The sequence below is a fragment of the Dendropsophus ebraccatus genome, chromosome 1 (assembly GCF_027789765.1).
Source record: "Dendropsophus ebraccatus isolate aDenEbr1 chromosome 1, aDenEbr1.pat, whole genome shotgun sequence".
NCBI lineage: Eukaryota > Metazoa > Chordata > Amphibia > Anura > Hylidae > Dendropsophus > Dendropsophus ebraccatus.
In genome coordinates, this window is record NC_091454.1 from 131,400,110 (window position 1) to 131,544,288 (window position 144,179).

General features: G+C 43.5%; 2 protein-coding genes across 9 annotated transcripts; one reads left to right on the forward strand and one right to left on the reverse strand.

Annotated features, from left to right (window-relative positions):
• Positions 1 to 226: 226 nt before the first annotated feature.
• On the reverse strand, positions 227 to 71,249 carry TASOR2 (transcription activation suppressor family member 2). 7 transcript variants are annotated; one of them, XM_069978968.1, is made up of 24 exons: positions 49,404 to 49,524; positions 48,617 to 48,803; positions 47,135 to 47,249; positions 41,916 to 41,935; positions 41,736 to 41,835; positions 40,209 to 40,309; positions 37,393 to 37,496; positions 35,149 to 35,221; positions 34,988 to 35,062; positions 33,985 to 34,722; positions 32,964 to 33,164; positions 29,990 to 30,938; positions 26,627 to 26,981; positions 24,222 to 24,488; positions 19,020 to 19,733; positions 18,083 to 18,448; positions 17,060 to 17,377; positions 13,359 to 16,244; positions 7,238 to 7,363; positions 5,596 to 5,749; positions 5,344 to 5,449; positions 3,483 to 3,664; positions 2,743 to 2,857; positions 227 to 292 (listed from the first exon to the last, which is right to left on the reverse strand). In XM_069978968.1, exons 3-24 carry the CDS (start codon positions 47,158 to 47,160, stop codon positions 286 to 288), a joined length of 7,983 nt encoding a protein of 2,660 aa, XP_069835069.1. In that variant the 5' UTR covers positions 47,161 to 47,249; positions 48,617 to 48,803; positions 49,404 to 49,524; the 3' UTR covers positions 227 to 285. The 7 variants fall into 7 exon arrangements, with proteins under 7 accessions (XP_069835069.1, XP_069835087.1, XP_069835105.1 ...); XM_069978986.1 differs by lacking the exons at positions 48,617 to 48,803; positions 49,404 to 49,524 and adding an exon at positions 71,023 to 71,249; XM_069979004.1 differs by lacking the exons at positions 48,617 to 48,803; positions 49,404 to 49,524 and adding an exon at positions 57,092 to 57,235 and having other exon boundaries at positions 19,599 to 19,733.
• Positions 70,998 to 88,174, forward strand: ASB13 (ankyrin repeat and SOCS box containing 13). 2 transcript variants are annotated; one of them, XM_069979011.1, is made up of 6 exons: positions 70,998 to 71,334; positions 74,538 to 74,725; positions 75,428 to 75,578; positions 84,317 to 84,451; positions 85,319 to 85,510; positions 87,914 to 88,174. In XM_069979011.1, the coding sequence occupies exons 1-6, from the start codon at positions 71,268 to 71,270 to the stop codon at positions 88,039 to 88,041; spliced, it is 861 nt and encodes a 286-aa protein (XP_069835112.1). In that variant the 5' UTR covers positions 70,998 to 71,267; the 3' UTR covers positions 88,042 to 88,174. The 2 variants fall into 2 exon arrangements, with proteins under 2 accessions (XP_069835112.1, XP_069835121.1); XM_069979020.1 differs by lacking the exon at positions 70,998 to 71,334 and adding an exon at positions 71,346 to 71,422.
• The last annotated feature ends 56,005 nt before the right edge of the window (positions 88,175 to 144,179 follow it).

The window sequence follows — 144,179 nt, forward strand, 5'->3', positions numbered from 1 at the left end:
TATTAAAAAGGGGAAAAAACCCAACTGCTCTAACAAGGCTTTTTTTCTCTATCATCTGTAGTGTTGAGCACTGATGTGTTTCTCCCCTACAGATATAAAACACCTATATACTGCTATAGCTTTCTGCATACTAGTGTGAATTAAGTCATTTGTGTTAAAAAAAAAAAAAAAAGTGCATGCATCACTCCTTTGACTCCATGAGAAAAGCATGTCTGAAGGTTTGGCTTATATATACACACACACACAAAGTATTTCCTGTGTCCACGGATGTTATTTTCTGATATATCATGACCTGAAGAAACAAAGAAAATTCAATTAATATTTTGAAGTTAAAGTATTACTGTCGTTTGGGAAAACTTTTGACATTTCATAGGGACACGTCAAAAGTATTGATTAGTTTGGGTCCATGTGTTCAGACCCATACCGATCAGGAGAACGAGTGCAGAGAAAACATGCTGCAGCGCGTCCTCTCTCAAAAAGAATTGGGCTTTATAAACTTAGACCATGAGCCTAACTCTTTTTCTCTGAGCATGAGCACGTCCTCTACCACTCATTCTCCCGATTGGTATGGGTCTGAACGCTCAGACCCAGACCGATCAAACTTTTGACAAGTCTCTATAAGATGTCAAAAGTTCTCAAAAGACAGTGACAAAAAGGAACAAAATACAGATAAAACATTTGGCAATTTTCCTGGAAACAGTAAAAATAATAAACACATTGCTAATTTTGGTCACCAAACCTCCAATAAGGTGGAATGAAAATTCAAAAAAAGGTAGCATGTTTGGTACTAATAAAAGGTACAGGTTTGTCGGCTGAAAAATAAAATTATACCTACAGGCACAGAAATTTTTTTAATTATTTTAATATAGGGTTTTCCAAGATAACAATTTATGAAATTTCCACAGAAAGGATTATTAATGAGGGTCTGACCATTTGTGAATGGAGCGTCAACATGCATACTGGACCATGGCTTCACTCACACACTATGGGACTTCTCAGTCAATTTTGGCACCTTCTCCAACTTCCATGCAAGCCATTCAGCCCCTACTCCACTCAGTCCCAAAAAGAGATGAAATGTTGGCTATTTCTAGAAACATCACTGATGAATGCAGGCAGGAATTTGCCAAAGTAAATACAGATCTTCCCAATCTTAGAAACAGGGTTATCACCCTGAAACAAACTTCCAATAGAAACAACCACTACAGTCTTTGCCGTGCAAAACACACTGTGCACCCACTCCACCAAGTTCACTGTTCTACAATCACATTTGAATGAGCCGGAAAACTGCACAAATCAAAATCATCAACGCAATTAAGGCCTACCCAAATCTGTCACAGCGCCTGACCTCGCTTCTACCTTCTTAGGCATCTTTAACAACGTCCTGGGAAGCCCATCCACCAACACTACTGAACTTGACAAGAGAGCATAGAGCTGTCTGCTCTCCAGATTCTGGCCCAGCCAGGGATGTAATTTTCTTGGTCTAGTTCTACTGGTTCAAGGACAAGATCTTGGATAATATGAGAATTACCTCTGCTAACAAATTCAATGGCAAAACTCTGCTGATCCTTTGCGACTGTCTAGTCGTATTGTTTACATGAAAATCTGCCCTTAAACCACTGTGTTCCATTCCTACTATTCTCACTTATACAAACTAGATGGCATTTCTTTGCTTAAAGAGTCACTGTCGTATTTTTTTTTTTTTTGCAGAAATCAATAGTCCAGGCGATTTTAAGAAACTTTGTAATTGGTTTTATTAGCCAAATCTGCCATTATCTGCATGTAAAAAGCCTTTTCCCAGGTCCCCCCCTCCTTCCTCTTTTTCATCCACTCTGAAAAATCTGAAAATTGTGACTTGTTGCAGGAGACGTACCCTGTCTGCTCTAGGGAGAGGGGAGGGGGGAGGAGGAAGGAGGGAGGGAGTTAGCCGGCAGCAGAAAGCAGATAACAGAGGATTACAGGCACGGAGCTGGGTGACAGCTGTAATCAGAGCTCAGACAGGTCACTGGTGATGGTCACATGAGATATCCCGTGAGGGATTTGTAGATTAACTCTTTGTTGTCCTGTTTTGGTCTTTTCTTTAGCTCTCTCCATAGGAGAACAATGAAGACAGGGGGGAGAGCTTCAAACTGCTTTTTCATGATAAAAATGCATTTTTCGGATAATAAACCCAATTACAAAGTTTCTTAAAATCGCCTGGACTATTGATTTCTGCAAAAAAAAAATTCACGACAGTGACACTTTAATGTAGATTTAAAAATCTGAAAAAGTTCTAGCTAATAGGCTTCAAACTCTACTCTTTTATGCAATTGATTTAGATCAAGGCCGCAACAATACTTTAAAATTTATTATATAGGGTGTCATGGTCAGCCAATTCTTATGCCCTCAAAAACCTTGGAGTGGGAGATGCATTGATAGAGGAGGTGATGGTTCTTTATAATTCCCCTTCTGCTAGACTGAAGATCAATGGTACCCTTTTGTATTTCTTCAATATTTACAATGGCAAGGATTGTTCTATTTCACCCCTTTTCATATGTGATGGCCATGGAACATCTACTTCCACACCAACCCTGACGTTAAAAGAATACACATAGGACAGACAGCATATAAATGCTCCAGTTTTACAAATGACCTGCAATCCCCATATCCAACACACATATTTCCCTTTGATAATCCTTCAGTGTGTGGTTGTATTTTGTCCTTTTCCCACTGGGCTTAAAGAAAGTACATAGACTGCTTCCTCACCAATAGGGAGCCTGGAACTGTAAATCCACTTTCTGTATTTTTCTTAGGAAAGTGTCCACATCATACACAATGATTCCATTCTGTTCATACTCCTCAGTAACCATGGAGGTTGTGCCTGTAGAGAAATACAATTTACAGCAATTAAGATTATAACCACTGACAGGTGAAGTAAATAACATTTATAATTTCACACCAATGGTAACTTAGATCCCAGCTGGGATCTATTTCAGTAGCAGGGTTCCTCATGAATATACTTGGCTGACTGCAGCAGTTTACCGGGGTAAGGATATCTATGTGTATATCTAATATTGGTAGTTATTAAAGGAAAACCACCCTTCAGTGATGGAATATCCTAAGGGACATTTACATGGTCGGATATAAACGTGTGCCAATCTGAGTAATCCAGCATAATCACGGCTTGCTTGCACGAGTGATTGAGCGTGCGGAGGGCACCAACAATCACTGCATAGTTTGTGCTATATAAATACATTGTTATCAGCTCCATGTCTCCTGTTTAGACAGAGAGGTGTGGCTGATTTTAATAATTTTACCGGCCGCACAACAGATCAAATTAGCCAAATAGCAAGGCAGGTGGTTTTACACAGGGAGATTATCGGGTGAATGAGCATTCTCAGAAACATCCATTAATGATAATCAGCCCATATAAAGGGGCCTTTCAACAGTTTGTAGTGATAAGGCTGATATAGCATGGGGTTATTACTACTGTTGAGTAATATTACCTGTCAAATAGACAGCAAGTCTAGAATGGATATGTTGATATTGGAGGTTCAGGAGACATGAAAGATCATCCAATGGTTCCTTAGATCTGGAGTCACACTGGTGATAAGGCAGAATTTCAATAATGTTTGAGTGTTGGTAAGATTTGAGCAGACTCATCTTTGTTACAGACAGAGTTTCAGACCTAAGACAAAAAAAGAGGAAAAAGCATTCATCAGTAAACTGAATGACACAGCAAACAACAGTGGTTTCATGAGGAAGATCTGCACATCATGCGACAAGTGTACGGTTATATCCATAGTAATGGAAACTATTGTTTTTACATGCAAGAGTAATCTTAGGATAGGTAGGATCTAGCACTCAGCAGTTAAAAACCCTTTCAACATAGAAGAACAGGCAGTTGATAAAGGAGATTGAGCAGGCTATGGCTTTATAACTTAAAGTGACACTATCACCCCCTTTTAGCATTATGACTTCTCTACACAGGTCTAAAGGGTACATTTAGCAGTTTTCATACCTTATTTTATATCATACCTCATGGTGCTTGTTAAACTAAAAAGTGATCTTTTATCATCTGTGGATTGTGCTATTTGGGCGGGGCTTCCAGTGAAAGATCACTTTCTACTGGAACAAGCGCCATGACATATGATATAAAATAAGGTATGAAAACTGCTAAATTGACCCTTTACACCTGTGTAGAGAAAATCATAATGCAAAAAGGGGATGACAGTGTCACTTTAAGAACCACTTTGGCTGGCATAACGGCACTGAATAGAAAAAGAGCACCATGATAAAAGTTTGTAGAAAGTCAGTCATGCACACAGACAGACATATGACTATATGAAAAACTACACCAATTGTTTGTATTAAGACAAACACTTGTTGTGATTCATGATATGTACTTTTTAAAATCGATTGTTAATTCCATGATTGTTGTAAATGATATTACAGTATAAACATTTATAAAATCCATTACATATTGAATCAGCAGCTTTATATGGGAGAAAATTAAGTTTTAATCCACCAGCTTGCGGCAGGTAGTCATCTGGGCGGCTCCCCACCCGGTTGTAGTCACCACCCTCTGCCTCTCAGCGTGCTCGGGGGGATGATTGACAGGCAGAGAGGGCAGTAATAGGCCTCTCTGCCTGTCCGTCATCCCTGCTGAGGGCGTTTTAAACTTTTATTAGGGGAGGGGATTTTTATTAATAAAAATACTCATGGGGGACTTTTATTATTACTACCCTGAACACTCAGTGAAGTATACTTAATACAGCACTGATCGATTAGAGCCACGTGTTGCAGAGAGGGCCTTCACGGTAAACCCTGGAGCCTCAGTTGTGACTCTCAAAACACAGAAAAAGCCAGATATCCCTCCAGGGAAAGAAACCTGTTGCCAATGGGTGTGTCCCAGTGGGGAGATCACCAAACTACCCTAATACATAGCCCCTTAAGCCCCACTCTTTTGAGTATTGGGACACAGTATTGTAGCATTTAGTAACTGAATGAGCAAATAATAAGTTAAGATTTGTGCGGCACCTGATCTCTCAACATTTGAATCCCTATGGCTGGAAAACACAGATACAGCCTATGGCTTACTGTGAGCAAGCTTACATTCATGCATCTCTAGCTGTAACCTGTAAAGGAGCAGGTTTAGCAATCATATTGTCGTGCTCTTCTTTTACAAAGAATAGAAAGAAATGGACAATAAGATCTTAGTTGTTTTTAGTCCAATGTATCTATAATAAAGTTATTTTGCATAACAGTGGACCCTCCGCACAAGGGGTTCACATCAGGACTTGTAGCACAGGTACAAATCCTAATGCGAAACCACCCTTTAAGTTACATTACAGACAAAAATATAACCTTTTATTTTCTTTAAGCTTCCGATTCTCTCTGTAATGAATCAGCCACTTCCAAGGAGAGTTTCTGTTCATCTTCTCCAAAACAGCAAGAATTTCCTTTAGTTTTCCTAAAAGTCGTTGAAAGAAAGGTTATACTTAGTGCAATAAGATCTGCAAACAGATCCAGATTAACCAAAACAATCCAACCCATACTACAGGGTACACTGGAGAAATCCATGTAATATCAAGTATAAACTCCCAAGTAGACACTGACCCAGAGTTATGTTTTCTAATACAGTTTTGTCTGAAGCCACAAAACCACCAGCTTGGAAGAGCTCCTCATATGTTGACTCAGCCATATCCTCTGGGGTGTCCACACCAGCAAAGGCTACATTAGGCATCAGCTTGAGTTGTTTCAAATAAGGAATCTACAGACATAAAAGAGAATGTGATTACAATTGCATGCAACAACCAAGAAACTTAAAATTATTGCTTTGTATTATGTTGCTGTTTACGTCTGTCTCCTACTTGATTAAACAAATTATAAGCTGTAAAAATAGTGACTTCAGCTGCAATCTTTTCTGTAGCTTCCTTGATCAGCCTAGTGCAGAAAATACAGGATGTGGTAATAAAAGATCCTGTTTGGTGATGACACGGTAGCACAGCCCATTACATAAAAGCTACTGGTTATACTGTAAATGAACATGGGTAAAATCTGCATAAGGGCTTACGCACACAGCTTCATTTACATTGGCCTAATTGTAAGATGCATGTTTTCTCCCCCATTTATATTTACGATCACTGCTCAAAAGGCAGGCAGTTTTATGTAGGAAAGCTGTATGGTGGTGGGCTGCATTTCAAATGCCTCGTCCTATATTAAATGTTTAAACCTTTTATAGCAAAGACCAAATATTTCAGAACATATCCAATTGCCAAACCTCGCAAACAAACTGCAACCTGATCCTGATCTACCATTAAAGAGTCACTGTAGTTTTTTTTTTTTTTTTTCAGAAACCAATAGTCCAGGCGATTTTAAGAAACTTTGTAATTGAGTTTATTAACAAATATGCTATTATATGGATTTAAAAAGCCTTTTCCCAGCCCCCCCCCCCCCTCCTTCCCCTTTTCCATTCACTGCAAAAAAAAAAAAAAAAAAATCAGGAAATTGTGACTTGTTGCATCAGACATACCCAGTCTGGTCTATAGAGAGGGGAGGGGGGAGGAGGGAGAAGGGAGTTAGCCGACAGCAGAAAGCAGATAACAGGATTACAGGCAGGGAGCTGGGTGACAGCTGTAATCAGAGCTCAGAGAGGTCAGTGGTGACTGTCAGAGGAGATAAGGGGTGAGGTATTTGTAGATTAACTCTTTGTTGTCCTGTTTTGGTCTTTTATTTAGCTCTCACCATAGGAGAACAATGAAGACAGGGGGGAGAGCTTCAAACTTCAAACTGCTTTTTCATGATAAAAATGCATTTTTCAGTTAATCAACCCAATTACAAAGTTTCTTAAAATCGCCTGGACTATTGATTTCTGCAAAAAAAATTTCACGAAAGTGACACTTTATTTAAATCCCCCAATAATTGCCTACAGCAGTATTACCTCATAGGTTTTCTGCTCATGGAATGACAGCGAGGGTTCAGGACATCCCTGGCCCTCTTCACTCTACTTACATTAACTAACCTACACAGGGTTTTCATTTTTTAGCAGGCAATGAAAGGTCTGAAAGCCCTAGTTCTTTAAAAAGGCATGAAGCCATTTAAGGGGTTCAAGAGGCCCAAGACAAAAACAGGATAGGCTTCAGCATAGTTGAACCCAAAAGGCATATTTTATTTGGCCTTAAATTGCTACTCATCACATATGACTGATCATATATATACTTTCTATCACAAATCAATATTAAATAAAACCTTTACATACCTTGTTTATGCAAGAAAACACATCCTCATTTTTTATGATGACTAAAAGCTCAGGAGATTTACAATGTTCACTGCTCAAAAATTCCTGTGGATCCGTGGGAATATGACCATCCTTTACCAGTAAGCTCTGTGAAACAACAAAGGTCTTATGTCATCTTATCTCTCTTTCCCCCCAATATTTTAAGGGTTTGGTTTAATGAAAGTACACCTTTCCCTAAAATCATATTATCTGTACCCAACAACACCAAGGCCTATGGCACAAACCAAGCTGTGGTTTTACTATAATGCATGTGGTTTCACAGAAAAACCGTGGTGTTTTTCAACTCCCTTTGAACGGCTGCACAATTCCTGCAGGCAAAAAATGTCTGCAGCTATCAACCCCTTGTTGTCGCTGCCAGTTTTTGCCTTAAATTGTACCCATCATTTCGCTGGATATGGAACCGCAGTAGACTACAGTATTACAATGTAGTCTACAGTGCTTCCAGCAATTCAGCCAAAGGGAGGGATGTATGGTAAGGTCCTCAGGTGACTATATGTGCATAGGATAACAACAGATGGGAACAATGCTGATCTTTAGGTGGGTTTATTCAGACAGATAAGAATATTAAAACTTATGAAAATAATAAGGAAAGGAAAACAAACAGTTTTGTATGGTGAGGTCCTCGGGTAGCTTATTGTACACGAATAATGATTAAAATATATGCCTATTGGCTTGAGAAACAGTGTACATTATCATACATAAATGGAAAAATTAAATACTGTAAAACATTGTCAATATTAAGAGATTAGAGATCTCTGTTAAAAATAGTGCACCATGTAAAAAACAAAAAAATATACAAAATATGAAAAAGTTGGAGACATATAAAGACAAAAAAAAAAAAAAAAAAAAATATATATATATATATATATATATATATATATATATATATATATATATATATATATATATATATATATATTATATATAAAATAAAAGCTGAAAAAAAATGAAATAAATGGGGAAAAAAAAAAAAAAAAAAAGTTTGTGCGTTGTGTATGGACGCTTCATCTATCAGGCTACACTCTGATAGTAATCAGTAGTACAGCTTGTAGATATTGTTCTGCTTAGTAGTAGCTTTTGCAGTAATAGATATCAATTTTCTGCATTAGATTAGTCTTTTAGGGGCCGCAGTAGGATTTTTGTTAATAGCATATGCATCAATGGTCCGGCGGCATATACATCTGTGTTTTAGATACAGCAGTATGAAATTTGGTGTCAAGGACACCTCTCACCCGTCCTTTGGTCCAGTCCGAACTCTGAGGATAGCGGGTTCAACGAGGAGCCGTCCCGGCAATGATGGTTGTCTTCCGGGCGGTAGAGCGCTCTTAGCGCTGTCTGGCGTTCAATATAAAGGATCTGTGGTCCATGCTTGCGCAGATGAGTCTGTTGCCCGCGGGACCTCGTGGATATTTGGATAATATTATATATATATATATATATATATATATATATATATATATATATATATATATATATAATAAGATCCTTTTTTTCTCACAATAAGAATCTACCAATGTATATACATCCAGCATTTTTCCATTCATTCATCTAATACAATTGTTCCACCAAGAAGCAACAAGCACTCGATTCTGGCGCCAAATATCCACGAGGTCCTGCGGGCAACAGACTCATCTGCGCAAGCATGGACCACAGAACCTATATATTGAACGCCAGACAGCGCTAAGAGCGCTCTACCGCCCGGAAGACAACCATCATTGCCGGGACGGCTCCTCATTGAACCCACTATCCTCAGAGTTCGGACTGGACCAAAGGACGGGTGAAAGGTGTCTGTGACACCAAATTTCATACTGCTGCATCTAAAACACAGATGTATATGCCGCCGGACCATTGATGCATATGCTATTAACAAAAATCCTACTGCGGCCCCTAAAAGACTGTAATCTAATGCAGAAAATTGATATCCAATACTGCAAAAGCTACTACTAAGCAGAACAATATCTACAAGCTGTACTACTGATAACTATCGGAGTGTAGCCTGATAGATGAAGCGTGCATACAATTAACTATTTACATGTGTATCCAATCAATCAACTGTTTAAACCACGCCGTTAAATACAATTGAGTGCTAATTACATCAAGTACCACTTGTGCAATCATCCATTCATTGCTAATATCTATCAATTAACAATCGCTATTCCTAACTCATGTTCAGCGATCTTGTAGATGAATGAATGAATGAGATCAATCTATACATAAGAGACTAACGCACAAACTCTTTTTTTTTCATTTATTTCATCTTTTATTTTATATTTTTTATTTTTTGTCTTTATGTCTCCACAACTTTTTCATATTTTGCATTTTATTTTTTAATTGTTTTTTTTACATGGTGCACTATTTTTAACAGAGATCTCTAATGTTGACAATGTTTAACAGTATTTAATTTTTCCATTTATGTATGATAATGTACACTGTTTCTCAAGCCAATAGGCATACATTTTAATAATTTTTCGTGTACAATTAGCTACCCAAGGACCTAACCATACAAAACTGTTTGTTTTCCTTTCCTTATTATTTTCATATGTTTTAATATTCTTATCTGTCTGAATAAACCCACCTTAAGATCAGCATTGTTCCCATCTGTTGTTATCCTATACACATATAGTCACCTGAGGACCTTACCATACATCCCTCTGTCTTCTATCTAGTCCCCTTTGGTATAAGGGGACAAGGTTAACCTCGGTCACTATAGGCTGCAGTAGATCTCGTACCAATCTCCGTTTTGTTTGCAATTCAGTCAAAGGCCTCTGACATGAAAGAGCACCTACTAGATTTTAGGGCCGATTTTTATTTAGGATATTTTGTATGGATCTTATCAATTTGCAGAGGCCTTGGGGTGCAAACATTTTTAGTTGACATTTTGAGTTGACGTAGGTGCAATTTTGGGCACAGGTGATTATCACTTTTCATTCTATTTTTTCTTGTGATGAAACAAGTACAACATTTAAAAAAAAAATAAATAGAATTTATGTACATCATGTGGAGTAAATGACATCTTAACCCCTTAACGTCATTTACGCCCCCCGCTTCCTTGACCTTCCCGCAGGATGACGTAAATGTACGCCCTGTTGGGGTCCCATGATATGGAGCAGGCTCAGGAGCTGAACTTACTCCATAGCCGGTGAGGACCGGCTGCTATCTGCAGCTAGGCCCTCATACTCAATGGCGGGCCGTCGTATGGCCTGACTGCCGGAGGTCCCTTACCTTCCTCAGTGCAGTCAGGTCTGCATGTGGCCGGCCTGCTTGAATCAAAAGATCACATAACACTGATCCCTGCTATGCTATTGCATAGCAGTGATCAGTGTATGAAATCTTATGTATGTATGTATGTAAGTAAGTAAGTAAGTAAGTAAAAGTCCCCTAAGGGGACTTAAAAAGTGTAAAAAAAAAAAAAAAAAAAAAAAAATCTAAAGTTTTAAAAAATGCCCCAAAGTCCCTCCCCAATAAAAGTGAAAAATCACCCCCCTTTCCCATTTTATACATAAAACACATAAATATAATAAAGTTATATGATAAAGTTAATCAACATATAATATACTGTAGCGTGCGTAATCGTCTGATCTATTAGAATAAAACATTATTCCCGCATGGTGAATGGCGTGAATAAAAAAAATGGTAAAAAAAAAATTTTTTAAATTACATTTTATGTATAAAAAAACTTCATGAAAAAGCGATCAATACGTTTGATGTAGAAAAAAAAGTTAATAAAACTAAAGATCATGGCGCAAAAGATGAGGCCCCATATGACCCCGTAGGTGAAAAAATAAAAAAGGTTATAAGAGTCACAATAGGGCCATTTTAAATATACCTATTTGCAAAAAAAAAAAAAAGTTTTACTGCTTATAAAAATAGTAAACCTTTAGAAAACTTGGTAAACATGCATATCGCTGTGTTCAAACTGACCTATAGAAGAAAAACCTGTCAGTTTTACCGTAAAGTTCATTACAGAAACATGGAATCCCCCAAAATTAGCGGAATCACATTTTTTGACCCAAATTCACCCCATAAATGATATTTTGGGGGTTCCATCATTCATTTTATGGCAGATTAAAAGATGACATTACAAAGTACACCTGCTCCTGAAATAAACAAGACCTCACATGGCCCTGTAGGTGGGGAAAAAAAAAAGTTATGGGGCTTAGAAGGCGAGGAGGAAAAAACAAATGCAAAAGTGACAATTGGCCCGGTCCTTAAGGCCATTTCAGACTCAGTCCTTAAGGGGTTAATGTTATTCTATAGGTCAGTCCGATTATGGCAATATCCAATTTATACCCTTTTTATTATTAAATGCACAGAACAGAAATAATTGTTTAAAAAAAAAAAAAAAAAAAAAAAATTGTGTCTTGCCATATTCTGGGAACCATAACTTTTTTTTTTTTTTTTACCAACAGACCTGTGTGAGGTCTTGTTTTCTGCAGGACATGTTTAGGTTTTTAGTGTTATTATTTCTGGGGACATCAGACATTTTGATTGCTGTTTATGTAATTTTTAAGGGAAACAAGGAGGATGATTTTAATAAAAATTTTATGGTGTCCTCAGTACAGAATAAATTACATGTTACTTCTATTCCGCAGCTCGGTACTAAAACTGCAATAACATATTTCTAAAAGTTTTTGTACTGTTTATTGCATTTACACCCTGATTTTTTTTTTTTTTTTTAAGAGAATAGTGTTTCTGCATTGCCATATTCTTAGATACGTGATTTTTGTGTGTGTGTGTGTTGGGGTATATGTGATAGTTTAAATCACCTTTTTATTTCATTCGAAAGAGAACAGATGAAAAAAAAAATACCCATTTTTGTTTAAGCATTCACCAAGTAATATTTCATTGACCGGGTTGTTACTGGAGATCTGGAGATGAGCGAACTTAAAGGGAACCAGTCACCCCCGGTGCCGGGGTGACAGGCTCCCGACCCCCTGCTACAGCCCCCTATACTCACCTGATCCCGCTTCTGGATCAGGTCAGGTCACAGAGATCTCAGCCGCTGCAGCCCCGCGCGCTGAGAGATGAGTCCAACGCTCATAGAGAATGACGGAGCGCTGGACTCTCCGTCATTCTCTATGAGCGTTGTACTCATCTCTCAGCGCGCACGCGCCGGGCTGCAACGGCTGAGATCTCCGTGACCCGACCGGATCCAGAAGCAAGACCCGCTGGGATCAGGTGAGTATAGGGGGCTGTAGCGGGGGGTCGGGAGCCTGTCACCCCGGCACCGGGCGTGACAGGTTCCCTTTAAAAGCAGTAAGTTTGTGTTTGTAACCTGAACGCTCAGTATTTGAATGCCGGTGGCTGGAGGACATGGATACAGCCTATATCCACTGCATCAAAATTGGCATGTAAGCATCAGAAAGGAACTGTCAGGCGCATATCCGGTAAATTTATCTGGATTTCTTATCAGGAAATCCAGATAAATTTCCAGACCCATATGGTTCTATGGGAACATACAGAATTCCGGACAACACTGGAATTCTGGATGCGCTGCTAGCCAGCCGGGCCAGTGTCAAAACCAGGCAAGTACAGCGGGGTGCTGTGTATGGCCCTTTAACCTAATTAGGATTGCATACAGTTAAATCAGCTCTGTGTTTGAAAGGGTGAAAAGCAATCACTTTACTGGCCTGAGGCAGTATTATGCCTTAGGCCACAAGATGCTGTTTTCCCAATGCTCTGACCAGCGGAGCAGTGGAGAAGATGAGCTGGAAATCTGTGCTGCTGGCCACAGGTAAGTATGTTATTTTTTCCCTTTTGTTTTTTTACAGTCAAGAAATACTAGCCTTTTCCTAAAAGGCTTCCTAATAAGTATTTACTGACCGTAAAAATGGTCACGAACGTGTTGTGGGGTCTCAAGCATTGTAGCACATCAAGTACACCAATTTGCAGCTATAGAATTACGTAAAGCAAGTGGCCTCTTTAAACAGAATAAGTGTCACCTCGCGACAGACTACCAAGTACAGCATCCAAACCCTCTGTCCTGCAGTTATAAGATCCTTGGGAGGGTTTACACACATTTTGGGACATGACTGGTTCCCTTTATTTGCACATCAGACTGTTTATTTAGCATGATACGTACCTTAGCTGATGAGATGAAATCGCCATCATCAGTCTCGTATATGTAAAAATACATTTTTTGCTCAGACACTCTAGCAACAGTCTGTAACCTTGAATGCAGACTCATACAGAGATCTGATATGACGTTCTTAACAGAGTGGGATTTGGAAGAGACTGGTACATGTTTTCTTCTGGTCTGCCAGCCACCCTCTTTCGGCAGCTGATTGGCTGAAGGTCTATCTACTGCAGTGCTGCCCAAACCAATGCTACTCAACTTTAAGTGATTGGACTGTACACACTCATTAAGAATGACTGAAATGTCAGTGTTTGATTTGTCCAATGTATTTTCATATCTTAACTGACTGAAGTGAAAGGGAGAATATCCAGGAGTTCTAACTTTTCTTATAGTCCTTGAGTGGGTAACAGGTCTGTCCCATAATTCATCCTCATAGTAGGATGAGCTATTATAACTGCTTGAGTGCCGGCTGTCATGCTTTCTAAAGTCTTTCCTGCGGTATGGGCAGGGTACAGTGATAAGCAGAGGGCTTCTAGACTTTGTTGTAGATCGTGAACAGGTGGGAATCCTCCTGGACTCAAACACGGTCTGAAAAGGAGGTCCATATATGTGCTTATCTGTTGAGGACTTTCGTAAAACCTCCTTTAACTTACACATAAAACGGACATTTTCCATGTCAAGAGTGTTCTGAGTAAGGTTATCTGAAACCATTCTTCTATCGGAGAAGAGGTGGTTCAGGTCAGACCTTGAAGGGCTTTCCTTGTTGATTGTCTGCAAAGCCCTATCAGCGTCTTTAATATTTTTAGTTACAGTAACATTTCCGCGTTTAGTAATGCTGTTGTAGTCAAGATCTTGGAGATGCCTTGAGAAATACTCATCTTTTTCAAATAAACTACTGCTCGAACCAGGCTGCTTTCTACAAGACTTTTCTATCCTACTTGTGCTTGTCTGTTCCTCAGAACAGTTTGTCTCATCCAGGAATATTTCAGAAGACTGGTGAATTTCCTTTTGGAAATGTCTGTCATCTGGAAGAGGCTCTTTATATGAACGTATATATTCAATATCGTCATCGGACGTTTCAGACCAGCGATCATACTGTTCTTTACTTATGCTCCCTGTATTCACTATAAAACAAATATCAGGTAGCTCTGCAGAAGGATCCTGCTCAATGCTTTCAGATACATCTTCCAGAGATGGTAACATCAAGCAATCGTCTTGTGTAGACATCACTTCAGGGGAATCTGGTTCACCAGTATTAGCAGTAGCAATGAATGGCATCACTCCTTTAGGGGAATCTGGTTCACTAGTATTAACAGTAGCAATGGACGGCATCACTTCTTCAGGGGAGTCTGGTTCAACAGTATTAACAGTAGCAATGGCCAACTTCACACCTTCAGGGGAATCTGGTTCACCTTTATTAACAGAAGTAGTGACCAACATCACTCCTTCAGGGGAATCTGGTTCACTAGTATTAACAGTAGCAATGGCCGACGTCACTCCTTCAGGGAAATCTGGTTCACCAGTATTAACAATAGCAATGGCTGACATCACTCCTTCAGGGGAATCTGGTTCACCATTATTTACAAAAGCAATGGCCGACATCAATCCTTCAGGGGAATCTGGTTCACCTTTATTAACAGAAGCAATGGCCGGCATCACTTCTTCAGGGGAATCTGATTCTATAGTATTAACAGTAGCAATGTCCAACATCACTCCTTCAGGGGCATCTGGTTCGCCAGTGTTAACAGCAGCCATGGTGAACATCACTTCTTCAGGGGGATCCGGTTCATCCGTATTAACAGTAGCAATGGCCGACATCACTCCTTTAAGGAAATTTGGTACACCAGTATTAACAGTACCAATGGCTGATTCTACGTGTGATGGATCCTCTATTGCACACTTTTCAGCTACACATGGAAGTTCATTTTCTGCCAAATCTATAACTTCATATTGATCTTCTGTAAGGCTGCTTTTGATGTTGTTTTTATCCTGAGACAACACATTTTCAGAACTGGAAGCAACTTGATGGCTAGTTGTAGAACCTAAGCATATACGCTTTAATTTTGATAAGATCTCTTTTTTATTGCTAGCTGAATTTCGGCTGTTATGTGTTGAGTCTTTGACACTTGATCTGGTTGGTTTGAGAGTCTGGGATATATAAACTACATCATCAGTGAGATCAGTCTGCTGTTTTTCTAAAGATTGCTGTTCACAATCAATTTCATTGAACTTGCCCATCAACAGATCACTGAAAGAACTTGTGATATTTGACTCCAGGGCATCCTCATCTGAAAGATCCTCCAATGTATCCTTGCTTGATCCTGTACATACAGAACTCTTTATAATGGTTTGACAGTCCTGAGTCTTTGCTTTTGTTAATAAAGTATTTACTTGCATTGCTGTAACAGCTGAATCAGACAGATCATCCTCCTCACTCACACACTCCACAGAGCACATAGTATTTGTAATATTTTTGCCTTCACATGTTGCCTGAGAGATAAGCAGATGATTTTGGCTTTCAGCTAACACTTCATGCTTTTCACAATGGGCAGAAACCATCACTGTAGATTTTTCACTGCTTTCTATATCCGGGTCTCCAAGAGAAGATGTACTTGGAACTCTGTTCATTTCGTACTTGCTGACACCAGCAGATAAGGGACCATCTTCAGAACAGGTTCCCTTGTGAGATTGCTCGGCAGAAGGCACTGCATGATCTGGAGCAGGATTCTCTTCAGTACAAGGAACTTCATTTTTAGATGCTTCATGCTGACTTTCATCTACATTTGTGGTGGCTAAATTGGAAAGATCAGCATCATCAACTATAAGGCACGATTGGGCAATATTCAGGGTTACGAATGACTTCTCAGGTACTTCCATCTCAACTTCAGCCACCTTTTAAGAAATAAAATATATTTAAGAAAATCTGTTTGTGACAATCAAGCAAGTATAATGAAATGCAATCTTCTATTAAAAGACTGTCATGATCCCTTTAAATACTGCTGAAAAGCTGTCACTAAGTTTTGCTAAATGGCTTCTCTAGGATTAGAAAAAAAAAAACAGATGCTGTTTTTGCAAAAACAGCACCACCCCTGTCCTCAGGTTGTGTGGTATATTGTAATTCAGCTCAATTTTCTTCAATGGTACTAAGCTACAAAAACACACAGATAGGTGCTGTTTCTGGAAGAAAGCTGCAATGTTTTTGTAAGCCTGGAAAATCCCTTTCACATTGCTGATCTGTTTATGTCAGCTGAACTTGTTTGATACACTGCGGATGTCAGTGCCTATCTGCAGCAAACATCTGCTGGTAACAGCAAATCAAGGCATTTAAAAGACAAAATGAAAGTTACCATGGGTGCCACGTGACTGATCAGCACCCAATATAAATCAGTTAATATGGCAGACAGTGGACTTTACTAGGCCTAAGTGCCGGCCACATTGCCTCTGCTAACCAAGTGTGATTGAGGCAGGTTCTGTTAGCAGAGTATCTATGTCACTCATCAATGTCATACAATAGCAAAGCACTGATCAGTCCAATGGACTTAAAAAGTGTATTAAAAAAAATGTTTTAGCAGCTTTCTCCAAGCTTATAGATGTAGTGAGCAAGCTCTATGACGTCCTAATTAAATAGGGCAACCTGTTTAAATTGGAAAAGAAATGAGGCCAAAAAATTGATCAAGATATAAAACAAATATAGAAGAAATGCATACCATGCTGGCTTCTGACATATGACCAGTCTCAAGAACATCTGTTTCCTGATCTCCATGATTGTTTGGAAGAGCAATATTTGCCCTAAAGGTTGCAGGCATGGAGTTGTCTACTGAAGTACTGCTTTCATTCTCTCTAATACTATGCTCTCCTTGTCCTTCGGTTTTCTTAGATGACTCCTTCAATGATTTATCAATACTTTCCTGGTCACCAGACTTCATATGATCAGTAATGAAGCTTTTAATGGTATCCTCCATGTTGGACCCCTCATCAGAGCTGTCGCTTAACTCGAGTCTGCTCATGATGTCACTAGCAGTTATCTGAAACGATCAAAGATAAATATAACTAAAAAGAAAGCTCAATACATGCATGTACTATATACATAAGGAGCAGTAGGCGAGGCAAAAAAAACACTGGAAAATATGAGAAAAAGGAAACAGATATTAAAAAAACAAACAAAAAAAAAAAAAGCACAGTGTCTAGACAGAGACTAACCCCATGGCTGTCTGGGACAGTCCCCCCTTGAACATCAACAAAAAAATGGAATTTAAAGTGAGTACTCACAAAATACATTTTTCTTGCTCATGTCATTGGGGGAAGTCACCTAAAAGAGCCCTCAAAAGGAGGGCGCCTCAATAGAACATTATACAGTAAAACACAATGACAGCTAGATTAACACAGCCTGCAGGACCAAGCAACCCAGTGAGGTGTTTACGGATGCATAAGTTTGTGTCCTGTGAAACCTAGTGAAGGTTATGAAGACAGGACTAAGTGGCTGTCTTACACACATGCTGGGTAGATGGGACACATGCAGTAGGCCTCGCCGATAGCTATCCAAATCCATCAAGCCCTCCATAGTAGCCTTGGAGGGCTTGAAAAGGCCTTTGGGAACGCCTTTACACTAAAAACCCTAGTGATCAGACTAAACACTGGGTCAAATAGGTAGAGATGACAGCACAGTATGAAAAATGTTTTTCCCCATAACAATGCAAATAAGTTACCTACCTATAAACTGCAATACCTACCTCATTTAAAACATTTTCACTGTGTATATGCTCTGATTCCACCAGATTACCCGATTCACGTGGGATGTTTTCCACTGCTTCTTTCTGTCTTTCTTCAACTACAGCACTGTCCCAAGTAGAGTCTATTTTACCTTCCTTAGTACAATTACTATTATAATCCACACTCAAGTTTGAATCAATATTCTTCGAAAGATCAGGACAAAGATCAGTTTTCTGTGCTCCTAGATTACTTGCACTGTGGTCTGTACATCTATCATTATGCTGGATTTCTTCACTCTGTACGGAATGGACACTTGTATCAGCAGTTGGAAGGCTGCCCCCATCAACATGCCAAATCCCAGAGGAATTTCTATCACACTTCAGTGCCTACATTAAGATAAATGATACACAATTTTCAGCGCTTTAAAAGGTTTTCAAAACACTAAGACTGAAAGGCATTACTATAGTCCTAGTAAAGCTAGTCCTATAGGCATTAGACAGTAGGAAGTTTGATTTTAACAAGCTTAAACATGTGAATTCCACCTTTAACTTCTGACATGCTGGAGAAATGTCAATATAATCAGAAGATACCAGCAATTAGGTCAATTATGCCCCTAGTTTAATCTGAATAGTTGAATACATGAGATGACAATGAGGAAAGTAATATATTGGGAATTGAACTATGAATTCAACCAGATATGGGATGAAATTTATCTACTTAATATTTCATAGTATAAATTTACTTTACTATTACTGCACTATACATAATACACATGTAGAAAAAAAACCTCTCATTTAATAAAGCCATACACTTATTAAAATAAGCTGTCCTAGAGTACTTTAGTGGTGTACAAGCACTAGGAACCTATCTTCTAGGTTAGAGGTTATAATTACTATAATATATAGAAGACAAAAAGGTGAGAACTCTTTATTGCTCTTTTAGGGCAAAAAAAGTTACCTCTTTAGCAATCAAAGGATCCGCCATGTCTGAGTGCTTATCCATACAAAACTCTGTGGTGGCATCAATATGACCAGATGGACTATTTATCCCCAACACACTGAAACGACTTGTTATGGCCATCTGGTTGTCACTGTCTTCAGAATTCTGTATTGCATCATCAGGAGGACTATCAGATTCATCACTAATAGCAGAGCTGTCATAAAATTCCTGTGGCAGAATGCAGGCCTTCAGGAGATGCTTGCTTCTGGCAGTTTGGTGCTTGTCAACACCTGGAGGCATCCTGGCATACAAAGGACTTTTAGTGTGAAGAGAGCGCTCATTTTTTTCTAAATCCTTTGGGTTCCTGTAATTTTCATAGTGCCCCACAGAGGCCGAATTCTCATTTGTAATGTCCATATTTAAGTTATAAACAGTTGTACTTTCGGCACAAGGATATTCTGCTTTCTTGTCAGCAAATTCTAACTCAGAAGAAGTTTCACGACTATCCCGAATAGTTGATGGAATTACGGATTTGTGTGGATTTATAATGTCACTACTGTAGGTTAGTCTTGTGTATCCAGCAGAACTAACACTTGCCTTAAGATTTCCCTCGGTTTCATCAGCATCACTGCTTCCTACTGCACAGTCCTCTTGTGAGTCTGTTGACTTATGCGCTTCACTTTTGCTGGAGAAATCTCTGGAATACTTATGTTCAATTTCTTTAGACTTTGCCTAGGAATAATAAAACATATGCATAATGCATTAGAAGAAAGCCATACACACAAATGTTCAATACAAAGTGCAGTAGATCTTTAATCATCTTTTCTCTTTTGTGGGTCACTCAACAACTTATTTGAAAAAACACTCGGACAGGTCTTAGAGACATATCCAAAATATGCTAAAGGACAACTCCCATGAAATACTTTTTCCCAGTAATTGAAGCACATTACAAAAGTTATATAACTCTGTATTGTGCTTCAATCACCTATCTGCCTCCCTTCCCTGTCTTTTCCCCCCTCCACCCCCCACCAGGAAGCGCACTAAACTCACACATACCTAATTACTGTCGTCACCAGTTTCTTCTCTCAGCTCCTTCTTGTGACGATGAGTCATCAGCAGGAGGGCTGCTCTAGCTCCTGTTACACCAGCCTCCCCCTCCCCTGCCTTGTCAGGTGACTCAGCTTGCTCAGCTCCCATTGGCTGAGCAACTGCAAGCCATCTGAGTCCATGTCACTTGCTTATCTTCCCTAGTGACATGACTCATTCACTCACGGAGTCCACTCGGCAGCAGGAGAGAGTATGAGGGGTAGGGGGAGCTGCCTATGTGCCAGGAGTCTGTCACGAGGAAAGATAAGCAAGTGACATGACTCAGATGGCTTGCAGTTGCTCAACCAATGGGAGCTGAGCAAGCAGAGTCACCTGACAAGGCAGGGGAGGGGGAGGCAGGTGTAACAGGAGCTAGAGTAGCCCTCCTGCTGATGACTTATTGTCACAAGAAGGAGCTGAGAGAAGAAACTGGTGACGACAGTAATTAGGTATGTGTGAGTTTAGTGCACTTCCTGGTGGGAGGTGGAGGGGGGGAAAGACAGGGAAGGGGGCAGATAGGTGATTGAAGCACATTACACAGTTATATAACTTTGTGCTTCAATTACTGGAAAAAAGTTTTTCATGGGAGTTGTCCAACAGAACTGTGGAATGTCATCCAGTCAGGCTTGATAGAAAAGTGGATGCACGCTGGTAAGCCCACAATCCCAATGGGGCTATTCAAGAAGATCCAAAAGCATCCAGTGTGGTATCAAATATTTCCAGAGCTTGTAAACATGTAAAAAATGGCAACACTTCAAACCAATGGGTCTTTATCAAGAATTACTATTAGGTTAGGTGCTGTGGTACTAATTATATATATATATTCGGGCTGGGCAAATAATCAAATTAATTTGATTTTCACAAAAAATCATTGGGGGCGGTGAGGTGTACTGCAGCAGCGGGTGGGCTGGAGTGTTAGTGTGTGTGTGACACCATCCTTAAAGCAACTCTGTAACCACAATCTGCCCCCCCAAAACCGCTTGTACAGTCAGATAGTTGCCTTTAATCCAAGAACTGCTCGGCAGGTGATGCAGTTATTGTCCTAAAAAAACAACTTTTAAACTGGCAGCCCCGTGCCCTAAATTGTGTATGCACTAGGCTGGCACAACCTCTCTGTCCCTCCTCATCATTAGGAATGCTCCAGGCAGATTGCCTATTATTCGTCAGCTGTGTCAGCCCGGCACATGGGCTGGATCGTTAAGAAACACCTGTGCAAATGTTCAGCATAGAGAAAATGTTCCAGTGAAATTCCTAATGATGAAGAGGGTGGGGAGGAGGGATGGAGGGGTGGTGCAAAGTTAGGGCACAGATATTCTAAGCCACGCCCATAGGGCACGGGGCTGTAAGTTTAAAGGGGTTATCCAGCGCTACAAAAACATGGCCACTTTCCCCCTACTGTTGTCTCCAGTGTGGGTGGGGTTTTGAAACTCCGTTCCATTGAATTGAGACAACAAATAGGGGGAAAAGTGGCCATGTTTTTGTAGCGCTGGATAACCCCTTTAAAAGTGTTTTTTTTAGGACAATAACTGCATCACCTGCCAAACAGATCGCAGGACAGATCTTGGATTAAAAGCAGCTACCTAAAGGTACAAGTGGTTTGGGGGGTCAGATTGTGGGTACAGAGTCACTTTAATGTGCCCAGAGGGAGGAAGGGAGGTGATTTTTTTTTATGTTGCTCCTTCCCTACCCCTCTTTCTTCTACTAGGCTTGATAAAGACCCATTGGGTCAAAACATTATAAATTTTTTTTAATTGGAAGTGCAATACAAGGAAGTGCAATGTTTGGATGCTGTTATTTCTACGACTAATTCAAGAAGATCCAACAGCATTCAGAGTGGTATAAAAATTTCCAAAATGTATTGCACTTTCAATGAAAAAAATATAAGGGGCTGTGCGATATGGCCAAAAAATAAAATCTCGATTTTAAAATTGAAATCAGAACATTTTTCTCCCTGCAGCATCAGATACTATTTTAATTTTGAGCAATATAGTTGTTTGAGACAACTATATTGCTTCCCGCTGTAACAGTGCTCCCCCTGTAGTAGACAAGCCCCCTTTGTGCCCCATATAAGTAGTTTTCCCAAATTTGTGCCACTCTCTGCCCCCATATAGTATAGGAAATCTTCTTTGTACCTCCATCTAGGTAGGGTGTAGTAGTGAAGGTATAGTGGATAAAGAGTGTAGTAGTAGAGGTATAGATGAGGGGTGCAGTAGTAGTAGAGGTATAGATGAGAGGTGCAGTAGTACAGGTATAGATATGGGGTGACTAGAGCAGCTGGGGGCAACTGAGAGGGGACTGGGGTGACAGAGGGGACTAGGAAAGCTAGGGGTGACAGAGGGGACTGGGGCAGCTGGGCACACACCCCTCCGGCCTCCTCTTACCCCCAGGCACACGCATTCTGCTCCCGGCTGCACATGGAGCTCTCCGGTCTCTGGAGGAGGCCGTGGGGACTGCAGGGTAAGGTGATCGAATCGCTACAGGTTCTGAGGCTGTAAAGCAGGATCGGGGGTCAGCACTGCACCCCTCGATCCTGCTAAACAGCTCCAGAACTCGCAGCAATGCAATCACCTTGCCCTGCAGTCCCTGCAGCCTCCCCCAGAGACCAGGGAGCTCCATGTGCAACAGGAACGCTAGGGGGTGGCGGGTCAGCGGCGGCTCAGCTAACTTAGTATCACAGCACCTAACCCAATAGTAATTCTTGATAAAGACCCATTGGTTGCTGTTGGATCTTCTTGAATTAGTCGTAAAAACATTTTGAAAGTTTTGATCAATGGTACACTTTCAAACTCCCAGCAGGTCTGTAGTCTGCTCCTAAAGAGAGTGGTGCACATAACTGTTGAAAGCCCCAACAGACTTGCATTGTAATACCTATGTGTTATAATGCTTGAGAAAAATAAATATGACAAGTTCTTTGAACGTTTGCTTTGAGTGGCGTAGTTCCTCCAACCACTGAGACAAGGTTTGAGGAACTCCTTGCCTCTGAACACCAACATCACATTACAAAAGGTTCCAAATAGTTTCTGAAATTGAATATCATTCATCTACAAAACGTTATTCCAATAGTCTTCTGGCTTGTTCAGTTGATCTTTAGCAAATTGCAGATGGGCAGCAACATTTTTTTTTTTTTTTTATAGCAGCAGCTTTCTCCTTGTAATCCTACCAATCACACCATTGGTATTCAGTGTGCTCCGGATGGACTTATGAACATTAGATTATGTGAGACCTTGGGTTCCTTTGTGATCTTACAGATTATTATATCCCTTACTCTTGGCGTGATTGTTGTTGGTCAATCACTCCTGGAGGGTAATAATGGTCTTGAATTTCCTGGATTGGTGGAGTCCAAATTCTTGATGTTTTGTAACCTTCTCTAGCCTGATGACTACCAAAAACTTTTCTTCGAAGGCCTTTTGTAGTAATCGTGTTGTGAAGATCAGTTTTTTTTTAACCAAAACAGATTGATTGGCGGGGTGCAGACACCTGGCAAACCGCAACAATCAGCTTTTTGGTGCCTGCACTACAGTGAACAGAGTTTGTCTCCATTCCCTTCATACTGGTGGCAACAATGTCTGATTGCAGCTAAAGTCCTGTTCAAGTGAATGGACCTGAACATTGTAGTGTGGGTGTCAAACAGCTGATACTCATGGCGTCTGTTTTTGAATTTATGTTAGGATTTGTATTTGAACTCCTTATCATATGAATAGTGCTCTGGAAGCAAGGACGTCATCATCATCATCATCATCCACTGATTGAAAACACCTGACTAATTTAACTTTCCCATTATCTGCTGATCACATACTTTTACCATACACAGATATGAGATATTGGATCCTTTTCCGCAATAATCAAGTTTTTTGGACTTATTTGTTTGATATGGTTCCCTTTACCGACTTTTGGAATGTGTGTACTAGCTTACATTTATGCAAAAATATGAACCCATATAGTGGCCTATAAAAACACAAGGAAATATACAAATACAATCCACCTCCCTGGCCTCCCAAACAATATAAGCAGCAGCAAGCATGAGCGCAGTCCTGCCCCATCACAGAACTGATGTTAAAAGGCGGCATTATGCACAAGTAACAACCCAAAAGGCTTGTAAAGCCCTGACTTATCAGACACACATGGATCATTTACCTTTTCAGAAGAAAAACCATCAATGCCCATGCAATTCTCTGACTTATCTCTTAGTTCAGTGTTAAACAAGGTGGTGTCACCGATGTAACACACAGTTGGGACATTGATACCATAGACTGTTTTCATTACATTTGCAGGTGTCTGGGCACCTTTGCTTGTTGGTGCCATTTTGCAGGTCAAACTTGTTTGAAGACTATCACTGTAAAATGCACTCTCACTGTCTTTACACACTTGGAAGATCTCACTTGCCAATTTTATATTATAATCCTGTAATGACACATTATGCAGATTTTTTTGTGTAGTTGTCAAATGTTTTACTTAATCTTATTTAAATCCAAAGTGGGTTCATTTGTCATTAAAAGAAAAAAAAAAATCTCTATTACTTCTCTATTATGTGAAGCAGCAAAACCCTTCTTTAACCTGTCACGCATCACCTAATGGTCAGGCATGTAAATCTTGCTTTCTCCCTTCTAAAAGGTGACCATACACTGTAGGCTAAATGACTGTTGGGCACACAGTTATCTCTGCTATCCTTCCGATACACGTGAAAGTAATGCACTGCCAAATATTCCTGTTTTCTATGGGAAAGAGTGTACCAGAGCAAGACAGCTCGGACAGCAGCTTCTCTCTCTCATCACGTCTGACCCCTATCTCCACCGACCGTTTCAGGATGCCATCCATACACGAGAGAGGCTGATTTGGCCGAGAGAGATGAGAAGTGTAAGGGTACCTTAACAGCACTAGGGGCCCTTTGTTCTCTCACTATTGTTGTTAGACCCCCTTCTACAAGGATTTCCCAAGCAAAAGCTCAGGGAGAGAGAGCACTCTAAGGGCCCTATTCCACAGTAACGATAATCAGCCGGATCGGCCCCATTTGGCCCGATTCGGCTGATTATCGTTTGGTGAAATAGAGAGAACGATCAGCCGATGATCGTGTCATCGGCGGATCGTTCATTTAGGGCCAGACCTAAAATAATCGTTCCCCCACTGCGCATCGCTACGGTTGAATAGCAGTGCGCGTCGGGCGGCCAACGATTTAACAGGCTGCAGCATCATACATTACCTGTCAGGTCTTCTCCGCGCTGTCTTCTCCGGGTCCTGCGCGCTCTATCTTCAGAATTGGCTGAGTTTGGCCGGTTAGCTGACCGGCCATTCTGAAGATAGAGCGCGCGGGACCCGGGGAGGAAGACAGCGCGGAGAAGACCTGACAGGTAATATATGATGCTGCAAGGACATCGGTAATGATGTCCTTGCAGCCCTCGCTCAACGATCATCGGGCCGTGGAATAGGCCCAGTAAACAAGTGGCGATCTAGCAGATCGCTGCTCGTTTACATTGTTGATCGGGCCCTCCTAGGCCTGTGGAATAGGACCCTAACGGTAGGGTTCTGTATTTCTGCTAGCAGATGGAGGCAATAGTAAGGAGCAGTCTTACAAACAAAATGCTCTGTAAATCTGGGATAATTTGACTTATCAATCCTACATAAACAGATTTATCAATACCAGACATTAGTTAACTAGTCACAGTTCCACGCACATAAAGGACTGCATGAATAAACACATCATATTCCAAACATTCTCTCATTGCAGTGTTATAGGTTTCTACAGCAGCTGCTTAAAAAGATAGAAGTTTGATCCTGGTTCTTACAGAGCTTTAAGTTTATTGTTATGTGTGACAGGGAAACAATCACTTTAGTAGGACCAATATTCCTGTCAAGCATTAAAGAACATTACCATTAAAGGCTTTGTCTGAGGTTTATAACATTAATAGCCTATCCAAAAGGATAGAACAATACCTGACTGGGGTTGCGACAATCAGCTGTTCAGGGGGTGGGGTGCTGCACCGTCTCCCAATTAACAGTAACCAATGCCTAAAGCCCTGTGCAGTCTACTGTGTAGTGGTGGCATGGGTTACTGCAGCTCAGCTCGTATCAATTTGAATGGGAGCTAAGCTGCAATAATCCATGTGCCACCCTAGGGCTTCCTGCACCGTTCAATGTTCATGATGCAGTGGCTCCTGTGAACAGCTGATTGGCATTATGTGAACACCTGGCACCCCTATAATAAGACATTAATTCTGTTTTGTGGTTAGGCCATCAATCTTAGAAACCTGGACAAACCCTTTCAAGGGAGCCCTTCACCACTGGGGCAGTCCCCAGTGGCTTCTGCCTGCCTTGCTAGCCTTGAATGAGAGACCTACCAAACAAGGCTGGTGAGGCCAAAATAAGCTATCAGAGACTGTCCCATTGGTTCAAGTAGCATGAATGTGATGACAGATTATTTTTAACAGTTACCATGGATTTAAAAAGATGACTTCACTGCAACTCATCTAGGTTGATTTGATCGATCTGTTCCAAGACACCTGTGCAAGTACTGAAGGTTATGCAAAACTATAATCAGGACTCACCTTTGTTGGAATAGTTAAATCTTGAAGATTCTTACTCCTACTTTTTCCTGATTTACAAGATAAGGCTGATTCATGTGGATTTACTTGCCGCGGCAATCCTGACATTTTCCCCATGGACAGAATTGCATTAGTATTTTCTGCAGAAGGGGCACCATCAGACTCTGTGAGTTCATAAAATTCAAAGGGATCAAGGACAGTGTTGATAGAGACATACTTTGCGGGATTGCTGTGCTCTACCACTTTGCGTGAACTACAATTAATCTGTTTGTTACATTTGCTGTAGAACAGAGCTATCCACATGTGCAGTATGATTTTCACATCTTCCAATTTCTCTTTTAAATGCAGGTTCCAAGGTCTAAAAATATAAAGATGCAAACTAAATAAATAGAACAAATACAGTACCAACAATAAAGGGTTATTATATGTATACATCTATCAGATATTGCTGGACTACTTTAGATTTCCCATGCTTCTGAGACAAGAAATCAGAGCAGGACCTGCCCATTCGGCCAATCACTGGCCGTGACAGGCCACTGCTGAGCCAGTAATTGGCTAAGAGGACAGGTCCTGCTCTGAGCTCTTGTCTCAGAATAAGAAAGTACACAGGAGTATAGGGGACCCGAGGCAATCAAATAAAAGCTGTGAGGACCAGTGGGGAACTGGGGTAGGCAAGTATAAAATTTTCCTAGTTTTTTTGTTAGTTTTTTTTTTTTAAACACCAGAATACCCCTTTAAAAGAGGTTATCCAGGATTAGAAAAAAACATAGGTATTTTCTTGCAAAACCAGCAGCACTCGTCCAGGGCCGGCGTCACCACCCGGCATACTCGGGCAAGTGCCGGGGCCCATGGCCGCCCAAGGGGCCCCCGACACTTGCCCGAGCAGTTAGCCAGACGCCCGCCGCATCACCGACGCCCGGACACCTGGGGGAGCGGTCCGGGGGAGGGCTGGAGGAGCTGGGGAAGGACCTTCCGTGTTTGCTGCACTGGGGAAGGACCTGTGGTGACGTCATAAGGGGGCGAGGCTGAGAATGAGAGAGGATGCAGGTGGATGAAGGACCTGTGATCATTGTCATGTGACATGAGGGGGCGGGGCTCACTTATACCTTCCCTCTGTAAGCTGTGAGTTTTATTCCTCCTCTTATATCTCCTTTTGTAATGTCCTTTGATCTCCCATAACAGGCTGTCCATGCTGGGAGTTGTAGTCCTCTAAAATCTCCTCCTGTGATGTCCTCTGATCTCCCATAACAGGCTAGACATGCTGGGAGTTGTAGTACTCCTCTTAAATCTCCTCCTGTGATGTCCTCTGATCTCCCATAATAACAGGCTGGACATGCTGGGAGTTGTAATCCTATTATATCTCCTCCTGTAATCTCCTCTGATCTCCCATAATAACAGGCTGGACACGCTGGGAGTTGTAGTTCCCCCTGGTATACCTCATGTAATGTCTCCTGATTGTAACTCCATTCTAGCCAGCTCTATGGTGAAGAAGCCAGAATACAGAGTCCAGGGGGACGACCTCCTTCTAGCAACTCCATTCTAGTCCATTCTAGCATGGATGCGCTCTCACCAACAGGTGCAGAGCGATGACGTCATCACGCCTGCTGGTGGATCCACAAGGCGCACACAAGGGAAAAGAGGACCAGTCCCCCACCTGGATTAGTGAGTATGATTTTATTTTTTTATTTTCTTGTGCTGAGGGAGAGCAGGGACATTACTATAGGGGCAGGGGGCATTACTGTGGGGCAGAGGGCATTAGAACTATATGGAGGGCACAGCATGGGGACATTATTACTATATGGGGGGCACAGCACGGGACCTTCAAACCTCCTTACTTTACTGCACATGACACCCAACAGTGGAGTTACTACTGTATGGGAGTCTATGGGTGGGAAAAAGGGAAGGAAGAGGCTGGAAATGTGCGGAGCCTAAGATGTTTGTCTGACAGGTCCTGAAGAGATGAATTGTAGCTGGAAGAAATCATCATGGTGGTCTGGGCCAGATGGAGAGGAAACAGAGTGATCGCCTCAGATCAAAGAAGACGTCACCTGTGAGTTACTGGATTACTATTTTTTTCGGCATTTTGTCAAACTTTATTTGGTAGGTGTGCCCCGAGGTGTGCTATACAAAGGGGCCCGCTGAGGCTCTCTCGCCCAAGGGCCCACAAAAACCTGGAGCCGGCCCTGCACTCGTCATCAGGTTGTGTGTGGTATTACAATTAGGCTCCATTCACTTCAAATGGAACTGAGCTGCAAAACTACACTTCTCTAAGCCTGGATAACCCCTTCAAGTCGAATTTACTTTTCTTTTGTCTACCAAACAACGTAATAGCTTAACAAAATGCTCTTCATAAACAGCAATATTTCTATTTCCTATACTTTATTTACTGTTGCCACAAACCTTTGAATTTCGGAGATTACCTCAAAACTGAGAGTTTATGGCAGCTACAGATGAAGAACAAGTAAAGCACCACGCTACCACATGCAATAATCACATTGCATAGATTGACTCTTTAGCCCTAAACACTGCATTTTAGTAATTGTCAGGTTGTTATCCCCTACAGACTTTATTGGGGAAACTGTTGAGGATTAAAACCTACATGTAATCCATGAAAGTTTTTTCCCCCCCTACAAAAACAATCCTGGAAATTATGCTATTAATATCTCCCTCACTGCAATTTTGGCTAATTTTTCTATGTTTCTCAGGAGATCAGCCTTTTCCCCACAGTGTCTGGCTATGCCCTGGCTGTAGGAAATAAACATCCACAATGCTCTCCCGCCTTTTTAGTCTCATACCCATGCCTAGCGAGTTCCAGGCATGAGCCCTATTCCTTGCGCCATAAAGGACGTGCAAATCAACCTTGAAACTGGCTCAAAATTAGTCATCAGGGTGGGCAGCTCTCACAAACTAGTCATGGTGTCATAGCTGTAATAACGCTTATTACTGCATGATTGACAAGCCAGAGAGGTTCTTTTGTCATCCACTGCGCATGCATGGAACTCTGGGCAAAGGTAATGAGCGACGTAGGAGGCTCTTTTTTGTCAGTCATGCCTAATTATGTGTGATTACGGCCAGGTGACCGGGAACTAGTTACAGGTCATTAGCATACAGTGTGTGCAAGTTAAAACATTTTTTTTCCTCATGTTCATTCTCCAGCACACAGTATGGCACAGCGTCAGAACAGAATATATTCTAATTAATGAGGCTTGTGGCTTGTCATCCTTAAAGAGTACTGATCTCTATGTGCTGATAGATAAATATTCCTGGTGGTTTCAGAACATTTTTTTTACTCCTGACAAGTTCTCTTTAAACGTTTCATACTGTCCTGAAAACATAATATCCGTTAAATACATATCACTTACTTACCCATGCAGTGCTCGATTTATAGTTTTTTCTAGCGGATCACTAGTGAATTTGCTGTCAAGATCAAAATCGTACTTTGGTTCTCGGTGGAAAGTGATTACAAAATTGTCCTGGGACTTTGACACTTTCCTCTGTTTCTGGGCTGTGCACAAAGTTTCACTACTCGACAATACAGTGTCTCCTGGGAGACCATTGGTAGATGTCTCAGGCACTATGTCAACCGGCGTTGTAGTATCGGGGACAACTTGAATGGGTTGCTCATTTGTTTCTTTAGCAAATTTGCCTGAAATGTCTTCTATCGGAAGCTGAGAGTAAGAGTGCTCCAAGGAAATTTTACTTGTGGCATTATACCGTGCTTTAGCCTTGGCTGCAGCAATGTGAGCCTTTTGTGACATTTGTTTTTCACTGACATCTGTGCGTTTCTGTGATACAGCATTTCGAGGAGACACATTCAACCCATTTTTAGGCTTATCACTTTCACTTTCCACTATATGTTCAGGCTCTGCAAATGCTGAAGCAGACTGAGCAGGAAAACTACAGTCCTGTGAATGATCTACAACAGTACTTACAGTGTTACCTGTACTTTCTGCTTCCTCAACCAATGGCTCACTTGCACATGCCACGCTCCCACTTTTTAGGTAAGGAATGTTTGTGGAACCAAAGGAGTTTAGGGCCAAGTCAGCCAGTAGGTTAAGGGCGTGAGATTCATACATGCTTATTCTTTTCTCCATCATACTGTTCTCAGAAATCTGAGCAGAAAGAGGGGGAGAATTCTTATCATGTCTAAGGTTTTCACTAGTTTTGCTTAATGGGTTGATCTGTGCAACTGTAATGTCCTTTATTTTCTCCTGATTCTTTTTAATGATTTTTTCCTTCTTTTCACCATTTTTCTCACTTGTCCTTTTCAAGCCTTCAGACTTGGTTGCAACCCCCACTGATAGATTTTTGTTGCCTGCACAGAAAAAAAATATATACATGAAGCAGATAATTTTCAAATTTTCTAGTAAGACTCAGTTGTACTAGGGACACTATCACTATGACTTTCATTTTCTTGCTATGATTTTTCCTTTGCCCGGAATAATTATCTTTTTCTGGAAGTTTGCCATCCAAAGCTTAAAAGTGTAAGCAGCGGGAATGTGGAGAATCTTAAAACACTAGGGCTAGTGTTATCCTAGTGCTGGATGTCCCTGAACTACAATGTTCATAAACCTCTTTTAGCTTTGTTATCTAATTTACAGCACAAGTCAGTAGTCCTAAATGAAGGAACCATTTCCATTGGTACAACACATCATATTGATCTTGCCTAATATCCATAATTGCTATTTGTTACTTGTACATCTGTAAAGATTTTCTTTTTAACCATATTATTATAGGCTTTGGAATTTCTGCAAAATAAGTATGTTATTCCACAAAGCTATACATCACTCCTTAACCCCAAAGGGACGCGAAATCTAAATTCTAGACTCACCCATCAGTATGGTTTATGGAGCAAATTGGAGTACCCAAACAGCTGGAAGGCAACAATACTGACAAAGGAATCACTGTAGTCTACCCTACCTTTATTAGTTAAACTATATGTAAATTAGTATTAGTATACAGACATTAAAACATATATAAAAACTATACAATCCTAAGGAAGCAATCTGGCAAATTTATTATGGGACATATTTAGCTAAATCACAATGAATATTGCTACAGTGTAATTTCTTTAATTCAATTCCTTTAATTATTGCAGCTAGGTCCCTTTGGACTACCAGTAAATTACATGATTTTCTGTGTAGACACAATATACGTATTCCCTGTGTGGCTGACTTTCTGTAAACTAAAGGATTACAACACCCCCTGTCAGATCCCTCCTGGCAATTCTGAAATTCCTTACCTCTTCACCAAGCCCCATACACAGTAAAATCATCCTAAGGGGCTTGTCTTTGCCCCTATAAAGACCCATCCCTCCACTAACAGGTGGCCAGCTGATAGGGAAGGGCTAGGTCTTTATAGGAGCCCTTAAAGTGTCACAGTCATTATAACTTTCAAAATATAAATCAGCAGTAGATGTGATATAAAGCAAGTTTGCAATTTAGATTTTTTTTTTTTTTTTTTTAGTTATCATGAAAAACACAGCACTTCCTGTTTTCTGACTTTTTTCTCAAAGAGTCAGAACACAGGAAGTCCAGTGTATCCCAGGCCATCTGATCGCTCACAGAGGAGTCATGTGACTGATGGACATATTGAGCCGTGACTCTCTGCACTGGCCAAGATTCCTGTGTTTAGTCTCTTTTTTTCAATCGGCACAAGTCAGAAAATCTGCTTTCAGGAGACTGGACCTGGATTTCTGGTAAGGTCAGCTTTGTTTTACAGCATAACAAAAAAAAATAATAAATGTATATTGCAAACTTGCGTTATATCACATCTGTTAATTTAGATATTGAAAGTTATAACGACAGTGACACTTTAAAAATACTTTTTTTTTAAAAAGTAATATATTTCCCTTTCCAGGTTACGATGTTGTCCCTATACAAAGTAAGCTGCTAAAGAGATCAATTCTGCCCCCGTCCTTATTTATAAAGCTCACACTACCTGCCCCTGCTATCTGTTGTGTTTTATGAAATTAAGATTTTGATTGCTTTCTCATTTCTTTTGCTTGTAAGAGCCAACTGTAAAAATCCTATAGGAGACAGGCCGATTCTGCCTCTCACAAGTAATACAATGATATTATTTTATTTGGAACAGACGTTATCTGTAACTCGCTGCACTTAGGGCCTTATTACACGGCCCAATATTCTGGATAAGCGAACGCCAATCTGCTAGATCTAAAAGGGCTATTAGACAAACTCCATGCTCTCTGCCAAGTCAAAGGCATTATATGACATATAGGCTGTATTAGTACACCAGAGCCTCTAGATTATTCTTGAATAGCCTCTGTTGCACTATACAGACTAAACATTGGATGGTAGTGCGTTTTCAAATATATTTTTACCGGGATCAGATGCTTTACGTTTTGAAGACCTCTCCGGAACAAGATGATGGTCTTCCGGTGCTAAGATTTTTCTTGGTTTCCTCTTTATGGCTTTAGGATTTTGAGTGAGGTTCTTGTTCTCTTCATTTGTTTTGCTTGACACCGTCTTTTCAGTTTGCATCCTCTCATCTTGTATAAAAGCAGCTGTCAAAACCTCAGCTCCTAAAAATAAGATAAATGTTTTTGTTTGTTCTTTATTAAAAAAAAGGTTTTGATTTCGACAATAAATGTAGAAAAGACACTACTACTTCTTACAACTCAAGACAAAAGGTTCACCAAACTGAAAGTAATTTTGATTATATATATATATATATATATATATATATATATATATATATATATATATATATATATATATGAATGAGAGAGAGAGGGAGAGAGAGAGAGAGAGACCCGCACCTTCCCCTTTGACTGAAACTCTCCAAGTAATGTAATTCTCCCCTTAATAAACTTTTCACTCTTGTAAAGGAAATCACTTGGTGCCTTATCTATTTCTGTGTATTATCATGCAGATATATGCAAATTTATGATTACTGTACTTCTTGCATGACCATGCAATAAACAGTTTTTGTGGCATTTAGGGCTCCTTCACACTACGGATTCAGCACAGAGATTCCGCAGGGAACCGCCGTCCGCGAATTCCACGACAAATCTCTCCTGCTATGTGTTTGAATGGGAGGGCTCACGCACTTCCACTGTTCTCCGCTCAAAGAATTAACACGTCAATTCTTTGAGCGGAGAGCAGCGGAGTCTTCGGGCCAAGTCCATAGTGTGAAGGGGCCGTTACAATAAAAAACAGTTCATGCTAGTGGCCAAACGGGAACTGGATGGCTTCTGAAAAAGGATCTTTAGGCAAAGAGTTTTGTTAGAATAGTTCTGACTTTTCTGGCAGTAAAAATCCCTAAATCTTTTATTTATGTGTATAACAAACTTATATAAACCCAGATTACAATTTACCCGACATATTGTTACTATCACAAACCTCTTTTTCTCCGCTGTGAATATGGGGCACTAGCAAGCTTTATAGTGGCTTCACTTGAGGAAACAATCTGCTTCTTGCTATCAGAGAAGAGTCGCCTTCTTTTGTTTGAAGCCTGATTTTCACCAGTCTCAGCAGTGCTCAGGGCAGATCGCCGAGAAGATTTTCTTTTGCTTTTCTTTTCTCCTCTCTTAACAATTTTCTTTTTGGTGTTTCTCTTAGAATGTTGTTCTTTGTCCTCACGCACAGCATGTCTTCCTTGTGGCCTATCACTGCCAGCTTTCAATCCTGCTGTCGTTGACAGCTTAGATGGACTGCTCTGCTTTTTAACTTTTTCTATAGTTTTGTCACACTGGTCACTGTTACTGGGTGGGGCAGAATGTTCAGCCAGAAGGTTGGACATTTTTATTAGTGAGACACTGAAATTTACAGGTGATGAGACGTACAACTGTAGACAAGAGAAAGCCAACTCACTACATTTTTTAGGGAGGTCATCACCATAACTATAACATACAGACAGAGGTTCACTTCGCTCAGTCTTTCTCTCTGATGAACTGTCTCTTTTCTTTTGAAGTACTGCATATTTATTAAAAAATTGTTCCACCAATGGACCAGGGTAAATGGCTTTGTCCTTTTGGAACTTGCTTGACTCTATAATGGCATACTGAAAGCCAGGTAGAAGGTTTGATATTGCCAATGGAAAGTCCTTTCTTGTGAAATTGCCTTTCCACTCTTCTCTTTCTAAACAGAGAACATGCAAAAACACATAAGCATTGACACACTATCATTTGTTTCACTTTAGGCTCATTCTAACTCCTCCTCCGATCACATATATGTAAATATGACTGTGGCGAAACTTACGTGGGAGCTATAATTTTTTTGTCCACTACAATGACTGATGTTATTCCATTTTACATTACTAGTGTATAAAAGGTTCTATGATTACATCATTTTCACAACTGCATTTTTTGGGTCATCATAATGAGAGAGAGAGAGCACATTTTACCTCTTTTATCTAAAAACCTTTGTTGAGGAAATAAAAACAAGGCATAAAGTTGCGCCGAGTTTCCGTCAGAGATACCTGCAAAACAATTTTTTGTTTTAGTTCCTAAAAAAAAACAGTACAAGATTCACAAGACAAACAAATCTTTAGTGGATAAATGTTACCTGTACTGCTCTGGAATACAGCTGAGCTCACCAACACAAGAAAGCCATGGTCATTCAATACTTTGATTAGAGCCTAAAACCGAAAGGTGACAAATATTAACTGTACAATAAAATATCTAACAGGATCAGCTGTTCTTTATCTTGTGTGTACATGTAACAGAGATAACCCATTTTAGTGTTTTTGGACCCACTCATGTTTTAGCTTTATTAAAAAATAAAGGTTTGGACTCCTTGGATTCTCTTTGAGAGTTCAGCTGATTTTTGTCCTCTCCTATCTAAGTGACTTGGGAGCAGTGGAGACGGCTATGTGGTCTTATCCCCTTTTCTGATTCTTTGTGAGATTTATCATCCATATCTTTCCCTTATGTGTTTCATTCCTCGGGTTTCCTGTCTTGTCCGTCTTTTTACTTTCTCTTTCTCCTTTTGTACTTTTATTCTTCCTAGATGCATTTACGGTGTTGGTTTTCCTTCATTGAGTATTTTGCTTTTTATGTGCTGATAATATGTTTATCTCATGGAGAGGTCACAAATTACAGAATGGCCATTTCGGATGTGCCTATGTTCACCATTGGTTTCTTCTCACGACTGGAACACCTCTACAGATGACTTTTTCCATGGGTCCATGAAACTTATTGGACACTACAGCACTTCTGTTTATAAACTACACAGTACTCCACCGTTGTATTACGTGCTTTATTTTGTAAAGTGCCACTTCTGATACTGTTTATGTTTGTTTCAATATTTGTAAAAACTTCTAATAAAATAAGAGTTAACATTAAAAAAAAAAACCTGGTGCATTTTACAGGTGTTTTCTAAGCATTTTATGCAAACTAGGCCTTTGTGCATAAGTGATGCTGCACAAAAACACTGAAAAACAACTATGAATGGCACATGCGCTGTTTACAGGAGAGTCCATTCATGGGGGAGTGGATGCAGCAGTTTTCAGTAATACAATATGCCCTTCTTGCTGAGACAGATTTGATTTACAGCCTGTGTGCCCCTTTAGATGCAATGCCTCAGTACATAAAGTCTGAAGTAGAATGCAATAATCACATGGAATCCAGCAGAATACATTCCATATGAAACTGAATGGAATGCATAGTATAGGGCTCATGCACCTATGTTGGTGCCCTATTACTGCTCTCTAAAACAGGGTCATAATTTAGCTGTGTGCATGGGCTCTTAGTATAAAAGGGAACTTTGAGAGATGTAAAGAATTTTCTCATTTGACTAGTGTCAAGAGCAACGTTGCCATGATCACCCACTAAAATGTTCACACACATATAGATACACAACTACTACTATTAAGGCGAAGTTAAAATGCAGATATGAAGGTAGATAGTAGATAGGCTTTTTAAAAACGGTTTATAGGTCTCCTCTGTATGGAAAAATTATTAAATCTATCACATAACGACTGTGCTATAAGTCAATACAAAGGGCATTTAATCTAAGGCAGACAAGCACGGATATAGTTGCATGAAACACTGCAGCACATGGGGTTAAATTTTTTGTAATAGGTGTACACTAAGCCTTAAAGAGATTGAAACGTTGGCAGAAGCTTTCAGTTTCATTTACGCCTAAACTGAAAGTAAGAAAAAAAAAATTGTGTGCTCTGAAGGAGAAAAGCTTTGCCAGTTTTGCTCTAGATTGGGAGAATCTATAAGGAATCTAAATGCTACTTTAAAGGTAAGAAAACACTGGTGACTTTGGGTGAGGAGAAAATTCTAAGTTGTGATAATGTATACATAGAATGTGGACTGTATTTTAATGTTATGTTAACTAGTCATATTCATACCAACTCTAATACTTCATAGCTACTCTTCACCTCCTCTATGCTGAGAATAGAAGTTCAAATGTATACAGCTAGCTAGCATTAAGAACAAATGCAACAAACCATAAAGGGTTCAATGGGTTGGATGGGAGTTTGAATTTAATATGCATAAATTAATGAGATCCTTTGATTAAAGAAATTACTAATATTCTTGCAACGTTGCCAATGTGACATGTGATTGCATACGAAACAGCATTCAACAGTTACAGTGTCAGAACCACTGGCTAATGTGGTCCAATAGCTATGTAACATGTTACTACCAGCTGCCATACTGTGCACATATTAACCACTGTGACAAAGTCTCCTGAGCCAGATACTTGTTTCCAAGGGAAAAAAAAAAAATGAACGCCCAGAGATATAGTCCAAAAGAAATATCACATATTCTGTTTGCTTCTTACTCTTTTTTTTCTTACCAAATCTTGATCTTTTAAGTACTTCAGCAACTTGTCAAGTTCAGGCCCAACAATATCTGACGTTATTACAGCATAAAGACTGTAGTAGATATTTCCACAAGATACTAAAGGAAAAAGCAAAACATGATAAGAAAACAAACTGCACAACAGAGACATCTAAGGGTGCCATATGTGACTTCTGCAAAGTGAAAGCAAAACTGGTCAGCTGTTACCATCGGTTTACACAGGGTTTTTCCAGGCTTATAAATATAGTAAAGTGTGTGTGGTTAGCAGAGGATTCTATCAGCTTGCTGTAAGTGGAAGTGTCTGTACCTACTGCTATTAGATGGCTCAGATAGTGCTCTCACTGCTTCCTGTCTCTACAGACAACACACCATTGCTGCAGAGACTCTGCACTGCTGCTACTCACTCACAGGATTTGCTATACAGCATGTGAACCACAGCCCCTTCAGTAACTGGGCGGAACAGGGAAGACCTAGGAGCAATGGGGATAGCAGGCAGAGAAGAGCTACGGGGGGAGATAACCAGTAATGAAAGAACTATAAGTGAATAGCTCATAGAGATGTTTCATCTGGCTTGTTTACTATGGCTAGGATCCCCCCAAAAAGTTATGTGGGCTATTTTAGACAGTTTAAGTTATTCACATTGACATTGAAAAGAAACACCAGTTTCATGTTGCACAAACCACAAGCAGCATGAAACCAGGACAGGCTTCTATATCACGATGATGTATGACTTACTATGACATGCAGCACCGATCAGGGAATGGCAGTCATTAGGGCAGTCCCAGCTTTCTCCCTGTCTGTGTATAGGGAGAGATCTACCAATCAAGAACGGTGGAGCAGTGTGATGCCTCTAGTGACAGCCCTGATGACTGACAAGTGTTTGCTCTGAAATGCTCCAGTGTTTCAGAGTGAACCATACATAATTGTAATAAGGTAGCCTGTCTCGGGTTAGTGTTGCCCACGGTTCAGGCAGCACGAAACTGATGACAGACTCCGCTTAGCGATAGGTCAGTGGTTATCCCACGTATGACCTAGATGGAAATACCCGGGTAATTGTGCAGGTTCCATGTCTGCAGAGAACACTGACCTGGAAAATGTAATCTTTACAACACAAAGTAAAGTGATTTAACAATAATTCACTCATTACTGCAATATGATTAAAGTCTTGTGGACAGTATAATGTAGGATAAGTAAAAGATAAGTAATGTAAATTAATTTAATTCGTTACATCACCATGTTATCCAGGAAGTGAAGCCTTGATGCAGTAGTAAGTGCAGGGAAAAAAGCACTTTTAGGGTACAAACCCACATGACGTATTTGCTGCGTGAATCAGTCTTAAAAATAAGCAGGCAAAATGCAGGTTGGCTTTATACGATTGTTCTGCATTAAAATACGCAATTGCGTATTTTTACCCACAACCTACAACAAAAATGCTGGACAGTGTTTTTTTAAATTTATCAAAAGAATCCTTTATTATTACAATCAAAAAACAAATTTAAAAGACATTAAAAAAAGGGGAGCAGAAAATCATACAGCACATACATCAGATGGTATACAAGGCAGGAAAAATAAATAAATGTTCTGTGCTCTATATACTCAGTAAAGGATGGTATATCAGTTAACCCACAGAGGAATAAAGGGTGTATGAGGCAACCAGTATACTGCAGAAAAATAAACTAGTGTATATAATGCTGCAAGTGCAGACTAAAGTGCAAGTAAGTGCAGTACCACATAATAAATAAGAAAACACAAAAATATATATACTCAAACCTCTGGGTAGAGAGATACCCTGCCCGGTAATACCAATCACCCAATGCTGCGTTTCGCCGTACAAGCTTGATAAATACCACTCACCCAACGCTGCGTTTCGCCGTACAAGCTTGATAAATACCACTCACCCAACACTGCGTTTCGCCGTACAAGCTTGATAAAGCTTGTACGGCGAAACGCAGCGTTGGGTGAGTGGTATTACCGGGCAGGGTATCTCTATACCCAGAGGTTTGAGTATATATATTTTTGTGTTTTCTTATTTATTATGTGGTACTGCACTTACTTGCACTTTAGTCTGCACTTGCAGCATTATATACACTAGTTTATTTTTCTGCAGTATACTGGTTGCCTCATACACCCTTTATTCCTCTGTGGGTTAACTGATATACCATCCTTTACTGAGTATATAGAGCACAGAACATTTATTTATTTTTCCTGCCTTGTATACCATCTGATGTTATGTGCTGTATGATTTTCTGCTCCCCTTTTTTAATGTCTTTTAAATCTGTTTTTTGATTGTAATAATAAAGGATTCTTTTGATAAATTTAAAAAAACACTGTCCAGCATTTTTTGTTGTAGGTTGTGGATATTGTTCTGATGCGTATGGATATTGATTATTGGTGGTCCTATTTAGGTTAATCAATTGCGTATTTTTGAAGCGTGAAGCTTGTTGTTAGTAAAGCATCAGTTGTTAAAAACCTGTGTGAAAAACGCTTGTAGCTTCACGCTTCAAAAAATACGCAATTGCGTATTTTAATGCAGAACAATCGTATAAAGCCAACCTGCGTTTTGCCTGCTTATTTTTAAGACTGATTCACGCAGTAAATACGTCAAGTGGGTTTGTACCCTAAAAGCATTTCCTGTAATAAGTGTATATTGGTGATTTGTATAACTTTTGGGGGGCAATATAATACTTTAATAAAAAATTTCCATGGACTTTTTTAAGTATTACTGTAGTTGGTGGGGGTTGAAAGAGACCCTTCAAACAGCAAAACGCAATAGGCTACCAACTACCCTGTTAGATAATGCAAAAGGTTTACCTTCTTGACCTGTTAAATCTGTCTTCTGGAATACATCTTCTGGTAACTTTGTTCTCAATTCAGAAGCTCTGATTACTTCTTTCAGTTCTAGTTTTTGTGGCCTGGTCCATGCAATTTTGCACAACAATAAAAAAAAAAAATCACACAGAATTAAATAAAATAGAAGTACACTGGACAGGAAACACAACTAGGAACAAAATCATGGCCTACAAGTGTCTAGGATGAGACATACCTAGTGCACCTATCAGAAGGCATGATTGAGAGCAGAGGTATTTTAGGGCCCATTTAATAAATGATGTGCCAGAAAAGTGGTATAAAAATAAATCAAAATAAAGTAACTATTGGCCATCTTCTTATTAAAGCACTGATGTGCAGAGTGAAGGAGAGCAGACCCAAAAGGGACATAAAACATTGCTTACTCCAAAATTAAACATATCTAGTGAAGGAATTTAAATGCCTCAAAAGAAGTGATGAAATTCTTGCTTTCTTTTAAGCAGAAATCAAAACATCAGACCTGAGCAGAAAGTAAGATCATCTGCCACATACAATAAAGGAGTACTCCCATCTTATAAAATTATCCCATATCCATAGGCTGTCCAACCACTGGGGCCCTTTACGAACTCAAGAACGGTGCTGCGCCATTCGTTCTCTTTGGAAGCTTCAGAAACATCTTAGTGCCAAGAATGAATGGTGGAAAGGCATGCGGGACCCACTGCTTCACAAAAACACAGGAGACGGCAGTGGTCAAACCCCTGATGATTACATAGTTCCCTCCTTTACTCTGCACATCAAATGTCACTGCTTTACTACCATGACACAATCTTGAGAACGGACACCCAATAGAAGCACATTGTACAATCATGCTGCTACTCCATAACTGATCTATGGAAGTCACAAAAACAGCTGAGTACTAAACTTTGCCATTTTTGCAGCTGTTATAGAGAATAAATCGAGCCGCAACCTTTTTGAGGGGGGTCCCCTGAGGTTGGATTACCTGCGTTTGATAATTTGCCCTATTCTAAGGGGGAAAACTCTTTAAAAAAAAGTGTACCTGTCATAATAAAAAATAATATTTCAGAAGTTTCCATTGGTATGGGTATGGGTATGAGTGTTCAGACCCCTACCAATCGTGAGAACAAGCTGGGAGAAGACCAAGAGCAGCCCTCTCCCAGCTGTGTCCTGTGATTAGTCAGGCTTCTAATAAGTCTTTGGAGCTAGACTCTCTTCAGTGACAGTGCGCGGTCCCCTTTCTGCTTGTTCTCTATGACAAAGAAAATAGCAAGGAAAATTTTGGTATTTGAACTGTACCAGTGTCATAGGGTGGTCACAGCCCAGTTAACCTTGGCATATTCAAGTATGAGCTACACAGATTCTTTTTTTACTTTATGTCTCAACAACATGTCAGAAGTTTTTTTTTATGATGAAAGGTACACTTTAATCCTTATATATTAAGGTGTATTTGTTCTGCTACCATGATAGTTTAATAAAATGGGTAAAAAATAAATAAAGGAGCTACTTCCCACTTACAGTTGAGCTGGAATGCTGCAAGCACTTGTTGCCTGTAAAGAAATATTGCACACCAACTGCTCATTGATATACAGCTGTCCTTTCCATGCATTATATTGTTCTGAAAAGAAATAAAATTGTGAGAACATGAAATTAAAGTTAAAGGTACTTTAATCACAACACAACCAATAAGTAACATACCTGCATTATTCAACAGGACCCTGAGGGAAAAAAAAAATAATAATGTTAAAATTCACATGCAATTATACATACTATTTATACTTTAATTGCACTCTAAAATCTGTGACAAATCAATACACTGACCCAAGATGTTCTCTATTCACATATGAAGACATGCAAATTATTTATTAAATCAGAATGCAGTGATATCAAGAAAACAATAAAGTGAATCTCTGCCATAATCTTCATAACAGTAGATAATCTGTATTCTTGACACATAGCTCCACTATGGAGACAGAAAAATAACATGCTGGTTGCCTGCACTTGTCACTGCGGAAGCCTCATACAAACAGTCTGATTCTTGAGTTCTATGTATAGTAACTTCTTTGCTTTTGAATCTATTTAAAATTAATAAATGTTTAGTGGCGGATATTCATTGTAAACCGGTTATAGACAGAAACAAATAGACAAATTTAAGTTCTTTCGGACTACATTTATAAGGCCAATTTCATGTGCATTATCTCTAGGGGAATAGCAGAAAAGGACAGGAAATCTACCTTAGCTAATCAATCTTTCTCCAAACATTAGACTCCAGAAAAAGACCTGCTAACTTGCAGAGTCACTAGATTTCAAAAGTTCTCAGCTCAGGGTGCCTTCACACAAACATCGGATCAGCAGCAGATTTCACGCTGTGGATTCACAACAAAATCCGCTGCAGATCTAGTGTCAGTGCATTCCTATGAGAATACATACTCGTAGCAGGATTAACATCCTGCTGCGTGTATGTAAGTTAACCCCCTGGCAGCCGAACATATATCACTTCCTCCCCACTCCAGGGGTTCTCGGCAGGACACCCAGCTCAGCCAATCAGTAGATCAATTTTGAGAAGGCCAGCACTCCCGGATAGTGAAGATTAAAACAAAACTTTTAATTTACAAAAATTCATTAAAACCAACACGTTTCGTCCTACCGCGCTTAATCATGGTCACATATGGTATGATATGTGACCATGATTAAGCGCAGTAGCGCGAACGCTTGGCACACGCCAGGACTCGTGCAACCCACCCATCCTCTCTACAAGCCTGGAGCTGGACAATAACGTGCAGCGGGTGAGCTGATCCTTTTCTTGCATAAGTTTTTTGCCTTCAGCCAGTCAGTGGCTGCGGCAGGGCGGCACACTGATTGGGACGAGCAGACACCAGGAAGCCCCGAAGCAAGCCGGAGCGGGGAGGAGTTGATGTATGCTCTGGCTGCTGAGGGGTTAACTTACATACACGCAGCAGGATGTCAATCCCGCTGCAAGTATGTATTCTCATAGGAAATCCGCTGCGGATCCGGTGTGTGTGAAGGCACCCTAAAATCAGCAAAATGTGGCAAATATGTAATGCATTTAGCAAAGTAAATTACACAAATCATTCAGTGTGCAGCTTCATACACATACATATAGTTACAATACCCCTGAGAAAGTAAACTATGCTCATTGGTGGCCTCACTGTACCCAAAGTGGTAGGGTGTTGGTAGCCACCCATTACATGGCAGCACAAGTTAGAATTAGTGCAGGCAAATTGGGTGGATTAGTGTGTCCTCCCACTGGCAACTTAAGGCAGCTAACATACTCTGTTATTGGTCATTTTGTCAGAACAACATTTTTTTTACATTGCACCCCACTTGGGGTTAGTTATGTGTATACAGTACAGACCAAAAGTTTGGACACACCTTTTCATCATCAAAACATCTATGATTTAACACATGTGGAATTATATACTTAACAAAAGTGTTGTGTGAAACAACTAAAAAAGGTTTTATATTCTAGGTTGTTCAAAATAGCCACCTTTTGCTTTGATTACTGCTTTGCACACTCTTGGCATTCTCTTGATGAGCTTCAAGTGGTAGTCACCTGAAATGGTTTTCACTTCATAGGTGTCAGGTGTAATAAGTGGGATTTCTTGCCTTATAAATGGGGTTGGGACCATCAGTTGTGTTGTGCAGGTGGATATAAAGCTGATAGTCCTACTGAATAGACTGTTAGAATTTGTATTATGGCAAGAAAAAAGCAACTAAGTAAAGAAAAACGAGTGGCCATCATTGCTTTAAGAAAATTAAGGTCAGTCAGTCCAAAAAATTGGGAACATTTTGAAAGTGTCCCCAAGTGCAGTTGCAAAAACCATCAAGCACTACAAAGAAACTGGCTCACATGAGAACCGCCCTAGGAAAAAAAAGACCAAGAGTCATCTCTGCTGCGGAGGAGAAGTTCATCCGAGTCACCAGCCTCAGATATCGCAGGTTACCAGCAGCTCAGATTAGAGACCAGGTCAATGCCACACAGAGTTCTAGCAGCAGACACATCTTTACCACAACTGGTGAGAGGAGACTTTGTGCAGCAGGCCTTCCTGGTAAAATAGCTGCTAGGAAACCACTGCTAAGGTCAGGAAACAAGCAGAAGAGACTTGTTTAGACTAAGAACACAAGGAATGGACATTAGACCAGTGGAAATCTGCGCTTTGGTCTGATGAGTCCAAATTTGAGATCTCTGGTTCCAACCACCGTGTCTTTGTGCGACGCAGAAAAGTTGAACGGATGGACTGGTTCCCACCGTGAAGCATGGAGGAGGAGGTGTGATGGTGTGGGGGTGCTTTGCTGGTGACACTGTTGGGGATTTATTCAAAATTGAAGGCATACTGAACCAGCATGGCTATCACAGAATCTTGCATGCTATTCCATCCGATTTGCGTTTAGTTGGACCATCATTTATTTTTCAACAGGACAATGACCCCAAACACACCTCCAGGCTGTGTAAGGGCTATTTGACCAAGAAGGAGAGTGACGGGGTGCTACGCCAGATGACCTGGCCTCCACAGTCACCAGACCTGAAACCAATCCAGATGGTTTGGGGTATGCTGGACCACAGAGTAGGGATGCACGATGCACCGAAATATTGATACTATCGATATTTCGGGCAAAAAAAACGGTTCAGTACCAGGATTTCCTGGTATCGATACTTTATGTTAAAGCTGCACTATTAGGCAGCTTAACATAAAGTATAGCGCAGAGAACACGGCCGGCGGCTATCTGAGCGCCGGCCGTTTTCTCTGTATGCCTCTTCCTGTCCCCTGCGGTCACCTCCGCTGCTCTCCCTCCCTCCACTCCCATTGGCGCCAATTTCAAATAGCCGTCATTTTGCGATCGCTAGAGCCGCTAAGTAACTGTACAGATGCTGCTGTCACAACTGACAGCGGCATTTACCCCTCCTGAGCCCGCTCTGAATGCAGCAGGGATCGGCTACTGTGTGTAACAGACCCCTGATGCCGGTGTCTCTCTGATAATAGAGTCTGGCTCGGCCAGACTCTTATCAGGGAAATGATTTATGCAGAGGAGCCGGAGCTGCACGGAGGTATCCGCGGCTGAAAAGGGAGAGCGGGAGGGGAGGCTGAAGAGGGAGAGAAGAACGGAGGAGAAGGGGCCCTGCAGCACATGTGAGGATCCAGCCGGCTGGCAGGTGGGGGAGGTGGGACGGGGCTGTGAGGAGCTAAAATCAGTATAAGTAGCGTGTAGCAGAGCTGTCGGAGCAGCGTGTAGCAGAGCTGTCCATGTACGAGGTATAGCGTAGCTGTCTAAGTGATCTCTGTACTCGGTACACAATTATGTAAAAACGTGAACCTTTATTTTTAACGTAATAAAATAAAAAAAAGGTCCATAAATTGGTATCTCTGTAATAGTGCAGGTCTGAAGAAAATAGATAACATTTCAGGTTTATTATATTCGCAGTCTAGGGGGTATTATATTTCTATCGTGTTTTTTTTTTTTATATTTTAGTATCGAACTGGTATTGAGTATCAAAATAAAAAAGTTAGTATCAGTATCAAACTCAAAATTCTGGTATCGTGACATCACTACCGCAGAGTGAAGGCAAAAGGACCAACAAGTGCTGAGCATCTCTGGGAACTCCTTCAAGACTGTTGGAAGACCATTTCAGCTGACTACCGCTTGAAGCTCATCAAGAGAATGCCAAGAGTGTGCAAAGCAGTAATCAGAGCAAAAGGTGGCTACTCTGAAGAACCTAGAATATAAGACATTTTCAGTTGTTTCACACTTTTTTGTTAAGTATACTGTATAATTCCACATGTCTTAATTCATAGTTTTGATGCCTTCAGTGTGAATCTACAGTGTTCATAGTCATGAAATACAGAAAACTCTTTGAATGAGAAGGTCTGTCCAAACTTTTGGTCTGTACTGTTGCTTAAAATTTTATGTATAACATTTGGGCACTGTATGCTAGTATATATATATGGCAATGTGCAGGAGCAGTATTTTTAGCACTGTATTGTAGCACTATTTGGCAAAATTATTTGAGCTCTGTAAGGGTATGTTCACACTAAGCAAAAACGGCGAAATATGGATAGCTCCGCCGCGGAATGCCGCCGTGCTCATTGTCCTGCAGTGAGTGAATGGGAAAGCACGTGTGTCCGCTTCCTCCCCTCTCCGCTCAAAGAATTGGCATGTCACTTTAAGCTGAGAGCTCACGCTGTCCCATAGACAGGCAATGACACACTGAGACAGGTGGGATTCCGCAGCGGAACTTTCCGCCTGATTTGCTCAGTGTGAGCAAATATTTTAGCATTATAAAATAGAATTATTTACGCAACAAGGGACTGACAAATGAAACTAGATGGGGGGAAAAGATATAAAGAATAAGGGAGTAAGAGCACAAAGAGCAAGAAGGCCCAGTGACCAAGCTAGGAGAGGTTTTATTCAGCAGTTTCTGTGAATTGGTCCTAGAGTAGTACCATGTTCAGAAGAAGCAAGAAGCGAGAAGAGCAGTCATATAGCTGTGGGAAGTGCCTGTTTTTCAATCTTCCCTTTTAGGATCCGTTCACACGGCGCAAAACTGGTGGAATCCTCCGCCGCGGAATCCCGCCAGCCTCCCTGTCATAATGAAAGTCTATGGGAGGCTCGCGCGCCTCCTCTCTCCACTCTGAAGAATGAACATGTTCATTCTTCAGCGCGGAGAGGGGAGCCGTGCGAGCCTCCAATAGACTCCCATTATGACACGAAGGCTGGCGGAGAATTCCGCCAGTTTTGCTCAGCGTGAACGGAGCCTTATGTAGCAACTATGACCCTTTTTCTGTGATTCTGTAGTACTTTTTTTCCTTGATGTGCATCTAGCTATGGCAGAGGGTGGGGGTCAAAAATGGTGACAGGTTCCCATATAATAGCAACATAAAATATTATTAACTGCTTACATATCAGAGTCTTCCAACATCAACATGCTTTAGAACATCAATAAGGAACAATTATAATGAAGACCGGTGTTGACTTATAAAGTCGCCTGCCATTGCAGCATCTGTATGGTTAATCCTAAAAGGGGAAGAAAATATTTCTACGTTAGCTGGAAATTTATCAGTGCCATTAATATACATCAGCACATAAAAAAATAATCGCATCTCTACAGAATAATATAGTCATGAAGGGGATGGGGAGGCAATATCTACTACATCCAACTTTTTCTAACTCTAGTATTTGCATGGCTTCTCTCTATGGAGAACAGGCAATGAACAGAAATGTTTTCATGAGCCCACACCATATTTTACAGCAGGCATAAATCATACCTTCCAGTGTATTTTCAAATACATATGCTAAACGCAGCTGTGTCAGTACAGTAGCACACATTTTTTTTTTACAGTTTCTGAGCTCCCGGCATCATGATGAATCATGATGCTAGGAGCTTCGAGTAACAGTTCCCAGAATACTGTGCGTGCACGGACAGTATTTTGCACACTTGTGAATGCCCCCTAATATTCCACAGTTCATTTCAGATTGTAACTTTCTTAAACCTTCATTTAAAAGTAAGCCTGCATTCACACATTCCATGAAGTTGTCCGTATGAACAAATAATTTTGCAGCCCATTGCTTTGTATTGGGTTATTCAGACATTCTGTGATGCTGAAAAATAGGACATGTAATCACACGGAACAAGTTCCCCAATGAGATCAGTGTTTTTCATGGATGTACACGGATGTGATGTAGTCAATGTAATTTTAAACAGATCCATAAAAAACAAGGACATGGGTGCAAAAGGGGATGGCAACACAGACTGTTTCGCACAGATCCCGGAGGTAGCTAGCAGATCACAATCAAGGACCAGGGAAAAAAACACTGAACGTGTGAATGCAGCCTTAGGGAATTAATAACAAATCCCTAATGCATTATAAGCAGGAAACATCTGGTAATTGGGTATTTTCTGAAGCTGCTTTCCCCTAAGCTGCTCAATCCAGCATCATATATGGCATCTGTATACTATCAATGGAAAGACTTGAAGCTGTAGTGATTTGAAGAATCCAATGTTTTTAGCAAAAGTAGTTCAACACATTGTAAAGGGAGCCTTTTTAGGACAATTTATGCCATCCAAACTAAAGGCAGCATGCAATATCATGCACTCCTGTGTTAGGGTATGTGCACACTACGGAAATCACACGGATTACTTGCCGTGTGAACAAAAGAGATGGAATCCCATTGAACACAATGAGACATTGCTCTGTTCATATTTTACGGGAGGAATTACAAACGGAAATTAAGATTCCGCTTCAAATTCCTTGCCAAGTCCTCAGTGTGCACATACCCTCATGCTGAAATACTGTAGCATGCATAAATAGGAAGAGAGCTGTCAGTAAGAAACCAGGGAAACTTTAGTCTGCTTTAAAGAGAACATGTAATAAGAAAATTACCTATTGTGTAATTTTTTTTAGAAATGTTTGGTGATGATCTCATTTTCCATTTTTCTTCCTATATCTTTTAATTCCTGAGGCAAGACCCAGCATTCAGAGCTCCCTTCCTCCCTCTCCTTACACAATGAACTTTGCACAAGGCATGCCTAGAATACTCTTCCATAGAAGTCAACAAGTCAGCTCAGCACTATAATAGGTGATCAAGAATTGTTATTTTGTGGGGAATACAAGTATTTACCAAAACAGACAGGTCAGGAGTGGAGACAGGCTCTTTTTAAATAGAAGATATTAACTAATGTACAGTCTGAGACTGCTACTATGGGTCAACAGACTTGCATGCAAGGACTTCCTGTCATCTGACTTCATTTCATAAGCGTACATAGCTAAGAATAAAGGAAACCTAACAAATTCCATACACAGAATAATTTGTTACAGTACATTTTGGCAGCAGTAGGTGAATACAGAAAGGAATATAAAAAGTTATCATGTAAAGAAGTCCAACAATTTAAAAAATATGTCAGCTAGCAGTGACAGGAAAGGATCCACAACTCACAGCGTGAAATCCGAAGCGGATCTGTTATGTGTGAACTCACCCTAAAGCGGGTTACCGTGCAGAATGTAGTGATGAATTACCCAGGATAGCTCATCAGTCGTTGATGAGTGGTGTGCAGGTTAGATGGGAAACCTCTAAAAGGCGCGGTGTCACAAAGAAAAACTTAAAATCAGATGTGTATCACATACATGTGTGCAGGAGAACAAACATGCCATTTTCAGTAAAGTAACTCACATTACTATGCTAGTTTTCCTCCCCATGTATCTATTCACTTCTTTGTCTCCTCTCTGAGCTGTGACCCTGCTGCTGCCATGCAACAGTACAGACACTTTCCCACAATCCCCCTTACTGCATGGGGAGTGAAAACCAACTGCCAGTACTGGTGGGACAGATCATCCCTGAACTGAGCATGTGCGACAACGGATAGTGGACGCCCAGTGGGGCAACAGATAATGAAACAACACACCACATGGGAGACATTAGTGACTATATCTTTTAAACTACACAATTTAAAATGCTTGTACATTGGAAATATGTTTCATTTTTCATAATGTTTCAGTATGGACCTAGTTTTTTTTCTCTCTTTTCTATTTTAAATATAAAACCTTCTCAATAAAGACAACTCCTTTAAAATGGTTTTGGGCATTGCAGTTATTGTCATAAAATTTTTTTAAATTGCAGCTCCGTTCCCTAACTTTGCACCACCCCCTCCGTCCCTCCTCCCCACCCTCTTCATCATTAGGAATGCCACTGGAACATTTACTTCTGTTTGAAAATTGCACAGGTGTCTTAATGATCCAGCCCATGTGCTGTGGTGACACAGGTGGTGAATAATAGGCAATGTGCCTGGAGCATTCCTAATAATGAGGAGGGTCGGGAGGAGGGACAGAAGGGTGGTGCAAAGTTAGGGCACAGAAACGCCCGTAGGGAACGGAGCTGCGATTTTAAAAGTAATTTTTTATGACAATAACTGCATCACCTGCCAAACACTGCAGGACAGATCTTGGATTAAAAGCAGCTATCTGAAGGTACAAGCTGTTTGGGGGGGGGGGGGGGGGGGGGGGGGTCAGATTGTGGGTACAGAGTCGCTTTAAAGGTGCATTCACACATACAGGATCTGCAGCAGATTTGATGGATTTGAACGTGCGACTTTAAATCTGCACAAAGAAAATTTCTTTGTCTAAATATTGCTGTTACATTTGTGGCATGGTGCTCTGTGTTATCTTGATTCCACCTACTGTATCCAGCTATAATTCCAGCTAAAGAAAAGCAAGGTGGGACCCGTAAAATACCCTCAGAGCAGCCAAAGACCAAGGGGATCCCTTACAGTACCTTGGTAAGAAGAAGACTGCCGAGATGGCAGGGCGCTCCAAGATGGTGTCTGCAGCAGGAAAGAGGAGAGGAATCTGACAAGGACAGTGTCACAGGCAGCGAACAGGGTGAGCAAGTGACTACCTCCTTCCTAAAATCCTTTATAAAAAAATAAAAAAAGCTTTTGGCACAAGCCATTAAACCTGTGCTTACAGAACGGTCTTACATTAAAATGGAAGTACAGTGGTACCTTGGTTTAAGAGCTCACAGTTTTTCAAAATTGTGACTTGGTTTAAGAGCATTGCTTTGGTTTAAGAGCTCCATGTTCTGGGTGGGAGCGCAAGTGGAGGAGGGGCATGGTCTGCAAAGCGGGGTCTACAGCACTGTACTCTGACCCAGGAAGTCTCCCTCACCTTCCAAATCATAGCAGATCCACTTCAGGCTGGGGCTTACATCAGGGGACAGGACTGTGGAGGTAATCTCTTCATAGCTGTAACCCCTCTCTCCCCGGACAGAGAGCGCTGCATGTATGTGCCCACATCTGCCCTGCTCATTCCTTCATGCTCCCTGCCGTCTCTGTCAGCCCTTGTGTTTCCCATCCTCTCCATTACTGTACAGTAGTTTACGATATCACATATTCTGCTGTATCTTAATCTTTGTTTCATCTACATGTAATTCAGAAAAATAAATTATTTTTGGGGTGTGGAACCAATTGTCTGCACTTCTATGATTTCTTATGGGAAAATTTGCTTTGGTTTAAGAGCAGATTTGGATTACAAGCACGGTCCCGGAACGAATTATGCTCGTAATCCAAGGCACCACTGTACAAGCAGTGGGACAGAGAGCAGGGGCCCTATTGAGCGCCATTACAGAAAAGTCCCTCCATGTGGCTATGTCAGACCACCTGGACTCACATGCTGACCAGCTCCATTGCTGACCGAGGACCAAGAAAACAGGAGCGGACGAAAGAATCTGTGGTTCAAGTGTCTTCCAGAGTCATGGGCGGCAGACGCCCTACCTAAAGTGGCCATGGAGATGTTTGCTGATCTGCTGGGCAAGAAGTGTGCATCCTCCATAATTATTATTAAATTCATGGGGTTTTCCAACCCAAGACCAAGCTGTCCGATCCCCCCAGTGATGTGATATGTGGCCTCCTGTAATTCTGTGACATGGCGGCATTACTGGCTGCCGCGAGAGAGAAGCGCCCAGTCACCTACTCTGGAGAACGTGTTGCCATCTTTCAAGATATAGCGCCATCAACGCTAGCAAAGTGACGTATTCTGAGGCCGTTTCTGGAACTGCTCCAATCGCACAACTTGCAATATTCATGGCTGTTTCCGTTTTGGCTGTCCTAAAGATTGGGAGGCATATAACCATCCACTCCCCAGGTTCTAGAACGCGCCTGGCAGGCACTGGAGTTAGTAGAAGTACCCTTATGGATTCCATACTTGTCACAAAACCCGCTTCCTCTTGTACATTCCTTTAAAGGGGTACTCCAGCTAAAAGCTTTTTCTCAGTAATTGAAACATATTACAAAGTTATATAACTTTGTAGCATGCTTCAATCACCTCTCTGCCCCCCTTCCCTATCTTTCCCCCCCTCAACCCCCTACCAGAAAGTGAAGTAAACTCATTCTTACCTAATGACTGTTGACCCCAGGCTTTTCTGTGGTAGCCATTTTGTGACAATGACATCATCATGAGGGAGGCAGCCTCTTTGTCAGATAACTCAGGTTACTCCGCTCTGATTGGCTGTGCAAGACGTAAGCCATCTAACAGTTTTACAGAGTCAGTTAGACATCACAGGAGACAAAGTGCATCATGGTAAAGCCCAAACCAGGAAGTAAAGAAAAAAAAGAAGACACAAACTGGAGCTTCAGGGATCTTTTTTTTTTTTTATCAGCGCCAGAGTACCCCTTTAAGCCCTGGTGCACAGAATCAAGACCTAAACAGTCCAGGATGAAGAAAACACAGCTCAAGCCTATTTGGGGTATTTGAACGGGACGTTCTTCTGACCAGCTAGTGAGTTGGCTTCAGTTAGGTATACGTTTCTAACTGGTTGTTCACTGATCTCTGTTCAGTGTTTACCGCCTACATTGCCCACCAGATCCCTGTCGTTTGTACACTCACCTTCCCCCCTTGCATAATCCCCCTGGAAGTCACTGCACGATGCAACCTGCTTGTAGTCCACCCCCCACCCCCCTCTTTCATTTCATGGTACTCATCACCCCTTTTTCTGTCTTGATATGTTGGCTACCATATCATCCTATGTACACCTTAATTTCTCTTTTCCCTTTTTTGGAGACCCCCCTTCTTCTTACCCAAGCACTACACTTTTCTAATGCTCCCAACCCGCCTCCTTAGGTCACCCAGGCTGGATCGCTAACCCTAGATGGCAGACCTCAATGTTGTATCCTTCAAAGTCAAAGGCTTGAACAGCCCTAACAGACTTGCTTCTCTGAAAAAGCATTGCCACCATAGCTTTCCTACAGGAAACGCACCTTAGAGAAAATAAGCTCCCAAAATTCCCGTGCAAATACTTTTCTCAGTGGAAACATGCCTGCCACTACTCCTCACCATTGCAATACATAAGTATTTTCCTCTTCAGATATTGCAACAGCACATGGGCGTGGAAGGCAGGGTTCTCTTTGTGCATGTCTCCATTGTGTCACAACCCTACACCCTCATAAATATTTACGCCCCTTATGTAGGTCAAGTGGCTTGGCTCCTCAATGTCCTAGATGAGCTCAGGTTGTTTGCGGTGGGTCCTGTCGCACTCTGCAGGGACCCTAATGTCACCTTAAATCCCCAACTAGACTTCTCTACCAAATCGTTGGTGGTACCTGTTGCAGTACTTGGTAAACATCAGAAGAAATTGCAATAACTCAATTTAGTAGGTACCTGGAGACTGCTTCACCCGTCTACTCTAGACTACTCTTTCTATTCTCATCCTCATGTTTCCTATCAGAGACTAGACTGTCTTTGCACAGAGCTGTCTTCTTTTTTCAGTGGTTGGCGCCGATATGGTAAAAATAACCATTTCCAATCAAGCCCCAGTTCAGGTCAAATTTACCTTTTCTCACTTGCTGGCCAGGGAATGGAGGTGGCACATAAATGAAGCACTGTTAGAGGTGCAAAAGGTACAGGAAGACATAGAAAAACAGCTGGTGCAATTCTTTACTTTGAATGTCTCCACTTCCATCTCCATGCCCCTTGTCTGGGAGTCGCATAAGGCCATCATTAGGGTCTATTTATCTCCCTTGGAACGAGGATCAAAAGGGACCGGATAGAAGACTGGTAGATGCAAGTGGGCAAGGGCTCTTACTGTTTCTGTACCCTGTTAGGGTGCAGGGTCAGCTCCTGTGGTGCAGTTTTGGAGGACAATTTGAGACATATTAAATAACAAATGTCTAGTATATGTATATGTATTGCATCATTATTTTACCAGTCTACATATGTGATTTATAAGCTAGCTGCCCAGGTACAGTTTAAGTTGTGGCTTGTCAGGACCTGCAATAGAATATAAGTGGTGCAGAGCAGAAGACAAACCTGGAACTCATATAGCAGAAGTATATTTATATCACATGTAGTATGAACATCAAAACACACACACGTCATATGTTAAAATTCGGATTTTAAGATTTTTTTTTTTTTATCTATAACTAGTCACACAGAGTAAAAAAAAAAAAACACCAAAAACTGAACATATTCATTTCCTGCTGATAAATTGTCCACTTGTCTCCATCCCTGAAAATTTTAACAAATATAACAGGCATAAAAGGATTTACCACAGTTATGCTCAGCCAATCGCGGCTGAGCAGCCGATGACGCTGAAGAGGGCAGCCGGCACTCAGGACGCTCGGAGGGATTCCGTCCGGCCGTCCGAAGATGACTTCAATGACTGAAGATCGGAGACGAGTCGGCACGTGACAGGTATGTATAGCGTACCACACTTCCGGATACACGGGTGGGGGTGGGGGGACACGGGAAGGGGGCCATTCACAGACATAACATACATTACAAAGTTGTATAACTTTGTAATGTGTGTTATTCTGTCAATAATTCTTTACCGCCGCACTACCCCTTTAAGAAATATAACAATTTCTTAGATTTCAATAAGAATTCATTGCTTTGTTTGTCCAGTAAACCTGCCTTCTATCTAGGAAATCCAGAGAGTCCCCAGTGGTTTGGTAAATACTGAGCACTGCACTCAGCATCCCTCCCAGATTAACAGCAGGGAGGGGCTTGCTATGTCTGCTAGGTAAGGTGTGACTGGACAGGTTCAACAACAAATCCAAGAGACATTATTAAGGTGGAAAAGTTAAACACAAAAACATAGAAGATTGTTAGCAGAAAAAGACCACATGGTCCATCTAGTCTGCTCCCATTTTATTTCCTTTTTTAATCATGTCAGGATAAATATATGTTTATCCCAGGTATGCCTAAATTCACTTACTGTAGATTTACCTACCACATCCACTGGAAGTTATTTGCAAGCATCTACTACTCTTTCAGTAAAGTAATATTTTCTAGTGTTGCTCCTGATCCCCCGCTCCCCACACACACAGCAATCTCAGATTGTTTCCCCTTGCTCTTGTTTTTAGTTTCTTAGTGTTATGATAAAAAAAATAAAAAAAAAAATTCAACTGAACCTAATTTAAACCTTTAACATATTTACCATGGTACTGTTACCCCTGTTATGGTATACTGATTCTCCTGGACATGTAGAAAATACCCTTTTAAATGGTCTTTTCTTGTCTTCTGTCTAAAAAGACTTTTGATCATAGGTGGACAATGTCACAGAGACGGGGCTTTTGGCTGTTGGGGGACCCTCTCCCTGCGTTAGCCAAGTTCTGTCCTGGGGTCCGTTCGGCAGGTGATGCAGTTATTGTCCTTAAAAACCTTTTAAACTGGCGGCCCTGTGCCCTACGGGAGTGGCATAGATTATGTATGGATTAGAATGGCACAACCTTTCTGTCCCTCCTCATCATTAGGAATGCTCCAGGCAGATTGTCTGCCTGGTGGTGGGTGGTGCAAAGTTAGGGCACAGATACTCCTCTGAACAATTGAGGGCCCGGGCTGCACCATATAAGCATATCTGTGCCGTCAGTTTCTTGTTATCGGACACACCCAACCCTGCTGACACAGGAAGATGGGCAGCCAACAATGATAAATTGTAAAGCTTGCTCTAAATAGACTATTTGCAGAGAATGGGGCATTTTCCCGGTCTTTGGCTGGTCACCTTTACATGGGCTGGTTATCGTCCACATGAACATTTCTAGCAATGTTCCTGTGTAAATGGCCCTTTAGGGGTAAAGGACTACCACCAGTGTACCAAATGGGCTAATTAGCCTATCTATAAAATGTCTATTACAGGAAAAAAATAAAATTGAAAGGTGCACCGGAGTGGCATAGTAAGTCTATGACGCTGGATCTCTCATTGTAGCTGGGAGCTATGAAGAAGAAACGGCAAGCTCTGTCTCCTAAGGTTCCACACGCTTGGAACCCTATTCATGGCAATGGAGCACAAAGCTGCGTGATAGTCAACACTATATTTTGTCAGGTTAAATTGATTGTCCCCGCCTGGAAACCAATCAGATCCAATTAAAGCGACTCTGTACCCACAGAGGGCGGGGAGGAGGGACAGAGAGGTGGTGCCAGCCTAATGCATACACAATCTAGGCCATGCCAATTTGGCACAGGGCTGCAAGTTTAAAAGTTGTTTTTTTATGACAATATCTGCATGACCTGCTGAATGTACCCCAGGACAGATCTTGGATTAAAAGCAGCTATCCAAAGGTACAAGTGGTTTAGGGGGGGGGGGCAGATTGTGGGTACAGAGTCACTTTAAAGTCAATGGGGCCTGTCGGGCTCTGTTAGTGTCTGTCGGGCAGCAGTCTGGCCGCCTTCGTTACCGCTTGTGAATGGAATCTACAATGGTAGCCACAAACAGCACCTCTGAGGCCGCTGTGACCCCTACGATGGCTGCAGTGGGACACACGCCTGGAACACATCAGCACAATGTGACTGCGCACTTCTTGCTGCGGCTGAAGTCCCCGCTATGTGAGGAGTGCCGGGGGTCTATGAGGAGACACAGCCACTCTGGAGGAATCCGATACTTCCTTCAGTATTAGTTGTATTGTTTCCCTGATGACGTCAGACTGTGACGTCACTTGTCCACATCCATCTCTAGGATGTGAGCCGGCACAGTCCATTCCGTCCTCCTACATAAATGAGAAGGCAGAGCACAGGCTGCGGAAGCATCAGGCCCACAGCTGACAACTAGTTTTAGGAGTTTCGGGCACCAGACCAAGAGAGAAATGACGCCGCACAGCAAGAGCCGCACCACAGTGTAACCGGAGCCCAGGATTGCACAACAACAGGACGGACAGAACAGGAAGCCGCCGCCGCTCCGTGTGCACAGTCCCCGGACACATGAAGCCATACACGGGTGGGCACTCCAGCACCGGGCCCACACTGCCGCCTCCGGTACCGGACCCCGCTGTGGTAAAGTGATGTAACAGAGCCGGAGAGAACTCCGCGTCAGCACCGGACACGGGCGAGACGACAAGGACACGTAGACAGGAAGGTGGCGGCCACCCCAGCGCTTACCCTCCGGGCACCGCTCCCAGATCCCGCACACAACAACCTCCAGCAGGCAGAAAATGTCTGACGCTTCACTCGCACACCGTCCTCCTCGGGGGGCCCCGACCTCAGGAAGTGATCCCTGCCAGAGGAAAAAAAGAAGAGAAAGTGAAAGCTCACCCGGAAGCAGAAGGGAGCAGCCTCCCTGTACGGCTGTCACTCTGCTGGCCTGTACATCCTGTGTGCGGGGAGCAGCCTGTATCTTGTCTCTCACTATCTAATGTTCAGCTCCTACATTTGCATCAATGTATAAAGGAAAGGTTTTTGTCATCTATCAGGAAAGAGCATCTTTTTGTAGCCAAACAGTATCTGCTATTACACCTATAGCTGTGCTAGGAACTGACAAGCTATGTGGCCCCATGGGGTTGGAGTCACTGTCACTCCCACAAAAACACCCTGTCCTGTGGCCTATTACCTCCTCTATCATGTACATTGCTGGGCACTTTTCTGAACTACCAATGTCTTTATGGGTTAGGAGCTCCTATAAAGGCTTTGTTCACACACTGTTGAAATTTAGTAAACGAACGGCAAATAACAATAACAGCAATTATTTGCCATCAAATGGCGGCCTTTTACTAAACTTCAACTGTGTGTGAACAAAGTCTTTCTGTGTTTTACTGAGTAAAAATACTGTGTGTCAACATAGCCTTAAAGGGAACCTGTCAGCCGTGATGCCATGGCGGAGCCTGCCCGACCCCCGGTGGAGCCCATCCCTAGGAGTCCCGCTGCTGGATCTGATCCCTGGGCGGAGAGGTCACAGCCCGAAGCTGGGCACGTGCGTTATGCAAAGCGACGTCCATAGAAAATGACTGCTCCAGTCTTTTGGTCAGAATTTTTTCAACCAAAACCAGGAGTGGAATTGACAGGGCAAAATTATAATGGAAAGATAAGTTTTCTGGGTTTTCAACCCACTCCTGGTTTTGGTTGAAAAAATGCTGACTAAAAAACTGACAGAAATACTATGTGTGAATGTAGCCTATGGCAGTATCCATGTTTTCCATGACTTGTGCATTGGGCTATAGACTACAACAGACAGGACCTCTCCCATTCAGATGAATAAGAATGGCTTTTGGGCATGCTTAGTAGCCTTATAAAGGCTTTTAGGATTGTAGTGGTACCTTGGTTTAAGAGTAAGGCTGGGTTCATACTGAGGAATTCTCGCGGATAATATCCACGGAATTCCGCTGTCTGTCCGCACGCACGGCCGCGTGCCTTTCCGCCGGCTCCATAGACACCATTCTATGGGCCTGCACATTCCGCTATCTTCCAAAAGAAGTGACATGTCACTTTCGGCAGACAGCGGAATACGCCGGCCCATAGAATGGTGTCTATGGAGCCGGCGGAAAGGCACGCAGACAGCCGACGGAATTCCGCTGAGTTTATCCGTGAGAATTCCATAGTGTGAACCCACCCTAACTTGGTTTAAGGTTAGCTTCACACGTACCGTATCGCTGCGTATTTAACGCTGCGTATTTATCGCTGTGTTTGGTCAGATTTTTACATGCGAGTTTTGATTTTTACATGATTTTCATGTGAAAATCAAAACTCACATGTAAAAATCCCACCAAACACGCAGCGATAAATATGCAGCGATACGGTACGTGTGAAGCTACCCTTAGAGCGTTTTGGTTTAAGAGCTCACAGTTTTTCAAAATTGTGACTTGGTTTAAGAGCTCCCTGTACTGGGTGAGAGCGCGAGTGAAGAGGGGCATGGCCTGCATAGCGGGGTCTACAGCTCTGTACTCTGACCCAGGGAGTCTCCCTCACCTTTCAAATCATAGCAGATCCACTTCAGGCTGGGGCTTGTATCAGGGGACAGGACTGTGGAGGTAATCTCCCCATAGCTGTAACCCCTCTCTCCCCAGACAGAGTGCTGCATGTATGTGCCCACATCTGCCCTGCTCATTCCTTCATGCTCCCTGCAGTCTCTGTCAGTCCTTGTGTTTCCGATCCTCTCCATTACTGTACAGTAACTTATAATATCACATATTCTGCTGTTTCTGAATGTTTGTTTCATTTGTTTTACATGTTATTCAGAATAATAAATCATTATTTTTGGGGTGTGGAACCGATTGTCTGCATTTCTATGATTTCTTATGGGAAAATTTACTTTGGCTTAAGAGTGGATTTGGATTACAAGCGCGGTCCTGAAACAAATTATGCTCGTAAGCCTAGGCACCTCTGTATTTCAAAATAGAGAAAAAATTTAATGAAAGACCAGTAAAGTGTCACTGTCGTGAAATTTTTTTTTTTTTTTTTGCAGAAATCAATAGTCCAGGCAATTTTAAGAAACTTTGTAATTGGGTTTATTAGCCGAAAAATGCATTTTTATTAGAGATGAGCGAACCGGGTTCAGGTTCGAGTCGATCCGAACCCGAACTTTCAGTATTTGATTAGCTGGGGCTGCTGAACTTAGATAAAGCTCTAAGGTTGTCTGGAAAACATGGATACAGCCAATTACTATATCCAAGATTTCCACATAGCCTTAGGGCTTTATCCAAGTTCAGCAGCCACCGCTAATCAAATGCCGAAAGTTTGGGTTCGGATCGACTCGAGCATGCTCGAGGTTCGCTCATCTCTTATTTTTATAATGAAAAAGCAGTTTGAAGCTCTCCCCCCTGTCCTAAGTGTTCTCCTATGGAGAGAGCTAAATAAAAGACCAAAACAGGACAACAAAGAGTTAATCTACAAATACCTCACCCTTTATCGCCTCTGACAGTCAGCTCTGGCCTCTGATTACAGCTGTCACCCAGCTCTGTGCCTCTAATCCTTTGTTCTCAGCGTTCTGCTCCCTCCTAACTCCCTCCTCCCCCTCCCCTCTCCCTAGAACAGACTGGGTACGTCTGATGCAACAAGTCACAATTTCCTGATTTTTTGCAGTGGATGGAAAAGAGGAGGGAGGGGGGGACCTGGAAAAAGGCTTTTTAAATGCACACATGGCATATTAGGACAGGGGGGAGAGCTTCAAACTGCTTTTTGATTATAAAAATAAGAGATGAGCGAACCTCGAGCATGCTCGAGTCGATCTGAACCCAAGCTTTCGGCATTTGATTAGCGGTGGCTGCTGAACTTGGATAAAGCCCTAAGGCTATGTGGAAATCTTGGATATAGTAATTGGCTGTATCCATGTTTTCCAGACAACCTTAGAGCTTTATCCAAGTTCAGCAGCCCCAGCTAATCAAATACTGAAAGTTCGGGTTCGGATCGACTCGAACCTGAACCCGGTTCGCTCATCTCTAATAAAAATGCATTTTTCGGCTAATAAACCCAATTACAAAGTTTCTTAAAATCGCCTGGACTATTGATTTCTGGAAAAAAAAAAAATGACAGTGACTCTTTAAACGTAAAAACTAGGGATGGTCCGAACCTGCAGAGGTTCGGGTTTGCATGAACCCGAACGCTCGGCAGCAGATTCCCACTGTCTGCCGCTGTGGAGCGGGCGGATACAGCGGGAGGAACGCCTGGAAAACTGGGATTATGGCTATGGCTGTATCCCAGTTTTCCAGGCGGTCCTCCCGCTGGATCCGCCCGCTGCACGGAGCGGGCAGACAGCGGGAATCATTACCGAGGGTTTGGGTTCGTATGAACCCGAACCGAACTCTGTTCGGACCATCCCTAGTAAAAACCTGATTTACACAATTCCCTTTAGGTTTATTATTACTGACTGTCAAGTTTCCACCATGAACAGAAAGTAAAACCTTGCTCCATCTGATACTGCTATTGTATAACCTCCTTGTTTGTTCAGAATAAACAAGTGCTGTGTACAAAATGGGATGCACCTCATTGTTTTTTCACCAAATGGGGAGAACATTATATAATAATCAGTGCACACTACAGTAGTAGAAATGTATTAAACGTGGAGCACTTCCCCATAGCAGCCGATAAAGTTGATGGTTTTAATTCATTTTTTAATTTTAAACTACCCTTGATTCCAGCGCGCTATACAAGCTTTAACCCTTAGGCGACCCTGGACGTATCCTCACTGTTCAGAGCGGGGCCGCGCAGCGGCCGCGCTTTGATTCGCCGCGGTCCCGGGTGCCGCTTGTAGCCCGGGACCGCAGGTATTAGCGGGCACGGTCCGATCGCCATGCCCGCTAATACAGTAATCGGATGCAGCTGTCAAAGTTGACAGCTGCATCCGATTACCGAATGCAGCTGTTCCCTCATGTCTAGCGGGGACGTTGTCCCGGAGGAGCGATCCACACATGTTCCCTTTTCTGGGGTCAGCGCCGTAATGCCGCTGATCCCGGCTTGGCACTCGATTGCTTCCGGCTGCAGCAGCCAGAATCAATCAATGTGCCTATCTCATGGATCTGTGCTGCATATCTATGCAGCACAGATCTCAATGAGAGATCAGTGCACTTCTACTAGAAGTCCCCCAGGGGGGCTTCTAGTATAAGTGTAAAAGTTAAAATAAAAGTGTGGTTATTAGTAAAAAGCCCCCTCCCCTAATAAAAGTCAGAATCACCCCCCTTTTCCCATGTTATAAATAAAAATAAACAAACAAATAAATAAACATGTTTGCTATCGCCGCGCGCGTAATCGCCCGAACTATTAATTAATCACATTCCTGATCTCGCACGGTAAATGGCGTAAGCGCTAAAAAATCCCAAAGTGCAAAATTGCGCATTTTTGGTTGCATCAAATCCAGAAAAATTGTAATAAAAAGTGATCAAAAAATCGTATATGCGCAATCAAGGTACCAATAGAAAGAACACATCATGGCGCAAAAAATGACACCTCACACAGCCCCATAGACCAAAGGATAAAAGCGTTATAAGCCTGGGAATGGAACGATTTTTAGGAACATATATTTGTTAACAATGGTTTGAATTTTTTACAGGCCATCAGATACAATGAAAGGTATACATGTTACATCGTAACGACTTGAGGAACATATATAACAAGTCAGTTTTACCCCAGGGCGAACGGCGTAAAAACGAAAAAAAATAAATAAAAGAAATGTTTTTTTTTTTTTTTCAATTTCACCACACTTTGAATTTTTTTCTGGTTTTGCAGTGTACTTTATGAAAAAATTCAGCCTGTTATTGCAAAGTACAATAAGTGATGCAAAAAATAAGGGCTCATATGGGTTTCTAGGTGAAAAAATGCAAGTGCTATTGCCTTTTAAGCACAAGGAGGGAAAAACGCAAAAATTTAAATTGGCCCGGTCCTGTAAGGGTTAAGGATTAAAGAGATATTCAGCTCAAACATAACTTTTCATATGTGTCCCATGGTGAAACTAACAATTCATTCCAAACTTGTTATTATCTATTCAGTCTCCTCCCCTCGGTTCTTATGTCGCTGCTTTGTGCTGAAGACAAAGAATTCTGTGTTTGAGCTGTTCTCTCCATCTCCCCCACCTCTCCCCTCTTTTCCAAGAGGTCTCATGTAGCTGCAACTTTGTAATACAGGGAGGGTTAATCACAGGGTGTAAAATATTCACTGGTGCTAATAACAGCCAATTACAGCTCAGCTTACAGCTCCGATAAAATGAAAGAGGATCTGTGATTGGTTGCTGTGGGCAGTTTACACCAGTGTATGTTTTACACCCTTTGGAAAATCTGGGCCAGTGAGTTCATTAGCAACTTGACCTTTGATTAACCTTCCCAGCATTACAAAGGTGAAGATGCAGCCAGCCGGGGAATTCTTTACATGAGCCTTATGGAAAGGGAGAGGTTCCTAACAGAGACAGCTCACACCCATGGTGTAGCTACTATAAAAGCAGACTACGCCACTACTACAGGGCCCATGCACTAAGGGGGCCTGCAAGCTTCTGGCCTCTTAGCTGTGAGCGTTTGTGATGCACGCTCACAGTTTAATGCTGCAGCGCTCTCTGTTGGCATGTATAATCATTTTGAGAGCATGGTTATATCTCTCCCTCCTATTCAGAAATGGAGTAATTTATTATCAAAAATTGAGGGCTATGAAAGGATTTCTTTTATGGGTAAGAAGGGTTAGGAAAAATTTCACTTAATTTGGGGCAAATCAACCAGGGCGAAATAAATGAATCTAGGAAAATTGCACACTAGAGATGCCAAAAATAAAATTGAAAAAGGAAATTTATCCCATGCTTTGCGTGGCTGATTGACAGGCAGAGAGACCTATTAATGGTATAAAGATACCCTGGCTGATGCTGCTCGTATACTAGGGGAGCTGCATCCTAGATCTGTGGAATGCAGCAGGGAGCCATATCGGCACAATCTGCTAATTGCTGATTGGTTCCCTTTAAAATATATCTCCCTAAGTAAAAAAAAAAAAAAGACCGTTCTTTGTATTTCACTTGAATCCCTTACCAATCAGACTTATTTTGGCATTCAGAGCTTTTTTTTTTTTTTCTTGATTCCAGGGTAACCCAAGTTACCCCCTTTGTAGATCTGAAGAAGGAGGAACAAAGTCTCCCGTTGGAGAGAATGGAGAGGAGAGGGTCCATCCACTCTATCCCTATGGGAGCTGCTGGAGATAGCCAAGTACATGCGCCCTGCCTGAGTGTTGTGGTCCTATGGTCCTGCAAAGGTCTCCCTGCTATTGTGGTGAGCAAGTACTTCTGAGCTTCTCTGCCAGTTATTACTCTGCCTGGTGTTTCCTGCATTTTCCATTTTGGTTCTTGTGTTCCGTTGTGGTGTTGTACTAATGTTCCTGCTGTCTTGCCCTGAACTCCCAGTTGGTTCCCGTATTCCTGCACATTACAGTCCTGAGTGTGAACCAAACTCAAATCGACCTGTTCCTGCACCAAGTTGTGTGACCTTCACCTGTGTCTTCATCTGCAGCATCTGTCACTTGCATCCGGTGTGTCCTGTGTTTCCATGTTTAACTATGCTGTCTGTTTGGCAACTCGGTTGGTTACCATCTTTGTCATCTGCTCTGCCCAGACCAGCTGCCATGTGTTTCATTTGACTCAAGAGGTAGCGACCTGGCATGAGATGCTCAATCATTCAAAGTAATCAGCTTTAGGCTGTGTTCCCATGCTGTATAAACAACGGCCATTCTGCTGGAATAGCCGTTGTTTACACTGGCGGAACTACCGCCGTAGCGGCTGCTACGGGGCCCCGCCGCATCAGGGGGCCCGTGACGCGGGCCCCCGGAGCTTACATAGCCTGCAGCACCTGGCGGCTGAGCAGGCCTCCCGGGTGCTGCAGCTGTTTGGGGTCCGGGGGTGTCCCTGGGATTCCGGGCGCAGTGTGGCTCAGCGTCTGCCGGGTAAAGTACTCCCGGCGTACGGAGCGCGCCCGCATCAGTCTAACAAGCGCTCCTGTGCCGGAAGTACAGGCCGGGGGCGGACGCTGAGCTCCCTGGTACCTGTGCTACCCCCTTGCCACCACCGTATTGCCGTCCAGGCAGCACAGGTACTGGTGAGCTCAGCGTTCGCCCCCGGCCTGTACTTCCGGCACAAAAGCGCTTGTTAGACTGATGCGGGCGCGCTCCGGCAGACGCTGAGCCCGTCACCTGTGCTGCCTGGAATCCGCAGGATACCCCCCCCCCCCGGGAGAAGAGGAGAAGACAGGGGGAGTTAGGTGAGAGTTAGGTGAGTTGTGTTTGTTTGTTTTTTTATCTGCTTTGCAAAGGGGGATAATACAGGGGGACATCTATAGGGGGATAATACAGGGGGACATCTATAGGGGGATAATACAGGGGGACATCTATAGGGGGATAATACAGGGGGACATCTATAGGGGGATAATACAGGGGGCATCTATAGGGGATAATACAGGGGGCATCTATAGAGGATAATACAGGGGTATCTATAGGGGGATAATACAGGGGGCATCTATAGGGGAGGGGGGGGCCCAATCAAAAGTTTGCTATGGGGCCCAGCCATTTCTAGTTACGCCCCTGGTTGTTTAACATTATTTACAGCCAGAATAAATTGACATGATTTTTAATTCGGGACGTAGCTAGTGTTAAACAACAGCTGTTGTTTATACAGTGCGGGTACATAGACTTAAAGCGACTCTGTACTCACAATCTGCCCCCCCCCCAAAAAAAAAAAAACCACTTGTACCTTCAGATAGCTGCTTTTAATCCTAAAAACCTAAAAAACAACTTTTAAACTTGCAGCCCCATGCCCAACGGGAGTATCTGTGCCCTAACTTTGCACCACCCCTCCGTCCTTCCTCGCAGTAGCAGATTATAATAGGTCCGTTTGGGGCGGTAGCCCGGGGCCTTGGGCTCCTTACACAATATATTGTAGGACCTTATCATGTGACAATACAAAAAAACAGAAGGTGCGACAGCAACCCACAGGTGCAAGGGCTTACCGTATATACTCATCCCAGTGTACACATGATAAACTCCTGCTCTGTAAATATTAAAAAAGTAAGGATCTTAGCAAACTATTTGATCAGAGTGTACCATGTGACCAACGTTAAGGTGTCCTCAGAGACATGGTCCCTACTCTAGCATTTTCACACTAGCAATGGCCTCTCCTGGCCTGAATAAATACTTATCATGTGACAAAGATGTCAACACAAGTCCTTTACAGGCTGCATTATGGAGGAAAAAGACTTAAAGGGGTATTCCAGGGAAAATTGATAAATTGGTAATGGAAAGGGTTAACCAAGGTTAACCCTTTCCTAATATACTTACCTGTCCTTTATTGCTCCCCCAAGGAGATCTGCGGTCCGGCCACGTGATCTTCCAGCTTACGACTTGTGGATCCTCTTCTTCTTCCGGTTCGGTGACGTCACCATATCCGGCCGGCGTGTGGCTCTCTGTCTTATTAGCGGCAGAGCACTGAACCCTGACTGGCTTGGTAGCGTGTAGCCAATCAGGGTTTAGTGTTCTGCGTCTCCACACACACCAGTTACATCTGCAGGGCCAGCGTCAGCACGTCATTGTGAGGGGTCCCTGCGGGGTCCCTGCGGGGTGCCATCCGACATCCCCCCCCCCCCCCCCCGTGTCAGCGATGCCGACCTGAGTCCCGGGAGGGGAAGGGATACGGCGGGCGGCATCGCTGACACGGGGGGGGGGGGGGGGGGGAGGGGGGGAGGTCCTGCAGAGTGATGTCGGATGGCACACAACAGCACCCTGCAGGGACCCCTCACAGTGACCTGCTGTACAGTTAGCTGATTCCCCCCGGCCCCCCTCCCTGTGTAATCATTGCGATCCCCCTGGCCCCCCTCCCTGGATAATCATTGCGATCCTCCCCCGGCCCCCCTCCCTGAATAATCATTGTGATCCCCCTGGCCCCCCTCCCTGAGTAATCATTGTGATCCCCCCGGCCCCCCTCCCTGTGTAATCATTCAGATACACAGATCACTCACCCCCAGTGTAATCATGCTGCAGCGGCGCTGGACCCGATCTCAGCGCCTTTTTCAAGCAGCTATCCTCAGCTGACAGGCGCTGTGTGTGAGGCAGGAGAGATTTCTTCCTTGCTCTGTACACAGCGCCTGTCAGCTGGGGATAGCTGCTTGAAAAAGGCGCCGAGATCGGGTCCAGCGCCGCTGCAGCATGATTACACCGGGGGTGAGTGATCTGTGTATCTGAATGATTACACAGGGAGGGGGGCCGGGGGGATCACAATGATTACTCAGGGAGGGGGGCCAGGGGGATCACAATGATAACACAGGGAGGGGGGCCGGGGGGAATCAGCTAACTGTACAGCAGGTCACTGTGAGGGGTCCCTGCAGGGTGCTGTTGTGTGCCATCCGACATCACTCTGCAGGACCTCCCCCCCTCCCCCCCCCCCGTGTCAGCGATGCCGCCCGCCGTATCCCTTCCCCTCCCGGGACTCAGGTCGGCATCGCTGACACGGGGGGGGGGGGGGTCCTGCAGAGTGATGTCGGATGGCACCCCGCAGGGACCCCTCACAATGACGTGCTGACGCCGGCCCTGCAGATGTAACTGGTGTGTGTGGAGACGCAGAACACTAAACCCTGATTGGCTACACGCTACCAAGCCAGTCAGGGTTCAGTGCTCTGCCGCTAATAAGACAGAGAGCCACACGCCGGCCGGGTATGGTGACGTCACCGAACCGGAAGAAGAAGAGGATCCACGAGTCGTAAGCTGGAAGATCACGTGGCCGGACCGCAGATCTCCTTGGGGGAGCAATAAAGGACAGGTAAGTATATTAGGAAAGGGTTAACCTTGGTTAACCCTTTCCATTACCAATTTATCAATTTTCCCTGGAATACCCCTTTAAGTTAGTGCCGCCATAATTACAGTGGGTTAGGGGGGCCCAAGCTTGGTGAACAGCCCAGGGCCCATAGTAAAGTTAATCCGCCCCTGCCTCCTCCCCACCCTCTTCATCATTAGGAATGCCCCTAGAACATTTTCTCCTCTCTGAATATTGCACAGGTGCCTTAACGATCCAGCCCATGTTCAGTATTCACACAGCTGCTGAATAGGAGACAATCTGCTTGGAGCATTCCTAATGATGAAGAGGGTGGGAAGGAGGGATGGAGAGGTTGTGCCAGCCTAATGCATACACAATCTAAGCCCCGGCCCTTGGGCATGGGGCTGGCAGTTTAAAAGTTGTGTTTTAGGACAATAACTGCATCACCTGCCCAACGGACCCCAGGACAGATCTTGGATTAAAAACAGCTTTCTGAAGGTACAAGTGGTTTGAGGGGGTCAGATTGTGGGTACAGAGTCGCTTGAAGGAGAAGTCTTTTATTAAAGTATTGTATTGGCCACAAAAAGTTATACAAATCACCAATATACTGTACACCTATTACTGGAAAGTGCTTTTTTCCCTACACTTACTACTGCATCAAGGCTTCACTTAATGGATAAAATAGTGATGTCACGACCCGACTCCCAGAGCTATGCGGGCTGTGGCTGCTGGAGAGGTTGATGGAGAGTTATCCTATCCCTGGGGGCTTTTAGAACTATGATTTCTCGGAATGCTCAAGCATCTCAGAATAAATGGCAGTTTCATCCTGCTTGTGATTAGTGTAGAGCCTATGGCTGTATCCATGTTTTCCAGGACTGCCTAGGGTGACAGCCAAGTTCTGCAGCCACAGGGAATCAAACGTTGACTGTTCTGGTTCAGAGAACGTCTAACATATTAGCTCTACACTACTTGTGAATCCAGCAGCACACCTATATACTTATATATTATATATATTGTTTAAGAGTAACTTGGTTTAGGAGCGTTTTGGTTTAAGAGCTCACAGTTTTTCAAAATTGTCACTTGGTTTAAGAGCATTGCTTTGGTTTAAAAGCTCCCTGTACAGGGTGGGAGCACGAGTTGGGGAGGGGCATGGTCTGCATAGCGGGGTCTACAGTACTGTACTCTGACATAGGAAGTCTCCCTCACCTTCCAAATCATAGCAGATCTACTTCAAGCTGGGGCTTACATCAGAGGACAGGACTGTGGAGGTAATCTCTCCATAGCTGTAACCCCTCTTTCCTCAGACAGAGAGTGCTGCATGCATGTGCCCACATCTGTCCTGCTCATTCCTTCATGCTCCCTGCAGTCTCTGTCAGTCCTGATAGGTCCATGCTGAAAACACACTCCTTCCCCATTGCTGTCATGTGACCACACTGACCTCTGACAGCAGCCCTGCTTCTTTATTCTAGCCTGTTGTACTACACTACTGCATTATGGGAATCTGCACTTCCATCCTATATCTACAAACTGCTGCTGTTTTTCAGGTTTATGCACTTACTATACATTATACTCCACATGCTGATTGCTATACTGTACAGTAACTTATAATATCACATATTCAGCTGTTTATAAATGTTTGTTTCATTTGTTTTACATGTTATTCAGAATAAAAAAATCATTATTTTGGGGTATGGAACCAATTGTCTGCATATCAGTGATTTCTTATAGAAAAATTTGTTTTGGTTTAAGAGTGGGTTTGGATTACAAACACAGCCCTGGAACGAATTATGCTCGTAATCCAAGGCACCACTGTATAGTCATCCTTCAACTTACAATGGCCTCAAGTTTCAATATTTTAAACATACAATGTTCCTTTCTGGACCATCGTAACTTGAGACCAGACTCAGCATACAATGCTATAGACAGTCAGGATCTGCGGCACATGTAAATAACTAGATGATCAACCAATGAAATTGGCCATTTTACTGGTAGAACCTCAGTATTAGTGAAGTACCTGCACTGGTTGGCTGTCTAATAGTGATTCTCTGAGTATGGCTATGTTCACACAACGTTTTTTCAGTTCTGTTTAAAATTACGTCGGTTAGTTTGAGTCTAAAAAAGCGGACGTTATTTAGCGGTCTGTCCTCCCCTGACTGGTGTTTGTACATTATTCTTGTTTGTGATTACTAATTGGCCTTTGGGTGTGGCTTAATTGAAAAGTCCATTGAGTTTAATAGTAAAAACAGAGAAAGAACGATGACAAAAGAAAAACTGTGTGTGCACAACTAATAAAAAATGTCCAGTTTGCAAAAGACGTCCGAAAATAATTATCACGTTCATTATTTTGAAGTCCGCGCTAAAAACGTCCATTATTCAATGCATTGTGCGCAATGGACGTCTGTCTTCCCATTGACAGAAATGCATTGTCATTGCAGTCAGCACGAGTTCAAATCCCTGGGTTCAAATCACAACAAATGCAACATCTGTAAAGAGTTTGTATGTTCTCTCCGTGCTTGCGTGGGTTTCCTCTGGGTACTCCGGTTTCCTCCTACACCCAAAACATACAGATAGGTGAAGTGCTGTGGAATCTGTGTGCGCTACACAAAATAAATCACGGCAAAAACTGACTGGTTTTTTTATATCAAAATCGAACGCCTTTTCTCTATTTTTGATGTTGGCGTGAACATTGGCGTGAAGATAGCCTATACTGTTATACTACATGTCCTGTGCTGCTCTGTACCTGGGCCAGTTTTCCATGGAGTTTTGGCAGTGGCGTGGCTACAGCGGTCGCTGCTGCGACCGAGACGCTACAAGGGGGGGGGGGCCCGGACACCACTGCACTGCCACCCTCCCATTCCCTCGTGACCGCAAGCAGGGTTTTGCTTGTGGTCACAAGGAGGAGGCTGGAACGGGCCCCGACTGCTGCGCGGCTCCCGGCTCTGTCCCGGCTTCACACGCAGCATAGAGCTTTATGCTCGCCGGGGATGGTACTTCCGGCGCAGGGAGCGTCTATAACAAGCGCCCTTTGTGCCGGAAGTAACATCGGTGTGTGTGCGGCCGGGGACGACCGGACAGAGCTTGGGGGCTGCGCGGCAGCCGACAGCCAGACCGAGGAGAAGATAGACACGGCGGCGAAGCGAGTTGTCAGGTGAGTTGTGTGTTAGTTTTTTCCACAGACTGGGGGGATTTAGTATACAGGATTTAGTCAGTAACAATATTGTGATGATGGTAGTGGTTGTGGTGTGGCGGTAATAAAGGATTTGGTAAGTAACAGTATGGCGGTAATATGTATGGTGATAATATTTCCTATATTCTGGTATTTTTTGGTAATATCAGTCTTGTGATTAATATATATATATATATATATATATATATATATACACACATACACACCAATAGCATCGCTTGCTCGAGGAAGGGGGGGGGGCCCAAGTTGACCTCTTGCACCAGGGTCCAAGAGACATAAGCTATGCCCCTGAGTTTTGATCTCAACATACAATGGTTGTCCTGGAACCAATTAATATATGTTGAGGGATCATTTTAGAGACCCTCTGACTTATTACAATTTGCCGGAGAAGGGCCACATATTGCTACAGGATTTATCCACAGCAGATGACCCTTTGCTGTGACCATGTGACCCTACAATGGCCCCCTAATATCCCTATTAGGTACTCCTATGCGATGTCAGACAATAAATAACGTTGGAAAAGAATCCTATGGAAATCCCAAGGTTCCTAGTGGAAATATCATTGCTGCCAAGTGACTGCACTTACAGGAAGTGTATAACAACTACAAGTCCCGGCATGCCGCGGGAAGTGCCAGCTGCCAGGAGCCACAGTCTCACCAATGCTGATGGAATGAAACATAACCTGCTGCAAACAACCCGTGACTGGAAATGACGCTGTAAGACGCCCCCGGAGCCGGGCCCAGCCTGATGTTAGCAAACACAGGGCGTCACTGAGCGCCTCCGCCTGCTCGCGTCACATCACCAGACTACAATTCCCAAGATCCTTTGAGAAGTGATTTTTTTTCTGGTCTGTCCATACAGGAAGTATTTTTGATGCGTAGTGAATCTAGGTCGACGTTGCCATGGAAACCGGAGCAGCTCCATTCCCGGCGCCGGCTGCTCTGAGGGGCCCGGTAATCGGAGACATCGGTAGGCGCTGCTATCCTGTTCCATTCAGTGACCTGCATTGTGGGAATAGTGCAGTGCAGCGGATCGCGCATGCGTGGAGGCAGCCCTGGTAAACATGGGGCCGTCTGGGGAAGTCAGTGATCGCGTCCTTACAGATCACCCAGTGTATATCCCTGTAGTGTCTGTGCACATTGTATCTGACCATAGGAATAACCGCATGGTTGGTTAGCTTGGGGCATAAGCCTATAGTTCCGTTTGCATCACACACTGATCTCTTCACTGGTCCTCAGATCCTGATGATGTTTGCATTGTTTGGGTATTCCTCACCCTACAGTCATAGAATATCATAGTAATACATGGCCCAGCCCAGATCTAATATCTACCATGTCCTAGAGTCCCCTCTGCAGAGCATGGCTTACCAGAGCCCGGGGATGGTGTCCTTATGGAGCACCTTGTACATTTGTAGTGTATACATAGACCTGGGGAGATACTGCGTCCTTTCATGTTAATATATATATTATGTTCTCTTGGTTGGGAATGCTGAAGTATATAATTCTGCACCATCCTTTTTAATAACCCTGTACGTGCTATGGTGCTATCTGTCCAGCTATTATCCACCTAATGTCATAGCATCCTAACCAAGCGAGCCCTATCCGTACCTCTACAGCCCCCAACGCTCTCTCCTCCTTAGCACGCTTCCTCAACCATTGCTCCTCAAGACATTGGGCCACATGTATCATCCGGCGAATGGATGATTTTCGGCGGAAAGTGCCGATTTGCGTCTTTTTTTAAGCAAAAATGGCGGATTTGCGAATAAAATATTCACTTTCCGCCGAGTACGCCAGGGGGCGGAAAAGGGGCGGAGAGTGGGCGGAACGGAGGGCGCGGACTCAGAGTCCGCGCGATTTATCATCCGTTCCGCCAAAATGTACGCCGAAAACCTACTCCAGTCCTCAGCTGGCGTAGGCTTTCGGCGGTGCGCAACGGCGCGCACGGGATTTATGTAGAGGCAGTCCGCCTCTACATAAATCTCCGGAGCTGCGGGGGCATTTTTTACGTCCGGCGTAAAAAACGCCGGACTTAATAAATGCCTCCCATTGTGTACTTAGAACATCCCAAACCACCCCATACCCTACACATATTATGATACTACCATTTCCCAAGTCATATATATCCCACTCCTCTGCCAGTTGTCAGTACCCGCTCCTCATCAGACCATGTACAGCTCATTCCACCAGCAGCAACTTGGCCAAGACTACAAGTGTACAGTAGCTGCCTCTTTATCCACTGAACGCTATCACTGTAATATACTATGTAAGACCCTTTAAGGTATGTACAAAAACAGGGTCACTCATTAGAAGTCTCTGCTCTTGTACAGTGGTATATACACAATGTGTGCTTGATCACCAGTCAATTCACATTCAATGTGCACCAGATCTGATGAAATGTACTTTACATTTACATTTTGTGCACAGGGCATCCACCCTGCACTACGCTATGCCACTGGGGTCCCCACTGATTCCAAAATCAGAGGCCACAGTGCAGTCACATGTGCTCCTTTATGCAGCTGAGATGTCATCAAGGCACTTCCACCATACAGTCGAGATTGGCAGTGGGGCTGAATTGGGAGAAAGCAGGAGGAATGAGTATGGTGCTTTTTAAAAATATTTTATGCGATCTCCTGCAGAAACACCTGTCTGCTGTGTGCACAGGCACAATATAGAGGCAAAGTTGTTGTTTTTTGTTCTAAAGAAAAGCAAAAAAATATAAGTAAAAGAAAAGCCTTTGGTCTATTAGGGTACATATACGCATAATATAATTCACAATAAAATTACCCACATACCTTTGTTTAGAATAAGTATCCATGCAATATATATTTGTCTGTGGAAAATATTTTGGCGGTGGAAAAAGGTGTCAAGGATCTTGGAGGTTGAGCTCAGACTTGCACATTGTTCTTCTATTGGAATAGTTATGCGGCCGCAAGACTTGCTATGATAAATAACATGTAAGGGTGGGTTCACACTACAGAATTCTCGCGGAGAAACTCTACGGAATTCCGTCGGCTATCCGCACGCACGGGAGCGCCTGTCCGCCGGCTCTATAGACACCATTCTATGGGCCGGCGTATTCCGCTATCCGCCGAAAGAAGTGACATGTCACTTCTTTCGCGCATAGCGGAATACGCCTGCCCATAGAATGGTGTCTATGGAGCCGGCGGAAAGGCGCACGAACATACTGCGTAATTCCGCTGAGTTGATTCCTCAGTATGAACCCACCCTTAGGGTTGTCTTGCAGCTCCCTATCATCTTATCATATTGCTGTAAAGAAGTTATGTTATTTCACAACCAAATTAAGTAAGTATGCACTGTGGGACAGATGCTACTTTATTAGGCGCTCTGCCTATTCTCTATTTGATCAGATATATTTTTTTTAAACCAAAGCCAGGAATGGATTTGAAAAGATGATAGATCCCCGTCTTTCCTTTATGACCTGTTCCCTGTTTATAGTCTGTTCCTGGCTTTGGCTTCAAAAATCTGTCAGATAAATCTCTCTGTGTAAACGTACCATTAGTGGCCTGAGGCCCCCCGCAAACATGAACAGGGCTCTAGCGGCTTATTCACAGACCCCTGTGACATTTTAATCTGTTAGTTCTGCTGTATCCTGTGCAAACTGTGAATAGAGCATAACTTGTCTGGATTTGAATACCACTTTAAAGGGGTTTTTCCTTTATCAGCTGTCCACACCAATTCCATAGAAAGGGAATGAAACAACAGTGTGCATGTTTCAGTCACAAATGGGTTCAAGGGACCCTCACTTTTGTGATCGATAAGGATCCTAGTGGTTGACCCCCAACCATCAACTACACGTCGTCTGACATGTTAATAAGTAAGTTCTAATTCTAGGATGAGAACTGTTTGTTTTGCACCCAAAAAAAGACTGAATCCCGTCAAAAGAGATAGCAGTTACTGAGTAGCTGTCATTTTCTTGTAACCTGCATTACTTTTACAACTTGCTTTGTTACTGTATAGACACAACATTGCACATTGACCACATCTTGTTTTATCAGATTGGCCACATTTTAAAGCCAGAGAACCTATATGAGTAATCCAACAGATTGGAACTGATCATTTGGCACCATGGAACACCATGGCCAGGCTTTATGGTCAGCTCTGGCTACCATAGTGTATCCATAGCTGATCATGATATTGATTGTTGTATTGCAGGAAACTGGGTAGACAGGACACCGGTTCATGATGCCTCAAGACAAGGTCAGGCCCTGCAACTCAGACAACTGATTGAAAGTGGCGTCTGTGTGAATCTGGTTACAGTGGACTCCATTACACCCCTGCATGAAGCTTGTCTTAATGGCCACATTCAGTGTGTGAAGCTGCTGCTTGCTGCAGGTGCTCAGGTTTGTAACATTATGTATTGGTTCATTTTATATTTTGTTTGAATAAAGTATAGCCATAAAATACACCTCCTTGGTTTTGGCAGAAGCCATTCAAGCCCTATATTAAAAGAGCTGCATAAAATCCACAGCATATTTGCTACCAATTAAATTAATTTTGACAGGTGTTATGCTCCTCTACAGTAAGATGTAATCTGTATAGATCATTGCTTACTTTTTGGCCCCAAGCTGCTAACAATAGATAGCTGTCAAGTCAAGGAGACACCTGGTACCTTGCATACCTTCTGCAACCTAAAAGATGCATTCCTAGGCTGCTGAAGTACTGAGGGCTGTAACACCTTCTTGCTTTCCTTTCCCTGCTTGATTTAAAGTCAGCTGGAAGCCGAGTCACTAGCAGGGTCAGGGGTGGGAGCAAGGAGGCATTTATGCTTGGAGCATCTCAGAGGCTTGACACTTCATTGACACATTCATTCTTGGGGCAAATTTTCCAAGCTGGCCTATAGCTGTATAGCAAGGACTCCTCTCATTCTGATTAGTGTCCAGGCTTCTGTACAATAAAAAGAGGTGCACTATGCACCACTGCTCACTGTATGACCCCAGAGGGTGACCCTTATAAAATAGCTTGGCTTGTAAATAATCATTATAGCCATCTGAATGGTAAACAAATTTGTTTTCTATTGTATCAGATGTGTTTTGTTTGTATAGGTGGATGCCAGAAATATTGATGGCAGTACCCCTCTTTGTGACGCCTCTGCTGCAGGCAGTCTCGACTGTATGAAGATGCTCCTTGACTATGGAGCAAAAGTGAATCCTCCACTTTTTACAGCATCTCCTCTTCATGAAGCATGCATGAGTGGTAAGTGTATCCTCACAATATTGATCATCATTAAAAAACACGTGGGAAGTAAACAGGGTAACAAATACAAAACAAACATAAAAAAACAGTACTCACCTCTTACCTCACCACCCCTGGTTTTCATTGCCCTAATCATGGCAATGATAAGAATGCAGGACCATAGACTGTAATGTTACTGAGCATTGCAGCGGATTCCACCCTGCGAGTCTCGCAGCAAATTTGCTGAGATGCTCAGTAACATTACAACAAGTGCGTTCACATGTTAAATGTAAATGTACAGCTTATAACACTGGTCAACAAATTTTCAAAAGTTGTTTGGTTCAGAAATAAAATTATCCATTTCTTAATGATTTTTATGTGCTGAATTCAAATATCACAAGGAAACATGTTAATTGGCTCTAGTTTCTATGATATGGAAGAGTTCTCATGTTACTGTTTTGTGAATTGTATAGAATATAGTATAATAGCCGACATATTTATTACTTCTGCAATCATAAGGAAGCAAGTTTACTGTTGATAAACTTTTGAAATGTATTCATAGGAAACTTAGTTCTATCTGAAATCAACTACAATTTACAGGCATATCCAAGAATTTTTACAAATTAATTATGTTTATTGAACTCTGGAATGTAGGTCCTTATTCAATGGCTACTCGGTGCATTTACACATGTCTTTTGTATTCATACATGGGATTGTCTCTGATAACTGTCCAACAGTAATCTGCAAGCATTGATGGGTTCCATTTACCCTGATACCTTCGGCTAGGTTCACACTGTGTTTTTTCAATTTGTTTTTTATGAAAAACGGATGCCTTAGTGTGCATCCGTTTTGATCTGTTTTTCCATTAACTTTCATTATAAAAAACGGATCGAAACGGATCTGTTTTTTTTTTATAATGGAAGTCAATGGAAAAGCAGATCAAAACGGATGCACACAAATGCATCTTTTTTTTTTGCATCCGTTTTTGATGAAAAAAAAACGGATGAAAAACACTGATAGCAAAAATGCAGTGTGAACCTAGCCTTATACCAGTTGATGATGCAATACTGATGATGCAAACTTTTCCCAGTATTGTATCACAGGCTGTGAGAAGTGTAGAAAGTACGTTTATATCTTGAAAATTAGCCAATTTCAAAATTTGAACATCATTTTCGATCTCAGCATCCTAAAATGAGTTGAGTTTTCGTTTTCATGTCTGAACCTTTTTGGCTATTGTCCAGTGTAATCGGTAGGCACCACTCAAACAAATGCTCATGGGTGCAGCACAACACATAAAAAATAAAATAGACAAAACAAAAAAGGAAAGCTATGTATCATAAATAGAGATGAGCGAACCTCGAGCATGCTCGAGTCGATCTGAACCTGAACTTTCGGCATTTGATTAGCAGGGGCTGCTGAACTTGGATAAAGCCCTAAGGCTATGTGGAAAACATGGATATAGTCATTGGCTGTATCCATGTTTTCCAGACAATCTTAGAGCTTTATCCAAGTTCAGCAGCCCCAGCTAATCGAATACCGAACGTTCGGGTTCGGATCGACTCGAACCCGAACCTGGTTCACTCATCTCTAATCATAAATGCTGCACACCACAATGAACATCATTTAAAAAAAAAACATTTTTATTGCATCAACAAGCAGGGTGATCAGACAATACAATACAATACAAAACAAAAACAAAGAGCCAGATACAAAAAAGTAGAAAAATCTTGGCAGGCTCTGAGACAGAGTCTGCCCCACTCACTGAGCAAGAGTGTAATCTCCATCTCCCTACAAGTCCTAGTGTAGGCCAAGTGAGCAAATGTGGAAATAAAACTTGTGGAAGAAATCTGGAAGTTGTATCCCTGGATAAGACTTGTTAGCCACAGCAGCCTGCAAACTGTATAGTGTGAACAAGGAAGTGGGGTGCTAGCTATTGATATGCTTTTTGAGTAAAAGTAATAGTGTCAACCCCCCCCCCTACGATCAGTAGTGGATTATAATAGGGGCGTTTCGGGCGGCAGCCCGGGGCCCTGAGCTCCTGGGGGGCCCATGACCACCCAAAAAGACTTATACTTTCAGTGGTGTACTGTCTCCTGGCTACAGTTCTGCCATGATTTGTAAAAATCACAGTTTTTTTATGGCAATTTTGCACAAATCAGGGCATCATGACATTATCTGTCCTGTACTATGAACGCCAGGCTAGTGCTGCCATAGTTACAGTGGGGTGGGGGGGGCCCAGGCTTGGTGAACAGCCCGGGGCCTATGGTAAAGTTAATCCGCCTCTGCCTACGATATATGTGTGGTTCTTCGCACCATCCACAAGCTTAGATGCTGCACATTTGATATATACCTGTATAAAACTTGCCTGTGTCTTCTTTCTTCTCTAAAATCGCTTTTTGCAGGTATATATCAAATTTGCAGCATCTAAGCCTGTGGATGGTGCAGTATATTGCACATAGATTCAGGGGGGTGACAATATCACTTTAAGGGTACAAACCCACTTGCCGGATCTGCAGCGAGTCTCCTTGCTGCGTTTTTGCAGCGAGACTCGCTGCAGATCCTGGCCCTATACTTGCAATAGCAGAGAAACTCGCAGCAGGGATGTACATCCCTGCTGCGATTTTGTCTGCAGCCCGCCCCATTAACCCCCCGGCCGCCGGACATTATACATTACCGGGTCCCCGTTCCTGCTTGCTTCGGGGCTCCCGGTGTCTTCACGGCCCGCCCGGCCAATCAGTGCGCTGCGGCAGGGCAGCGCACTGATTGGCCGGGCAGAACGTGCCGGGAGCCGCCGAAGCAAGCAGGAGCGGGGACCTGGTAATGTATATCCTGCCCGCAGCCCCGGCCGCCCCCCCCCGCAGCCCCGGCCGCCCGATCGCCCCCCCGCAGCCACGGCCACCCGATCGCAGCCCCGCAGCCCCGGCCGCCCGATCGTCCCCCCGCAGCCCCGGCCGCCCGATCGTCCCCCCGCAGCCCCGGCCGCCCGATCGTCCCCCCGCAGCCCCGGCCGCCCGATCGTCCCCCCGCAGCCCCGGCCGCCCGATCGTCCCCCCGCAGCCCCGGCCGCCCGATCGTCCCCCGGCAGCCCCGGCCGCCCAATCGCCCGTCTCCCCGCAGCACTGATCGCTTACACGCCCCCCTGCAGCCCCGGCGATCGGGCGGCCGGGGCTGCGGGGGGACGATCGGGCGGCCGGGGCTGCGGGGGGACGATCGGGCGGCCGGGGCTGCGGGGGGACGATCGGGCGGCCGGGGCTGCGGGGGGACGATCGGGCGGCCGGGGCTGCGGGGGGACGATCGGGCGGCCGGGGCTGCGGGGGGACGATCGGGCGGCCGGGGCTGCGGGCAGGATATACATTACCAGGTCCCCGCTCCTGCTTGCTTCGGCGGCTCCCGGCACGTTCTGCCCGGCCAATCAGTGCGCTGCCCTGCCGCAGCGCACTGATTGGCCGGGCGGGCCGTGAAGACACCGGGAGCCCCGAAGCAAGCAGGAACGGGGACCCGGTAATGTATAATGTCCGGCGGCCAGGGGGTTAATGGGGCGGGCTGCAGACAAAATCGCAGCAGGGATGTACATCCCTGCTGCGAGTTTCTCTGCTATTGCAAGTATAGGGCCAGGATCTGCAGCGAGTCTCGCTGCAAAAACGCAGCAAGGAGACTCGCTGCAGATCCGGCAAGTGGGTTTGTACCCTAAAGAAGAATTCCACCCACCCTGAAAAAATAATGTACTTTCTGTACACTTTGTACCTAGTCTGACTGCTGTCAGTGCCCCCTGCACCCTGATATCTTCTAGCTGATTGCTGCTTCTACATCCTGTCTAAATTCTTGTCAGTGCCTACAACTCCCAGCATGCCTCACTGCACTGTCCCCCTCCCTCCCACCTCAGTCACCGCCCACTCTTCCTAGTTGGAATTACTTTCCTGCCTCCCTGGATCTGTGGCCCTCCCCCATCTTGGGTGCAGCCTGCACTGTAATTGACCCTTTCCTGACTGTTTGCTGAGCTAACCTGCCAAGAAGGAAAGCTCTAATACAATCTACCATGTAAAAAAAAAACACTATGATTTTATCTCTGTGAATATGTGTACAACGATCATACTGACATATAAATTAGAGCTAGATATATAGTACAACTGCTATTATGGATGATTAGCAGGACAAGACAGGTGTTATAGTGATGCAATCTGGAGAGCTATTACTTGTAGTTTTGCAGCTTTGACTCTACAGTTTGCATAACTACAACCACCATTATATCCCGATCGTACGGAACAATGGCATACTGATGGGGGAACATTGACATGCTAATAGGTGAACTGGTAAGTATAATCACTATTATTTTTCATGTAAAAAGCAAGAGCGCTGTGTGGACATCACTAAATATATATATATATATATATATATATATATATATATATATATATATGGTCAGGGGTCAGGCCATGTAATATGGCCATTATTCTGTATATGATAACAGAGTGTGCTATGTACTGTATGAATCTACAGTATATGAGACCTCTTTTCTGTATATGATTAGTGAGCTATGTATAGTATCCAGTACATAGCACATACAGTTCATATACAAAGCAGAGGTCTTCGATACTGTAGATTCATGTATACTGACACTACAGCTTGTATACTGTAGATAGTATTCTGTACATGATAACAGGGTGTACTATCTATATACTAGTATAGATACCTATAGTAGTACAGATATAGTGTAAAGTAGTATAGCTAGCTACTTTGCCAAACATACACACAAACTAAAGCTTGTTTACACTGTATACAAGCTGTAGTGTCTGTACATAAGGCCATCCATAAGCAGCATCCTCATCCCTTCCCCTGGGGAAACTTCACATTGTCCAGCCCTTGCTACTATACATATATATAGAGAGAGCAAGAGATGCAGCAGAGCTATAGCTGCTATCCCCTGTAATAGCATGAATCCAGGTGATGACAAACTCCTCTCCACTACATCTGTTTAGGAAGTGGTAGAATAGTGGCAGTGTGTGAGGCAACCCTGGTCCCTCTTCCAACCAGTATAGTGTACCTGAGCATGCTGTGATCCAGAGTGCTCTCCCTCATGTCCTGCAGATGCAGGGGTTGTGCAGTATAGTGACAGCTGGGGTGTGATAAGGCACAGGGGGGAAGAGTTACATATTTCATCACCCCCTGCTCTCCCTCCTGTTCTAGGAGTGTGGAGGGGTGGGGGTCTGTACTGAGCTGCTAGTGTTTATTGAGCATTTGTATAACTTTTGTGGGGCAATGCAATGCTTCAATGTAGCTTTTGGCCGGAATACCCCTTTAAATACTATCCTTAGGGTTTTTAAAACTCCCTTAGGGTCTGTCCACACGTACAGACTCGCAGCATAAATCTCACTGCCAGGTCCTGGCAGTTCCCTGTCACTACATACATAGTATGTAATTCTGCCGCCCCCTTAACCTCTTGAGCTCCCGCTCTGCTGCGTGTATACATTACCTCTCCTTGCTGCACGGGGTCTCGGCTTCCTACTCTCCTGCCCAGCTGATCAGTGGCTGCGGCTGGGCAACACACTGATTGGCTGGGTGGGAGAGCAGTACTCTGGGACCCCGCAGCGAGATTTATGCTGCGAGTCTGTACGTGTGGACAGACCCTTAGGGTGCATTCACACGTACAGGATCTGCAGCAGATTTGACGGCGCAGATTTGAAGTTGTAGATTCAATGCAAAGTAACTCTGGGCCATCCAATCTGCTGCGGATCTGCTGCAGATTCAAATCAGGTGCAGATCCTGTACGTGTGAACGGACCCTTAGGGTGCTAACACACACGACAGATGCGCAGCAGATCTGCAGCAGATTTGATGGTGCAGATTTGATGCTGTGTTCAGTTACTTACATCAAATCTGCTGCGTATCCGCAGCAGAAAATTCACTGCGATACCGTGTGTGTGAAGCTACCCAGGGGCGCCGCAATCATGAGGCGACCTAAGTCGTCTGCCTCAGGCGGCGCCACCAGCTGTCTTCATGGGGGCGGCATTCAGTGGCAGATTATAATATGAGCGGTTCGGGCGGCCGCCCACATTATAATCCGCCACTGATTGTACCATGTACCGGAGTCCCCCCGCGCCCGGACAGCATCTGTAATGAGATGCTGTGAGCGGGGGAGACTGTATTCATAAGTGCCGCGCTGTAATGAATCAGCCGCGCGGTGCTGTTACTACAGCGCGGCGCTTATGAATACAGTCTCCCCCGCTCACAGCATCTCATTACAGATGCTGTCCGGGCACGGGGGGACTCCGGTAAATGCATTCCACGTCCGTGATCCGTCAGGATCACGGAACGTGGGAATGCAGCCTTAGTCCCCCGGCTGATGTATGGCTGCCGGAGGTGTCCCATCCTGTCTCCGGCAGCGCGCACATCAGAGAGATCCCCGTGCGCCGGAAGTCACAGCCACAGGCACACGGGGAGCTCTCTGATGCGCGCGCTGCCGGGGACAGGACGGGACACCCCGGGCAGCCGCACATCAGCCGGGACCAGACCAGAGAGGCTCGACGGGGGAACGGATGGCAGGTGAGTTGTGTGCTGTTTTTGTTTTATCTGCTGTGCAGGGGGGGGGACCATCTATAAGGGAGGGGGGAAAGAGGGGGACGATCTATAAGGTAGGGGGGGAAGAGGGGGACGATCTATAAGGGGGGACCATCTATAAGGGAGGGGGGGAGGGAAGAGGGGGACCATCTATAGGGGGGGGAAGGGGACCATCTATAAGGGAGGGGGGAAAGAGGGGGACCATCTATAAGGGAGGGGGAGAGGGAAGAGGGGGACCATCTATAGGGGGGGGAAGGGGACCATCTATAAGGGAGGGGGGAAAGAGGGGGACCATCTAAAAGGGAGGGGGAGAGGGAAGAGGGGGACCATCTATAGGGGGGGGAAGGGGACCATCTATAAGGGAGGGGGGAAAGAGGGGGACCATCTATAAGGGAGGGGGAGAGGGAAGAGGGGGACCATCTATAGGGGGGGGGGGAGGGGACCATCTATAAGGGAGGGGGGAAAGAGGGGGACCATCTATAAGGGGGGGACCATCTATAAGGGAGGGGGGAAAGAGGGGGACCATCTATAAGGGAGGGGCGGGAGGGGGACTGTCTATAAGGGGGGGAAAGAGGGGGACCATCTATAAGGGGGGGACCATCTATAAGGGAGGGGGGAAAGAGGGGGACCATCTATAAGGGAGGGGCAGCAGGGGGACTGTCTATAAGGGGGGGGGGAGAGGGGGACCATCTATAAGGGAGGGGGAAAGAGGGGGACCATCTATAAGGGGGCATCTATAAGGGAGGGGGGAGAGGGGGACCATGTATAAGGGGGGGAGGGGGACCATCTATAAGGGAGAGGGGACCATCTATAAGGGAGGGGGAGAGGGGACCATCTATAAGGGGGGGAAAGAGGGGGACCATCTATAAGGGGGGGGGGAGAGGGGGACCATCTATAAGGGGGGGAAAGAGGGGGACCATCTATAAGGGGGGGGAGAGGGGGACCATCTATAAGGGGGGGGAGAGAGGGAAGAGGGGGACCATCTATAAGGGAGGGGAAAGAGGGGGACCATCTATAAGGGGGGGGAGAGAGGGAAGAGGGGGACCATCTATAAGGGAGGGGAAAGAGGGGGACCATCTATAAGGGAGGGGGGAGAGGGGGACCATCTATAAGGGAGGGGGGAGAGGGGGACCATCTATAAGGGAGGGGGGAGAGGGGGACCATCTATAAGGGGGGGGGGGGAGAGGGGGACCATCTATAAGGGGGGGGACCATCTATAAGGGGGGGAAGAGGGGGACCATCTATAAGGGGGGGAAGAGGGGGACCATCTATAAGGGGGGAAGAGGGGGACCATCTCCTAAAAGATCAGCACCCTCCTCTCCTGACATCCTCTGTGCTGCTGGGACTTCTCCTATAGGATTAGCACCCTCCTCTCCTGACATCCTCTGTGCTGCTGGGACCTCTCCTATAGGATTAGCACCCTCATCTCCTGACATCCTCTGTGCTGCTGGGACCTCTCCTATAGGATTAGCCCCCTCCTCTCCTGACATCCTCTGTGCTGCTGGGACCTCTCCTATAGGATTAGCCCCCTCCTCTCCTAACATCCTCTGTGCTGCTGGGACCTCTCCTATAAAGTCAGCCCCCTCCTCTCCTGACATCCTCTGTGCAGAAAGGGACCAAACATTATGTTTATTGGGTACAGCAGTGGGGGGGGGGGGCAGTAGTGGATTATAATGTGGGCGGATTGACGGAGGGGGGGGGGGCGTCATTCTATAGTTCGCCTCGGGCAGCAGAGAGGCTAGAATCACCCCTGAAGCTACCCTAAGGGTGTGTTCACACCTACAGGATCTGCAGCAGATTTGATGCTGTGTTCAGTTATTTAAATGAAATCTGCTGCAGAAAATCAGCTACAGATCCTGTAGGTGTGAACGCACCATAAATGTGAAATAGTTCCAGACTTCCCCACAGCTATTTGGAAAGTATGTTTGCAGTGGGGCCACCTCATCTATTTTATAGATGGACATAACACCAATGAGAATGACTGCAGATCAGCCAAAGGGAGTGGACCAGACAGTTTAGAGCCTTAATAAATATTTTTATAAGGTGGGTATCCGTTTTAGAGCTGCTGTAGTTGTAGTGCAACTTTCTAGTTTCTGGTTTCTCTGCTTAGAATAGATGCAACTGTAATTTTTATTTGGTCTGTAATAATCTTTTTTTTTAGATTTTTTTTTTAATGCTTTTTTTCGATTTGTGTATTTTTTTTAGGAAACCATGAATGTGTAAAACTTCTTATTGAGGTGGGAGCAAATCTAGAAGCTCATGATTGTCATTTTGGTACCCCTTTACATGTAGCTTGTGCAAGAGAGCACATAGAATGTGCTAAGGTGTTACTTATTGCAGGTAGGTGAAGACCCTAAATGTTATGTACTTTTTAAAATCCGTTGATCCAGGCATAATTGAATTAACCCCTTTCTGCTTCCGTCCATAAATGTACTGCACTGATGGCTGAGCTTTAAATGGCTTTTCTTATGAAACTAACTCATCACCTATGTGCAATGTGTGTCTGGGCCTCCACTGTTCACAAGAACAGACGTCCCTTGTTTTTTTGAGTGGAGAGGCAGACATGCACTGCTGTTCTATTTACTGCTGTGGTCCTGACGACATTCTTGCTACATTTAAAGGAGAACTCTGGACTGGGGTGCCGGTATTCCACAGCTGGTGACGGGCCCGTGTCGGGCGCTTCTGTCTGAGTGGGACCTGGGATGTGATATGCCAGACCCTCTCAGTCAGTCATTGGCTGTAGCGGGGTCCGGCCTCATCCACTGACTGGGTTAGTGGGCCTAACATGTCATGTCCCAGCTCCCACTCAGACCCAGAAATACCCGGGACCAGAGGTGTGAAATACGTGACCAGCGCTGGAGCGGGGAAGGTGAGAGCATGTTACATCTTTCATCCTCCCCAGCACTCTGCCAAAAATCACCCCAGCCCAGAGTTCTCCTTTAACTTTATGCCTTTTATTCAGCTCTCTTTGCAAGACCAAGCAAGCAAGCAGTAAAGCTTTAGAATGGAAAAAAAAAATAGTAAGAAAATTACTAAAGATTGAAAAACAAAATCATAAAAAATGTATTAAGCACGTACACTGTTTTTTTTTTGTGCAAAGCTCAGCTTCGCAAAAAAAAAAAACTGCTTTTTTGCTGGTTTATGTCTATTTAAGATTCAAAGTTTACTTTCTGAGGATATGCTAGATATTGGATTATTTTATTAAAGGGGCTAATGTGAACGCTGCAAAACTTCATGAAACTGCCCTTCATCACGCTGCTAAGGTGAAGAACAAAGATCTTATTGAAATGCTAGTGGAATTTGGAGGAAATGTGTATGCAAGGGACAATCGTGGAAAAAGACCGTCAGATTATTCCTGGCCAAACAGTCCTACTGCCAAATGCTTTGAGTATTATGAAAGTAAGTTCTTTCAGGCACTTATGGGTTTAACAAAGTGATGTGTTTTTGTTGTTGCATAGAAAACTATCGGTTAATAGTGAAAATAATAATTTTTTTAAATCGCTAGGATATATATTTTCTGCTTTAAATGTAAGATGTGTGCTTGGTCAGATGACTCAACAAAAAAACTCACACTATGTTACACAAGAATCCTTGGTTTAGATGGAATGTCAATTGACTTTTAAAGAAAAAGAAGGAGGTCTGCTACACCTGTTCCATAGAAATGGAAACCACCCTTATCGAGTGCACTACTGTCCCGGCGCTAACGGGATAAAAATAGAAATCAAATATGTAACAGTGTAGTAGGCTCTCAAGAAATGGGTGAAATAATATTATAAATGTAGCTGTAATGATTTCAACAAATATTTAATACTGCAATTCATAAACGGCAATAATCTAGAAGCATAGAAAAATAAAAATACAATGAAATAAAGATACACGTATATATCTGATAAAACGTCCACATGGACAATAAAAATATCCAATAAATGGTGGAAATGTATATATATAAATATACTAAAAAGAGAGCCAAGTGGTGAGCACCGCGCCGGGCCCAGCGCGGTCACCCCACTTTAATAATGGCAGTCCCGAGTCACGGTTTTTAACCTAGGCTCGTATTGTTGTTGAGCCGGTGTACTTGTACTTTAGATAAATAATACTCCTTTTAGAATGAGATCATGCAAGGGAGAATTAAAAGACAAGTAAATGGTGGTGGGATATCCACCTCTCACCCTGCTGGTGATATCATCTGCAGTCAAATGCGGTATTGTGATGGTAATCCGTGAACCAGTCTCTGCAGTCAGCTTGGGAGCCGTGTGATCGCGGTCTAGTGCAACTATGCGTTGACTTGAGTTGTTTGTGGCGTCCGCGTGGATGGAAGCGCGCGCTCCTTCCGGCTGATGTTGTGTAGGGTGCCAGGAAAATGTGGCTCCGGTTCGGGATCTGCGTTTGTAAACTTAGGTATAATTTCTAGAAGGCTCTGTTATCCTGAATTCCCAGGACGCGTTTCAGGAGATCTACTCGCTCCTTTCCTCAGCAAAAGGAATCTGGATAACTCTAATGTCCCTTGTATCCTGTCAGCTTTTATATCCGTTCTGGACTAATCCACAAAACCTGTGATGGATCCTTCCAGGTAATTCTCCACACCTGTAGATCATTTGCTGCTACATAGTTGTCACAATCTCATATGGAGTTACATGGATCGGCAACTTAGCAACATATATTAATCTACATCATTACATTTCTTTTCTTATTTTTGCATTGCTCCCACCGTACAGTTTAAGTGGAAAATGAATTAAGTTTAGATATAATAATAAAAATAATAAACAATAATGAAAAGTAGTAAAAAGAATAAGAAATGTAAGACTGCATAGAGGAATATGTGTCTGCAACATATAAGGACAAAATAAAATGCAATACAATAAATATGTAAAATTATAATTGAATTCCCTCTGTATTGCCATCTGATCTTACTTAGTACATCTGAACATATGAGTGTTCCACGTATTTCACACTAGGTGTGGCTTCTTTCCTGTGTGAATTCTTTGTGATCTGATCTTACTTAGTATATCTTCTATATATATTTCTCAATATATATATTTCTCAATTGACTTTTAACTTGTGAATTCGGTCAGGTTCTTATTAATGTTCTGATAAAATTTTGGTGACAGGAAGACTGGATCAGGCAGTGTTATTGTTGTCAAAACTACCCCCAGATCCCAAACACTGACACTTTAAAGCAAATGTGAATAGATCCCTAAAGAGTAAAGGCTTTATTACACCAAGCGGTTGTTGGCCGTATTTGGCTGATTATCAGCCACTACGGACGATAATCTCTTGGTGTAATAGCTTCTGTTAAGAGGCAACGATATGCCAACTATGCACAATGTTGGCTGGTCCTTGTCTTTTAACACGTTAAAAAAAAATAGAACGATAGTGACGGTCTGCTGGCTGTCGCTCCGTATAATAGCAGCGGTGGCAGCAGACCGCCACTATCTTCTGTGGGCCTCCCGAACGATCTAAAGATCATCCGGGGAGCCCCTTCCCTCCGCTCCCCCCATCACTGCTGTTGCGTGTTATAGTGCTGGACCCCAACTGATCAAAACTTTAACATGTCTCTCTGACACATCAAAAGTTGTTTTTTTTTAATGACCGTGCCAATTTAACTATGCAGTCATAGTTACATAGTTAATACGGTTGAAAAAAGACACGTCCATCAAGTTCAACCAAGGAGGGGATGGATACAGGGAAGGGGGAGGGGTGATAGGCTCTATACATATGCATCCAATTTAGTATCACCTAGTATCAACAATTGGCGTTTAAAACAACCTGCAAATTATATTTTAATTTGTCTTTTTTCCACAGAGACTCCTAGAAGTTTATCACAGCTCTGCAGACTCCAACTCCGAAAAGTACTTGGCCAAGGAGTAGTTGAGAAAGTTCATAAATTAAGTATTCCCCAAAGACTTATAGAATATCTTGCATATAACTAACTGAAAAAAACTTACATGCATGTTACCCTACAACCGATCATGTACATAAGGTGATATTCTCTATACAATAACTTAGAGTAGATAAAAAAAACACCGATGTCAGTTGCTTCTTAAAGCGACTCTGTACCCACAATCTGACCCCCCCCCCCAAACCGCTTGCATCTTTGGATAGCTGCTTTTAATCCAAGATCTGTCCTGGGGTCAGTTCGGCAGGTGAAGCAGTTATTGTCCTAAAAAAACTTTTAAAGCCAATGCCATACGGGAGTATCTGTGCCCTAACTTTGCACCACCCCTCCGTCCCTCCTTCCCACCCTCATCATCATTACGATTGCCACTGGAACATTTTTTCCATGCTGAACACTGCACAGGTGCTTAACGATCCAGCCCATGTGCCGGGCTGACACAGCTGACGAATAGGAGACAATCTGCCTGGAGCATTCCTAATGATGAAGAGGGTGGGGAGGAGGGACAGAGGGGTGGTGCAAAGTTGAGGCACAGATACTCCAGTTTGGCACGGGCTGCAAGTTTAAAAGTTGTTTTTTTAGGACAATAACTGCATCACCTGCCGAACGGACCCCGAGACAGATCTTGGATTAAAAGCAGCTATCTGACGGTACAAGCTGTTTGGGGGGGGTCAGATTATGGGTACAGAGTCGCTTTAAAGACATTGATTCATCAATGGTCATCATGTTGTTTGCAAGTTTGTTGTAGTTTTTATATCTGTATGTATATTTATGTTTGTAAAATATGTAACTTATTGGGATAAAATAGTATGCTTTCTGATCTATGATGAGCACATTATGTACAGCTCTACATAAAGAATATGCTTAAAATGATGTGTTTCTGATGGATTCCTGCTGCAATGCTACCTGATGGTTTGAATATGGCAGTGACAAGTTTTAGCTTATGACAGCAGGAGAACCTCAGCTGGGCTGCTTTGTTACATCCTAAGGGCCTGTTCACTCTGCAGAAAACAGGGGAAATTCCGAGTGAGGATCCGAAGGGAATTTACTTCTGTCTTCTGCAGTGTGAACAGGCCCTAAGGCTGGAAACACACACAGCAGCTTTTTGAAAAACTGCCACTGCAGTTTTTGTGCCAAAACCATCAATGTACCTAGTGGTGCATTCGCTTTAAAGGCAATCTGTAAATAGGTTTATGCTGCCTTAAGGGCAACGTAGACTAGTGATAGAAATACTAAACAGATCAGTGTATTACTTACATTGTTCTGTTTAGCTGTTCTCCTGATATGCAGGAGAATGGGCTTTGTGCTGTGCCACTCCCTCTGCCCTCCAGATGTTGATTGACATCTGTCTGCCTGTATACATTACAGACAGACAGCTGCCAATCAGCAGCCAGTGGGCTGAGTGTGCAAGTGCTACCGAGCACACGCACATAATTGAGAGGTCTAGTTTGGGATGCTCAGAGTTGTCAGCATTTTGGGGGATATCTCTGAATGTAAGTGATACATCATTCTGTTTAGCTTCTCTGTCACTAGTTTATGCTAGATAGGACAGCATAAACCTGCTGACGGGGTCTCTTTAAGTATGGTACAATAACACCTGTACATTGGAGTAAATCCTTCTACATATATGATGGGTTCTGCCTGTCTGATCAAGAGCAGGAGCGTGAAGAGGCCTAGAAGCCCTGGGAAACACTTGAATGGTTAAAATAATTAGTTTTTATGGGAAATAAAGATTCACAGGGAAATATTCAGTGTCCTTTTATTTTATTACTTATAAAAGTGCTGACAGTTTCTTATCTATTTTCTAGGTGACAGATGTACTTTAAGGGTAGCTTCACACGTACCGACTCGCAGCATTAATAACGCTGCGAGTCGGCTAGGTCCTGGCAGATCACTTTCACTACATACACGCAGCGGTCTGAACGACCGCTGCGTGTATGTAACTCTGCCGGCCGCTTAACCCCTTCAGCTACCGCCCAGCGTTATTAACGCTGCGAGTCGGTACGTGTGAAGCTACCCTAAGTGCGAGCCCAGTGGAGATTTATGACCTGCATTTAGAGAGAGCACTGTCATTTTGATTTAGGTGTTATCCGCAAGGGAGAAATATTACATAAGTCCTGACATATAGGAACAGTGCTAGAATGGTGTGGAATATGATTTCTAATGGGTCTAGGGGCATGGAATTTGAGATTATATATGCCAAAAACTGGCTAAGAAATTCAGACTCCAGTTTACAAGAATGGCTGCTTGAAGATGGTAATAATTTAAATTCAGAGATGGGGAACCTTTCACCCTGCAGCTGTTGCAAAACTACAGCTTCCATCATGCCTAGACAGCCAAAGCTTTGTATGGCTGTATATAGCCCCCCTGTGCGCTCCTTCAGTAGTATATAGACCCCTGCTTTGTGCTCCCCAGTAGTATATAGACCCCCTGTGCGCTCCCCCAGTAGTATATAGACCCCCTGTGCGCTCCTTCAGTAGTATATAGACCCCTGCTTTGTGCTCCCCAGTAGTATATAGACCCCCTGTGCGCTCCCCCAGTAGTATATAGTCCCCCTATGCACCCCCATTAGTACATAGCACCCCTGCTGTGTGCTCCCCCAGTTATATAGCCCCCCTGTGCTCCCTCTCCCGTATAGCATATAACATAAAAAAACAAACACTTATACTCACCTGGATCAGGGCGTCTCCTCTTCTCTTCCCTTCTTGTGGCCGCACTCCCCTTGTCCTGGTGCCGGCACTCCATTCGAGCACCAAAACCAGAGACAGGACAGAGCGGCCACAAGAGTGACGGACAGGGAGGGAGCCGATGGCTCCCTCTCTGTCAGTGCTGCTGCTGCATGGTAACTATGAGTGCTCGTTACAAACGCTCATAGTTACTGTTCAGAGGGGAGCAGCATAGCTCAGTATACAGGTATACTGAGCTGCAGCAGGGATCCGGACAGCTGACCTCCACGGTCCACCAGTTGAGCACCCCTGGCCTAGATGTTCTGCAACAGCTTTGGGTGGGGAATGGGCAGGGTGGCGATCTGTGATGAACAGCTTAGGGAAAGCAATGCATTCTGGAACTTGTAGTACTAAGGAACTACTGAAACAGGAAGTACAGCCACAAAATACAGAACTAAGACACCTAAAACAAATGGATTTTTCGTAGTTTCAGAAGTGGGTCAGACGGGTAATGCTACGTGCTTCTGCAGCAGGTTTGTTTTTATTTTTATTTGGTGCTGCTTCTAATTTGTTCTGCTTGGGACAGGTTCTGTAGATAACCAGTCTCCTTTCACCTCTGGTATCTGATAGTATAGATACCTTCTTCATCTATCCTCTGCAGGAATCTTCTTAGCTATAATGTGCAACTACGGAGGCTGGAGGATCCTTATACATATGACAACTAGAACAGAAAGCTTTTTCTATTGGCTCTGTAGTCAAGATCTCTGTGCAGAATGCACATTATTATATGCTTTGAACACTAGGTGGTGCCATATTATGTAAGTGAATAACAATGGTTAACCGTATGTATGACTTTTTGAAAATTTTGTTCCTGATCTATAAAATTAATATTACATTTAATAATGGAACAAACCCTTATGCTATGTTACCACATAGTTTATACAGTTTACATACAGTTTATAATGCACTTTTTCACTGTAAATATATTATGCTATAAATTAGAAAAAACAAATGTTTTAAATCTCGCGTAAAAAGTAATGAAAGTCCCAACGCCTAGGCCAATACTAAATATCTCAGGAATATGACGCTTACAATTAAAGCTGCTATGAACATTTACTTTAATTTTTCATGGTGTTTTGGCAAAATGTTTCTATGACTTTTGGGCACCAATTACTGGACATCTTAGTATTGTGTAGCTGAAGTATATAGCGTGTCTTTACAGATTCATATCTCTACCCTTCGTAGAGGTATCCCTAAGGGACAGCACCTAAGGGTTCGCCGCAACTGCTCCCAGATGAAGGAGTTCCATATTCAAACAGGGGATCTACAGAGAAGGTTCTCTGTCGGATTCCTTTAAATTTGCTAGGGACCATCAGTCAGACACACAGCCACTAAGACTGATTGGTACATATGACAATCAGTCTGCACCGGTTATGGGAATTTGGAATTGGCTCTGGCCCATTTTACTTGCTGACCCAGACATATCAGGGATTATCACGCAGTACAAGTGTCACATATCGGGAAGTGAGAAGTCTATGCGATACACTAGTACACAGTCAATACCAGACTTGGTTGGAAGATAAAACTAGGGTCCTTTTCTGTTGTGGTGGCTGTAAGGCTTGCCCCTTTGTGACTCCAACCAAAACCAATATCTGTACTAATACTGGAGAAACTTTTCTTATCCATGATCTGGTGAATTGTAAGTCCAAGGGGGTGGTGTACCTCTGCACCTGTTCCTTTCCACTGGACTATGTAGGCAAGACAAAGCGTGAGTTCAGAAGGAGAATATTGGAACATCTTGGGGATGTCCGACACGCTAGAGATACACCAATTGCACGACGTGTGAATACAGTACATAATGGGGATCCCAAATGTCTACAATTCACTATCATTGAAAAGGTTTGCCCACCGATATAGGGTGGTGATTGGGACAGAAGGATACAGCAATAGGAAACTGAGTGGATATATAGGTTCCACTTCCAGACTCCTAATGACCTTAATGATCGCCTTACTTTTACATGCTTTATTGAGATGTAGTGTTGCTTTGTGGCTTTTTATTATTGTTTGAGTTATATCTACTATTTTACTTAAATGAGTACACCTCTTGGTTGCTTAGCCTGGTCCCTTTGAGCTTTCCTGTTTTCCATATAGTGACTCGTGTAGCCCAGTCTAGGGTGAGTGCGGATATCAAGGGCGCAGAGCAGGGAATTCTAGGGTATAATAGCTGTCATTGGGAATCAGGGATGGTCTGGTTATTTCTAGATTAGTACATATTAAATTGGGGTTTCATAAATAAATACCCCCTGAGTTTTACAGCAGTATGAGTAGTATAATGTGTTCCCTTATTCCTCTTATTGTCCCCAAATTTTCTACTGTGTCCGCCTTGTCCCATCATCATCCTTTGATCAACACTCCTGCAATTTTTGTATTTATACACCTCCATACACACAATTTTTGTATTTAAACACCTCTATCCACACTTTACAAACATCTTCATTATCATTAAGTCCATTTAGATAAACTGTTCCCCCCGGGGGACTATGGTCGTTATTGGAATATTTGGCGATCTTTCTTTATTTGGTGTATCGTCTTTTATTCATTGTTTTGTATAGGGTCTAAGGAGTTTTACAGTGGCTTCATTTGATCACCATGGTATTTCCTATGAGCAGGTCCCATTGAGGGGTGCATTTCAGCTTGACACGCAGCATTGCGAACAGTGGTTGCGGCTTGTAATCCGGATGCACATGTGTTGTTTAGCTGAATGCAATTTACTTTAGTACATTCAATCAACCAAAAGTCTGTTCACCTAGCACCACCTGGCTGTCTAACTCCATATGCTTGTTGTGGGTGTATTGAGCCTGGTTCACACTCTATTGCAGTAGACACAGGGTGCATTCTCCAAGTTCAAGTAGCAAGTAATGAAAATCCAATAACAATAAAGAAATGAATGAGTGGCACTCACCAGTGTTCGATTGCAAACCTTTATTTTCGTGCTTCAAAAGTTAATTAGTACACTTAGCAGCGACGGCCCGTTTCACGCCTGTACGGCGCTTCCTCTGGCTGCGTCATGACGTCAAGCCTCCTATGTCTTGTATAAATAGTAATTAAATATGTGAATATGACATAGAAAGACAATTACATTTAAAAACAATGTAAAAACAGTAACCTATAGCAGGGGTACTCAACAACTTTTAGTGAAGGTCCACTTACCGGGGTCTATTGTCAGGTGAAGGTCCGAGCTGAACATCAGTAAGAAACGTGTTTTGTTACTTTTCACAAACGTTTAACTATTTACATACAGAATTGATGCTTATTACTGGGAAAACTGCCCCCCCCCCTGTTGCTCCCCCAGTAGTATATAGCCTCCTTGTGAGCTCTCCCCCTGTAGTATATAGCCCCTGTATGCTCTCCCCCTGTAGTTTATAGTCCCCCTGTAATATATAGTCCCCCGGTGACCTCTCCCCCTGTAGTATATAGCCCCCCTGTGACCTCTCCCCCTGTAGTATATAGCCCCCTGTGCTCACCCCTGTAGTATATAGCCCCCTGTGACCTCTCCCCCTGTAGTATATAGCCCCCCTGTGACCTCTCCCCCTGTAGTATATAGCCCCCTGTGAGCTCCCCATAGTTATATATAGCCCCCGTGCACTCTCCCCCTGTAGTATATAACCCCCTGTGAGCTCCCTCCAGTAGTATATAGCCCCCCTGTGACCTCTCCTCCTGTAGTATATAGCCCCCTCTGAGCTCCCCACTGTAGTATATAGCCCCCTGTGAGCTCCCCCCAGTAGTATATAGCCCCCTGTGAGCTTCCCCCAGTAGTATATAGCCCACCTGTGTGCTCTCCCCAGTAGTATATAGCCCACCTGTGTGCTCTCCCCCTGTAGTATATAGCCCCCCTTTGACCTCTCCCCCCTGTAGTATATAGCCCCCCTGTGACCTCTCCCCCCTGTAGTATATAGCCCCCCTGTGACCTCTCCCCCCAGTAGTATATAGCCCCCCTGTGACCTCTCCCCCCTGTAGTATATAGCCCCCCCCTGTGCGCTCTCCCCTGTAGTATATAGACCCCCTTGAGCTCCCCCCTGTAGTAAATAGACCCCCCCCCAATACTATATAGCCCAGAGACAAAAAGAAACAAACAAAACACAACTCACCTAGCACCTTGCTTCCCCGCCGCACCTGTCTTCTTTTCTCATGTCGGTCCGGCCCCCGGCTTATTCGCGCTCTCTGGGGATGTCCCGGGGATTCCCCAGCAGAGCGCGCATCAGAGACCTCAGTGTATGCCGCTGGCCTGTACTTCCGGGAAGTTCAGGCCAGCGGCATACACTGAGCTCACAGGTGCGCGCTCTGCTGGGGAATCCCCGGGACATCCCCAGAGAGCGCGAATAAGCCGGGGGCCGGACCGACACTGCCCCCAGCCCCACAGGCGTACTGACATCCAAGGACAGTACACCTATAGGGCGGGAGGCAGTGCGGTGGGGAGAGGGACACATGGGAGCCGGGGCGGATGGACCAGGGGTACGGACAGCTTGCCTCCTCGGTCCGGGTTCGGACCGTGGTCCGCCAGTTGAGGACCCCTGACCTATAGGAAGATATTCATTTCTTTTTTTCATTAAAGCCTAATGGGCCGAGAGCATTAAAATGCGAGATAAGGTAGGCTTTTCTCTGTAGGAGTTTTTTATGCCTAAGTAACTAAAACTAATGAATTACAAACTAATTTTAAATTTACATGACCAAGTGATAGAAAGTTTTACATGCTATTAGAAATTTTATCACATATCTTCGATTACACAGTGATTCCCCTCCCCTCAACAAAACATGCAGCAATGCAAAAATGAGTTACCAACAATACCATCACTAGTATTCCAAAATGAGAGATGTCAAACATTTTGAATATAATACTATAACTATTTTCTGCATTATACTATCGTCACGCTAAGGTGTGATCATCAGAACATTTCATAATAAAGCATTGCAAACAAACTTATATCTTGTAGCTGAGGCCGAATTTTCAGGTGTAAGAAAAGGGAATAAAAACAAATAAAAAACAAGAGGCGAAGGGGAAAAAGATATTCAGAGTTTTAGAGAACTTCTTGAACTAAATATATATAACATTAGAAATCCTTGTTCTACATTGTAAAGGAAGCTTGTTGATCACTCCTACAAGCCTTTTCTGTGAGTCATAACAGTCTTTGAATACAATAGTACTTTACAGGCATTGCAATAAAATAGTGACCCAATCTCACTAAAATATCAATGGCATAGCTAATGACTCACAGGACCCCCATCAAAAACTACAGTAACACTAGTTACAACAAGGCCTCAATATTTACATTTAATTATTGCAGCAGTGATGCCGATACTGTAAGGGCCCTAATACATGGAGTGATAATTGACCAAATCGACCCAATTCAGGAGATTATTGCTCTTCTTCTGCACTTTGCTTCCTCCTCGTCACAGGCGCGCTGCAACTTCAGAGCGGCCTGTCTGAGCTGACTGGCCACTCTGAAACTGAAGCACGCGGGACGGGGAGGAAGCGGAGCGCAGGAAGACACCGCAAAAGTGGATAGGTAATGTAAACTGTTTGGGCGATTATCGGGCTGTCTAGCAGATCGGCGCTCATTTACAATATTGATTGGGCCCCTGTGTAATAGGACCTTAGAGGAGAAGTCTTGCAAATTTTTTAATAAAAATACTGTATTGCCCCCCCAAAAGTTATACAAATCCCCAATATACACTTATTACGGGAAATGCTTATAAAGTTCTTTATTCCCTGCACTTACTACTGCATCAAGGCTTCACTTCCTGGATAACATGGTGATGTCACGAACCGACTCCCAGAGCTGTGCGGGCTGTGGCTGCTGGAGAGGATGATGGCAGGGGGACACTGAGGGACACAGGGCACTGGAGGGACACTGAGCATCCCCCTGCCATCATCCTCCCCTGCAGCCACAGCCTGCACAGCTCTGGGAGTCGGGTCGTGACATCACCTTTTTAGCCAGGAAGTGAAGCCCTAATGCAGTAGTAAGTGCAGGGAAAAAAGCAATTTATAAGCATTTCCCGTAATAAGCATGTAGCAGCAAGTGCATGTGTTTCATCTAATATAAGTTTTCATGAAAGCTACATTTCTATGGAGACTCTCATTCCAGTTCAAGTTCATTCTCCATGTCTATTTAGGTACACTGTGATCTGTAAATTACATGGAAATGATAGTTTGTGATGGCTAACCGTACCCTTATAATGTCTAATGTCTGTTAAAAATATAATTCTCCACAATGGATTTTTTTTTGTCTATGGTCAGTTAAAAAAGTATTATGTAAAAGAATAGTATGACATCACTGTATGTGATTATATATAAATTTATCATTGTGCAAACAGGCAAGCAAATCATTCAGAAAAATTGGCGTCTCTATTTTGCTAGATTTGACAGTAGATGGCACTGGTGGACTAGGAAGAGATTACTAATTACATGAATGCTAGCAGGTAGGTAGGGGACGTAGATGGAAGATACTCTGGTCTCTAGAGGAGAAAGAAAAAAAAGGCACATTAGTGTCATAAAGCAAGTAATGATTAGACTTGAGACCCTATTACACAGAATACCACCCCTTGTAATACAGCAACAATCAGACGATCAGCATGATAGCACAGTGTGCACTGGGACCAGAGCCTGCAGATGAGCTGTAGAAGATGCATAGTAGTCTAGCGCCTGTGTGCGTCTACTGATATTGTTCTCTCTGTTCTGAATAGGATTTGGCTCTGGTTTCTGTATTTGTTGTGACTGGAAGGCTTAGCTCTGTTATACTGCACCTTTATGGACTCACCCATGTAGCTGAGTGCCCTGTGAGTCCAGGAAAGGGCCACATGTACATCTAGTAGGTCGCTTATCCAAAATACTGGACTAGGCATTGTGCCGTGTAATAGGGGTTTTAGATTGACCAGAACATATTGGAGGAAGGAGGCCGCCTTGTTATATAGACGTCCACTAATAATGATCATAATCATTATTAGCATATGTCTTGTGAGACACTGAAGGGGTTAATCCTGGACAATCGCTATGTTTCACCTGGGTTCAGCTATTACACCTACTAGGTTTGATCATTAGCAGGTCCATAAAGTTTGCAGAATCTATGGACAGAGAGAGGCTGGGTGCAGCTGTGTATGCTATAGGGCTGCTAGCCTCAGGAGAAGCTATATACCTGACCTAGGTAAAGACTAGACTGGATGCAATGTTTTGTGTTTTTGCAACTGTAGATTATCCTCCCACAGTCTATATTGCGAGGCGGCTGCCTTTCTCCTCTATCGTCTTGAAGTGGGAACATAGCCTTAGGGTTCTGAAATCTGCTGCCCATTCTTTGGCAAAGCTGGTAGTTTACATATACCAAAAACTGGAGATATCAGAAGAACAGAGCTTCAGAATATGGGCAGGAGCCAGGAGGAATTTTATGTTATTTTTTTCCATTCATTGCTCCCCGGGCCTTGCTGGACAGACCCTTTAAGATATCAGGTACTCTTGACCTTCTCCTTCTTTTGAATGCAGGTAGGGAGTGTGGGGATGAAGCTCTCCGTATCCATAAATAATTTTTCTGCTCTTTATTCCTTGAGAATCAAAGCTTTCATACAATATATAGGAAGTAGTAACAATTTTTCTAGAAACAGTCATCGAAAGTAAATGTCTGGGAATATCTACACCTGTAATATGGATTTAAATTCAGCTGCTGAATTGAGGTGTAGTAATTTTCTTTATCCCCCATTGCATTGGTATTGTTTCAGATCATTCCTGCCACAGCGGCATCATAGGATACAAAAGTCAAGTTGGTTTTCACAAACAGTTCTACACTGTAGCAAAAGGATTGTTTTCTACAATGCCGTAGACAGTGGCCTGTATCCCCAATCGGCCTACCTCATTCAAAGCACACGTCATACTGGAAGACCTCCATTTTAAAGCCTGTACTGGAAAAATTGAGTTGAGTTAATTGAGTGACAGCTGATAGCTTGAGTGTGGACTTTGGATTGCAGCTGCAGTTCAATAGTTTCAATCAATCAGTAACACTACAAAAAGTGGCAGTGTAGTCCTTGCCTAATTTGCAGTGACTGTAAGGGTAGCTTCACACGGGCGGGCTCGCAGCGAGATTCTCGCTGCGAGCCCGGCAGGTCCTGTCAGTTTCCATAAACTACATACTTGCTGCGGACCGCAGCGAGTATGTAATTGTACCGCGCTTAACCCCTTCTACTCCCGCCCGGCTCCCCCGCTGTAAGCAGCATACATTACCTGTCCTTGCTGCACGGGTCCGGCGTCCTGCTCTCCCGCCCGGCCAATCAGTGGCTGCGGCTGGGCAACACACTAATTGGCCGGACGGGAGAGCAGGACGCCGGACCCGAGCAGCAAGGACAGGTAATGTATGCTGCTTACAGCGGGGGAGCCGGGCGGGAGTAGAAGGGGTTAAGCGCGGTACAATTACATACTCGCTGCGGTCCGCAGCAAGTATGTAGTTTATGGAAACTGACAGGACCTGCCGGGCTCGCAGCGAGAATCTCGCTGCGAGCCCGCCCGTGTGAAGCTACCCTAATAAGCTATTCTGTTCCCAAATATTCCTGCAGAACAATTCTAAACACTTAGTGCAATCTATGCCACAATGAATTGCTGTCTTGCTGAAGGTCAAAGGAAGTCCAACACACTAACAAATGGGTTTCTGCAATAAAGTTGTTATATTTTCAAAAATGATTGCTTCTGTGTTAAGCCATGTCAGTAAAAAAAAATAGGGGATAGAGGATAAGATATTATGGTGGCTTAACCACTTTGACCTTGGAGAAATGAATAACTTAAGGTGCGTTTACACGTAACGATTATCGTGCGAATTTGCACGATAACAATCATCTTCGAACAACAATCGTATGTGTAAACGCAGCGAACGATCAAACGACGAACGAGAAATCGTTCATTTTGATCTTTCAACATGTTATCAAATCGTCGTTCGCAAAAAATTCGCTGATTCGTTCCGTGTAAACAGTCGTCACGCGAAAGTCCGTCTGCCCGCCGCCAGGCCCCCCGCTCGCAGCCTGGCCCCCCGCTCATCCGCAGCCCCCTGCGCCGACTCGCTCGCCACCCCCGCCGCCGCTCTGATCGCCACCCCCGCCGCCCCGATCGCCACCGCCGCTCTGATCGCCACCCCTGCCGCCGCTCTGATGGCCACCCCTGCCGCCGCTCCGATCGCCACCACCGCCGCTCCGATCGCCAACCCCGCCGCTCCGATCGCCACCCCAGCCGCTCCGATCGCCACCCCCGCCTCTCCAATCGCCCCCGCCGCTGCCGCTCTGATCGCCCCCGCCCGCGAGCATACGTTACCTGCTCCGCGTAGCAGGTCTTCGAAATCCCCGGATCCCCTCTTCACCACTGATTGGCTGAAGAGGAGCCGTTTGAAATTCCCGGCTCCCCTCTTCAGCCAATCAGTGCTGCCTTGCATTAATTAGCTGAAGAAGTGAGCCGGGAATTTCGAACGTCTCCTCTTCAGCCAATCAGTGCTGAATTGGTGGCGATCAGAGTGGCGGCTGGGGTGGCGATCGGGGCGGCGGGGGTGGCGATCGGGGATAACTATTGCAAAACGATTTTTCCGTACGATATATCGTACCGTCTAAACACTGATCGTTATGAAAAAAAAATCGTTACTCCGACATCGTGAATCGTACGATCGGGCCAATTATCATTTCATGTAAATGCACCATAAGGGGCCTGAAGTATTCAAAACTATTTCATCATAACTAGAGATGACTGCAACCCAAGAATGCTCCAGTGCGATTGTTTGCAGTTAAACACTGGTGGCTGAAAAAGGTGGATGCAGCCCTAGGGAGGCCTGGAAAACACAGATACAACCATAGGCTGAAGTTGTGCTCATCTCTAATATTAAAGGGGAACTCCGGGTAGAGGTAAAAAAAAAAGAAACTTCTGCAGAAGCATATAACAATACTTACCTATCTATCCCAGTTTCTTGTGCCTGTCATTGGGGGACAGAGCACATGTAGGTATAGGCTACTGCCACTAGGAGGCAACACTAGACAGAAGAAGAAGTGACTCCGCCTGGCAGTCTATACCCCTCCTACAGGCACCAGGCTAACTCAGTTTTAGTCTAGTGTCCGTAGGAGGTAGACACAGGTGCCATGCACCTCCTTTTTTATTTTAGTTCTATTTCTTTTCCTTTTCTTTTAGGTTATCTGGGGGACCGTCGGCGTTGGCTGCCACATCAGACACAGTTCCCCCTGAGGGTGCACGGAAAGTTTTCTTTCCCTGCGCCGGTCACCTGTCCCCCAACGCCCGCTCCCTGTGGCAGGATGCAGGTACCCCACCCAGGTGCGAGGTGACCGAAGGGGTGACCCTGCACGCACCTGAAGACGCCGGAAAGGTGAGTATGTTCTCTGTCCCCTTCCCTCCCTTCTCCTCTTTCCCCCTTTTGGGGTCTGTCTCTCTCCCTGGGGGGTCATCCTGCTTAGTGTCCTTCAGGGACAATACAGTCAGGGCCAAGGGGGGTAAGCCTCCTTACAATTAGCCCCTATGGGTGTCTGCAGAAGGGCAACCAACGCAGCAGCCTCTCTCCCTCCTCCCCCCCCCCCCTCTTCCCCCTCCTCCCGGCTTATGACTGCTATAGGGGACTCGGGGGGCTTCTGGCCTTTTTCCCCCTGATAGGTCGGCCTCTCTCTCTAGGGCAGCAGCACCTCCAGTAGTCCAGGGGCCTGCTCCATAAATTTAGGCCCCGGCTTCTGCCGGAGCTAGGCTGTGTCGGTGCGTGGCTATGACGTCACGGGGGCGGAACGCCCGGCCCTTCCCGCCCACTTGCCTGGCTGTTATTGGCTACTCCTGTAGCCCCCACCTTCCCCTTGTGAGCAGGTCTAGGGTTCTCCAGCCCCCCCCTTCCTCCTCTTCCCTGCAGCCTGTGGCTCTCTCTCTCAGCTTGTCAACCCCACAGCTCCAATACAGCAGCTGCAGCTCCCTGTTCAACTGCAGCAGCTCCAGCGTCCAGTGCAGCAATCCCAGCATGCAGCAGCTCCAGCATCCAGTGCAGCAGCAGCAGCTCCAGGGTCGGGTAGGCTCACCCAATGGGTGATATCCCCTTCCTCCTCTCCCCAGGCTAACACGTCTGTTCCCCGGGATGACCCCCCTAGGCAGCTCGCTCCTGCGGTTGTGGCGACACACTTTGCGTGTGCTCGTTGCAATAAGAAGTTCCCCTGTGGTCAGCCTGGTTGCCTCTGCCTGCTGTGCCTTAACTCTGGTGCCAACTCCCAGGAGGTCCCCCCTCCAGGTTCAGATGTAGCCTCTCCTTACTGGGCTAGGTCCCTGTCCCAGGCGATCGGTGACCTCTCTAAGCTGTCTCAGGTCATGATCCATGCCATTGAGCGATTGCCCTCCCAAGCACCCCCAGCAGCAGGACCCTCCAGGGTATCTCCTGAGTCTCCTTCCAGAGGACGATCCCATAAGAGACCAATACTCTGTGTCTCACAGTCACCCTCTAGGTTTTCCTCAGACCCTTCTCTGGACAGATCCACTGCAGGCGGTTCCGCTTCCCAGCATCCCCTCTCCGCCACCTCAGGGGACCCCTCTGACTCTGCCTCAGAGTCTGACAGGGAGGATCAACAGGCCTCTGCAGTGCAAGCCTTGATCTGTGCAGTGCGGGACACCTTGCATATTGAGGAAGAGTCCCCTTCTACATCCAAAAGTGAAGTCTCCTTCAGTCGCCATAAGCGACAGCCCTTGGTTTTTCACAGTCATAAGGACTATGAGGATCTTCTAACAAAGGAGTGGAAACACCCTGACCAACGAATTCCATCCTTTAAGCGTGCCGAGGCTTTGTTTCCCTTCTCCCCTGACTTGGTCTCTACATGGACGGTGCCCCCATCTGTGGACCCTCCTGTTTCACGACTTTCCAAGTCTACTACTCTGCCTTTGGCAGATGGTGCTTCACTCACTGACCCAGTGGACAAGAAAATTGATGCTTTTTCTTAGTCTGTCTTTGTTGCGGCTGGTTCGGCCCTACGTCCTACCTTTGCGGCATCTTGGGTTAGCAAGGCCTGTTCCTCTTGGGCCAGGCAGTTAGTCCATGACCTCTCCCTGGGCACTCCGCGTGAGGATCTCCTGTCCCTGGCCTCGCAGATTCTGCATGCGTCCAAATACTTGTGCGACGCTTCTCAGGAAGCCGCTCGTTTGTCTGCTCGGGCCCTTGCGAACTCTGTGGCCATTCGACACTCCGTCTGGCTCAAATCCTGGTCAGCTGTTGCCGTCTCCAAGAATGCTCTGACTTCTCTTCCCTTTGCAGGAAACAGACTCTTTGGGGAGCGGCTGAACAAGATAATCTCGGACGCTACGGGGGGAAAGAGCTCCTTGCTCCCTCAAAATCGGTCCGAACGCCGTCGGCCTCCAAGACGTTCCAGCAGCTTTGACGCTCCCTGAGGAAGCCCGGCTGAGGCGAAACGTACGTAGGGACGGCTGTGACCCTCATAGTAAGAATGGGTGAGTGCTTATAAGATTAAGAGCCTTTGTTCTGTCTTTTTTTACAATATTGCCTCAATAGTGGTTTACTTATTTGAATCTTTGTTTACAATTATATCGGCACTTTACTAGACAATCCTCTGCTAGGCACCCAGTATGTGTTAATCCATTCATTCTATGCGGTCTGTCAGTAATACAGTATATGCAATTTTATTAGTATTTGGTTGTTTTGGTTGCTTTGCCTATTCGATTCGCCTTTGCATGCAAGTCCTGGGTACGATGGTCCCCTCCTCAGGAAAATCCCCTTCGCTCAGTTTAACTCTCGCCCTCTGCTGAGAGTGTTTCTATGGGACGGCTCCTCTTTGTCTCTCCCCAAGATGTTTCTCCTTCCCTGTATTGTTCGCAGGGAGCTTCTTGGTGGTTGAAGTCCCTGATGGGCCTTCTTGGGCGTTTGCTCCGCCCCCTCTGTAGCTGGTCACCTCTATGGTTGCCAGCCTGTCCGGGGGAGCCATGCGCCTCAAGGCTCGGGTCCTTGACGCAGTCTCTGCTTCCCTTTGATTCCTGGACCTCCGGTCCATCCCCCTAGCGCTGTCTCAGTGGACCGATTTCTTGAGGGGTTACTCGGTCTGCGTTCAGACCCCTGACTATACCGCCGATGCTTTTCTGCCCGTGAGGCGGCACCGGGAGCCGCTCTGTCATGTCAGAGGCCGTACACATTTTTTCTTTGGGCGGAGCAGTTCGTTGCCGCTCTGGGTACGTCCTGTAGTGCACCTCCTGGCCGACACCCCTGGCGTCGTCTTCTGCAGGCCATCCTCCTTTTACAAGGGCCACCTTTCTGCCCCAATTACTTCAGCAGAGTTACTCCTGTGGAGCCCTTCCTACGATTATGTTCGTCCGTAGAGTGCCGCCTTGGCAGCGCTATTTGTCGCTTCTCTTCTCTGGTCCTTCACTAGGACACAGTGGTGCTGTACCCTCCTCCTCCCTCCCGCCGACGGTTGTGTCGGCATTTCACCTTAATGAGGACGTCGTCCTCCCCTCTTTTTACCTGGTGCCTTCCCATCCTAGGGAATGGTCCCTGCATTGTTTGGCCCTTGTCCAGGCCATTTGGATTCCATGTCTATCACAGCTTCTTCCGCCGCTTGGATTCCCTGTTGGGTCCATGCTAGGGCTGGCTGCCTCCACACCCACCATGGGTGTTGAATCAGGGCAGCCATCTCCGAGGCCGGCCGTGTCCTCGGCAGTGCTCCTCCCCTTTAGGTCATTGCTCATTTTGCCTGGGCAGTAGGGGCCTCTTGGGCAGTTCACCATCAGGCCTTAGTGTCCCAGGTCTGCAAGCTGGCCACCTGGGCTTCGGTTCACACCCTCTCCAGATCTCTCAGGTCCATGTCATGGCCTCCTCCAACGCCAGTCTGGACCACAAGGTTCTACAGGCCGCCGTGCGTTAGGCAGGCTGCACGGGGATTGTCATCTTTCCCCACCCTCTGGGACTGCTTTTGTACGTCCCACATGTGCTGTGTCCCCCAATGACAGGCACAAGAAAAGAGGATTTTTGTACTCACCATTAAATCCCTTTCTTGTGGCTTCATTGGGTGCCACAGCTCCCACCCTATTATTTTGAGGTTGCTGCTCCCGGGGCTTGTTCTATTCTTGGGTGTTCGTTCCCGGGACCAGCCTGTTTTTTTTGCCTGTTGTTTTGTTTACTACTTTCTACTGCTTGTGACTAAACTGAGTTAGCCTGGTGCCTGTAGGAGGGGTATAGACTGCCAGGCAGAGTCACTTCTTCTTCTGTCTAGTGTCGCCTCCTAAAGGCAGTAGCCTATACCCACATGATGTACTCAGTACTACTGGTTCCAGAATGCAATGCTTTTCCTCAGCTGATCCATCACAGCCCCCCACCCTGCCTATTCCCCACCCAAAGCTGTTGCAGAACATCTAGGCTGTGTTCACACATTGCAGTTTCATTATGTTACTGAATTATTTGCATTAATTTATCATGTCATTGTGGTCCCACCCGCACAGCACGCTGTATTCTCTACCTGTAACGCTGATATTGGAACAAAAAACTTTTTAAATCAAATTTTTTTTTTTTTTTTTTTTCATCTCCACGCACATATTATGATCAAGCATCTTTTATCATTGAAGTTGATTCCCTCAAAAAGGACTTTATCCGATATCATCTTACATGGGATATACTGTTTATGCCTTTTTTGTGCAGGTGGGATTGGCAGTGTTGGCTCTTATTCTCTCTGCTGTTTAGCATTATGTAATTGTATTACTGCATAATTTTTGTGCAGATGCTGCAGTACTGCAATGACACTCCAACATGTGTGAACACAGCCCTAATTTTTCTGTAGACTTTTACACAATCAGCGAAGCTGAAACACCTGCTTCTGAGATGGTGAATCACGCCCTGCCCCCTCTCTGCATCATCAGCCTGTGCCTAGCAAACACGCACAATGTGAGACAGAGGCATGGAATATTTGTCTTCTAAGGTGGAAGAGCAGTGGGAGCAGGAGGCAATGTGGATCCACACACAGGCCATATTTTTTCACTTCCTGGATTTCTATCAGCTACCAGTGTGGCAGAGCCGTACAGATACAGTAATAAATTATATAGACACATCTATATAACTTTTAATGTACTTTTAATAGAAAACAAGTTTTTCTTATCCGGAGTTCCCCTTTAACCCCTTTACTGGCAAAGACCACCAGACATAGGGTCTTGTTACACCAAGCGATTTTTTTTTTTTTGATGACTAACAATAAACAATCTTAACCCTTTCCCGTCCTGGGGTCATTGATGCCTCAATGCCCAGGTCGTCTTTGGACATCTGCTTACGGCATCATCATGATCCCATAAGCTGATGTCGTATCTCTCCCCCTGCCGCTGTTACTATTTTGTAACAGCAGCAGGGGAGGAGGCAGAGCTCATGGGCACGCACCCCGCTTGCCCAGCCTTCCCTCCTGACCCCCGCCAGCTTCCATAGGTTTCGGTGCTGAGAGTTGCGGCGGGTCCCCGGCTATCACTGATAGCCAGGACCCGCCGCAGATGACACAGGCGCAGCTTCTGCGCCTGTGTCATCCTGGATCGTTAATTAACATGGCTGCAGCTTTGGGCATAGGCTGCAGTGACATTAATTAACAGTGCAGTGGCGGGAGGGGGTTAAACGACTGCTAGGGCAAACGACCTGAAATCGTTCACCCAATTACACGGAATGATGATCGTTATTTATGATCGTTCTTGCGTCCGTTTGGTCGTCGCTATTGTGTACGTTTCAGCTATGAATTCTTATTCCACCAAACAATGTGCGAACAATTAAAATAGGTCCAGATCCTATTAAACAATCAACGATTTCTCATTGGTCGTTTAATCGTTGCCTGCTATTACATGAAACGATTATAGTTCAAATCCGAACAATCTAACAATTTTTTGAACGATAATCGTCCCGTGGAATAGGGCCCTTACAGTCATCCTTCAGGGTCATAGACTAATACGGATGTCAACATTAACCTTCACTATTCTAGACATGAATGGTGTTTAATACCTTTTGCCTGGGTGCTATGTGGCTCTGTATATCTGGCTTCTTTTGCCCTATAATCTATTTATCTGATGCTGTTTTCTATTGCCCAGCTTAGGGGGCTCAGGTCTCTAAGTGCTACAAAGGCTTAAAGGGAACATTACCAGCAACACGGCTTGTTCAGCCTTCAGAAAGTTGTATGGGTTTAAGGGGATTGTCAAAATAATACAAAAAATATTGACCATTTGTCATTTTCTGACCATTATTTTAACAAAAAGAAGTCCAGGAAAATAGTAATTGAAAGATACCTAGTCCAAACATAAGTAGTTTAGCAACTCATACAAACTTCCAACTAATTATAACATACAAAGAAAAGTATTTACACAATGTGACGTTGATATGTTTGGGGTAACTGTGAATTTGGATGTTAAGAAAGCTAATGGGATATCCTATTCCCGCTCATACTCTATTCTGATGAATTTCACAGTACACATAGTTCATTGCTTTTCTTAGTATTTGAATGTGTATATACTTCTTTATGGTTGTTACATAACAAATATTAATTTACTCTCATTCCCAGGAAATAACCTCTTCTTAGAAGCTGCATTGCATTAAAAAAAAATGTTAACCTCATGTTCATCAGGGTAATAAAATAAAGCCAGCTGAAACTCTGCACATTTGTATTTGAGAGATTGAATTTCTACTACATTTCCTGCTATTTAGTGGAATAACAGGGGATGCTAAATTTTTTGTTCTCCCTATTACTAGAGTCACTTTAGTGGGACCACCACTGATTAGACACTAGGTGAGTACAGCGGGGCCATGGGGAGCTGCAGGGTAGGGCTGCCCAAGTGATTGCTAGATCGTCCGGACAGCCCATAGCGGATAGTATCAGTCTGCTGCCATCTTTCCTATTCCACGGAGCGACGGCAGCACATTGCTGCTATAATAGTCGTTTGTCTTTCAACATGTTGAAAGACAAAGGACAGCAACGATCAGCCAACATAATTAAAGGGGTAGTGCGGCGGTAAAAGATTATTCACAGAATAACACACATTGCAAAGTTATACAACTTTGTAATGTATGTTATGTCTGTGAATGGCCCCCTTCCCCGTGTCCCACCACCCCCACCCGTGTACCCGGAAGTGTAGTGCTTTATACATACCTGATCCGTGCCGACACGCGTCCGCCATCTTGTGCCAAACGTCATCTTCGGCCGGCCGGCCCGAACACCTTCGCTCTTCCCGAGTGCCGGCCACATCATCAGCTGCTCAGCCGCGATTGGCTGAGCATAACTGTGCTCGGCCAATCGCGGCTCAGCGGCTGATGACGCGGCCACGTCATGCTCAGCCAATCGCGGCTGAGCAGCTGATGACGCGGCTGGCACTCGGGAAGATTGATGGTGTTCGGGCCGGCCGGCCGAAGATGACGTTTGGCACAAGATGGCGGACGCGTGTCGGCACGGATCAGGTATGTATAATGCACTACACTTCCGGGTACACGGGTGGGGGTGGTGGGACACGGGGAAGGGGGCCATTCACAGACATAATATACATTACAAAGTTGTATAACTTTGTAATGTGTGTTATTCTGTGAATAATTTTTTACCGCCGCACTACCCCTTTAATGTCGGCTGATCAATGTATTCTATTACACAATATGATTATCGGCCGATAATCGTTTCGTGTAAGGGCCTTAAGTCATATAGTTATCTGGTAATTATCTGACAATTGGGATCCCCACCAATCCTGAGTAGGAAGGAGCTGTCCACTGTAAACACGTCACAGTTTCTCCCTGCACCATGGTAGTCTGAACGACCAGTAAGGCATGAAACTGCAACACTGGACTATTCTCTGATTCCAATTGAATCCATAGAGTGAAAAATTGTATACCCCTATAATAATAAGGAAATCGATGCCCTGTTGCAGTTTAACCTGGTTCAGAAGTGTCAGTTGGTTTACTGGGCCTGGGCATCTAACATCACAATACAACCAGGGTGATTCAGAGTTCTGGGCATGGTATGTGTGGGGAAGGGGGGTAATCATGCGATATATTAGTCTTTATTACACCTTGGAGTAGAAAATCACTTTGTGCTCAGAGCCGCAATTTTTGCTTTACAAGTGGGATAAGGGGGGGGGGGGGGGGGATGGGCATGACCTGAAAACAAATGTTTGTATACATTTTTTTAAGCTACCACTCTCAGAGTTCTCAGAGTTCTTAAAATGGATCTGGCTAAAAAAAACAACAATATCCAGTACCTGCTTTTTCTTTCTAAACCTAGAAAGAAACGCTGAATACAGCACAGAGCAGCACTTTCCTACACCAACGCTACTGCAAATAATAGTGCTGCATATGGTTTCAGTAATCTTAGAACAGAAAAAAGGGCAATTATTTTATTTTTTAAGTGGTTAGGAAGCCGAAAACTGGTGAGTTACGCAATTTTGCTTTGACTTTAATGGTAGGTGTGCAAATAATGTAGTACAGCTGGCTATGCTGTTTACGCAAATCTCAGAGTAACATAAACAGGTGAGCTTGTAGGCTATGCCATTTGCGCAGTGAGAGTTATGCAAACTGTCAGGTCTCACCCTTTGTTCACACTGAGGAATTGAAGAGGAATCCGCTCTTATTTCAGCTTAAAATTCCTCCTGTAAAATATAAGCAGAGCAATGTCACATTGTGTTTAATGGGATTTCCGCTCTGTTGTTCACACAACAGAATTTCCAAGCAGATTTTCCTACCACAGATCCGCTTTCTGCTCAAAGAGTTGACATGTCACTTCTATGGCCCCATTCACACTGAGCAAGAACGGCGGAATTCCACGGCGGAGCTCTCCGCCACAGAATCCCGCCGTGCTCAGTGTCCTGCTTTGAGTGAATGAGAGGACATGTCCGCTGCCGCCGCTCTCCGCTCTAAGATATGGCATGTCGCTTCTTTAAGCGGAGATCGGCGGCAGCGGAGGAGCGCGCACCCTCTCATTCATTCAAAGCAGGACACTTAGCATGGCGGGATTCTGCGGTGGATTTCCGCCGTTCTTGCTCAGTGTGAACGGGGCCTTTGGGCGGATTCTGCTAGAGGAATCATATAGAAGTCAATGGGGGATTGAATTCGCCTTGAATCCCGCTTGTATTCTGCTCAAATTCTGCTCCTATTCTGCCAGAGCTGAATAGGCTCTGACAGAATAGGAATAGGAATTTCAAGCAGAAAGATTTCCTCTTTAATTCCTTGCTACAAACTCACCTATTCCTCAGTGTGAACATACCCTTATATAGGTAATAATTAGGGATGGTCCGAAACTGCCGAGGTTCGGGTTCATATGAACCCGAACGCTCGGCATCAGATTCCCGCTGTCTGCCCACTCCGTGGAGCGGGTGGATACAGCGGGAGGACCGCCTGGAAAACTGGGACACAGCCTATGGCTATGACTGTATCCCAGTTTTCCAGGCGGTCCTCCCGCTGTATCCACCCTCTCCACAGAGCGGGCAGACAGTGGGAATCATTACCGAGAGTTCGGGTTCGTACAACCCGAACTGAACTCGGTTCGGACCATCCCTAGTAATAATAAAAACAGGAGGCTCAATAATGCCTCTAAACACCAACATAATAAAGTTATGTGCGGCCTCCCTGTTCTCTGCCCTATTAGAATCAATCAATTGTTTAGGATATTTTAGCCTGTTAATATTTACTGTGCTTCATAAATAACATGTTGCTTTTTTCTATTTGACGGGTAGACAGTGAATACTTGCTAGTATGAGGAGCTAAGTGGTAAGGCACAGCACTCCTTTGGGCCAGAAGCAGTAAGTATATTTTGCCACTTTAGAGAAGCATGGACTCTTATCAGGGACTCAAAATTACAAGAATCTCTGACCTCCTGTGGGAAAGTGTCAGCATACTGTGTGCCTTCCACTCCTGCTGTGATGCTACCATAGAACAAGAGACGCTAAGAAAGAAGGTAGTTTTCTTACCTTCGTCTTTTAACACCATTTTCCTGCAACCCTCCATTTTATTTATATATATTTTAGGCGGCTTGGTGCATTGGAGAAGGGACTACAGCATTTGATGCACCGATCTGCCCACTTGCCTGCCCCTCTTCATAAATATTTATGCAGAACCTCTGCAGTGATGATCGCCTGGGTAGACGTCTCTGCTAAGTGACACCTGAATTTTTGAAGAGTGACAGGAGGATGGGTGGACCAAGGGCTGTAGCCCCGCCCCTCATGCACCAAGTCACCTAATTAACATATTAAGTGTTGCTGAGGATGAAGCTAAGGAAACAACCTTCTGCCTCTGTGCCTCCTGTCCTATGAGAACATTTCGTAACTTTTACTGTAATTTTATACCTGCCACATCATTTACAAGTCGTCTTTTACATCTTACGGCAAAAAGTGTGCACAAATTTAAATTTGCGCATCCACAGCATGCCCTGTATGTCCCAAAGTCATCTGAAATTGTCTTATGGATTTCATCTATTGCAGTGCTAGGCAGAGTTCTGTGTTTCCTAGCATTTACTTCTGTTTCACAATAATCATCTGTCATATTGCAATAGGACTTATTAGAGCAGCGACTGCATGGCACAGACTTTACTCAAACACTGATTTTGGGTGGGTAGGAAATCCTGAAGGTTAAAGTGATATTTACTCTTCTGCTAGTAAGTGTGATGAGAGGAGCCAAAGCAGTCACGTGATTCCTATTGTTCTCTGCCTCATATTTCCTGTCATGTCTGTGGGGATGTACTCTGTGATATAGTCCCTAAACAATACAACAACAACATTTGTTTGCTTTGGAAATACATTTTAGTTTTTTTATTATTCTTGTAAATTTTCACAATGTGCAGTATTCATATTGTTTCAGCAACTGAGATATATTTATCTAGATGTAACTGGCCTGAAATAAAATTCCGGCCTGTATACCTTCTGAGTTTGTTTGTGCCATAAAATCCTGTAGATTATACCATGTCTAATATATTATACTATGTGACATATCTGTATAGAGATTGGAAGTCTGTTTTTCTAATAGCTGTATAACCATAGATATAAATGCTCAAATTTTGCCATCACTTTGGGAAGTAAAGCCATGTACTATCTTTAAATTAAGTTCAGTTTATAAACTGTATGTAGTCCTTCAGTGTTGCTAGTATTTGACCATTCAAAGGAGGTTTCTGTGAGAGTTTTTGTGCCTGAGTAGGATAGACCTTCTTTACCTGGCTGTGATAAAAATAGCAAATAATAATATTAATAATAATAGACAGAACAAAGGGTGATTATAGTATTTTATTACCTCCTGCACCTATCTGACTTTTTTTTTTAGGTGGCCCTGTTACCAACTGAACAAGTAGGAAAATAAAAAGTTCACCTAAGGGGCATTCCCACGTTTCGTGCACAGTCCATAAATACATACGATGGGCTACAGAACGGAGTTCAGAGCTTCCGGCATCATCATGCATGGACCGTTTACAGAATGTGTGAATGCCCTCTTACTGCTGCTGCCTCCTGATTACCAGTCATGCCAGTAAATCACTGTCGGCATGGTTTGTAGGCAGCCTGTGACTCTGACCAATGAGCATGGCAGGCTGTTTCTTGACTGCTTTTAATGCAAGATCTGTCCTGCGGTCTGTTTGGCAGGTGATGCAGTTATTGTCCTAAAAAACAACTTTTAAACTTGCAGCCCTGTGCCTAACGGCTGGGGCTTAGACTGTGTATGCATTAGGCTTGCACAACCTCTTTGTCCCTCCTCCCCGCCCTTCTCATCATTAGGAATGCTCCAGGCAGATTGTCTCCTATGCATCAGCTGTGTGAATACTGGACATGGACTGGATCATTAAGGCACCTGTGCAATGTTCAGACAAGAGAAAATGTTCCAGTGGCATTCCTAATGATGAAGAGGGTGGGGAGGAGGGACGGAGGGGTGGTGCAAAGTTAGGGCACAAATACTCTAAGCCCTGGTCGATGGGCACAGGGCTGCAAGTTTAAAAGTTGTTTTTTTTAGGACAATAACTGCATCACCTGCCGAACGGACCCCAGGACAGATCTTGGGTTAAAAGCAGCTATCTGAAGGTACAAGTGGTTTTGGGAGGACAGATTGTGGGTACAGAGTCGCTTTAAGTTATATATCGATATGTAGAGGCTTGTAGCTGTGATTTTAGATGTAAAGAAAGCTGTTGGGATATGCAGATCAGTAGAGGATTATAATAGGTCCGTTTCGGATGGTAGCCCGGGGCCCTGAGCTCCTGGGGGGCCCATGACCACCCAAACAGACTTATACTTTCAGTGGTGTACTGTCTCCTGGCTACAGCTCTGTCATAATTAGCAAAAAAAATAATAAATCGCAGGACATCATGACATTATCTTTCCTGTACTATGAACACCACGCTAATGCTGCCACAGTTACAGTGGGGTGGGGGGGCCCAGGCTTGGTGAACAGCCCCGGGCCTATGGTAAAGTTAATCTGCCCCTGATGCAGATGATATTGCTGTTCTATTCATACTCTATTCGGATGAATGTAATAGTACACATAGTTCTGTATCTTTCTTACTACTTAGATAGAGTTGTTTATGGCTGTTTCATAGAAACTTATAATAATTTACTCTCATTCCCAGTAAATGACATTTCCTTAGAAGCTGCATTGCTTTACAAAAATACATACTTAACCTCATGTTGTTTAGGGTAAGAAAGTAAAACTTAAGGCTGGAAGGCTCAGTCTGTGCCCATTCATGCATGAATTTCCAATTTTCCTGCAATCTCACCTCACTTTTCTATGAGGAATAACAAGGGACAGATAATCTCCACCCTCCCCATGGTATCACTAAAATCCCTGTGGTAGGACCAGTACTAGTCGAACACTAGAATGTGCTGCAAGAAATATTATGTATACAAATACCTAGGGGAAAAAAAATCTATCTAACTATCTCATCCGCTTACTGGGTCTAGATTGTAAGGTATAGTGCAATGAATTATTATTATTATTATTATTATTATTATGAATTAAATAAGAGTTAGTGTCGAAAAATCATATACTGTAAGCATGGAAGATTGCTTTTACAGTTGCTATAAGATTTATGCTAATGATGCAGGAAACATACAGAACTAATAATTATTACCAATAATACAATATAAACAATAATATACATTAACCAGTATAGAATAGTATAACAACAACATCATGAATTACAAACATAGTTACCCTGCTATAAACCAATACACACATAGGTCTCCATTTATTTTCAGCCCTCATTGAGTCATGCTTTGAGTCCCGCCAGTTACTCAATACAGGGACAGTTATTCCATATGTGGTACTCGACCGGTGACGTGCTATGGTGTTGCTTGTGACGGTTTTGTTGTAAAGCTCAGCCAGAGATGGTATAGTGGTGACGCCAGTGCTAGTCCAGCACACAGGTATGGTGTTGGTACCAGCTTTACTGTATAGTCTCTCAATAGTACAAACACTTTGGTAGTGTTTTGGACTATAGTGCTTCAATTCATTTGTGCTGAGGAGATGCTTGAAGACGTAGTGTACAGTAGATGTAGTTGTAGCAGTGCTTGAAGAGTTAGGAGTAGAGTAGAAGAGTTAGTCAAGGGAGTCCTAACCCAATGTAGCAATGTACTTTGCCGGAAATTGAGAGAATACTTCAAAATAAGAAGTTACTTGTACCCTTGTATAGACTTTAGTCTGACCATCTTCTGCCCTACAGTGTCGAGTTACCAATCCTAATAGGGTGATACAAGCCCCAACCTTGGTTACCTGGGTGAAGCTAAGTTACCGAGTCTTCCCGGTTACCTTCACTGCAAGATAGGATATGTGTATCCTGTGTATCAGGATACTGCCCTGCACTTTGTAGAGTGGTTCTCGGCGTGGGCTAGGTTGTTCCCAGACTCTTCTCCCTCTAAGTGCTGAAAGAACTAAGTTTTCCTAGTTGCATCTGACCACACGTGTGTCTTTGACCAGCTGACTAACTAGACTGAACTTGTCTTGGCAGAGCCAGGTCCTGGCTTAGCTACAGCAGGGACGCTTGCTATGTGTGTCCTTCTTCCACGAGAATCTGGATCAGAACTGATGCTACACCACATCCCACCAAGTAACTTCCTACAGGGGATGTTCTATCTACCCTGTGAGTGGTAGAAACAAATGTGGGCAAAAGAAAGAGGAAAGATGATAGGCTGAGAAGAAAAGAGTATCTCCTATTGGTTAGCAAAAGCACATGGTACATATAAAACAGTAACCCATTCCTAACTTCAGCAGTACATAAGAGCATACATAGAAAATACTGACATCTGGTGGTGAAGCTCTAAAGTGCACTACATAACCACTTAACCTGTAGTAAGAGGCTTTCGCGACAGGTTTATTGGAGAAACACAAAACACCCGTGGTGGGACACCACACTTATCATTATGACTTGGAGGTACAGTATCTGATCTTTGGGATCCCTGCCAATTTTAAGCATAAATGTGCTTTTATATTTTTTTTCTTTTTACCTTGGTGTGGGTCACCACCTAAGCAGTAAACTGCAGCACATCACTATTCCCTGAATTCTAGGTCTCAAATGCAAAATGTCTCTAGGAAAAAAGTGCTCCAAGAATGATAGATGACTTTACTATTTAGGTAGGGGTTCAAGTGCAAGTGCTTTGCAAGTGTTCCTCTAAGGGGTAATAAGGAAATTAGTGCCCTAGTGTATGGACAGTCTACTGTAAGCAATACATGTTGGCCCAGTTCAGAAGTGTCAGCTGCTTTACTGGATCAGGCATAATAGTATGCTAGATCCAAAACAGTGGCAAAGCTACCATAGAGGTAGGGTAGGCAGTGGCTTTGGGGCTCCTGCAGGAGGGGGGCCAGGGAGAGAAGGTAAGAGCATGTGTCCTTCTGCTTAACTCCTTATGTATTGCCGTGTGTAAGTGACCCAATTTTTACTTACATGCTGCAACACAAACAAAGGGTTAACAAGCAAAAGACAAAGGGATCTCCTCTCATAACCTCTGTTCTCCAGCTGCTTAAGTAGGAAAACGTGTAGAGCTCCTTTCAGAGGTTCAGGGGTTATCAGTGCACCACCAGTAAGGCAGATATCTCCTTGTCTTCTGAACATTGGGTCACTTACACACTGCAGTACATAAGGGGTTAAGCAGAAAGTAGTCTGCTCTTGCACCTACGAATTGAACCACATGGGCTCCGAATGGGCTGTCATAGCAAGCAGACATTGGCTCTCTGCTCTGTCAGTCACTCTTGTGGCTGCAGCCAGGCTGCCTCTGGCCACAAGAGATTTTATTTTGTATATATATATACTATATATATATGCAGTGCTTTGTGTTGTGCGTAAGGGAGGGGGCCCTAGCTACACCCCTGATCTAGCACAAAATAGTGTGCTAGATTAGGACATTATGGGGGACATTTACACAGAGCGATTTTTAAAGATTAACGACTAACGATAAACGATCACAAACGAGATTGTTTATCGCTAACCTGAAATCGTTCAACATATTACACAGGACGATAATCGTTAGTTACGATTACTAATGATATTTGTTAGTACGTTATTATGATCGTTATTGCGATCGTTACTATGATCGTTTATTCCTTCTGATCCCAGAAAAACAATGAACAATGTGCTATTACACTGAACCATTATGTGCTATTACACTGAACCTGCCGTATTGTAGGCACAGAAAACAACACCTTCTGCTGAGCAGGTGTAGATTTCTGTCATAATTTATGCCTCCTCCATGCCTTGCAGGGAACCAGCATGCACCAGGGAGAAGATAAGTATCTGCACCTTCTCCTTGGTGTATGCCAGTGGCACAGTGTTCATAAATGTCCCTCTATGAGTTTTCAAGACCTCTTAGAGCAGGGGTCCCCAAACTTTTCACACAGGGGGCCAGTTCACTGTCCCTAAGACCATCGGAGGGCCGGACTATAAAAAAAAAGAAACTATAATCAAATCCCAGTACAAAATGCCCCCCCCCCCCAAAGTAAAAGCATCCCTCTTTCTTTCTACCCCTCACCCAGCCCACACTCAACCCCTCACTCCCCCCTCAACCAGCCTTCCCTCACTCCCCCTTCATCCCCTTAACCAACCCCCTTACTCCCCCTTCACACCTTCAACCAGCCCCCCTAACTCCCCCTTCACTCTCAACCAGTCCCCCCCCACCCCACTTTCAACTCCCCCCACTTCACCTTCACCCCTTCAAGCAGCACTCAAGCAGGTATGTGGGTTACCCCCCCTGTATGTAGGATCCCCTGCTGTGCCCCCATATAGTAATAATGTCCCCCTGCAATGTCCCCCATATAGTAATAATGTTCCCCTGCAATGTCCCCATATAGTTGTATTGTCCCCCTGCAATGTCCCACATATGGTTATATTGTCCCCCTGCAATGTCCCCATATAGTTATATTGTTCCCCTGCAATGTCCCCAATATAGTTATATTGTTCACCTGCAATGTCCCCCATATAGTTATATTGTCCCCCTGCAATGTTCCCCATATAGTTATATTGTCCCTCTGCAATGTACCCCATATAGTTATATATGGGTCGTAGTTTGGGGACCCCTGTCTTAGAGGGTCTAAAGCAGTGCTTCTCAAACTGTGAAGTGAACCATACCAGTGATGTGCCTTTTAGTTGTAGGTTAAGCTCAGCTGCAGAGGTAATTTTCACAAAAGCTGCACATATATTTATATGTGTATAACTCTAATAAATGATTGCTTTTTTAGGATATATACTGTTTTTCCAAACATACTGTAGGAAGATGTTTTTTGATGACTATAATATGTTCCTATTTACTAATCACATATAGACAGATCTTTCCATCCCTGCACTGGGTGGTCTGTAGACTACACTGGATGGTTGGCTTGCGACCCATAACCAAATATCCAGTGTAGTTCTAAAAACGTCCTAAAGTGACTCCTGGGTGTCTATATTATAGTTGTGTAATGCTGATATCTTTTAACACTAGGACAGGTGCACAGGGATTTCAACTGATGTCACAAAATGCTAATTAAATTTTACTGCCAGCAACTGTGACCTTAAGATGCCTCTAGAATCCTATTCTCCTATTGGAACTTGGAGTGGAAAGTTGCAGGTACAGGTTAGAGTGTACATACTGCAAGGACACTCCTGCTTGTCATGTTACACATTTGTTAATTTGTTAAAAAAAAAATTTTTTAAATAAATTCTTCATTTAGGGTACAAACCCACTTGCCGGATCTGCAGCGAGTCTCCTTGCTGCGTTTTTGCAGCGAGACTCGCTGCAGATCCTGGCCCTATACTTTCAATAGCAGAGAAACTCGCAGCAGGGATGTACATCCCTGCTGCGATTTTGTCTGCAGCCCGCCCCATTAACCCCCCGGCCGCCGGACATTATACATTACCGGGTCCCCGTTCCTGCTTGCTTCGGGGCTCCCGGTGTCTTCACGGCCCGCCCGGCCAATCAGTGCGCTGCGGCAGGGCAGCGCACTGATTGGCCGGGCAGAACGTGCCGGGAGCCGCCGAAGCAAGCAGGAGCGGGGACCTGGTAATGTATATCCTGCCCGCAGCCCCGGCCGCCCGATCGCCCCCCCGCAGACCCGGCCGCCCCCCCGCAGCCACGGGCACCCGATCGCAGCCCCGCAGCCCCGGCCGCCCGATCGTCCCCCCGCAGCCCCGGCCGCCCGATCGTCCCCCCGCAGCCCCGGCCGCCCGATCGTCCCCCCGCAGCCCCGGCCGCCCGATCGTCCCCCCGCAGCCCCGGCCGCCCGATCGCCGGGGCTGCAGGGGGGCGTGTAAGCGATCAGTGCTGCGGGGGGACGGGCGATTGGGCGGCCGGGGCTGCCGGGGGACGATCGGGCGGCCGGGGCTGCGGGGGGACGATCGGGCGGCCGGGGCTGCGGGGGGACGATCGGGCGGCCGGGGCTGCGGGGGGACGATCGGGCGGCCGGGGCTGCGGGGCTGCGATCGGGTGGCCGTGGCTGCGGGGGGGCGGCCGGGTCTGCGGGGGGGCGATCGGGTGGCCGTGGCTGCGGGGGGGCGGCCGGGTCTGCGGGGGGGCGATCGGGCGGCCGGGGCTGCGGGCAGGATATACATTACCAGGTCCCCGCTCCTGCTTGCTTCGGCGGCTCCCGGCACGTTCTGCCCGGCCAATCAGTGCGCGGCCCTGCCGCTGCGCACTGATTGGCCGGGCGGGCCGTGAAGACACCGGGAGCCCCGAAGCAAGCAGGAACGGGGAGCCGGTAATGTATAATGTCCGGCGGCCGGGGGGTTAATGGGGCGGGCTGCAGACAAAATCGCAGCAGGGATGTACATCCCTGCTGCGAGTTTCTCTGCTATTGAAAGTATAGGGCCAGGATCTGCAGCGAGTCTCGCTGCAAAAACGCAGCAAGGAGACTCGCTGCAGATCCGGCAAGTGGGTTTGTACCCTTAAAGTCTTTTTTTTCACAACCCACTTTAACTACTTTAGAATAAGTCTGTACAGAACATGAATTATTAAGTACAAGGTTTTATAATATATGAAAGGCTACCTAGCTGGTTATGTCTATAGGTAATACATTGTTTCTGCAGTTGTATATAAATAGTTAGGGTCCAACAAGTAAGAATTCAACCAGAATAGAGGAGGGGATAAAACATCCACCAAAAAGATAGGTGCATAATGATCTGTGCCAGAGTTACTCAACAATTACTTATCCTTGAGAGTACTGCCATCCTCTAATGTGGGCTTTTAGGCACCCATGTCACTAAAGTCTAGTTGTGAATCTCCGCATCTCTAATGGGTATGTCAGGCAATCAATAGCATTGGAAAACCAGTGTATGAAGATCACCTTTTTCTCTCTTTCAGGTTTTAACAGTTCAGGCAGGTATAGGTGGCTTAATGGTGTGGCATACTTATATCTGTGGATGAATGTTTGGACAGTAGGGGTTATTTAACCCCTTAATGCTGTGAGCCAGGGCTGAGCTCATGTCATTATATACAATAAATGTGAAGGAAGTGATTCGCTCACCACGTAGCCACAATCTTCGGGTAATGAAACCCAATATACTCCAACTGTGTGGAGCACTATACTCACAGAGTCGATATGACTTCAGAAATCTTTTTTATTTTCTTATGTAGATAGATGCAGCATACCAAAAAGTTACATGCTCACAGCTGATGTGACTCTCACATCCGGACGCCCAAGTACGTCCTCCTCACGGACGTTTCGGAGGATACAGACTCCTCCTTCCTCATGCGCGAGGACGTAAGAGACAGGGAGGGAACGAATCAGCATTTAACCCTGTATATATAACTCATCAGCAGTATGACATACAATTTAACACAATGCTACAAATTCATTATAATACGCATGATAATTGGGTGAAACAGAAGGTAATAACTATACGTGCTTGATGCTTACAAAAATGCACTAAAACTGCACACTTCCTTGAGTCCATTAGGACTCAGTGTTTCTAATTTGGAAATCCAATACGTCTCACAACGGAGTAACCTCTTGCGGTTCTCCTCTCTGTCTGCACACAGCTCAACCTGCTCCACTATTTGCCATCGTAAATCACAGATATTATGTTGATTTTCAGAAAAATGTCTCGCAACGGTCGTTTCACCAAATGTTTTCTGCTCCTCCTTTACTCTGCTGTCCTGTTTAGTGTCAAATCTGCGTATAGCTGTCTTGTGTTCATTGAGACGGATTTTTATTGGGCGACTCGTCTGGCCGACATACCCTAGTCCACAGGGACATTTAAGAAGATACACTACGTTTTTGTCATTACAGGTAAAAAAAGCCTTTCACCGGATATTTAGTCCCTTTCCTAGGATGACTGATATACTCTCCTTTTATGATCGCACTACAATGTTGGGAAGATAGACAACTAAATGTGCCTTTACGTCTGCTGGCTAGAAATGTCTGTTTAGGAATCTTTTTCTTGGCTACATCACCTCTAATTAATTTGTCACCCACTGATTTATTTTTTCTATAGCAGAAGATCGGGTTCTCTCTAAAGATATTGCTGTACTTCGGGTCACTTTTTAATAAACCCCAATGCTTCAAAACACATCTTCTGATTATGTCAGCGTGTCTATCATAAATGGTACAAAATACCAATTTTTCTTTCTTGTCTGTTATAACACGTTTTTTTCTTAAATCATCTCTTTGTAACATCCCAACTTCTTTTTCTGTTCTTTCTACATCTTTCTTATTATAACCACTCTCTTCAAACTTAACCTTAATCTTCTCAGCATTTTTCCTATACTCATTCTCAGTACTGGCTATACGCCTCGCTCTTATAAACTGTGATTTCGGTAAGCTTTTAAAGACATGGGGGGCATGTTGACTGTCTCGATGTAACAAGTTATTACGATCGGTGGGTTTAGAGAACATCGTTGTCTCGAACCCTGTCTCCTGTTTTATAATCTCCACGTCCAAGAAATGAATATTATTCCTACTATATTCCAATGTAAATTTTATGGATTCGTGACACTTATTCAAAGTCTCAACGAATGCCAACAAAGATGTTTCGTCTGACGTCCAGAGCAGGCACACATCGTCCACGTACCTCAGCCATGTGGACGACGTGGGCAAGACCGGGACGACAAACTTCTCCTCAAAGGCATGCATAAAAATATTCGCCAAACTTGGGGCTACTGACGACCCCATGGAAACGCCATGGGTCTGCAGAAAATAGTCTTCATCAAATCTGAAATAATTTCTACTTAGGACAAGTTTAAGCAATCCCATAAGAAAGTTAATCATGTTATTACTCATTTTGCTATTTTCATTTAATTGTTCTTTGATACATGCCATACCCCCATCTTGCGGGATATTAGTATATAAACTCTGCACATCAAGTGTGCAGAGAAAAGTTACATCTTTACTATTTATTTGTTCCATCGCATTGAGGAAATGGCATGTATCCAGAAGGCACCTGTCCAATTTCTTCACAATTTCCTGCAAAAAGGAATCCACATATACAGACAAGGACTGCAGCAGCGACCCGGAGCCCGAAACAATTGGCCGCCCGGGTGGGCTGCTGCAGTCCTTGTGTATCTTGGGCAGGAGATACAGAATAGGGACACGAGGGGTTTCCACATATAAAGCATCAGCTGTTTTTTGCTGAATGACGCCACCTACCACTCCTTCATTAATGAAAGAGTCAACCTCACTCTTAAACCGCATTGTGGGATCACCAGGTAATCTCCGATACGTTTTTTCATCAGCCAACTGGCGTAGGGCTTCATTGACATGGGAGGTGCGATTCTGGACTACAATCGCACCCCCCTTGTCCGCCTTCTTTATAACTATGGAGGCGTCATTTTGCAAAATGTTCAATGCATCAACTTCATCTTTGGTCAAATTGACATGTTTGGTAATCGCATGATCCCATAAAGCATGGGCGTCCTGCAATACCATACGTTCCAACATATTTAGTGAATCATTTTGTACGTCAGGATCAAAAGAACTTCTTTGATACAAGGCATTCGGTATTATATCTAAGGGAGAAGTGTAACCTTTCTCAGACCTCTTCACATCAAAAAAATAAATCTTCAAACGTAGTTGTCTACAAAACCTGTAAAAATGGACCCGAAAATCGAATTCAGTAATATCCTTTGTGGGGACAAACCCCAAACCCTTATTTAACACCTTGATCTCATAATCACTAAGTGTCCGATCCGATAAGTTCACAACCAGATTTTTTTCTTTAGAAAAACACATGGGGCCACATGTATCATCCTGCGAACGGATGATTTTCGGCGGAAAGTGCCGATTTGCGTATTTTTTTATACGCAAATGGCCGATTTGCGAATAAAATATTCGCAAATCGGCACTTTCCGCCGAGTACGCCAGGAAAGGGGGCGTGTAGTGGGCGGAACGGAGGGCGCGGACTCAGAGTCCGCGCGATTTACCATCCGTTCCGCCCAAATATACGCCGAAAACCTGCTCCAGTCCTCAGCTGGCGTAGGTTTTCGGCGGTGCGCACCGGCGCGCAGGCAGTCCGCCTCTACATAAATCTCCGTAGCGCCGGAGCTGCGGGGGCATTTTTAAGTCCGGCGTAAAAAACGCCGGACTTAATAAATGCCCCCCATGGTGTTTATTTTTTCTTCTTTTCTTTCACAATGCGTTTTTCTTTTCCTTTTCCTGTAGTACTCTTTAAATCTATTGTCCCTTCTGATGGTATTACTCCCTCTGACTCCTCTGTCGTCTCCTCCCCCGAGGTTGTCTTCTCTAAAAAATGAATAGATCTTTTCTTTGGTTTATATCTACTCCTAGATTCAGCAGATGTCTCTGATGAGTAGTCAGTAGACTCTCCCGATTTGTCACTTCTCAGTTGTCTATCACGTCTTGTTTGTCTACGTTCATCAGCCCACGTATACAAGCGATTAAGTAAATAATCGCGTGTATCACGCTCAAATTTGGACACTTTCCCCTGTAGAATCACGCTGCGTAATTTGTCTATAGACACATTCAAATCATCATGTATTTTCTCACATTCTTCCACCGTTTTAGACTGTTTAATTTTTTCTTCCACGTCTCTAATTTCCTCTTTAGATTTTTCAATAGCCACTTGTAACCGTTGTACGGTGAGGAACATTAAGTCCAGTGAGTGTTGATTATTAAGAGCATACCATTTCTGATGATACTCTACGTCGTCATGCAATAAAATAGGGAACAATTTACAACGTAACCCCCTTGGGATTCGTTGAACCTTAAGGTATTCAGTAAGTGTGGAGGTGTGCAACACAAGACTTAGTTCTTTTTTCTTTAGATTTTCCAATGATTTCACAAAATCAGTTTTGCATTTATCCTTAGCCGAAGCTAGTGTCAATCCTGCAGATGTTGCCTGGCTGAGGATGTTAGCACGATCACTCTCCGAAAATGAGAACACATCAGCTTTGCTATCTGTGAGCTTTGAAATTTCATCGAAAGACATAGTTCACATTAAACAATAGTCCAAGTGCGTTTTTAAAGAGCGGGTGGAAATCAGACAGTTCAACAAAATGACCACGCACTATAATGCTCATGAGCATTATAGTGCGTGGTAATTTTGTTGAACTGTCTGAGCTCATGTCATACTCTGTGAGCCGGCACTCACTTCTAATAACAGGCTTCAGGTCAGGTACAAGTGTTTCATATGGATAGAATGGTGCGGGGAAGCCGATGCCGTGGTCCTTTTTTTTTCACCCACCCGGCCCGATCCCTGCGTATGGCGCCGTTCTATTCCCGGGCACCGGCCTGGGCTGAAGCACTGGAGGCAGGCTAGCCCGGAGGAAACCCCCGCCTCTGTATGATGCGGCTCCATTAGAATCAATAGAACGGTGCTGCATGTGAAAACCGGGCCGTGGTTCAAAAAAAGGACCACGGCATCGGCTTACCCGGGCCAGCACTGTTCTATCCATATGAAACACTTAAAGCGAATGTACTTGATGGTACATTCGCTTTAATGATACATTGTCTACTCCCAAATGGTAGCCCTAGGGAAGCTTGGGTAATGTAACTATACTGTACCTAGATGGACAGCTAGCATATATGAACATTCTGTATATAGTAACATGGTTTTTAGTGAAAGTTATCATCAAAACTTCCCTGTGGGACACTTCCAACTCTAGAGTGGGGATACCTAAGGCAGCCATCCATCATAATACAAAATGTCAGCAGTCAGCAGTCAGCAGTCAGCAGTACTACCACTCGGGAGTCAGTTTAGTAGGAGAAGAGAAAGGAGGCCTCTGCATTTCTGCTTATAAGTGACATAACTGGAGGTCCCCAAGATGTACCTAAATGGCTAATATCTATTGAACTGATCATGGAACAAAATCTATGACGCATTTTTGTAGCATAGTTATGTATACGAGTCAGACCATCTGACAATGGACCCATATAAATATGTTTGGCATGTGTGTCAGGAGTTTTCTTAATATACACTGAATACAGGCACAAGAAAGGACTGAACAGGGTATTATATAAAAGTTGCTAATCTTTCTACTAATGAAAACATTGTAAACTTGTAACAGACGTGGCCTTGTAATCCTCAACTGAGCAGGATAAGTGCAGCTCGCTCCAGCACATGTAAGTTGCTGTGAACAAGTTTATGTTACATTCATCCGAGCTGTTTGTCTTTGAAAACCAAGTCAGCACATGTTTATAATCACTGGCACCTCCAGAGAGCTTGATAACAGTGTTTTTCTATAAGCACATGTTCCTTGTTTGCCTTAGTTTTCTAGTTTGTACAGGGCACTAACCAGTGCCCACTGTTTTCTTAGGGAGGAACAAAGGCCTCCTCAGTCTCTTTGGCAATGAAGCTGAAATCCTATCTGCAGGAGCAAATGTTCTAACTTGTTCATAGACCAGGGATTTAAAGGAAATGTGTCATCAGAAAATGACCTATTGTTTAAATTGGTTTTTGGTAAACATATTTTTTAAAGATTTTCTTTTGAGATTTTTTAACTTATTTTCCATTTTATTATCTATATAAAATAATCCTGAAACCTTGCCACTTTCATTCTCACCACTAGGTGTAAAGCTAAACTGAGACTTCCTGTTCTGTCTGGTGACAAGGCTGTTGTATAGTGATCTGTACAGCATTAGGCTGGGTTCACACTTGACACCACAGCTGAGTGGATGGCTGCCATATAACAATAAATAACTGCCATTATTTCAATATAACAGCCGTTGCTTTAAAATAACAGCAAATATTTGCCATTATATGGTCGCCATCCACTCAATTTCAACATTGTGTGAACAGAGCCTTTCTGTGTTTTTAATCCACTCCTGGTTTTGGTTGCAATACTGACTGAAATATACTGGCTGAAATATACATATACTGACTGAAATATACGTAGTGTGAACCCAGCCTTAGGCTGCATTCACACGTCCCGTAAAATTGTCCGTGGTCCCGGATCCGCGCGCGAGCCCACCTATAGAGATGCCGTCTGACACTGAAGCAGGCGGGGTTCCGCCACGGAATTCCGCCCCATTTGCTCAGTGTGAACATACCCTTACTGCAAAAGATTCTTTCCTAAAGCAGATTAGGATGCCAGTGAGGCTGTTTTTGTTAAGAACCAGTGAGGAGCAGGTTGTTTAGCAAGTAACCTTCATGCTGATCTCTGGAATTGAACCCAACTCTGATTTGGTCAGGTTTGTGAGGGTGATACATACCTTCTTTTACTGGCAGTGCAGGGTCTGCACAACCCCTCTGAAATATCTGCATGAAGTCTATCAGGTGTAAACCTATTGTTATCACTTGTTCATCCAAGGCTGTCATCTGTGAGTAGAAAAGTATTCATGTTGCTGTTTGTGCTGCCACTAAGGAGTTATTCACATGTTCTGTGCATGGCCCATATATATGGACGATGTACTACGAAATGGACTTTGGAACTCCCGGCATCATCATTCATGATGATCCAGAGTGTTTGAATGCCCCTTTACTCTTGTTTAGCTTCTCTTTTACCTAGTAATGATGTGGGTATGGCTTAAAAAAGTGCTACAACCATTTGGCAAGATGTGTGTCTTTAATGAGGAAATTTTGGTTGGCCTTCACAACCTGTCCATACAAATGTTGCCTACAATAACCCATCCGGAATTGAGGCACTGGGCAAATGGTAAGAACACCTCTACCCAGCAGAAGTAGATATCTGCACTCTTGTCAAGTTTTTGTATTCTGTTGGCTATAGCCCGTAGATAAAGCAGCCTCTGGTGTAGGGATCTCCTCTCTTGGATAGTATCTGTTTACATTCAGGTGTGGTCAAGGTCATCTCAAGAGTCTTAAAGGGAACCAATCACCTCAAAAACGCATATATAGCTTTTTAAATGTGCTGTTAGAGCACACTTTCCATACATGTTTCTATATACTCCTTGCCTCCCTCGTGTAATGCATAAAGTAACCTTATAAAACTGGCGCCCGGTATGCAAATTACATCAGGTAGTCACCTGGGCGGTGTTCGGCTAGATGGTAGTCACGGTCAGTCCGGGTCCCCTTGGCGTTCTTCGGCGGTAATCACGCCCCTCTGGGCGTGATTCAAATCACCCAGTAGCTCTGACATCACTCGGGAGCGCACCGTGCACGACGTTGGCGCGCCTACGTTCTTACGCCGCCGCGCATGCGTAGTACAGCCGCTCCCATTCTGGCTGTTCTGCGCCTGTGCAGAATAGCCTCGAACTCCTGCTCACACTGAGTTCGAGGCTATTCTGCACAGACGCAGTACAGCCTGAATGGAAGCGGCTGTACTGCGCATGCGCGGCATAAAAACGTAGGTGTGCGGACGTCGTGCACGACGCGCTCCCGAGTGACGCTGGAGCTACTGGGTGATTTAAATCATGCAGAGAGGGGCGTGATTACCGCCGAAGAACGCCAAGGGGACCCAGACTGACCGTGACTACCACCTAGCCGAACACCGCTCAGGTGACTACCTGATGTAATTTGCATACCGGGCGCCAGTTTTATAAAGTTACTTTATGGATTACACTGGGGAGGCAGGGAGTATATAGAAACATGTATGGAAAGTGTGCTGTGTGCTCTAACAGCACATTTAAAAAGCTATATATGCATTTTTGAGGTGATTGGTTCCCTTTAAAGAGTCACTGTCATTACAAATAACTTTTGACATACCATCAGACGGTTTAGCCTTATAGACTATAATGAGCTAAACTGTAGGAAATAGCGAGCAGTGGGGGAGTGGATCAAACAGCCACCATGCTCTTTTCCCAGCTATATCTTCTGATTTCTGCGAATCCCAGCAGTGAGACCTGTTGCAATCAATAACTGATGACATGTTAAAAGATATTTTTAATGAAAGGTACTCTTTAAGATAGACTACTATGAGTTCAATGGCTCTTCTCCCTGAGACCTCTGTAATGCCACTACTAGTACCGAAGGTATAACATATTTAGCATTGCTATGCATGGGAGAACAAGAGAATTTATTTTTTAGGGTAAATATTATCATTCAAATAAATTGCCATAAAACATGGTTATAAATGAGAAATAAAAGGTTTTCCAGATTTGATAATGCATTTTTTTCCTAAAACATACTTACAAAATGAATTGATGTCTGCTCCAATTTTAAATAATTGGAAAGTCTAAGTTACCCCACAAGAAAAAAGAAACACTGGGTTAGAATGAATCATTCAAAAAGGTGAAATTTGCTCCGGTTACGAAGGCCCAAATGACCCCTGGTCAAGAAAAGGTATATGGGTAGTTTGATACTCTGTCACAGCACAGTTGTAACAGTCAGGCCTACTGCTCCCACATTAACCTCTAATACTGGTTTGCATAGGATTGCATAGGGCAGAACAATTGCTATATATAAAAAATGCAGCAGTATTGTTGACAGTATCTATGGCAATTAAATGAGTAAAACCATAATACTCTGCTATAAAAATTACATAAATCTTTAATACAATAACACACATATTCAGGTGGGCCTAATAAAGGTTAAACCATTGCAATGTAATTTCTCTGTTTATTATATTTTATGGTTTCATTTCAAATTCTAAAAAAATGTCCTCACAACCTTAAAGAACTTTTTGTTCATTATTTGTTAGTCTTCTACTTTATCCATATTTGGCTATTGTTTTCTCTAAATAGTTCACTGCTTTTAAAAAGTCAAAGGACCCTTCTGTCATTTTTGTTCCTGTTATGATTTGACTGAAACTTATCTTGTACTAAATGAAACCAAGATCATATCAGTGGCTTGATGACAGTAGGGCATTCCTAGTAAGGACTGTTCTTATCAGCTAATTCTGTACATCTCTTTGTTCCATCTCTCTTCCGTACTCTGTACTGACATGAAGACAAAACATTCCTTTTACTCTAATGACAAGAACCAGCATTAGACATTTTTGACAGCAAGAACTGGGTTATTTTGAATACACAGTAGAAAAAATACTAGCAATACAGGTAGTTTCTGTACCTAATACTAATCTATCTACAGTATAGTAGGATTGCAAATTTATGTATGTACTAAGAGGAAGATGCAATTTATACATAGAAATAATTGGGTGTATGAAGTACTCCTGCATACATATCTGTATTCCGTCTGAATGTATGCTATTACAGCAATATATTAGAACTCCTTCTGAAAAAGTTATTAAAACTGAAAACTTTTAGTGTGAGGCTTTTTTGCTCCTTTGTGTCCGGCTCTGATGATGGCCGCATCAGAGCCGGACACAAAGGAGCAAAAAAGCCTCACACTAACAAGGTCCCAAAGAAAACTAAGATGCGGACTGGCCCCTGAGGAATTACCGCAGATGAAACGCGTAGGGCCACTATTGATTGCTGATGGGTAACTTCCAAAAAGGACGACCCTGATCATCAACAGGACTAAGGGAAGTGCCTTATCATTTGTATTAACTGTGTACTGGAGAAGCCAATAGTGCAATAACAATGTGCAATGTAACAATGTGCAATAATCAAATGGTACTATCTCCAACAGTGCAATAGGATCTATGGGACATGTGCAAGTTCTAACCAATATTGATGGTATTGTGCAGAGGGCTAAGTGCAATAAAAAATAAAACGCATGAATAATGGAATAAAACGCATGCATCAGTGTGAACTGACGTTGACACATAGCCAATACCCACATATTTATTGAAGTCTACAAATAGCAGTGTGAACAAACCTAGGTCACAGCTATAATATTATCAGAAGAATAAGATGTGCAATAACTACTAAGTGCAATATTGGTGTTATGGACATTTATGAACTGTAAATACAATATTAGTGAAACCTTTGGTGCTCTGGTGATGGCTGCGTTAATATAGAGTGTGAAACTTTTTTAACGTAATTAAATAAAAGCTATTTTTTAAATAACTCCATTTTTTCAGTTTTAATAAATACATATCTGTATTGTTACATTATATTTGTATGCTATAAAATCCACTCTAGACATTTGCTGTGTTGGGTGTTTTAAAGATGTATGTCAAGGGTGAATGTGGGGTATAATAGACATATTAAGCTAACATGGTTTTCATATGAATGCTGGTAATTCAAGTGTTTGCTTAATTTTAATTTTATTTTTTTCAAAAGAGAGCTCTATGGTTTTCTTTTTTTGAGAAGTTTGAGCGAATAACCTTGTGTGAATCCAGAGGAAGTGAAGACAACTCCACCAAGGGGGGAATTTATGAAGACCAGCGTACTTGTACGCCGGTCTTAAATAAGGCCCTACCCCCTTTTCCACGGCTGGATTAACTAAGAGGCACACACCTCTTAGTGAGTCCGGGCGCCCGAACCTGCGCCCGGCGTACGCCCTTGCTGCAAGTTTGATAAATATCCTCCCAAATGTTCTCAGGGGGAAAAAAACCTTCATAGTTCCAAATACAGCAAATAAAAAAAAATACCTGCATCAAGAATTGATGACAAAAAAAATCTACTACAGATAACTAGTAATAACTGGTTCGCTGCATATAATGCACCAAAATTTCCTTCACCATTTTGTTAATACACTAAAAACAGAATAATTGAATAAAAACACTATACAAAGGCCAATATTGCCACCATACATGGACCACATAGTGGTAGGTACCACTTCTACATAGGTACTCTGAAGATTACATTTCTCACATGTGATATTCACTTTTGCAAGGTCTCCTATCTCTGATAGACTGCTCCCCTCTGTTACTTGGACTGCTCTGTGTGCCCCCATGCTCTCCTCTCTCGCAGACTGCTCCCTGTATACCAATTTCTCACTCAGATTATTTCCTGTTACACGGACTGCTCTTCATAATCCACTTTCACAGACTGCTCCTAATGCAAACCTACTCACACAGGCTGCTTCTCATGACCCTTTCACACAACTCCTCCGGCCCTCCTCTGTTATACAGACTGCCCATCATCACAACTTCCATTTAATGCCCTTCACCCAGGCTGTACCCCCTCAACAGAGACTTCTCCCTATAACCCCTTTCTTATGCTACCACACAGTTGGTCCCCAGCGCTGATTGCTCAGTTTCTTGTTTCCTATCTATTTTTCTACGTATTCGAAACTGGCTGTTACACCGATAATCTTCCTGTGTATTAGAAGGATATGATTAGCCGACATCGTACATGTCGGCTGATCGTTGCGTCGCTCGTCTTTCAAACATGTTGAAAGACAAATGACTCATAGAACAAAGCTCTGCTGCCGTCGCTCTGTGGAATAGGAGCAGCAGCAGAAGTATGCTATGGGCTTCCCGGAAGGTCTAGCGATCACCCAGACAGCCCCACAGCTCCCCGAATCCCCCCCCCCCAGGTCTCACTCGCTCGCTGCTGCCGCAGCTGCTAGTAGCGCTCATTTGCTCCTTTCAGTCAGTCCGTGGAATAGGGCCTTAACACTTCTTATGTTCAAACAGAACACTTCAATAGCTCAGTACCCAGTCATCCAAGGGGAAACCTCAGGAAGGACAGACCTTCCCTGAGCAAGGTATGCAGCTTCAGCAGGTTAAATAGAATGGTACCAAGGTGCCCTGCTAGTCAGCTGTCATGGGCTTAAATGGGAATAAAATAGTTAGGATATAGTGTAGTATAAATGAGAATGCAAGAAAATGGCAGCAGATTGGTAGGGGGGGGGTGTTAACATGGACCAATTAAAGAAATTATTATCTAGGTGTCACAATCACATGGCCAGAGGGAACTTCAGAGGAAGAGATGGGTGTGGCAGATAAATCAATCACCAGAGCAGGAGTAAAAACAGAGTTCAGACAAATGCAAATAAAACATATAATTCAAACACAAAACTTGACTGTATACCATGAGCTGAGGACTGCACCGACTTCAAAACAGACACGGGCATGACCTTTTATTAGGGGACAATGGATTCTCATTTGGTAAACCAGGTGTGGGTGGAAAGTGACCTCTTTCCAAAGAGGTCTGAGTGTCAATGGGAATGTCACAATCTGTCTCTCACATATCCGATTAAATATCTGGGTGATGGACAGATGGTTTACAGATAGATTTTACGAGACCTTTTAAGTCCGAGTCCGACACAGTCGATTCAACTCCCACATTGCATAAACACACAGAAACAAAATTCACAGCAGAGGGATTATGCCCTGTGTACATATGGGGAGGAACTCATAGGGGGACATTTATAAATGTCCCCGCATCTCCGGTGCTACGGGGATTTATGTAGAGACGGACTGCCTCTACATAAATCCCGTGCGCTCTGGTGCGCACCGCCGAAAACCTACGCCAGCTGAGGACTGGAGTAGGTTTTCGGCGTATCTTTTGGACTCTGAGTCCGCGCCCTCTGTTCCGCCCCCTTCACACCCCCTCCCCGCCCCCCGGCGTACTCGGCGGAAAATGGCGATTTGCGAATATTTTATTCGCAAATCGTCCATTTGCGAATAAAATAATGCGCAAATCGTCACTTTCCGACGAAAATAATCCGTACGCCGGATGATACATGTCCCCCATAGTGTTCTCCCATTCTACCTGCAGAGCATGGAGGGAGGTAAGAGATTGTTCACACTAGTGTAGCTTGGCGTCCACTCTTTAGGGGTTTGGTCCTGTGACATTGGGGTTGCAGGGCCATTCCATGGCCCCCTTCTCTGCTTGTGCATGCTTTGCGGGGATTGTGTTCACTGACCGGCAAAGTGATGTTTTTTGGTTAGGGACTCGTGTATCAGAGACATGCACGTTGGTACATGAGGCAATATGGTTTGATCAAATTATATACTAACTTCTGATGTTGGTTTTTAAATGTAGCTCAACAAGCTTTCGTGTCAACCATGGGTGCGATATGCAGCCATTTCTGTCTTTTTGGCTTGTGTATTATGTCCATTAATACCACCCACAGTTACTTGTGATGACTCTCCTGGTTGTCACCCAGACACTAATGATCTAGCCTCAGGAGACATTTGAAACAGTAGGTGATGAAATGTCCACCAACACCGCAATAAAAGACCATTATGTCTACAGTGTTCTTGTCTGGTCCCAGTTAGTGGCGCCTCTACCTGTCAATCATCCCAGCAGAGTGTGCTGAATCTGCGGTTGTCGCATATGGTGGGGGGAGCTAAAAAACGTCCACATCCCGCCGTATACGGCAACTTCATGAAGGGCGGAGCAAGCTGCAGGTGTCTGGGGTATGGAAAAAAGAGATACAGTAGAGCATTACTGTGCCCATAAAAACACACCTCTTGCACCCTTCTAGCCCGCCTTTGTATCCTACCAGTAATACTGTACCTCCTTCTCTGCCTCTCAGATCTCGCTGCTGTCTGATGTTTTTTAATTTTTATTTGGTGTGCATTGGAAGAGGGGTAGTCTTATACAGTGAGTATATCCCAAGCTCTATATTTTAACTGGAAAAGCTGGGGGTTGTCTTATACGCCAGAAAATACGGTAATTTATGAATCATAAGGCAAATGTATTTTTATTTTTTTATTTTATTCTGTAGTATGGTAACACAATACAGAAAATATCAAGTATCCCAATTAAGTGCCACAAACATTTGGCATGGTTCTATAGTTCTTGTTATTTACTTGTGGAATGGTTATCAGCAGAGACTAATTTTGGCCTTTGAATTGCTATTATTGTTCTGTGATTAGCAGGGTAAAGTAACAACACAGGAGGTACACACTGACATTTAGAAATCTTTTCAAATGAATTTACGTAATATGTCTACAATGATACTAAATAAAGGATACATTTTGGAGAACAATAGAGGTACAAAAATAGATTTTATTTTAGTTAGCTATGGGACACAGACACCCTGGAAATACTACACATACAAGCTGATTCCAGCTGACCATCTAAGGGGTATGTGGACCTCCTGACTCTCACTGGCAGTGTTGGGGGAAAAAAGGAATTGGGCAGTCAGATTTTAACATGTCTAATCCTGAGAGGAGTTAAAGGGATGTTACAAAGTTTGGACTAAAGAAAATTAGCTGCAGGGTCATTACATACAATATAACAGTATAACACTAATGTCACGACTCACGGAGATGCAGGAGAGACACGGACAGTGTACCCTAAGCACAGCCCCGCCCACTGTCCCTGCCTACTTGCCGCTATCTGCCCTAAAGTGGCAGTGGGCAACTGGGCGGCGGTCCCTGGCCTGTATACGTAAAACAAAAGACAAGACAAGATGAACAAACACAATTGCAATAGTCAGCAATCAGGGTTACAACGGTCGGGCAGCAAAAGTACAAAGTCCGTATTCAATAGGCGTAGTAAGAAAACAGGTAATAAGGTCAGGGGCAGGCAGCAAGCAACAGAGGTCAAAGATACAAAGCAGAAGTCAGGAGATACAAGAAAACAGTATCCACAAGCAGGCAGAGACTAACTCAATAACCGACAAGGAACAGGCAGAAACAGAGATTCTAAATAGGAGACCAGGAACCCAGTCCAGAAGGTGATTGGAGGAACCAGCTGTCAATCACAGAGGCAAAACCAGGTTAACCATTACCTGACCAGAGGAAACTAGCAGAACAGACATGGCTGTGGCAGGGGAAACAATTAGCAGAACAGAAGGCATAAGACAGTGTTCAGAATGGGCACAAACAAAGGCAAATAAAACGGAATAGTTTGAAAGTTATGGCCAAAAGCGCAATCTTGGTTGTACCTTACGAACCGAGGACTCCACAAAAGTTCCATCACGTCCATTTATAACAACTAATTCTACATACTTAACATTTAGGCTATGTTCACACATAGTAATATAATAGCAAAATATGGCTGTAATTTCGAGCGAAAAATATTGGGTATTTTCACTGCACACAACATTTAGAATAACTGCTGTAATTGAACATGCTTTATGCTCTTGAGTGGGAAACCCTGTTTAGAGCTAGGATACTCCTCATTATGAAGGGATCCTCCACTCCCGCAGTAAGGAGCAGTGTGCAATGCATAAATGTTTCAGTATAAAGTCCAAGCACTTTAAATCCAGGCCGCTAATATCACCTTCAGTAACAGCTCTCTTCAGCTCTCCCATACATATACATGATAGGCTTGGCTAAGCATGATTTTTTCTCTGTGAGGAGAGGAGAATTATCTACAGTCAGACAACAAAGCATGGATGTGAACCCCCCACCGTCATTACAACCTTTACCATCCCTGTTTATGTGTATAAGTAGCTTTGGTTCATGCTTATGCCCTGTTCTGTTGGCCGCTGTACCATTGTGGGCTTTAAAAATTTCCCATGGCAGCCACATTATTGTATTTTTAGCGCTAAGTGTGACTATATATATATTTTATGCATGCTATATACTATATTTCCAATTACTTGCTAGGGATTTTTGTATTAAGTCAGTATTTGAGAAGCAGAAGATAAATATTCAGATGTGACTGCTTTCTATTGCTTGTCTGGTAGTGGGCATTATGCCCAGGCCTTAGGGAATGTTGAAAGTATTGTAAAGCCAACCTTTACATAAGATGAACGGCTAAGAAACATTGTCTCCAAGTATTACATGCACAAACATGCTTTTATTCATCCCAAGGCAAGCATGACTTCTGTTTAGAGGCTTTTGATACTTCAGCAAACACATTTATTAGAATTGTTTAAAAGAAAATAGCCATCTCCATTGTTCCAGCATGATGTCACAGGCCATACTTTTATTTGTGTTTATATAAGGTTTTTATTACAACTTATATAATTAGTAAGGAAAGACTTCATGCTAGTCATCAAACTGGACCTTTAACCCCTAGATGACCCATGTCGTACTGATACGTCTGTGCCCAAACAACCCATGCCGTGCCAGTACACTGGTATCTGCAGTGTAAATATGAAGCGAGCTCAGAGGATATCCTCACCCCACTGACTATCTGGGCTCTCTTTGGTATAACACCTTATGTACTGTATAAATTGATATTGCATCATCCATTCTGTTGCCTATTCCTTTGCTAATACTTACTCCTATACCCGGTCTCTATTTTGGATTTATTTCATCCTTGTCTAGTGCGGTGCACACCCTTTATTACAGCATGTTGCATGATATGCTTTTAAATGTTTTACCCTGTTGAACTGCTTATTTAATAAAGTAAATTTTGTCTAGTATTTTGGTGTGCTGAAGTGTGTTTGTAGCACTCAGGCTTTATTACAGCACATAGTGGTGCCCACCTTCTCTTTTGTTTCTATGCACAGTTAACACTGATTTAAAGGGATTATCCTTCAAAAACATGCCACTTTCTTTAAAGGGGTTATCCAGCACTACAAAACAAGGCCACTTTTCCCTCTCTCTTGTCTCCAGTTCAGGTGTGGTTTGCAAATAAGCTCCATTTTCTTCAATGGAACTGAGTTTGAAACCCCACCCAATCTAGAGACAAGACAGAGGGAAAAGTAGCTATGTTTTTGCAGTGCTGGATAACCCCTTTAATGCTATGCAAAGGCATCGAACAGTGTTAACAGTCTAATCATTGCATGACATAGCTCCCTGTGGGGACTTAAAAAGTGTAAAAAGAAATAATAATTTTAAAAAAATGTTTTTGAAAATATGACAAAGCACTTCCGCCAATAAAAGTTTAATTCACTCCCCTTTCCCATTTTAGAAATAAAACATGTAAAAATAATTAAATACATAAACATATTTGATATCACAGCACGAACAATTCTCTAAACTATTCATATATAACAATATTGTTACCGCATGATGAACAGCGTAAATGAAAAAGTAAAAAAAACACACCAGGATTAGTGACTTTTGTTAACTTATATATAAAAAAATGTATAAAAATGATTAAAAAGTCCCATCTACACAAATTTGTGTAAATAAAAAAAAAATCATAGTGTAAAAAATGACACCCCAAACAGCCTCACTGTTCAAAAATAATAAAACATTAGAAAACATATGTAAACATGCATAACATGCATGTATTTAGACTGATGTATAGAATAAAGATATCATGTCAGTTTTACCATAAAGTGCATTACACAAACACAGAAACACCCCCAAAAATTGTTTTCTTTTTCCAATTTCACCCCATAAATAATAATTCGGGGGTTTTGTCATTCATTGTATGGTAGATTGAAAGATGGCATTACAAAGTATACCTGTTCCTGAAGAAAACACGCCCTTACATGGCCCTATAAATGGGAAAACAAAAGCGCTATAGCTCTTAGAAGGTGAGGAGGAGAAAATTAAAATGCAAAAATTAAAATTGAAAGTTAAATTCCACTGGGTCCATAAGGGGTTAATTTGTCCATGAATTTTCTCATTAGGTGTTCCTAGCTCCCCGTATTGAGAGAGTTCCTGTCCCCCTCTCTTATCGATGGCAGATAAGAATCTAGAGATATAGGTCATAGCTGAGAAGAGGGGCTGAGATTGATCTTAATGCAAAGTACTCTGGGCACCGAACAGGAAGAGCCCACCTCCTGGGCACTAGGTTCAACCAAGTTCTTGTTGGTCATGCAAGCTGCATGACTGAGGCATCAGGTATGGTTGGATTCCCCTTCATGAGCCCTGTATAGACTTATCAGTTTTGATAATTCAAAGTGGAACTTTACTCGGGATTTACCTCAGAAAACTGCAAATCCACTCTCTTACCGGTGTTACTATAGCTCCATCATGCTCTCCATACAAATATGTGTGTGATTGCAGTAGGCACCACAGATCAATCCTCTACTCAATAGAGTATGTTTTTTATTTTGGGGTAGCTGTTTGATCACTGTTTCTTTTGAAGTTGTGCTGTGTAAGGGCACTATTCTTAGCAGAGACGGAAACATATGGCAAAGTTATAAATGGCTTTTTGTATGCTTGAGGTTGCATGTAAATATTTTTTTGTGGTATTGCAGCCCTAGGCATTTCTCATAGTAGACTAATAATATTGTTTTATTGCAATGATATTATCAAGAAATATAAAGGTGGAAAATTTTAATGCATACAGAGCAAAAAGCGATTAAAAAAGGTTTGTCTCATAACGATTATGGTTTATAGATAAATACTAGTACAAACTGTGAGCAATTTTTGCTCATTCCACAAATAAAGTTAGTATACGGCCACAGACCTGTATGCTTAAAGGACAACTCCCGCGAAATTTTTTTTTGGCTTATTTAACACACATTACAAAGTTATATAACTTTGTAATGTGGTTAAATATCCGGTCTGGCCCCCTTCCCCCACTTTACAACCCCCGACCCCCCCCCCCCCCCCGGAAGTTAAAGAATGTATACATTACCTATTACGGTCGTCACGGTCCTCTTCTCCCAGGCGGCATCTGGTGACGACGACGTCAGAGCCGGGGGGGGGGGCGGTCCGGGTCTTCTTCCTCCTCAGCGTCTTCATTGAAAGTGAATAGGAGAGAAAAGACTGCTGGTGCACATGCACACCAGCAGCCTTTTCATTGGCTGAAGTGCATCACATGGCTTCCAGCTTGCTCAGGCCTGATTGGCTGAGCTTTCTGGAAGCCATGTGATGCGCTCCAGCCAATGAAAAGGCTGCCGGTGCGCAAGCGCACTGGCAACCTTTTCTCTCCCATGGACCCGGAAGTAAGAGACATCGCTGGACGGCGGACGCAGGTGACGGTGAGGCGGACGGCGGGCGAATGGAGTGGCGATCGTCACCAGAGGGATGGTGAGTATGGTGTCTGTGTGTGTCTGTGTTTTTTTTTTTTTGGGGGGGGGTCCTTTAGGGTAATATTACACAGCCAAAGCTGGCGATCTTGTATCAATCTGCAAGATCAGTGCTGTCTTAGAGTCTATTGCACGGCTAGATAATCATGTGGCCAGGGCTGCACACACATCACATGCTCTAAGACATGTTAACAGTTTTTTTACAGTGACAGGTACAACACCTACATCAAAAACCACAGCTAAAAACACAAGCAATATTTAACCACACATGGTTTAATCTTAGAAATGAAATTTTATTGCACACCACCTGCAAGGATAAAAACAATTAAAGCCAATTTGCCACGTGGAGAGGGGAGGTTCTCCGCAATTAATGTATCAAAGAGGCAAGGAAAATATTATATATAGATACAGTGCATGTGCTTATAAATATTAGTACACCATGATTGCATAAATAAACCTACAATAGATATACAAATAAGACAGGTTTGCTAATAAAGGAAAAAGCCTAACAAAAAAGGGCACGTGGCCAAAACTAACTTATTACAAACCATAAAGTGCACAAAAAAAAGAATTGGGAATCTTCTTCGGGGTTATAACACCCCAACAATATCTTTACCACTGCAGAGACACACAGCAATTCACCACAAAATATCACAAAAGCCAACAGGTTACCAGACTACCAGCCCTGGACCAGACTGCACATTTCCTACCACTCTTTTACTGGGGGTGAAACACTTTAAGGGAAATCTGTCAACCCTGTACCAGGTATATAGCTGCAGGCCCAGGTGGATAGGTGATAGGGAAATAAAACAAATCACACATTTGACATGACAGTTATAAAATATTTTTTCTTCATGCTTCTTTCAATCCCCCTCGATGCCTTGACTGACGCGCAGGGCTTGGTGCTGACGTATTATTATATTACACCCTCTGTCTAGGACAATAAACAGATCATGATCAAGCTATTCACAACTATAAACATTCCATTCAATGACTGACAATGTTATTACCAGGTTTTTTTTTTTTCATGAAAACATTTCCACCAAGGAGTACAGACAGAATGTCAGACAGCCGGCTGGACACTTGGCATCTAATTGATGGGAAAACTTGTCCGTTTCTCATGCCCACTCAGTGAACTGTGTTCTATTTTCTGCAGAAGTAAATCTGTAAAACTACCTCATGACTGGATCTTGATTTTCCATAGCAGTTTACTGAATCCTACGTGAATTCTGCTCAGATGGAAAATAGACTGTTTTTGGAAACTAACTTATGTATTCAATTTAATTTGATATACTGCTCTGCCATTTTTAAAATGATAATAATAGTATAACCAGTACTGTGCAAACGTTTTAGCCGGGTGTGCTGCAAAGCAAGAAAGCAAAATTAGAAATGTTTATTAATTTTCAGCAATTAACAAAGTGAATGAACAGAAGATAAATCAAAATCACATCAATATTTAGTAAGACCACACTTTACCTTCAAAACAGCATCAATTCAAGGTGCACTTTAACCCTTTCATGCCAAAAAATTTTTAATTTTTGCACTTTTGTTTTTTTTCCCTCCTCGTGTTTAGAAAAACCACAGCGCTTTCGGGTTTTTTCAACTACAGACCCATATGAGCTCTCTTTTTTGTGACACTATTTGTACTTTGTAATAACATGCTTTATTTTTCCATAAAATATGTTTCTAATTTCAGGTGGGTCTTGCATGTACGCAGTTTGCCATGTTGTAAAACTGGAATGTTATCTATGTTGTCCAAGTCAGTACAATTAAAACCATAGGTAATTTATATAACTTTTAATTTAATTTATTGCTTCTAAAAAATTTTAAATCTTTTGAAGCTGGCTTCTCACTGCCTTTTTTTTTAACACCAAAAAAATGCCATGGCTTTTCTTTTTTTTGCAAAATCGCCAGCAGCCAGATGTTAGCTGGAAGTCAATGGAAGTTTATGATCTGCCTTACACACATGGCTTTTTTTTTCGGAGTGGCTTTTTCTCTCCTCTTTGGCGTTTTTGAGGCTCCGTGGCAGTTTTATCAAAATGCAGCATGATGATGGTTTGGCGTTTTTTTTTTTCTGCAAACTGTGGCGTTTTTCTGGTGAAGAATGAAGACATCTGTGGTGACAATACAAAGGACCCCCCTTCTTCCTCCAGCACTGCACCCATCCCAGCAATGAAGGGGGGCACTTAACCCCTTCCTTGCTGGGATGGGTACAGTGCGAGATCAATGTGGTTTACATTCAACACAGATGTCTTTAGTCTTTACCAGAGCTTCACACTGAGCTAGAAGTGTGCTGGGGGAAGAGGGGTGGTGCAGTGCTTGGGGAAGAGGAGGGGCTGTTTATATTCACCACAGATGTCTTCAGTCTTTACCAGAGCTTCACACTGAGCTAGAAGTGTGCTGCGCGCCGTGCATATTATTTCCAGTCTGACACAGTGCTCTCTGCTGCCATCTCTGTTCATGTCAGGAACTGTCCAGAACAGTAGCAAATTCCCATAGAAAACATCTCCTGCTTTGGACATTTCCTGTCACGGACAGAGGTGGCAGCAGAGAACACCATGTCAGACTAGAAAGAACAAACCAAAGAACACATATAGCAGCTGATAAGTACTGCAAGACTTGAGGATTTTAAATACAAGTAATTTACAAATCTGTATAGCTTTCTGACACCAGTTGATCTGTAAAAAATATTTTTTTCCCGGAGTACTCCTTTAATTTGGTAGTGTATGTAATGCTTTGTACCTTATGATTCTAAAAATGGAAGATGGGACATTATGTCATGATGTTTATAAAAAAACAATCGGCAACTTTAAATCACATGTACTTCTATCTCCTGCTTTGACTAATCAATAAAAGAAACCGTCTTTCCAGTGCCAAAGCAGAGGCTGCCAAGGTAAATAAACAGACCTGGGAACTTTAACAGTACAAGGAATACACATGGTGGTTAGGTTTAATATAAAAGTACTTAACACAACAGGGAGTCTTGTGAATGTCCCATTTGTATTATATACCTGTACAATAGTTCTTCTAAGTAACAGGTAAAATTAAAGATGCACTATAAATAATTACATGCTCTTAAATTTTTTGGCAGCTGTAATAGCCATACAAATAATCACTTCAGTAACACACTACCTTTTGACACTATTGACCTACATAGGCATCAATATTGCATATATAATTACTTACCTAGTCATTTTAAAGGTACACCTTTTTTGTTCCCAGCCACACCTTTGTATTCATGGTGGTCATCATCGTAGTTCCATGACGACATCACACATACACCTCTGCTTGTTTGTGCTACATAAAAAAAACCTGAAAGGGAACCTGTCACGCTAGGGACCAGAGCAAAAAGCACATATTTTCATACCTACCCTCTCAGTCCTGGTAATGCTCTGGATGCTGGTTGCGTTGCCGATAAATATATGCTTCTGAGCAGAGATGATTCCAACATCTCCCTAGATGGCTTGGTTTGCTTTGCTACCTGGGTGGGCATCAGGTTTAAAGGAGACCTTTCACCCCGACACACGGGGCAGAGCCCGTCCGGAGCAGTGATTTCCTATGGACGTCGGACTCATCTCTGATCATTTACATATAGCGCATGCAGTCCTCGGCGGGATCGGCTTCTGGAACGGGACTTGCAGAAGGGGTAAGTATCCAGGTCTCTACCAGGGGGTTGGGCGGGCTCTGCCCCGGGTGTTGGGGTGAAAGGTCTCCTTTAAGTTATATCCTTTAGAGAGGGACAAAATTGGTGTGCTCCTAGTGTCTACCTTCCAGGATCCTCCAGCATCAGTGTAGGAGGAGTCTATTTTCTATTGCATCATATTGGGCTTCTTCTTATCTGTGTGCTTTATTACCAATCAGGCCCATTAGGCTAGGAACTTGCAGGCCTAATTGGCTGTTGGGGTGTCGATTTACACCTGACCTACTGTTCTTAAAAATCTTGTTCTTTACTAGTATTCCCTTAAAATATATCAATATCTACACCCAGACATTCCTTGTTCATGGAAAAGCTAGCACCCTCCTTATCTCTCCTTGGTTCATTCTCCCCTGCTGTCTTCCTCATTTTGTTTAGATCAATGGTTCTGCGACTCCATGGGGCCTACTGTGTTTCTGTACGGTGCCACTGAAATTGAAAGTTGTCACCATTTATCTTGAAGAAATGGGCCAGGATGAATCTTGAAAAGGTGATTTAAGCCCGTATAACACGACACGTAGCGATTATCGTTTAAAGATTCGCTATAACCATTGATCGCTAGTGAAAACTAGCGATTTTGTAACAAACGATTCTGATGTTATTATACTCACTGATTGCTGTTGCGAACAATCATTTTTACGTAGTTTAAAGGTCACTAATCTTTCCTCATGACAACCCACACATGTTTTATTGGTGAACGACTTATTAAACAGATGTGCGAACCATCTGCGAACTACCAACAATAATTTTTCAACATGTTAAAAAACAAATACGAAAGATTTTTTTGTTCTTCGTTTGACCATTGGGTATTATTACACGGACAAATAATCGCTCATTTTCGATCATTATATCGAATTTTTAAATGATAACCGCTCCGTGTAATAGGGCCTTTAGTCTTCTCACCTGCTGTTAGTTTCCCTTTAATATTCCTAAAAAGTGCTTGACACCTTGCTCCTTATTTGTCTTTTATCTGCCCTGATTAACCTTTGTTTTAACCACAGCTAGATACCAGGGCTTCTTGCCACATTTGCCTCCAGTTTTGGCTCTTGGCATTAGTATACCTACCAACTGCATGGCCCTCATACTTACTAAGCTGTGTTTATTGATACATTTTGATTTCCAATTTTTGTAACTTGTGCCCATTTGTTCTGAATGGAAAATCTTACACAGATCGTAGATCATATCCTCCTGATAAAATGCATATAGCACTACATAGAGTACTATGCTGTGCTTGTAATCCAAATCCACTCTTAAACTGAAGCAAATTTTCCCATATGAATGGTATGGTACTGATATGCAAACAATTGGTTCTACACCACAAAAATAATGATTTTATATTCAAAATAACATGTAGAACAGATGAAACAAACAATGAGAAACAGCTGAATATGTGATGATATAAGTTACTATACAGTATAGCAATCAGCATGTGGAGTATAATGTATAGTAAGTGCATAAACCTAGAAAAACAGCAGCAGTTTGTAGATACAGGATGGAGCTGCAGATCCCCATAATGCAGTAGCTTAGTACAACAGGCTAGAATAGATAAGCAGAGCTGCTATCAGAGGTCTGTGTGGTCACATGACAGAAATGGGAAAGGGGTGTATGTTCAGCATGGACCAATCAGGACTGACAGAAACTGCAGGGAAACAGGGGTTACAGCTATGAAGAGATTACCTCCACAGTCATGTCCCCTAATGCAAGCCTCAGCCTGAAATGGATCTGCTATGATTTGGAAGGTGAGGGAGACTTCCTGGGTCAGAGTACAGAGCTGTAGACCAGCTATGCAGGCCATGCCCCTCCTCCACTCCGCCTCCCACCCAGTACAGGGAGCTCTTACACCAAAGCAATGCTCTTAAACCAAGTCACAATTTTGAAAAACTGTGAGCTCTTAAACCAAAACGCTCTTAGGGTACAAACCCACTTGACGTATTTGCGTATTTTTGAAGCGTGAAGCTTGTTGTTGGCAAAGCATCAGTTGTTAACAACCTGTGCGAAAAACGCATGTAGCTTCACACTTCAAAAATACGCAATTGCGTATTTTAATGCAGAACAATCGTATAAAGCCAACCTGCGTTTTGCCTGCTTGTTTTTAAGACTGATTCACGCAGCAAATACGTCAAGTGGGTTTGTACCCCTAAACCGAATTACTCTTAAACCAAGATACCACTATATATATATATATATATATATATATATATATATATATATATGGTTGTGTTGCTCTTTTTCTAGTTAACAAGTCTCTGAGTCACCAGTAAAGATATGATGTCATATGTGTAAGATAATTTACAGAACAACTCCTGTCAGCCATGACCTTTTTAAATGATCTGTTTCTACAGAGCAGTGATGTCATGATTGGCATGTTCACATAGATACTCACTGCAGCTCTTATTCTTAGTGTTTAGTGAATGTCCTCTG

Bases quoted from the DNA above. Each gene is read 5' to 3' on its own strand.
- TASOR2 (XM_069978986.1), bottom strand. From the start codon at position 47,160: ATGTTGATGTTGGAAGACTCTGATAT. The intron at 33,165-33,984 runs GTTTGTGATAGT...TCTTATTTTTAG, and splicing joins TTCACAGCGGAGAAAAAGAG to GAGCTGAGGTTTTGACAGCT. The intron at 24,489-26,626 runs GTGAGTCCTGAT...GTGTCATTACAG, and splicing joins ATTTAACTATTCCAACAAAG to GATTATAATATAAAATTGGC.
- ASB13 (XM_069979011.1), top strand. From the start codon at position 71,268: ATGGAAACCGGAGCAGCTCCATTCCCGGCGCCGGCTGCTCTGAGGGGC. The intron at 74,726-75,427 runs GTTTGTAACATT...TTGTTTGTATAG, and splicing joins TGCTTGCTGCAGGTGCTCAG to GTGGATGCCAGAAATATTGA. The intron at 85,511-87,913 runs GTAAGTTCTTTC...TTTTTTCCACAG, and splicing joins ATGCTTTGAGTATTATGAAA to AGACTCCTAGAAGTTTATCA.